Source organism: Anser anser (assembly GCF_964211835.1).
Source record: "Anser anser genome assembly, chromosome: Z".
NCBI classification, from domain to species: Eukaryota; Metazoa; Chordata; class Aves; order Anseriformes; family Anatidae; genus Anser; species Anser anser.
Window position 1 is genome coordinate 46,023,178 of NC_139723.1, and position 144,179 is coordinate 46,167,356.

Sequence of the window (144,179 nt, forward strand, 5' to 3'; positions counted from 1 at the left end):
AATATGGGATGGTCTACACAACACCTGGCCTGCTGGTGCCTGATGGAATCCACCTTGTTTAGAGGGTGAAAAGGATTTTTGCACAGGAGTTAGCAGGGCTGATTGATAGGACTTTAAACTAGATTTAACAGGGGAAAGGGATAAAATCAGGTCTACCTGTGTTAAGCTATGGAATGGCAAACAAAAACCTGAAGAACTGAGTGCTACTCAGATCCTTCAGCCTGCTCCACAAGGTGCTGGGTACAATGAAGCACATTTGAAATGTTTCTATGCCAATGCACACAGCATGAGGAACAAACAGAAGAACCTAGAAGCCTTGGCGCCATCCCAGAGCTACAACATCATTGGCATAAGCGAAACTTGTTGGGAAGAGTCCTCTGACTAGTGTGAATTGAGAGTACTACACAGCTGATACAAACAGGTCCAGGAGATTCCTAAAACACTTCGATAATAACTTCTTGGTACAGGTATTAAGGGAGACAACTAGGAAATTTGCCCTTCTAGATTTTTTTGCATGTAAACAGAGAAGGTCTCATGGGTGAAGTGGCAATTGGTGGCTGTCTTGGCCACTGTCAACATGAGCTGCTCAAGTTTAAAATCTTTGGTGACAGTAAGAAAACTTCAACACTGGATATGGGAAGAGCAGCCTTGAAGCTGCTCAGGCAACTAGTTAGTAAGATGCCCTGGGAAACTGCTTTTGAAGACGTTGGGGTCCATCGGTTCTGGTCACTTTTCAAGTAGCACCTGTTAAGAGCACAGAAACAGGCAATTCCAAAATGTCAGAAATCAAGCAGGCTGGTCAGAAGATCAGCTTGGCTGAGCAGGGATCTTCTTGTAGAGCTCAGGTGGAAAAAGAAAAGGTATGGCCACTGGAAGTGAGGTTGGGCAACAGTGGAGTACTACAGAGATGTTACATGCCTTCGTAAGGATAAAACGTGTGCCCAAAGCTCAATTAGAGTTAAAGTTGGCCAGTACTGTGGGGAACAATAAGAAAGGATATATTTTTAAATATGTTAACAAGAAAAGGAGGACCAGAGAAAACATTGGTCCATTATTTGATGAAGATGTTCACCTCACAAATAGGAATGTAAGAAAAGCAGAGATGTTTCTTTGCCTCTGTCTTCAACATCAGTGATGAGCTCTGGGACCCCACGTACCCTGAGTTGGAGGACCATGACTGTGGTGATGATAAATTCCCAGCAAACCCTGAACTTCTGTGAGACTTGTTGCTCCCACTGGATGCATATAAGTCTGTGGGACCTGGTGGGATTCATCCCAGGGTACTCAGAGACCTGGCTGATGTCACTGTAAGACCTCTCTCAATTATTTTTCAGTGGTCTTAGGAAGGCTCCATTTTCATACAAGTTCTCTTAAATGTTTTTATAAATGACTTAGATGCAGGACTTGAAAATATACTAAGTAAGTTTGTGGACCATGCTAAATTAGGAAGAGTTGTTTATTTCCTTGAGGGTGGAGAGGCCTTGCAGAGAGATCTTGACAGACCAGTGGGATGGGCAATCATCAATAATATGAAGCTTAACAAGATCAAGTGCTGGATTCTGCACCTGGGAAGGGGCAACCCTGTCTGTACGTACAGACTGGGGACAAGTGGCCTATGGAAAGGGATCTGGAGGGATCAAAGGGATTTTGGTCAATGCCAAGTTGAACATGAGACAGCAACATGCCCTGGCAACCAGAAGGGCCATCCATACTGTTGGGTAAACCAAGCACAGCACTGCTAGCTGGTTGAGAGAAGAGATTGTCCCTCTCTGCTCTGCACTGGTACAGCCCTACCTTGAGTGCTGTGCGCAGTTTTGGGCGCCACAGTATGAGAAGGACATAAAACTATTAGACAGTGCCAAAAGAAGGGCTACAAAGATGGTGAAGGGTCTAGAGGGCAAGATGTATGAGGTGTGGCTGAGGTCCCTTGGTTTGCTCAGCCCCGAGCAGAGCAGGCTGAGGGGAGGCCTCATGGCGGCCTGCAGCTCCCTCACGAGGGGAGCGGAGGGGCAGGCGCTGAGCTCTGCTCTCTGGGGACAGCGACAGGACCCGAGGGGACGGCATGGAGCTGGGACAGGGGAGGGTCAGGCTGGGTGTTAGGGAAAGGTTCTGCACCCAGAGGGGGGTTGGGCACTGGGACAGGCTCCCCAGGGCAGTGGTCACAGCACTGAGTCTGCTGGAATTCAAGAAATATTTGGACAATGCTCTCAGACATGGTCTGATTTTTGACATATAGTGGTCCTGTGTGCAGCCAGGAGCTGGACTCAATGATGCTTGTGTGGGTCCCTTCCATCTCAGGATAATCTACAATTCTATGATTCTATTCTCCACACTTTCTAGAAATATATCATTTAGTTCAATTTGCCATTTCAAAGGCTGATATTATAAAGAAGAATGAACATGGAGATTTGAATGAAGAGCCGATCCTAAATTTTTACATGTAGGGTGCAAATACAAAAGGGAGTGTTTATGGGTTCAGGTCTCCTGCATGTTGCATATGGTTTTCATTACTTTTCAGAACATAATCTTAAATATCTTCTCTGTGTGAAATTGCATTCTTAAATGGTAAAATAGAAAGCTAGTAAGACTGAAAAGGTAATATTACTGTCTTGAAAGAGGGATTGGCAGTTTCAGTCAAGAAAATAAAATTCTAGCATTTCTGACATTTATATTTTGATTGACTGACAAATAACTTCTTATAGCTTTAAAGCACAAAATTATATGTATGTTTTAGGGATATAAAATACACTGGCTAAGTGTTCAAAAATAACAAACATCCAACTCTGCCAAAATCTCGTGTCCAAGACAAAAGCATATTATAAACCAAAAACAAAAAAGTAAGAAAAAAATGAAATTTCATAAACGTTACAAGTACACATAGGAATGTTTCACTTGTCAGATGACAGACCAACCACTGGAAAAGAAAGTATAACAGACTTTTCTACAGCTGTACAGTTTGAGGATCTCTGTACAAAGAGCTGCATTGTGTTTATCATGTCTACAAGAGAGCTCTGGACCCATAAAACAGTTTTGACCGTGATTGGACCAGTAGAGAATGCAACCACTCCCTGTTTCTGACAACTACATAGTATCAAGAGATATTGCGGCTTCTACATGAGGACCTCATCTGAGCGCAAATTAGCTGTAAAAAATAGGCTCAATAGCAGGACTTTTAGTGATTTGGCTGAAGCAGGCTACAGGATGCCTACTCAAACAGCTGTGCCAAGAAATCTCAGGGAAAAGTAACCACCGCTAGGGAGCCAGTGATGACAGTTGATAATCCTGAACCAAGTTTTTGAGTAAACATGAATTGCAATAAGTTTTCTCCAGCATAAAGAAAAAAAAAAGTGGTGTTTCTCCAGCATAAAGAAAATTCATGCCTTGGAAAGCTGACAGTGCAAGTAAACAGGTAGAAAAAGAGGGACAGAAAAATGGTGGTGTTTTTCCTCATTTTCATGCAAGAAATTAAGTGGCAATGAGACAATTTCCTATGTTCCATGAAACGCATCTTGTGATCATTGGGACATAAGTATGTGTTCAAGCATTTTGCCAAAAAAAAATGTGACTTGAATAATCTGTTTGAGACCACTCATGGTACCAGTAATAGCACACACTGTGTTCTGAATCTCAGTCCAGTAGAAACACAGAAGTAGTTGAGCATGGTGCCAAATGTCTGTATTAATTTGGCTACACATACTCAACCTCATGTTAGCTACTAGCAATGGCAGTGATAGACTTTATCATTCTTTAGAAATGCTGGCCTCCTTTAGACATTCATTAGACTGATCTTCACTTGAAGAAAACACTGGAAGCTTATCTATTTTGGGAAAAGCACTGAAGCAGTTACTGCAAGACACCTTCTTCCCTCCAAAGATATTTCGTTATGGAATGGAATGTCTATTTATCATACTTTATTCTGGAAATACTACCTTTTTGACAAAGTAGGGATACAATATCTATAGGGCAAGCTATTTTCCAAACACTACTCAAGTAGTAAATCATATTTTAAGGGTATGTAAAATGAACATAGACTGAATAACAAAAAAGGAAAATAGAGTATTCAAAGAACATTTGGGGGAGTGGAGGGGCAGGCACCAGTCTATTCTCTTTAGTGACCAGTGATTGGACCTGAGGGAATGTAGTCAAGCTGTGACAGGGAGGTTCAGACTGGATATCAGGAAGAGATTCTTCATCGAGAGGGTGGTCATGCACTGGAACAGGCTCCCCAGGGATGTAGTCACGGCACCAAGCCTGTTGGAGCTGGAGTGTTTGGACTGTGCTCTTAGTCACATGGTCTGAATTTTTGGGTAGACCTGTGTGGTGCCAGGAGTTGGAATCAATGGTCCTTATGGGTCCCTTCCAACTCGGGATATTCTATGGTTCTATTCTATGATTCTATGCCCATTTCAAGCTATGCTAAGGATTAGATTATAAAGTAATTCTTAATACATAGTATATATACATATATATATTCGGTAATATATATATATAACTTTTTTTTTCCAGATCCAGTACACACCCTTTTCATTCAGTAATTTGGCAATATCTGTGAAGACTATAGAGAGATATATTCAGTGTTAGCCATCTCTTGGTCTGGCAGGCAAAGTAACATCTGTTTCATTCCCATATTTTTCTTTCTTATTTTAACAGTCATGAACAATTTCTCAAACTGAAAAAGAACAGAGCTGCAATTCAGATAAATTAAGATTTCTGAATTCTGAAAACTATGCTTGCAGTTTTTCACCAAATCAAAATAAAATTTATTTTACTCCCAGAATGTCACATTCTCTACAAGTACTAGACGAAGTTTCAACAGTTTTACTCATCCCTTTGATTTTGAGTTTTCTGATCCCAGTAACACCAGCAATGATAAACACTCAGGACCATAAAATTTAGTCACCTCTGCAACTTATGTCCACATAAGCACTCCAAAGAGCAGTTGAAAACCAAGAAGTCTTTATCCTAAGAAAGTTAGCAATAGTAGGCTGATCAACAGTGTCTTGTGAGTAGAGAACCTTCAGGAAACTAACCAAATCTTGAGTATATCCTCTCTTAATACTCACAATGAAATATTACAAACTAAGATACATAACCAAATATAAAAGAGCAAGGTAAAATCCTTTTCTATTTCAGAAGATCTGCACATCTCCTGTTCTTCCACTCTGAGAAAGGATTACATAAATATTTACATAGGGAATACAAGCATGCAATTCACTATCAAAGAACAAGTATAATAGCTGTGGAAACAGTAATAAAAGTACAGATTTGCCCTGGACAGAAAAGGATCAAAATATATGCTTAAGCAATTTCCTGAAGCTGCGCCTCATTAAGGGAAGGGAAGGGAAGGGAAGGGAAGGGAAGGGAAGGGAAGGGAAGGGAAGGGAAGGGAAGGGAAGGGAAGGGAAGGGAAGGGAAGGGAAGGGAAGGGAAGGGAAGGGAAGGGAAGGGAAGGGAAGGGAAGGGAAGGGAAGGGAAGGGAAGGGAAGGGAAGGGAAGGGAAGGGAAGGGAAGGGAAGGGAAGGGAAGGGAAGGGAAGGGAAGGGAAGGGAAGGGAAGGGAAGGGAAGGGAAGGGAAGGGAAGGGAAGGGAAGGGAAGGGAAGGGAATCTATCTTCTATTATAACTGATATACAGACTTTCAGCCAACAATACTATAATTCCATGGCCTCATACAAATTATAACGATCAAAACAAGGGTGAGTTAAAAAAAAGAAGAGTAATAGTATTTGCTGAGCAAAACTGATATTAATTGGATTGCAACCCAAGTAGAAATGTAACCTGTAAAGGACCCTCTAAGCAACTAGAGGATTCAGGTTGCAGTTAGGTTGAAAATCTGCAAACAGAAGTCCCTTCCAGCACCTTTTCTGTCTTCTAACAGCTCCATCTTAGTGTAATAAAGGCTAACCTAAGTTTCAAGCTCTAAATGCAAGTTCTAATAAGCTATTATTTATGAACTTCAACCATCATCAACATTTCTTCTTCTAATTCCTTCCTATCTAATTAATGTAAAGAGTTTCATTATCAGGTTTTCCAAAAAAATAAATAAATCAAACAAACAAACAAAAAAACATTCATTGGGAAGACAGAAGTATTCTACATTTGTCATATAACTAAAAGAGAACGTAGCCCTGGAAGCTTCCAAAGATTCAAAGGGAGAAGGAGGATGGAAAGAGTGAAAAACAGCTAGTTCCAGAAACATGATCTATGAATTTCATGGCATACTGATCTTACCAGACAACAAAACTACACTATTGTATACACAGCTGAACGAGTCAGGACTTGTTGGTAGAGATTAATCCTATCAGCAAGCTGATTCCTTAAAAAAAAAAAAAAAAAAAAAAAAAAAAAAAAAAAAAAAAAGAGAAGGGAGAGAGAGAGAGTGAAAGAGAGATTACTTTTGCCAATAGGCAAAAGGGGAAAAAACAAACAAACAAACTTTATATATATACATATAATCAGTTAAAACTTACATTTAAAACAAAAGAATCTAAATCTTTTAGACAATCAGAACAGGCCTGGAATGTGGCGGGTATGAGATACCCTCAAAGTACACTCACCTGTCTATGGTGTGAGACGTCCACACTGGATAATCTATTCCATCCCTTGAGATATAAGTCAGACTACGACTGCCATCAAGACTTGCACATGGCTGTATTTACCTACATAAAGCCTATATATGTAATACATCCTCTTTGATAGCCCTGTTAAATATTCACAGACATTTGGGGAGTTGGGGTCAGCCTCTTCTTGCAGATAACTAGTAAAAGGACTAGAAGGAATGTCCTCAAGTTGCACCAGGGGAGGTTTAGCTTGGAAATTAGGAGACATTTCTTCTCAGAAAGAGCAGTCAGGCATTGGGATGGGTTGCCCAGGGAGGTGGTGGTGTCACCATCCCTGGGGGTGTTCAAGGAAGAGTTGGACCTGGTGCTTAGGGACATGGTTTAGTGGGTGATATCGGTAGTAGGGTTGGACCAGATGATCTTGCAGGTCTTTTCCTACCCTTATGATTCTATGATTTAATAACTTTTAATAAAAATATGGTTTCAGACCACAGAACTGGCCTGGTGCAGTTCAGCTTTCCAGAGAAAGTGAACATATAAAGTCAGAGTCTGTCAACACTGGACAACTGTCTAGTAGTTCTCTTCTAAACTACAAAGAAAAGTTCAACAATGAAATATGGCATACAACTCTGAAAACATCTTAAATATATATATATATATATATATTCTGTAAAGAAATTTGTTGTCCAGAGTCAGCATGTAAGACAACTGGAAGTCTCTCCAGCCTAGGTTCTTTCAGGTCTCTAAGGTCCAAAAGGTTTGAAACTCTCAAGTGTAGCCACTCATGCTTTCACTTTTATCCTGGTGTTGGAAAAGGAGTGAGGGATAGAGTCTCAAAGCACAATTCAGTACTCTAGCTGCCAAATTTTCCGTTGTAAGCTGATGGGAATGAGATGGCTAGGTGCCTTTGAAAGTATTACTGCTAGTTGTTCTCTTATTGTGATTAATACTTAAGTCTTTTAAGTGATTAATACCTGTAATAAAACTAATAAGAATTTAAGCTCAGCTAAAGGACGTTTTTCTTTATTTTACTTCCAGAGTATAATAAGTATATATTTTTACACAATGTGAACAGCATAAAGTAGTGCATGACCTATAGTAAGTCTGAAGAATCTCATTATTTCATACTAGCAAAAATACAGTTTTTACACTTCAAAATGTTAATGTAATCCATGCGAATGAAAAAAAAAAAAAAAGAAAAAAAAAAAGCTGAAAGGATTCAGTGATTGTATTTAATTGGTTTTCCACAAACCAGGATATATTTCCAGAGGCAACTGATAGTTGTTCTTGTGTTAACAGACTTCCTTTTGTGGATCCTTTTCCTGAGCTGCCAAAAGCATTTGCCCCTTGGCAGGCAGCCAGCTCTGATTTTAGGCCCATAGCAGGATCTATTCTCTAACGTGGTTGCTTTTGCTGAGAGGAGCTTTCTCAGCATTGTACTGGTGGTTACTGCAACAGTCAGCATATTCTTGGAAACATGCTTTAGCTCTAAATTAGGGATGAGATGCTGTAACACATTGCTCTAAATTTTGCACACCTGTCAGCAGTAGCTTTTGAAGCTTTGAAAGTGCTGCAAGATGATCCTCCTTCTCCCTTGCCTTCCTGCAATTCAAGGTCTCCTTGAAAATGGCAGCAAATGGCATCAGGGCCAGGTACCCATTCACCCAGCCCATCAGTCTCATCTTTACAGGTGCAACTTCTCTTCCTGCTCTCTCATTTCATTTTGCCTAATAGTGTCTCCCGGCCAGCTATACAGGCTGAGAATCAGAATGTGGACTGGAGTTTTAGTACAAAATACAAACCCACGGTGTGTTCATAAGCAATAGACTTATATTATATATATATATATATATATATATTTAATGCAGACAAAAAGTGTGAGGTGTTAGTAGGTTGAGCTGGGGGAAAGAGATTATTGCCCTCCTAGTGGTTAAGAAAAAATTGAGATAGAAAATACCTTTTACACTTGTTTACTGCTCTGCCAATAAGCAGATTGCAGCTGCAATACATGACATCTGTCTTATCATAGAATCATAGAGTGGTTTGGATTACAAGGAGCCTCAAAGATCATCTAATTCCACTCCCCCTGCCATGGGCAGGACACCTCCCACTAGACCAGGTTGCTCAAAACCCCATCCAGCCTGGCCTTGAACACCTCCAGGGATGGGGCATCCACAGCTTCTCTGGGCAACCTGTTCCAGTGCCTTACCACCCTCTGAGTAAGGAACTTCTTCTGAATACCTAACCTAAATCTACCTTCTTTTAGTTTAAAGCCATTACTCCTTGTCCTATCACTACCCTCCCTGACAAAGTGTCCCTCTCCAGCTTTCCTATAGGCCCCCTTTAGGTACTGAAAGGCTGCTATAAGGTCTCCCCAGAGCTTTCTCTTCTCCAGGCTGAACAACTGTCTCAACTTGTCTTCATAGGAGAGATGCTCCAGTCTTTTGATCATCTTTGTGGCTGTCAACTGGACTCGCTCTAATACTTCCATGTGCTTCTTGTGCTGGGGACTCCAGAGCTGAACACAGAACTCCAGGTGGGGTCTCATGAGAGCAGAGTAGGGAGGGAGAATCATCACCCTCACCCTGCTGGGCATGCTTCTTTTGATGCAGCCCAGGATGTGGTTGGCTTTCTGGGCTGCAAGCACACATTGCTGGCTGATGTCAAGCTTCTCATTAACCAACAGCCCCAGGTCGTTCTCCTCAGGGCTGCTCACAATCCATTCCCCACCAAGCCTGTATTTGTGCTTGAGATTGCCCCAACCCAGGTGCAGGACCTTCCACTTGGCCTTGTTGAACATCATGAGGTTAGCACAGACCCATCTCTCAAGCCTGTCCAGGTCCCTCTGGATGGCATCCCTTCCCTCGAGTATGTCAACCACGCCACACAACTTGGTGTCATCGGCAAACTTGCTGAGGGTGCACTCGATCCCACTGTCCATGTCACCAACAAAGATGTTAAAAGCACTGTTCCCAATACTGACCCCTGAGGAACACCACTCATTACTGATCTCCACATGGATGTTGGCCATTGACCACAAATCTTTGAGTGCAACTATCCAGACAATTTCTTACCCACTGAGTGGTCCATCGATCAAATCCACACCTCTCCAGTTTGGAGACAAGGATATCACGGAGGACAGTGTCAAATGAAGTCCAAGTAGATAAATCAGCTGCTTTTCCCCTCTTCACCAATGCTGTAACACCATCACAGAGGGCCACCAGATTTGTCAGGTACAATCTGGCCTTAGTCAAGCCATGTCACATATCACCTCATTATATGCTCATTATATTATATCCTCCTTATTATATGCTCATGACTGTGATTTTGAGAAGTCATGTTGCTAGGACTCCAGTGTGACTTCTAAAGCATGTCTCCATATTTTGAGAAGATTGATCAGCATTTTTTCACAATCATGCAATGTTATCACATCAGGCATCACTATCACTAAGTCCCTGCCATCCCTATACAAGATAAGGACAAGAAATTTTATGAAATACCCTTTTGTTAATAAGCGTAGTTGCAGCTAAATTCCAGACTCTTGAGCTCCAGTCACTTGTACCACAAGAGTGGTTTTGGATGGCTTAGCTCTTGATCTTCTGCTGTTTCCATGAATTACTTGATTTGACCTAAAAACATTTCAGGTTAAGTTCCTTGGTGAGTGTACACACACACACACAAAAAGAAAAAAAGAAGGAAAAAAAAGAAAAGAAAAAAACACCCCTCTGTATCATAATAAGTAGATGTCTGAATGGTGAGAAAACCTCAAACCACCGTCTTTAAGACCTTTGGCAGGAATTCTCAGGGAGGAAGATCAGCTAAGTGGCATTTATCTATTCTCTTTCTGTTGAAGAAGAAATCAGGTCTGTGAAATCTGTTAGGGAAGAGCTATTAATGTTCTTTTTCTTCCTCTGTTTCCATCACCACACACACACACTAATAATTACAATGCCCTGTTAAAAAATGACTGTTTACAATACTGTGAGGGGAACTGTCTGCTGACCAAATCAGGCCTTCATCCACTTCGGGTTCTCTGCAGTATTTATATAAAGAAATTAACGTTGGAGATAGAAAGTCATGTTCGAAACCATATTCATCCAAGTTTTCTTTGGACATTAGAAAGAGAAGAGATGAAACAGAAAGAGAAACAGAAACAAACAGAAACAGAAACAGAATAATCCTATCCCAGTTTTGTTTGGCATAACCTATAAGCTCTTTCTTTAACAGTGAACATTATTTTGTATTCTGTATTTTAAATATTCAAAGAGTTATACAGATCGAACTACCTTGAAGATTTCTGCTCTCCTTACAACAGGTCTAATTATAATAACAATTATTTTTAACATCACAAATCTCTTCTTGCTGTTGATTGCAATTAGACATTCGCCTATTTTCTGTGGAGAGAAGACCTAGTTTTTTGTATACAGGTATTATCTGCATGAACAAAAATTGTCTTCACATTTATATCTTTGCATTTGCAGATACATATTTACATAAAATACATATTACATTTTTGAACACTTTTCAGCAATACATTGCTTTTGAATTATAAATATTTTTATCATCATTTTCCTGCCTGTATGTACTTCATATTTGACTTGCTTGTAATGCAAATAAACCAAGGCTCAGTGTAAAGTTTTCTTTTTTGTTTGTTTATTTTTTTTATTCTGTGAAGATGATTTTTTTTCATGGTTCTATTGCTGCTGTTTGATTATTTTTTTCTCCCTAAACAAAAATGTATGGAAGTAAAAGGCATGTTGTCTAAGCAAGACTAGGTGAAAATCACTGGGCTGGCCCTTTAAGAAAATTATATCACCCTATATCATTCAGAATGGTTGGATTACAGCTCTGCTACTTTTGTGCTTCAGTTGAGCAAGTTACAGATATTAAACAGAATGGCACATCACAATAGGACATGAAATGAATTATAGCATAATGAGTGAACACATCTACTGTATTATTATACATAGCCACCTTTTATGTATTATGTAAAAGAACCCAACTTCAGAGATCTAGCTCATTTTTCATTTCAAAAGAATTTTGTAGAGAACATTTATAGTGTCAATTACTTCACTATCAAATACTAGATTTTTTTTGAAAGCTGGAAGGTGCAGGAGGGGCAAACAGAGGTAAGTACATCACTAATCACTTGGACAGCACTGATCTTAACACACAGCTGTGAAAGTAGCAACAACAAATTTCAACCCTATTTTGCTATCCTGCAGTATAACAGCTCTGCTTCAGATAAATGACAACGCAGTGTCAGGGCTATGACAGGCTACACAGAGGTCTTACCAGTGTCTTGGGAGGAGCACCACAGCTATACCCACCATCCTATTTTACAGGTAGCTGCCTGCACTGATGAGAGAGGTTTATTCAGTAAAACTGATGTCCTGTGGAAAATAGGGCAAAGCAAAGTGGAAGAAAACATTCCTCTCCAGGTGGAAATACCAGCAGCCTGCAAAAATAAGGTTGTCTGCAGCAAGAAAGCAGGCAGATTACAGCTGATTGCATCTTTAAAAGGAGATGAAAATGTTTTCAAGACTTTTTAACTTCTGTTCAGAAAAAAATGGAACATCAGATTCTTCAGCTATCAGAAACACATTCAAGCTAATGCCTAGGCCACCCACAGACCATCCTGCACAAGGTGAAACCTATGTCCATCAAAATTTACCGATGTTTATAACAGAAAACAATGTTTTACCTTAACTTCTTGGATTATAATGGCTCATATGACATTGTGATGTTTCACTTAATAAAAACAAACAATCAAGCAAAAGTCAGCCATAAGTAAGCCATCAGGAAAACACACAATAGGAACTGTGTACTATATTGGTGCCTCCAAATGAAAATTATATCATTTCTGTTCTAAATAAAATATCTCATTGATAAATGTGATTCATTTGTAGCTTACCTGCGTGCAACTGAAAAGCATTTACCTATTGGATAGGTAAAACACTTAAATAGGCTAACACTGCCTATACTGCTGATAGTGGTTTAACAACTGCAGAAAATACAGTTTTCTTTAGAGATATAATTTCAGAGTCTTTTATCTATTGAAAACCAAATACATTTTAGGAAAATTACAAATATTCTTTTATTTTACTGTGATAAAGAGATTTACTGCAAACATTAATTTACCTACTCACCGCACATAACTTATGACAGAGGAAGAATTTGAAACACTTTTACGTAATCAATCATAGATTTTTCTGTGTTTACTAAGAGGCTGTTTAAAAGTCTTTAGTAGCAGGGGACCTTGAAAAACACTGTTTCTAGCAAACCCCAGCGTTTCCTTTAACTTTTGCAAAATATTAATTCTACTGGCACCATTTTTGTCTCAAACCCTTACATTATCAATGTTTAGGGTAACCCTATTTTTACCAGTTTCTTGTAAAGCAGACCCTGGAATAGATATGGAAACAAGGAGACCAGTGTAAATTACTGAAAGTGTCTTCTAACCCCTATTGCTCATCAAGTAACTTCAGCTGTCTCCTTTCACAGAAAATGACACTTTTACCTCAACTTGTGGAACAGAAAGTTTACAGGACTCCAAATATCATATGACAAACAGAGTTTCATAACTAACGATGCCTGTTATTATAAAGAATGAGCAAGGATGCACTTGAAAGAAAAAAGAAATATAGTTATTATACACTTGCCCCTATGCCCTCCATTCACATAACAATGACTAGAAAAAACTTTCAACTATAATGCAATCTTTTGTTGAAGTTCACCCATCTGGAACCTGGCTTCAGAAAAGGAGAAATGAGACTCCAGTTGTGATCACCTATTTATTAGAAGGCTGCTTCGAGACTCAGAGTAGGCTTAATATTTTAAGTTTCTGGTCTGTCTGGGAAACTACTACAAGCCTCCCTGTTACATTAAGTCCTCCTTAGAGAACAGTGCATCTGAGAGTAACATCATAGTGCAAGGCAAATGCCAACTGACAGACATTATGATAACCCTCAGGGAGGTACCTCATTTTATACATGATCCTGCATAATGAGACACAATGTGCAAGCATTCTGGATTCTGGAATATCTATAGACGTGTCAGGTTTTCACATTAGCCTGTCTTTTGGTCTCAAATTTCCTGAAGCTGATGTGTTAAAAATATGTTTCTGTTCTTTACGTAATCATCCACTGAAATAATGTTATAGAGTTTATAAATTAATTCCTGAGTAAAAGATAATAGTCACACTTCCCACTTCTAATACATAGTTATCAAAGTATCTCATAAAGAAAAAGCATATTTATCAACTATATTTTAATAACGGATAAGAGCTAAGTTAAAGTACCTTCACTAAAATAAATAAATAAGTAAATAAATAAATAAGTAAATAAATAAATAGATCTGTAGGTTTCACTGTAAGACATTATCAGAATGTTTAATTAGGAGTCACTGTGGAATAACTGATCCATTATGGCCATTGCAGAAAAAAAGGAACATGATTTACATCAGACTCTAGTATCAGCTAGTATGGGATCATACTAGCTGAAGTCATGTCTGTAGACACATATCATAACAGAAAGCAACATCAAACATGCCTCAGAATCCTCTAGCTTGGTCAGAGTAGGATTAGTAGGAGTTGATATTTCATTTTCTAACCCCCAACACAGAAAAAAAAAAAAAAAAAAAGGTCCTAGACCCATTATAATCAATTAGTGTGAAAGTTCATAATATCAATCAGTAGTAAAATAGATTATAAAATAATTCAGAAGGACATTCAGAATTGTGGTTCAGTCGAGACCTGTAGACACAGTTACCAGAACACGACTTTTGTTTGTGATGTGGTAAGGCACAAAGACCTCAGAAAGGCCCAGGCACTGCACACACAGAACAAGAGGCAGTCCCAAAAGCCAAAGAGGCTGCAGCCCAGGAAACGAGATAGAAAAAAAAGATGATAGACACAGGCACACAGATGTGCATCTGATGGCTGGGATCAGTAGCCTGCCACATTGGCAATGCCTCTGTTCAAGCTGTTTGGCTGAGCTCAGCAGAGCAGGTGGCTGAACATGGGGCTCCCGTCACATCCCTGGTCATACCCAGAATGCCCTCACATTGGAAGAAGAGAGGTCTTCATTTCAGCAGAAACTGAGTTCTGAGTCTTGGGAAAGCTTCCAGTTGAATTTGTCTAAATTTGCCTAAATTTGTCTAAAATAAAAATTTCAATTTAAAAAGTGAATTAGTAAAATTATTTGCGTTTCCTGTGAAGGAAAACCAGGACATTTTTCTTGAGGTGTTTTTAATTTACTTGTGTGTGTGTGTGTGTGTGTGTGTGTATTATTATTGTTATTATTATTTTAAGATTTTAACTGGCTGTAATTTGATGCATTTGATGTCCTAGCAATGCCTAAGCATAAGAATGACCAGCACCTTTATTAAGGAAATGTTTCAAAATGAAGCAAAAATATGATAATAGAAGGCAAATATTCATCAAGCTGGGCTGGCAAACACGACTATGCAGCATACATACTGTGGAAGTCATACCACTGAGTGGCTTGAACAACAACGTTTCTTTTTTGTCTTTATCCCACACTGGGCTAAGGCCATGTAGAGATGTGGAGTGGAAGGCAGATAATATTTTCCTTTACCTCTAAATGTGGAAAGACTTGGTTTTCAACCAATTCAATAATATTCTTTAAGAAATTAGCTCTTTTTTTTTATATTATTTTACTCTCTTGTTCAATTATGCCTGTTCTTTCAAAAAGAAAAAAGAAAAAAAAAAGAAAAAAAAGAGAAAAAAAAAGAAAAAGAAAGAAAAAAAAAGAAAAAAAAAGAAGAAAAGATTTGTACTTTTGCTGAGCTGCAAGTACAACAAAACCAAAGGCTGCCAAGCAGCTGAGAGGCTTTGATTGGACACAATAGGCAGCTGTCCCAAGAATCTAAAGTGTCTACATCAAACTTATTTTCTAATAGAAAAGATTATCAGAAAGCAACATAAAAGACCAAATTCCCTTCCTGAAAGACTTGTCGAGATTATATCTCAGAGGAAGGGCATATCTCAGATGAGGTCGCAATGGCTGAGAAAAAAGTCCTTATAAGAGCTCAAAATACAACCAGTCCCAGTCACAGGAGTTTCAGATGCTTTAAAGTTTTCCACGCCTCTCATACAGTTACCATGAGCATGGGAATTCCATTCGTGCTTGAAGTCAGATTTGCAGGTGAGACACGGTGGGAGGAGATCACGGATGGTGAGATGGTGAAGGCCATACAGTATTGATGTGCCTGAAGCTGGAGTCCCTCCGTTCCCAGACTTGCAATGCCAAGCTAGGACTGCCACGTAGAAAAGACTGATGCTCCTTAAATCCCAGATATTTCAGTACCTCCAGTGTGGGTCAACCTTTCAGTGAGATCAGTAAGACAAACCTCAGTGCTCCATGACCATTTCATGTGCTTCCTTCTCAAGAAATATTACTGACAGTGTGTGAACAATTGGGTTCACAAACACCATAATTGTGAAAGATTATCAGAACCTGCTCACATGAGCAAGTATATGATGGAGCACATCCCCACCAGTAGCTGTCCTATATTTTCAAAAATGCCTTACTTATTTTTTAAGTAAAGCAAATTTAAGTTTAAGGCAAAAACACTTTACTTATTTTTTAGCATACCTTTGCTCTGCTGAGTGGCTGCCTTCTGCCAATCCCGCAATGGCTGGAGCTCAGCAGTAAATAAAGCTTTCCCTGGACTGTGCCTGTGGTTTGTCAAGTACACTGGACGAAGGTGCTACATAAATGTCACTAGTTATATTAGGTGATTCCCTAAGGGAAAGCTGCTATAAAAGATGCCAGGAATAAGTGTTACCACAGTGCTAGCAGTAGACACATAATCCTTTTAGGCCTCCGGAAGAGTCTTCAGCAGTCTCCTCTCACAAGTCATGGCAAGAGAGTGATGAAAAGTTACACAGGAGCTACTGAGCACAGATGCATGTTCTCCACTGCATATTCTCAAAGTGCAGGAGAGCAGAGCAGAGCTCTTGTCTTTTATTTGTTTGTTTGCTTGAGTATGCCAGCTGTAATCACCCTTATGACTGTTTTCTGCATTAGAAAATTCAGCCATCTACTTTTTTTCTGTCTTCTGGGTGTTCTCCTACCTACCTGTTTTATTTCAGTATCAAAACAGCCAGGCACCTAACATAGCTGTATCAGACTTTTTGTTTTTGTTTTCTTTTGTTTCACACCTAAAACTGGTGTGAGGCCACACAAAACTCAGCTCAGACTCTCCTTCTGTTGGTACCTTTGCACTTTGGTACATTAAGTTCTGGAAAACTACGCAGGGTGATGGACAGTGATTTCTCAGGTGGACTGGTGTTCAGCTTCAGAAAATACGGTTTGAAATGAAAAAAAGAAAAAAAAAAAAAAAAGAAGTTAGAAGATATAAAACAACTCTCTAGGTGATCTATCAAGCCTGTACATGCATGTTCACATTTTTCTAGCTGCAGTCTTGCCCAACTAAAGTATATAAATACTTCTGGCGACATATCAGGAATTTTCCTTTTGCTAAGCATTAAGAAAAGAAATGCCCCATCTCAAAGACACAGCTGATAAAATTTAGCCTGGTGTGGTATAGCTGCCTGAGTTTCACATGGAACAATTTGGCTTTTAATACCATTTTCCCCTACTCTTCCTGACATGGTAAGTGAAGGAATTTTCAGCAATCCTTGTCCCCAGGCTACATCTCTCTCAGCAGTGCACAGTAAGCAGCCAGTACGACTGATGACCCCCAGCTGTAACCATCTTCCCTCCCTCCTGTGCAGGGGAAAAAAAAAATATATATCTTCCCTCTCTTCCCTTGCTGTTAGTCTGAGCAGTTTACAGCTACCAGTCTGCAAGCTGCAGTCTGAGTTACTCCACCGAGCCCACGTGCCCTGGACATGACCAGTGACAGACGTGGAGAAGCATCTGCTGTGTCTCCAAGCTCAAGAAAAATCCAAACATTTTGGCTTATAACAGAAACCAGATCACTTGTCTGGGCTGATAGAGTACAAACCCAGCAAGTCTAAGTAGGCTGCAACATGCTGCATTAGAGCTTGAATAATGTGCAGTTTTCTTTTTAACTATTGTTTTTAGATAAGCAGTGTCATAATAAATAGACCTAGCAAGCAGCACTCGTTTTTCAGTAGCAGTGAAGCACTCCAAATGAATGTTTTCTGTTTGACAGGCTTTCTCTCCCACTCTCTTCACCCACCTCCCTTCTCTCCCTCCCTCACACCAAACTTTTTTTTTTTTTTTCCAAAATAAACATCACTTCATTCATTCCCTTACCATTATACACCCCTTATACATACAGGTCAAACACACAGCAAGGACTGGAAGAGACATGCGGGGCTGTGGACTCACTGCCCTCCCACCTCAGGCACCCTTTTGTAAATGCATCACGCTCCAGCTAAAAGCAGTCTGTGATTTTCTCCGCTGCTTCTGGATGGGAAGCCTGCTCCAGGACCTCCCTGCTCTGACAGGAGCATCTTTAATTCCAGGCTACGTCGTTTTCCACACTTGCTTTTTGTGCTAGTTTTATCTTTCAGTTTTAATACCTTTTCACCCTCGATGAATAAACATTTGAAGCATTTTTAGATGACATTCGTATCTACTCTCAGCCTGCCACTTCACTAGATTAAAAGGACATAAACTACTTACATGACATAGCCTTCATCCCCTCAATTTTCTAGTCTGCCTGGTAGGCCCTTCTCCCTATCAGTCCCATTTTCAATTAAGTTTTTTGAACACAGATGACCAGACTTGCACTCACTATTCCAGGCAAAGTCTCGCCAGTGCCTTGTGTAATGGCAGCAATACTTCCCTCTCTCTGCTGCAAATGTCTCTCCTGACACATCCTAGATCACATTTGTCTTTTTCATGGCTGTGTCCTGCTGGCACGCTGAGCCAAGCCAGGACACTCCGCTCCTTCTCCTCCTCCATCATTTCCAGCTGATGAACACCTGTGAAACCTGGTAAAGCAGAAGGGTCAGCTAGACCGAGGGCTGCTCCTACTGCATCTCTTTATTTAAGACTGCTCAGAGGAAGTCAGAGCCATAAACGAGCCTGCAACAGCTGTCACGGCAGTTGTTACAGCCAGCCAAATCCCATAAACACTTTCCACTCCCATTCGCTGAGCAGCCCCCAAGATCCAGAAAAGCCACACGCCACAGCATCTCTTCAGCCTTGGGACGTTTCTCAGTGGGGGAGGAAGGAGTGGGAAAGCAGCAGCAAAGCCACACGCACAAACACACAAACGCAATACCACAAAAGCTATTTTGTTTGCTTCCTAAAGGTCTGAATGAAACAGGCTAATTTGTAAAGGAAATGGGATTTTTTTATATCAGGAAAAATATATGTAAGGGAATTGGGGGATAACATTAATGTTGCTTTGGAAAAAAATATTTTCACTGAAATATTAAAAACGCTGTTCACACTTAGGAGGTTATACTGTAAAGGGAGCAGAATTTTGTGTATACTATTGCTTAACGTGATCCAAGGAGACAGCCTGGTAACTACCTTCATTCTTTAAACCTCGCTATTTTTTGTAAGCTGGCTACCCATGCCATCCTTAGTATCACAAGAGCATTCATGTTTGTTTATTTTAAAACGAATGTAAATTAGACTTTATACCTAATACCTTAAAGCCATGCCGGAACACAAGGAAGTCTATTATCTTCATACCACATATTTTAGGATTTTTTTCCCCTGCCCCAATAGCAGCTTCCAGCCATTAGACAGAAGACTGACAGTCTGTAAGGCACCTGTGCGGCTGCCTTGTTTGCACACTTACCGTGATGATATGGGGTTGAAATGCTTGATTCCCCAGAGGTCTTCCTTGTTCTTTTCACAACAGAAAATATCTCCCTATATTTCAATTTGGGTGTGACGAATTCTTATAAGCAAAGGACATCTAGTATTTAGATAATACCTTTTGTGCAGAAGAATGTGAAAAACATTTTCTACAGGGCTCAGGCAAATCATCTCACTATCTGCCAGGAGGCAGAGCGCAGCCTGGGAGCAAACATGGGGCAGCACGCTCCACCTGACGCCGACTGTGGCCCTGGGACCCATCAAAAAAGCACCCATCAAAAAGCACCACTTTTTGCATCAAATACTGAATTACAGGGAAAAAAAATAAAATAAAATAAAATTGTTGAAACCCATCAAAATTTCCCTAAGCCACACTAGGTATACTTCCAAATGCACTCTAACGTATTGCAAAACATTCAGGTCCTGTTGCTCAGTAAATGAGGTAACACCATTGAACACCAGGTCATGCGGGCTTTATTTTATATCAATAGCACTGTCCAAAGTCTGATTTTTAATAGCTACTCCATCACCTATTTCCATTTATACCATTACAGTAGACTGTGCCACAGCACATTTGTTATAAATTTCTTCAAGAATAATGATAATAAAACTAAGGCAATTACTCTTCCAAGCACTAACATTAGGGTATTTTTTAAAAGAACATATTTGATTGAAACATAAAGATTAGCATTAAATTCTTCCACCCCCTCCTTTATTTGAATAAGAAAAGAAGGTGTAATACAGATGCTTGCCTTGATATGACATTAAAAGACAGTTTGGGTCAATATAATTACTGTAGAACAGCAGATTTTTTTTTAAAATCCTTAAATATTTGTACTTACTGATTTTACCCTTCAGATGCATTTTAGGGTAATTGGCTAAGTCCAAGACATGGATGCAAAAGTCCCTCACTTAATGTATATACTACACGTGCACTATCATCGGATAATTCTCCCAAAACAGGGGAAAAAAAAATATTTCTGCAACAACATTTTAGAACACATCCATGTGACTCAGAGTGACCCCCAGAAGAGCTTCTTTGCACTTGATGGCAGGTTTATGGACATGTTGTATATGTCAGACTACACCATTTTTAATAATAAAAAAAGACACTATAATACTGTTTCCTTGTAACCAGGACAGAAAATCATTTGGTAAGAGTAAGAACATTTATTGGTTTTGACATAAAAATTTCTTGCCGTGAGGTGGAAACACTGTACTCCAAATACCGGAAGAAACGTGAAATCTCAAGGGCTATGTTCAGTAACTCTTGGTTCAAAAGCAGACGCGGCAGGTGCATTATTTAAGAGCTTGTCAGAGATGATCTTCTACAGCACACTACTCCAGGATTCATCTCCTGCTATGCCTGGGAAGGGGATTCTCATGTAAATATATGGCAGAACTGGCTAGCTGCCTGGCCGCATGTGCAAGCCCACACTGCCCAACCCACTTCAACACAACTGTGGTCACTAGAAAATGTTAATACTAGAGAAGGTCTTCAATATTGAATGCAACTACTCCTCCCACATATCCCATGTAAGAGCAGCTCTTTGGCTGAGCTCTTCAGCATGCATTTGTTCTGAAAAATTCAAAGCAGCATTTCTCAGAGCAGCCATACTTGATGTTCTTAAGCATTTTTTGTATTGCGGAATTCAGTGTTAATTTGGTACCAAAAAGATATAGGAAATTGAATGCAAATGACAAACAGTTGCAGACCAAACTATTGCTTTGAATTTACTGACTCCTGTACATGCAAAAACTTGACTATATTTTATTTAACAATATTTTGCATGTCATTCCTTCAGAGCATAAATCCTTGAATAGAAGCTAGTCACTTCAGGATTTCAGTGGGGACGATCACAAATAAGCATGCTAGTAGAACAGAAAAGGCTCAAAGGTCTAAACTGTTACAAACAAAGCAAAACACCACCACCAGGAACAAAAAGTAGTTTGATTAGATCCTCTATGCCGTACAGCTAGAGTTTCATCTGCATATGTCATGGGAGCATTATTGCCTTAAGAAAAGATGCATTCACTTGTGCAAAGGATATGACCTGTGTTTCTGTAGAGGATACTCCAAATACTTGCGTATCTGCAAACCTACCTTCCTGTTCCTCTCATTCATTCACCAGCATTTTGGGAAGAAATAATTTTCTGTATGTTTTAGGTGCCAGAGTGAAAACAAACAAGGTCCTGTTTGAACTATTCTAATACAGACTTAAAAATACAGAGAAATCACATCAAGTTACATATCTGGTATATGTCTAGTATATAATGTAACAGAGTAGCTTAAAAATAACTAGGAGAGAAAGATCATGCCTAAGTACATGCAGGAGAAATAACATTTAAAGTTACATATTTTTAGAAAATACCATTTTGATGGAAAGTACTCCCACCAAACATGTCTATACTGGCCAGAGAGAAAAGACAGAAAGATTAGAAAGAAATGGCTTTCCTAATGCATCATTGCACTAAAAAGCATTTGAGAGGGGAAAGAGATTCAAGACAGAGCCATTGCTTTTTTGTACTATGGAGAATGTTAGCCACGTTTGTGGTACAAAAAAATAGCTGTAACAAAACATTTCTGCATGAAATTGTGCTCTGCAGTGGTAAGAGAAACTAAAGAATGAAAAAGGAAGGTGCACCTATGTGAGTTTAACTGAAAAACGGAATGTAGCTGTTTACCACCTCTCACTTGCACTGAACCCTGAAGGGGAGAAAAATTAGGATGATTACACATTTAACTGCGATAATCTTTGATTAAAACATTTAATTCCTAGACTGTTTACAAGCCATCAATACATATATTAACAGGCAGATATATGGCAGGTTGCTTGAAAACTGTATTACTGCACTGTCAAAACTAGCTCTGGTACAAATTCAAGATATGCAGTGTTTTATTCTTTTTAAAGGAAAGCTTTATTTTAGGGTTTTAAAGTAATCTCTTATGCCTGAACTATTACAAAAAAATACAATATCCTCTGCAAACATTAAGTAGATGGCTTCTCTTTTGTTAGTAAATGGAGTACACCCCTAGCCTTTTACATTTTTGAATGGCTTTGAAAATAAAAGGTGTCTCCAATATAATATTTATAACAGGTAAATTATATCTCTTCAGACAAGAGTAACAATTAACAGAAAGCATCTGCACAGTGTTTATCTTTACAATGCATTATTGTACTAAGTAGCACAGAATCTTTGTGTGAGTGAAAACTTATGTTATTTTGGGGGACATCTGGAAAACTCTTCAGTGTTAACTGTAAGAAATCTGACAGCTCTAAGGGAAAAATACCAGCATTTCCCTCCACACTCTTCTCCACTGGCAAGTATTACCCTGTCACTCACAATGCAGGTAAATGACCTAATCAGCTTAAGCCTTGTTTTAGTACTCAGAAAAACAGTAATTTCTCAGCCTGGGGTTCATGAAACAGAAGTTACCATAGGCTGGACCTCAAAGCACAACAGGTTTACACCTCTGATATTTGTAACATGCACATCACTTTCAGATATAGGCTACAGGAGAAAGGTTTAGTTCCAATTTCCACTTGTATTTCTTCCATTTCTCCCATTATGACTAGTACAACTTCCCTCTCCCTGCATAGTGTATAATATTTCCTCTAGCTCACTTTATTTCCCCTAATAATTTCCCATAATTCACTTTGTGTCCTAACTCAATGGAAGCTGGATTGACTTCTTAACCAAAAGCCTGCTGTAGTCAAGAGAAGCCTTTGCACTGGTATGAACAGGTTTTAGCCCTTGATGAGGAAACCCAGGTGTGACATTTCAGTGCATCATCCCTCTCCCTTATCTTGCTGAGCTCTGCATAGTTCAGCAGGCCCGGGAGCTGGAGTTGTTCCAAATTTCCCTCTCATGGACATATGGGGTAACATAAAGCTTTATATCTGATGAGAAACTACACAAACAGGAGGTGACAAACTCCTAGGTGACATACTTGAAGTCTTGTGGCCTCCAAGAGCTGATACCTCCAAAAGCTGAGAATGAATGCAGTCAAGAAACTCAAGAAATTATAAATTCATTGATTTAGCTGGCTGGGAAGAGCTTTGTGAAACCTAACACTGTCTATCAGTGACAAAATTGCATGCATCTGTACTGGCATGCTCTCTGACTGAATGCCAGTTCTCCCTACAAACAGCATTCTACACAGGTAACTGAGTCTGTCGTACGCAAAAAGAATGAGAGAGGGAAAAAAGACTTAGAAAAATACATCTTAGAAGTTACTTATGTTTAATGCTTAAAAGTCTGAATGCACAAACAATAATCTACCATTATAGAAGTACTGGTGGTCAATACAATGCATTAGAACTATGTACAATGACACAGTTTAGTATCAAAATCTTTCTACAATGTAGAGTATTACGAAACTGTTAATGACATCAAACACTAAGCACTTAAGACACCATTTTTTGCTACCACATTTGGAACTTCAATGAACAGTCCATTTTAACTTGCAGCATCAATCCATTTCTAGTATGAAATTAAGTAATTTTCTACTTATACAATAAGATTTATCTACACGGGTCTTTTGATTTTGATCCATAGCAGCAAAGGCACTGTACATCAGCAGATCCACAGACTTAAAGATTTTTTTTTAAAGCATTCAAAAAAAAAAAGGTCACAGATCATAGTTTAACAGCAACAACAACAACATAAAAAGATAACACATTGTCTCTGGCACAATGGCTCAGTCTATGTCCGTTTTAGGGACATCCAATCAAGACTTGGATTGAACTGCTGGCAAACAAAGCAAGTCCTTTTCCCAAATGAGAATCCATTCCACTTTGTATGTCGGAATGAGTGCTCTTGTAAATCCTACCTCAGAGGTCATTGCTTTTGTAGTTTGTATATTGGTAGGCATCCATTCTTATTTCAGTGCAGTTTCCAAAGAACATATCAAATATTTTTCATAATCTCTTGTAATTGAAAAATTGCCCAAAGACACATATCCCCATTTTCAAGGAAACATTGCAAAAGTTTCCAGAAGTAACAAAGGTGATTCTTTGAGGCAACTTATTGTACTCTCTACAATATAACAAAGAGAGGTGTTCATATTAAAAAACCTAGCTTGACACCAAAATGCTTTATGTTCATCAACAGAAAAGCATTGAGAACAAATCTGTACACAAGATGCTATATTAACATTGCAAATATATAAATTAGCACATTCTTACTTAAAGTGAATTTAATTTAGATGTGAACTGAATTTGCCATTCATCACAGGCATGTAGATTACTGGCTACAGTTTGCGATTTCCTAAGTTTCCAAGACTGTCTAAAATAGTTAAGTTACAGCATCTTCCCACCAAATAATTATACTGTAATAACACTTAAGAGGTCTCTTCCAAGAACAGGACTAAAAAATATAACAAAGTTTATTTTTTTTTTAAATAGAAACTACAAGTCTATTTAGTGTAACCTTCACTATCTCCTGAACATCCTTCTCCAAAATCCCCAATTTATCCACTAGCAAAAACACAAAGTATACAATGCACCTTTTAAACTAAAGCCGGGCCAGACAGCTTTATTTAGTCAGCTCATTGTTAGAAAGCCTTCTTTAAACAAAATAAATACATTACAGCTATAATACATAATTAAAGAGTCAAGTTCACTGTTAAGTACGCTTATTGAATCTTCCAAGTAGCTATCTGACAATTTGGTATCACAAGTTGTTAATGAGCATTCACAAATCAACAGCAACTTAAGAGGGTAAAAATAAATTCCACAACTGTGATGAACATTTAAATTCTCAGTTTAGAAAAGGGAAAAAAAAAAAAAAAAGAAAAAAAAAGAAAAAAAGGAAATAGAGCAAAGTGCTAGGAGAAGGAGTTCTGCCTGCATTTAGATTTGTCTCTAATAAATAACTTCATAGACTGTAGCTTTCTTGTCCCCAGAGCCAGTGACAATGTATTTGTCATCCACAGAGATATCACAGCTAAGCACAGATGAGGATTCTTTGGACTACAAGAAAAAGAGAAAAAGACAAAAAGAAAATTATGTATTTTCCATCTTTCCATCCAGAAGGGTTTGAAGATTAATCAGAAGAGCTTATTGAGAGGGAATACATAGAAAGCTCATTTAAATACCACCACTGTAGATTCAGACCTAAAGTGACAGGGTGGCAACTTCTGCTACAAGACTGTTACTCCAAACTTGTTTCACCTAAAGCTCTATGGCAACAAAAAAGGGCAGCAGAAAGTAAAGTGAATGTTTTATTCAATGCTATGGACCTAGAGATAATCTGTCAATCCATCAAAAACAAGCAGTCCCTTCTATACACTTTACAAGCAATAAGCACTTATTAATATTTTATATGTTAGCCTTTGCTTAAAAATAAGACATCTTTCTTCTTCCTTCCTTTTTTTTTTTTTTTTTTTTTTTTTTTTTTTTTTTTTTTTTTAACTTAAACCTTATGGAGAAGCACTACAGAGCCCTACTACCTACAGGTATGAAACAATTCCAAAGAAGAAACTATATCTCATCTCAGTGTTTGCTCAACACGGAAAACAAAACTCTTGTACAAATGAATTTACATTATCAGGGAGGATGTAAATATAAAAAAGATACTGTGGTGTAATAAGAAGGTGAATGGAAGACAGGATATGACAGGATGCAGTAGCTTTGTCTTTCTCAGTTATTCTTTTTTTCAGATTACGTGTATATATTGTCACATTTTACTTGCTGTTTTATTGCATGTTTCCTATATATATGTCTACATTTTCTTTTCTTCCTGTCACTGCAAGAGCTAAATACTACCCAATCATGCTAAGTTCTTGCAAAGAAACCTCTGCTATGCTGCACAAGAAGTTTCTTTCTCTACCCCTCATTAAGAAAGCTGCACTAGGAATAATAGTTTTGAGTGAGATGGGCTCCTGAAAGGACAACTCAAGCTGCCTGTGGTAGGTCATTCCATAGCTGAATACTCTCCATTAAGAAAACCCAGATTTCTCTTGCCAAGGCAGACTGCTCTAACCTGAAAGGCAGAACCACAGCACGTATCAGTACAGGTGAGACTTGACCATTTAACCCTGAACACCAGCTACCTTAATTGAAAAAAAAATCCCAGCATAGAAGTACCTGTAGGTGAAAGAAGAGAAGGACATGCCCCAAATCCTGATTTTCTGTAATGGCACTGAAGTGTTGTTAAAATTGAGCACAGAGGGACTAAAAACTGCAGATAGGTTAAGACTCCCAGTTACACTTCACAGGATCCTTCCATGAGGGCACAGTCTTCAGCTCGTGAGTCTGCCTGTCCAATCTACTGACTTTATGCATTCCATCCAGAAAAAATATGTGTTGGATACAACTTCCACTAGTTTAGTTATATTACCTTCAGTGACTGTTAACCTAACATAACTTGGGTGCTATATTACAGCAATATGGACAAGAAGGTGAGAAAGAAAGGTATTAAAAACAACTTCAAAATAAATGGTTAATTTATTGTAAGAGACAAATTACTAAAACATTAGAAAGGACAAATGCTCATGTCTATTTAATTACAGACAGTCTTAAGGAAACATAGCAATTAGCCAAGAATTTCTGTTATAAACTCCTTGAGCTAATAACAGACTGTGGGATGTGCAGCTCTACTGCACTGTAATGTGAAGTGGAAAACAGCTTTTAGGAGATTATTACCTGGAATATACTGGCTCCATAAGGTGTTCTCCAGGCATTAAGAAGATTATCTTTTCCAGTGCTTACAAACCATTTGCCTGCAACAGATTGTTTAAATGTTATTGTTGCCTTTTGTTTTCAAGGAAGGCACCCCAAGAAACGCAGTAGTCATAAAAACAATGCATTCACACATTAATGAAAAACCTATCCAAAGAACAGTCATTTTCATCTGGTTACACTAAGGTGTTTGATGACAACATAAGGAGTTCTCATAAAAAAACAGCCATACAGATTTTTTTTTTTATTTTAATACTTAAATTTAACATCTAATTTTTTAAATATCTCTACTTTCATCTAAGGGTGATCTTGAATGAATATCTCAGGAAGTAAGGAAGGAAAATACTGGCATGGAAATATTTGCTTACCACAGTGAGCAAATTTGAGTGACAGCACACAGCTCTCATGAAGATGCAGCTGATACTTGTCCGGCTTAGTAACATGCAGCACTTCAACATTACTGTTCTCCATTCCTACTGCCAACCATTCGCCGGTTGGACAATAGCCCAGTGAGAAGATCTGGAATGAGCACAGCACATGCTTCAGTTAGTAAGGAATGAGAACGAGATATTGAAAATCGACTTCTTGTGACACTGTTAACACTATGCGAAAACACACTTTGGTCTGCCACAATTTTAAAAACATGATAATCCAATTACTATAGTAATCAAGATAAATTAGTTCATGTAAACAAAGCTCAATTAAAACTGTAATAGCAAAGCACTGAATCAAGCTATAAAAGTTAATGTCCTAGCTTATCTGACAGCATTTTAAAATATTTTTGTAAAATATTTTTGAACAAGGATCTACAGAAATAGGAGCAGATTGCGTACAGGAACACTTTAATCTGGCAATTCTTTAATAAAAAGGATTCTCCACTGCTCTCATGGGAGAAGTACTAATCTGTCAAACAGTCATAATCCAGAAAGATGTTTAGCTGCCACATCAAAAAAAAAAAAAGTGTGAGACTAAGTGAAAAATTCTTTGGAGTTCTCTACGTCTTTTTTTTTTTTTTAAATAAAGGGCTTGACAGATTTTTCTTAACATGCCAAAGCTTCTAAGATTGAACCTGTGATGTGAAGTCATGTTGCTGTAGCTGTCTCCCTTCTCTGAGGTCCCAGGATCTGACTGTATTGTCCAAGCCTCCTGTCCATAGTTTGGTGCCATCATTAGAAATGTCAATACAGCTGGCTCCATCTGTGTGACCCTGAAATTGCCTGAAAACATCAGAAGAAGGTTCACACATTCTTGCATTGGAACGAGTGAGTTCTGATCATGTACTCAACATACCTCCTTTTTCTTTTAGTCTCTGACACACAGCCATTGAAGACAACAGAAAAGTATACGCTAGTGGAAATCCAGGATTAATCTAAACTCCAGGATGAACATGTGAGTTTTGTGATGAATTGATGAAGCAATCCATCAGACCAGACAGCTCAAGAAGCATGCTTTATGAGTTAGGTATTTTGGGGATCTTTGTTGCTGTGTGACACCCACCATTTGACTGGAAATACCACATACCCCTGAAAGAATGTAGCACGATTGTCAAAATCCATTTGCTTTAAGAAGAATCTGCAGGACATCAACAAAATGGTTTTTTTGTTGGTGGTGTTGGTTTTTGTTGTTGTTGTTTGTTTAAAAAGCTGCCCAATTGAGAATATTAGATGGTGAAAGTCTGCCTTTACATGCAATACTGAAAGAGTACATGTAATAGTGTGTACACAGTGCAGTGCACAGAGAAGATCTGTATGACTGGCTCTTAGCTAACTGTACATTAGTGTTGAAGAGCAACCCATATTCCTAAGAAGCTGAGGTGTGCAATGCAGTAATTTACACACATTTGTGCCTGAAACATTTGCTGAAGCACTGATGAAAGAGATGGGAGTGTGAGCACAGAGTATGACACGGGAAGAAAGAAATCCATCTGTTCAAAGAACCTACAGCAGTGTCAACACCAGCTGATCTTAGGCAATTATAGTTATGGTGCTGTTTGGTAGGCCTGAATTTATGAAACTTGCAAAACTTACAAAATACTATATAGACTTCTGTTGAAGTACTACCATAGTTATTGCCTAGCAATGAAATACCAGGAGCAGCTACTCTGATACCATGAAAAAAAGAGTGTATTTATGCAGAAGAGCATGTAAGGCTATGTCTAATTAATTCTTCACAACCCGATGATCTGGTTCTGTCGACCTACCTTACCAAAGTCTGGTTATGCAGATCCCACACTGCAATGTTCCCATCGCTACAGCAGGAGAAGCAGACCTTGGAATCAGGGCTGATCGCTAGGGCATAGCAAGCTGGAGCAGAAGATGTCAGCTCTGCTTTAATGCGTGGAGTTGGAGCTGCCAGGTCCCAAATGGATAACGTGCTGGCTTCCCCACCAACAATCAGGGTGCGGCCGTCAGGGAGCAATCTGCAGGAACGGATGTAGTTATCTCTGTTCTGTGGAGACAGAAGCCATCAAGAGATTACTCATGAGGAAAGGAAAACAGCATTAACATGAGAGCAGAAATCCATAAAAGTATTGTATTCCCTCCTGGTTTTAATGAGCCATTTATACTTATGACAATGATAAAGTATATTAATGCCAGAAAATTACATGACATTAGGGAAGTACTTAAACTTGATCTACAAAATTCAGTAGTGAGAGATATTTAATCTTAATTAGCATCAGAATGCAAAGACCTGAACCCAACCCCAAACAATTCAAGATAGCTGTATTCGACAGCTTGTGTAAAAAGTTACATTTTCATACGCTGTTTATTTCAGCACATTAACCTCTCGGCATGGGGGAGTACCAAATTCACTGCACACCCCCCCGCTCTGCTCCAGTGAGACTTGCTGCCACCATCTCGGAGTTGTCAGAGAAAAATATTTGGGCAATTTTCTTCATTTGTGTAGCAATTTGTGTAGCAATTCATTATATGTCTAGATGTGCTGCACAGTTCTCGTTTTACTGCCTCTGTAACAAGAAGCAACATCTTACCAAGAACTGGTAAATGACACGAGAAAAGCTGCTAACAATGGTTCATCTTGTTAGCACATTCAAATAATTTGTGAATAACACTCAGGGATATTTTTAATTGTCACATTAAGACAGGGCGATGCATTCACACACATACACAGACACAAAATACGTGACAATCTTCAAATATTCTCTGAGAATACAGCTGCAAGACAGCAATTTATAGCATTATAGGATATCAAGCTTTAACATTACCAACAAACGTCAAAGTTTATAAACAATATCGGGTGTGCTGTCTTTGATCTTTCCCCCTGTGAATACAATTTTAGGATATTAAAAATGTTTTGATTCACTGGGGGCGAAAAAGACACAAGTACTACAAGGAATATACTTTAAACTCCATTCTAAAAGAAACAACAAAATTACAAATGAAATACCAAGCTCTGATACCAATGACAACACCCAAATAGCCACTGTCTTTTGTACCTTACCAGTAGCATTTCAACCTTAACACAAACTGCCATTTTCTTCCACTGTCACATGCCACCGTTCACCTACCAGGCAGTCCAGCTGAGAAACAGGGCTCTTGTTCCCAGGGTGGCTGATGTCCCAGACTTTAACGCAGCCCTTGCCACCCGTGTACACGTGTCTTGTGGGGTTGCTGATGGTGACTGCACACACAACTTCCCCGTGATTCAGAGTGTTGATCTGGCGGGCATGGCGAGGGATTCCTGGACCGATGAGGGCGTCAGGAGGGAAAGGAACAGGCTGCATCTGACCATCTGCACTTACATGAAATGAGTAGGCTCTAAGGGGAAAAAAAAAAAAAAAAGATAGGGGTAAGATTGAAGAAGTTTTTCTTCAAGCCTGTTTAAGAAAACAGATTTATAGACGTGTTTCCAATGCAGGCATTCATCAGATTGTTTGCTTAGTTCCTCTTGCGATTTTTTCAGTGATGTAAAGAAGAAATCCTTTAGATATTTATTTACAGTATGGATCTCAAAACATACACTTTTAATGGGGCAAGCCAAGGACCGTCTACCAATCAAATGAGCTTTCACAACTCATGCAATGACAGTTTCTGGCAACGCGTGGGGAGGCCACTTCCTGCAGAGATGTGAAGGAAGGACAGGTCAAGGCCTACTGGCAGACAGAAATAGCTAGCCTGTTGCTGCAGAGCGCTGGGGCTAGCTGACTGCCAGCGGACATTTGGTTGTTCCCTTACTGACTCCAACATGTGGACTTCAGCTGGACTGCTGCCGAGCTGTGCCGAACACACCACGGATCTCACGCAGCTCAAGTGAAATTGCCAAGCACTATGTGTAAGGGTGCACTGAAACCACCACCACACCAAGGAGTTAAGCCCTCAGGCATGCTTGCTGACATCTGACATGACAGACCAGCAAAAATACATTGGGATGTTCTTCCTTCTTTTGAGCTTACTTTCTTTTTCCCTTTTTATTTATTTTATTTTTTTGTGGAACTGACACAACAACTACAAATCCCAATTTCTCTTGCCAGAATCAGGACTCTCACTGAGAAAGAATGTGTTGTGTGACTGCCAGCTATGCCACCTGTGAATAACCTATCAACAGCTTCATCTCAAAATATTTTCCAAGGAGAACAGTTAGGTTGTGAAACTGTCTTGTTCTTAGATGCTCCCTGACACATCACATCTATTACAAGAGCACAAACTTAAGAGGATTCACCTAAACACACCAAGTATGCTTAACAGAAAGCTTTAATTTCCTTAGACCTAAAACGTCACAGAAATACAGATGAAAAAAAAAAAATTGTCACAATGGTGAGAATGAGAAGAGCTCACAAAAAAAAAATTATGATACTACTTAGAAAGCTCATTTCCTTAACTGTTGCTTGAAAGTCGTTGAAGAAGGCAGGCTTCAGAATTCAACTACTGAATTTGTTATTTAAGATTCATAGTGCATTAACATCTGAACAATAATTTTCAGCAGGATAAATTGCAACTGCATTTTCACCTTTCTGCCCAATTCCCAGAGCTTTACATACTCTTCTCATCCTGCCCTCTGTTTCTTGTTCTGGCAGGTCTGAGTGACAGATCATATCATCATTCTCCATTTTTTGACATTAAACACATTCAGGAAAGGGTAGGACAGATTTCTGTGGTTGTCAGAAGCAGCAAACTGCCAATATAAGTAGAATCTTGGGTTCAATTATCACCACAGAAATCTGAAATATCTTCCCCATTATCTCCTTAATTCCTGTTTGCTGCAGTAAGGTACTGAAAAAAGAAGCTAAAATCTCTAACAAAACAAGTGGAACTTCATTATCATCTTTTCTGATTTCTGCCTAAAGTTTCAGTCACTCTGTAGAGTCACAATGAACACTTTGTATATTATTTTCATCAGTCAAAGAGATTTTTGCCAGGCTTATGAAGTACGTAGGGAACAAATTTGAACAACTGCAGAAATAAAGCCTAGTTCTGGAGCGATCAGTGACTACAGTATTCTCATTCTAACCATTATTCCCACCAGCATATGTGATTAAACTGTTGCTTTGTTGTGTAACACTGAAAACTCACACTGCATGTTGCTTATTTGAAGTACTCTAATAACCCACAAAATATCTGACACTACAAACACCCAGTGAGCACTTTTTTCTTCTGTCCAGATTAGCTATCTTTTCTATTTATATATTGTACTATCCTCAGTTCTCTGAGGTATGTCCAAAGTGGAAAGAGAATTATTAGTAGCCAGACCCCTGATGAGCCACACGCTACCAAGCTGCATTTCAACTAATACTCAACAGTGCAGAGTTACACAACTTTTGCGTTAAGGGCCAAGAAAGAGTAAATGAGAAAGCAACAATCCCAAATGGTAGCTTTGAAAAATAATGTACCTAACAACGAATTAAAAAGAATGCAATCATGCTAAAGGAATCACAGATTTCAAAGGTTTCAGAACCAAAGGCTGACAAATATTGAAATGCAACTGTCATTTCAAACTGTCATCAATATGCCAATGACATTCAAAATCCTTTGAGATGTAACAGAACTCGAACTGGTTTGAACAGTTTGCTACATGAGCAGGAAGGTCTGCACAGTTCACATTTCTCAGAGCACAGCAAACAAACCCTAGCAGAGCTGGTCACCTTTCTTGGATCCGGCTCCACCAAGGATGAACCTGAACAGTGCAAACATCTGAACGTTACATCAGGAAATTTCTAAGTGCCCACCGTATGTGTAGAATGAAAGTCTGCACCCTGCAGAATTTGTAATGCAAAGAGCTGAGCTGGTGGCTGCTGCACACTGCTTCCAAACCCACCTTACGCAACAGCCTATCAGAGTAGATCAACTGGCAGAAAGTCAACCGAGGCGAACAGCAGTGTGTGCAGTCTGAGAGTTGGATATAGTTTATGATTCCTGTGATATGTTTGTACAAGAGGAGTTACAGGCACTAGGACTGATCACTTCTCCCATGATAGGTTACTAATCCTGCACGTCCACAAGCTCAGTGGGAGGTAAATATGCATTCACTCACATGCAGGTGCGTGACTATCTCCCATCCACTCCCCCACAAACATGTTCATACGCGAGACAGAGAGAGGAGGAATGGCACAAACCACATCCCCTGCCCTTCCACCTCTGCAGTATTAGCCAGCCACAATTTCCCATGAGTGTCACATAGGAACTGGAGGACCGTCACATAAAATCTGAATCAATATCGTTTGCATTGCTGTTTCATTTTTTCCCCTCTCTAACTCAAGAGGGATGTGAGCACAGAGTTCTTCATATCTGTGTAATTCTTTTTCTGAGGCTCACAACAAGAGATGCCTGGTAGAGCAGGTCACCTTTTACAGTCAGTTCCATCAAGGATGAATTTGAACATTACGATACAATAATTCCTTCCAGTATTTTCAATCAAATAAAACATCTCAGTGTTCCTTTCTCTGCACACTGCTGTCTATAGCAGCTGGTAAGTTTGCAAGTAATTGCAAGGCTTTTGTGAACAAAGAAATCATTTTTTAAACTGAGAAGCAGATTACAGTGGAGAAGGAAAGCTGAGATCCCATTCCATTTTGCATTTCTATATCAGACTAACCAGTCAGACTCAGCATGTAGTACCTCGAAGCTCAGCTCCTTTTCCCATTTATTTCTGTCTCCTCTATACCACCCAATACTTGCCCGCTGCTGTTAGTTCTTGAAACAAATTTACACATGCAACTTTAAGATTAAACAGAGTTTCTCCTTCCTTTGTCAAACAGCTGTATTTATTTCTATTCACACAATAATTTTCAGTAGCTAAGGGGAATTCCAACCAGCAAGGGAACATAACTTCAGCAGATGAATAATTTGTGATGTTGAATGTCTGATACTCACGGTTTTCCTCCTGGGATGCCTGTGAGATTGGGAGGGATGCCTGGGACTCGCATGTGATGATGTGGATCAAAACCAACCTATAGGTTTCCCAAGCAAAACAAAAAGGTATATTAAAGATGGAGATAGGCAAGAGAAGACTGTTTAATTCACTTTCTCCATAGCATACTTCCCAAATTACAAAGAGACTGAACTAGATATAACCCCACAGGTCTTACTTTGATACGAAATTTGATATGAATTACTTTCAACACCAACTGCACTAGCAGCAAACACTTACCACTGGAGATCTCCCATAAGCTGCTGCCGCTGCAGCTGCTGCAGCTGCTGCACTCATCTGAGGGGAAATATTGTGCAGACCAGCGTAGGCAGCTCCAGGGCTGGTCAGCTCCCCATTCATTCCAGCATGCGGAACGATGCCAAACGGAGTTGGATAGGGACATGGCACTGCCATAGGTGTCCTTAAACCTGAAGCTATTGAAGGAAAAAAAGAGAGAAATCACACAGCCACCCCAGACCCATTAAATGAAATGTGAGTTTCCTAAACCACTAAACTGTATTTATATATATATATATACACACATATAATATTATACATATATAAAAACAAGCATATATACATATATACATATGTAAAACATATATATGTAAGTTTTAAAGTGCTGAAGAACCAGTTCAGCATCCAATTTAAGCAGTCATAACATACTGACTTTGCCACTGTACGTGGAAAGGAAATGAATGGCAGCAGTTTCACATTGCTGAGACAGACTGGCACTCACCTAGTGGGTCCACACCCGGGGGCTTGCCTGGCACAGGCCTCAGTCCGGGAGTGGAGTTGCTGCCTGGAGTTGGCGCATCAGTCCGTGGAGTTGGGGTATTTGATTTAGATACAGGAGTGGTAGATTTCTCATTCTAATTACCAAAAAAGAAAAGGAAAAACAGTTTGTTCTTTATGTTAGCTTTTTGAGTACTGGCTGAAAAAAGAGTGGAAGACAACAAGAACATGCACGATCAATGAAATCTAGCTTTTGGGTTCGGGCTTCAAAAGTCACTGGCAACGAAGAGAAGCTACAGAGACAATGAAGAAGACAGAATGGCTTTGCAAATTAACTATAGCCTTCACAGCTTTCCTTGCCTGGGGCATCCATGTGATTCAGAATGAGGTCAATGACTGAAGATCATTGCCATCTGGCAATTATATTGGCAGCACGTGATCTACGGTGGTGGTCTCAGTCTGCTTGTGGTGGACATGCTCATGTTATGAGCTTCCGTGAGGGTCCACCTCCCAGCAGACAAGAAGAGCAGAAAAAACATACAACTGACCAACAACTCACACCCAGATCTGGGGCTGGTAACATAGCATGGAGACAGTGATGAGTATTAAGTCAGGAACTGTGCAGTGCTGCTCTTGTGACAAGCTTGTTCATCAGACTCCCAAGCCTGAACATGTCATTCCATCACCTTTCCTGAGCACTACTTTCACTTTAAGCTTTTTTATTTATTTTATTTCTTTAAATAATCATGTACCCTGACCTGTGAAGAACGGAGATGGGAGTTACTGTGCAGCTCAGAAATGTGATTAAATGTGGTCACAAACAGGAAAGGAAAGAACACCCCCAACTTGCTGGCAGCTCTTTTTTTGCCTTGTGATTTGTGATGCAAGTCAAGGAAGGCTCTTGTAAATGACAGATTACTTTTTAGATAGAAAATAAAAATTATTGTTGTTGTATATGGCCTGGTAATTCAAACAAAGCTAACAACCAAATCATATCCAAGCAGGAACTGAATTTGCTATAAACCACAGTGCACGAAAACAGCTCAAGGAACCCCTGTGTACTCTTATTTATTCTTAGAATGACAGTTTTTCATATGGGGGAGGAGAAAAACATCTCTCAGCACAGCACATGTATCATCTACCCACACCACCAATGAAAATAACCTCTTCCTATACCAAAAAAAAGGCCGTGGACTTTCTGCCTACTGTTTTATAGAATTTACTTAAAAATTTTTTTTTGAAATTAATGTTTCATGATGATTTACTGATAGTTGTGGAAATCCAAACGGTTTCTAGATAGAAAGCTGGTAAGCATCTGTTTCAGCTTATTATCATAGGTTTTGGAGACTTCAGAAGCACTTACAAGGCTAAGTTCTTTGGATTTGGAGGAAGGAGTACTGCTGGAGGATGCAATTGACGCCGGACTAATTGGTGCATCTTTCTTCAGCAGTCGAGTCTTGTCCAAGCCATTCTCTCGTGGAGAGTGTGCTGGGCTCCCCCGGGGAGAGGAAGGATCCTAAACATCAGCAATGTGGATTAGCATAAAAACTTCATACTACCCACTAGTGCTTGTCTTGAGCAATTCACACTTTGGAGTGAAGTTCTGTCATAAAGTGTGACATCTTCCTTCAGTCCTTAAGCAATTTAGTTGGCAAAAATGTAAAGTCAATATCAATAATGAAATATTTTTAAAGCCTTAAAATTTGTTGCCATTAAACATGAAAAACTGTTTAAAATCTATGGATACTGAAAAATATTTCAAACCTATGGATATTGAAATAGGCAAATAAATCTATTTTGTTCAGTTGACAGACTGGAAAGGTTTAAGGCACTTGGCAGACCTGATAAAGTTTGCAAAAGAAGTCAGGGCCAGAGTGAGAGAAAACACAGATACCATTACAAGCTGCATCCTATCTGCTGGGCTGGGCTGGCTTCAAAAATCTCAAGTAGACTTTTGGTGTGAACAAGAAACAAAAAGGTCCTTTGTAGAAATAAGTATTACAGATTTGATTTGCATTCTAAAGAAAGACCTGACTGGACTTCCTTACACATTTCATGCCCTCTTATGAAGGCAAAGGCTGTAATCTTATTCATACCCAATACACCCAGAAATCGTTGAAGACATGACCAACCCCACCACTGCTAGTGTAAGGTATAAAAAACACAATTCTGCATACCTCATTGGAAACGTCAACTACCAAGTTATCATCACTCTTTTCACCATCACTGTCCTGCAATGACAGATCACAGTGTGTAAAAATATATATTCAATATCCTGAAGTTTCTTAAGTACAAAGAAAAAAATAAGCCAATGAAATGCAAAGCTGCTCACAACTATGTAATATTTCCTTTACTTTAATCAAGCTTTATGTAGTAAAAAAAATGCTGCAATATTTAGGTGCTTCTCCTTAACAGGTTCTCACAGCTACAGCATTCTTCCCAGTTTTCAGAACAGTGAATGAGGCCCGAGGATGAAAATCTTCACTCAGAGTTGCACTGTACTTTGGAGCCAAACTATATCCCAGATTTATCAAGTTCCAGCCTAACTAATGCTCCATCCTCGTCCCCTGCCTTCGAAGTGCTCTGTATCTGTATTATCAAAAATACTATTAATCATACACACCCAAACCTTCTACCTATCACAGATGCACACAGTAAGAACACAGTAAAAACCTGACCATCAATTTTAAAATTAGTTATGCAGTAGGAAATTGGTGAAATTACTGAGGAACACTTAAGTTTAACAGTGCACAACATAAATGTTTTACTCACATAACGAGCTGCTATTTCCTTCTCTTCTGTTTTCTGTTTTTTACTCTCTGAAGAGTAATCTGTCGAATTTCTGTGCTTTTCCGCTGTTCTGAAACTGGCTGAGGGAGATACAGAAGAGCTCTGCAGTTAGGAAAGAGATGGAGAAAACACATCAGATGCTCATTCCAAACAGGGGTTTATTTGTCACATTCCCTCAATACAACTTAAGCCAATGAGGTGATTTAGAGCTGCTCTTATGGACAGCACTTTGGGTTTTAATCACTGAGAGCTACCCAGCAAGTTTCTTGTGTTAAAAGTGCACTGCGTTGCAAGAGATACATATAAAGGAGAACAATTTACATCACTGAATAGTTGATATCTGTGGTGTCAACAGGATGAATGTAGAGCTACTTTGGACCATTTTAAGAATACTGTACATTGGCCTGGTCTTGCCTTGTTTCCTGTACAAATATGCAGGGTTAAATCAATACTGACCTCCAAGAAGAGGGGTGTGTATGCATGCATGCAGGAATCAAAACAAAAAGAACAAAAATCAAAACAAGAAAAAAGATGACTCAAGGTAAGTCAGACCTCAGCAAACATTTGAATGAAGATTTCTAGCAAAGAACGAAGCAATCTTCTGAATGAACAATCTTGCAACTGGAAAGAATAGGGGAAAACACCTAAACTGATTTTAATCCGTCTCCTTTTACAACTACCAGGTGTGCCTGCAGTAGACAGGAACACAACACAGTGTCTCAGGGAGTCTTGTCATTCTGCGGCCCTCACTTAGCAATGATGGTTGCAAGGCATATTTATGGGACAGGAGAGAAAGGAAGGTAATTTGTACTTTATGCACTGTCATCCAGCAATTCTGCTCTACTCCTTTAAACAGGAAAGGTGACATTTATCAAGTCCTACCATATTTCCAGAGCTTGGTAGAACCTGTATCTTGGTATACAAACAAGGAAGTAATGAAAGATGCAAAGTTCCCTCTGGGATTGATTTTAGCAGCAGCAGCAGCTTTTGGCCCTAATTCAAGAAAGCATTTAACCATGCGCTAAATTTTATCTCACACTGAAGTCAATGGTTGAACGTACATAAGTAAGGATGTGTTCAGGCACTTTGCAGAATTGGAACTGACAGGAATGAAGATGAAAGTAATCCTCAGTCGAAACCCTGCTGACTGTTTCCATCTCTCTATCCTCCTTATATAAAGGATTCAGTGGAACAACAACTAATGAAGTCCTTACTACTGGATTTTAGACACTCCTGTTCATCCAGAAACTCTCGTCTGGGGGTTCTTCTTCCACATCTATGACCAGTTGTTGTTCCTCATAAAACTGTAGGATATAGCGCTCTGGTTTTGGGGTTCTAAAGGAACAACTCCCTAGGTTTATTTTAATCACCGCCACCAGGAACACAAAAACAAGAATTAGCATTTACATTGTGCAACTTCTGTTCCATTGCTGTTACTGCATTTCTTCTTTTCCTTAACTTATTACACCACAAACTTCTGGTAAGAATGAAAAACACTTAACCATGGAAGCGGAGCTGCGATCATTGCCCAAGTCACGTAACAGAACATTTCTCCTTGCTGGGACACTCAGATCTCTACTTCTCTAAAATTTCCAGTTCTTGTCAACAGTAGCTCAGATTAATGAGTGTAGAATTTGGAAAACAAAACAAAACAATTTTTGGTTGGTGATCGCTATTTACCTTTTAAGTACACTGAGTGGAAATTAAAATTTTAAAACAAAGACGGTGCTGAGCACAGCCTGTGCCTTTCTCATTTCCCTCCCTTCTTCCTTCCTGACAGTATACAATAGGTAGACAAGGATTTCCTATCCTGAGCAAGTACATCTTAAAATGAGTTCACTGATCTAGCTTTAAAGTAGATCATTAATCAACTATTATACTGCAAATGACACAAATTCAAAATGTTATTGTTTGCTCTGAAAAGACAATGTACGTTAAGGCATTTGGAGGCAGTAGTGACAGTAGCCACAGAAACCCTTATAATAAAGGCCAAGTAGAAATACAGTATTAAATGAACTGATGGCTTGAAAGAATGTATTTGTTTACTGCAATGATATAGCATAGTCTTTTGCAAAAGATTTTAATAGCATACTCCTATTACATTTATATTCATTTACAGTTTGGGAGGCAGTAGCTTGTAATGTGAATTTAATTCATTATTTCTCAACTTCACCCTACAGAAAGCAAATTACTTTAAAACGAAGAAAAATAATCACCAGTAAACTACAAATTAGAGTGGTGTCTAAAGAATTAAAGCAAACTACTGCACTTATTTAAATAGAAATATTTATTTTCATAAATTTGAAACCATATAGTTTCATTTTTCACAATCTAGTTAGCTATGTGCTATACATACCATTTTAATCTTTGATTTCACTGCTTAATAAAGTAATAAATTAAAGCTCCCTACTAGAATGATAAAGTAGTTAATTATTACTAGCACATAAAGGATGAGCACCACATTGGGCACTGGGGCAATGGATAGTGCTTAATGGTTTTATTGCTTCAAAGATGGATCGGACTTGATACTGATATTAAAAGATGGTATCCCACCTGGCATTAGTAGAAAAAATGGAGACAACTAACTTAATGATAGCTGGTGGGAAGAGTGGGCAAATTAGTGGAGTGAAGAAAGCAGGAAGAATCTAATTTCCCAGACTGAAATTTGGCCACTGAACTTGGATTAACATTATTTTACCTAAGGAGTCAATTACTACAGAACAAATTAAACACTCTCACTTAAAACTATTTCACCCCATTTCTTGCATGGAGCCACAGTTACCCAACGAATCAATACTCCTGCAATAACAGCTTCTTTTCTGTTCAGTATTTAATGCATCTGCCACACAGAGATCTCTAACTTCATGGGATATCTAGTACCGGTACTGACAGATCTAAATTTCTCTCTGATTGATAATGATACGTCAAGTACTGCTCAGCCAAAAGGCTATGGTCTAGATCTTCACATGCACCTAACTCCCATTAACTTCAGTGTGTGAGGGACAACATTATTACCCATAACGAGTTCCTGCTAATTGTTTATCATCTTATCAACACCTGTAAGGATCTAGCTACAAATGAGAAATACCTAGACGTAACAATGTCTTCATGGTTTCCACCGATATCAAATTCCAGCATACAATCCTGTATACACACACATCCTGGTTCTCATGTGTGCAAGCCTACATATATATTCCTAGAGAGATTCTTACATATGCGAACTGTGCAATGAAACCTCCATCAAAGCGCACCACTTAGCTGTCAGACTCTGCCCTGCTTCTCAATTAAAATATTGGTGTTCTTCTAACAGCTGCCTTTAAGAAACTGGAGTAGGATAGCTACTTAGAGAAATTAAGTGATTCAGCATTATACCTTGGCAGGCTGTAACTTAATGGGCCAGAGTCCTCATTTTAGTAACTATTAAAATTTATTGAGAAATAAAGACTTTTCGCACTGCTGTTTTCTTCAATAAAATGCATTAATCTACTAGAGAGAGAAGCATTTTCCTCCTAACCAACATAGAGTTTGCTCACATATAATAATTAGATCAAACATAGGAAACAATATTCTTTGGTAAAAGTGGGTTACATTTAGTTTCCATTTTAGCAAAATGTACCAGTTATTCATTTTCTGCTTAGGTAAGACATTTTTATTGATGTTAAATACATCACAAAATGCTGACAAAAAAAAAAAAAAAACATTTGAACAGATACATTTATAGAAACGCTGAGCACATTGCCTTGTAGTTTGCTTAAGAAGTGAATCTATTTCTAGTGCTGGATCCACAGTATCTGTTGCACTAGACCATAAAGCATGACGCGTTATACTTCACTGTGTATTTTGGGCAGTGCTGAGCACAGTGCTAAACAAAAAGATCACCCATCATGAAGGCCATTTGGAGTTTCATAAAGCAGTCCATTTTCTCTCCAACGCTTGCAGGGTGCTGCTCCTGGTGGAGTATCGGTGCCACACAGGAACAAATTAAACGATCATAAAGAGGGCAATATAAGCCTCTTACAGAGCCGTAAAATTCTCACCGGTAACAAGGCAAACATCTGCGTGCTCACTGTCTCCTTGGGAAAATTAATACTTCAGACTGCTTGGAAAAAAAAAAAAATCACAGGAATCACAATCACCATTTTAACCCCAGCTTCCACTGGAAGTTCCTTGCATTAACACAGATGACTCACGCTGGAACACAGCAGAAAAAAATCAATATGGTCAGATTGTGCAGCCTTCCAACTGCTCTCAAATCCTGTAAGCCCCAACTCCCCATATGCTAGCTCCTGCAGATGAAGACCTGGCTTGAGCAGACTAAGTGATAATTAAATGGAATAAGTGTTAAAAGTAATGACTAGAGATGACAGGATGAAAAGCCCTCCCACATGATAAAGCTGGTAACTCTTTAAAGCATTCATGAATATGACCATTCCCCAGCGTACCCTTACTGCTATGCCAAAATGATGTATTTGGAGTGTAATAATTAAAACAATAATTCCCAACAAAGTGGGAATTATGAGATAATTGACCATCCTGAAGTATTAAGCAAACTGCAGTAAAAGCCAAGGATGCTCAACGCTAAGGTCAATTACAGTATAATTATCTGAATGACATTATTGCTGTTATAAAGTCTGTTGAAAGTATAAAAGAAACTATAAAAATGGATACAGCATGCATCACAGTCCAGGGATGACCAGACAGTAATGCTGCTTGGTTGGATGGTTGGCACCAACGTCGTACGTGGGCGTACAACTGCCACTGACTGCCTGCAGGCACTGCTCCAGGCCTGGGCAGGCACTGGCTGCTGCCCTGTCCCTCCAGCTTCCCCAGCACCCTGGGCTGCTGCACGGAAGCCACCTGAGACCCTCTGCCTCTTCCCTTCAGAAACCACCAGCAGACCACCTATCTGGGTTTGTCTCGCCTGCCCCTCTGAAACTGCTGGTGACCGTCCTGCCTCTGCTGCCTCTCATAGCAGCAGGCTTCAGACGATCTGTGTGAAAAGGGCTTTCTTTTTTCTGTTTCAGACTCAATCCTCCCACTCATTTTGTCATGTCCCCTAGATCTAGGGCTGCAGGAGTTGGTGAACATAGCCCGGCATTACCCACCGCCTTGCGGTTTTGCACATCATCCCTCAGCCTTCTCCTCCCCAGACTGAAGAGGTCCTACCTTCCCAGCCTCCCCTCATCAGGTGGGCTGCTCCATCCTGCTGGTTATTTCAGCTGCCTTTCCCTGTTCCTCCTCCGTTCTGTTTCCCTTGAGACATGGAACCAGGAACCACACACGGTGCCCTAGCACCAGCCACCAGACACAGAGCAGCAACACTTCTCCTTTAGGATAAGGCCTGCACCAGCCCAAGCCAAGGCAGGAATTGTCACCATGCTGCCATCCCTCAGGTCGTGGAAGAAAATCCCACCAGCTACCAGGTTTCCTACAAAGGCCTGCCCAAATCACATGCTGCCCCCCCGAGCTCAGGAGATGCATGTGTGGAAGAGGCAAACAGCTTCAAGGAGCCCTCTTGCCTCTTCCATGAAATGGTGAAGGAAGTTGCCCAGCCTTCACCTCCACTCCTCTTTTTAGAGGCAGGTGATGAAAACTGTCTGGAGCAGTCTGTCAAGGCCATGTCACACACCCATGGAGAAAAACTACAACTAAGCTCCCACGTATCAAACGTTCTTCATGGCTCCAAGTATAAGGGAACACCCATCTGTTTAAAAAAAAGCATTTATTTACATACTTCTGTACGCACATGTACATTACTTCCATTAAACTGCGGGAGGTGGTATGAAATACCGTGGGCTGCTCTGTAGGTACCGTATGGTGTTGTTTGTACAGGGGCTGTGTTCCTAAGGTCACCCACACCTCCACTGCTAATACAGCTTTTTGCTCTTATTATCACTATTACTACATCCCAGAATCCATGCCAGCCTCACTGAATTTCTGCTATTTGCATTATTTTAACAACATCCTCCCTTCGCTGTCCTTATTTAGGCAACTGGGTTTTCCTTATCCCGTTATGTATACACAATAGTTATGATCACACGGATACAGCCCAGAATAGGCTTATCAAAAGAGGAGAGACCCAAGTATTGTTCCCCACATATCACCAGTCACAGTGAACATTTTAGATATTTCCTGCTGCTCATTTCCAACTTGTTTCTCTACTTACCCAAACTAAAACCCAAAACCTAGTCTGCCACACCAAGATCAAGCTGTGGTTTTTGTCTCATTCACTGCCTTTTCCCTGTATCTGCGTTTTCAGATACCAAAGTCTCAGTAATTGTTTGTGAAAAATGCTACTAACTAGCTAAGAAAGACACAGAAAAAAGCTGTTTTTAATATCACATGACCCTGCCCGAGCTAACTGAATCGAGCTTAGTAATCAAGGGTGTGATAATTATTTTAATACAAACTATGATTAAGATGCAAACTTTGAAGTTTTATATAGCATTTTTACCCACTAATTAACTTCACTAATTGCAAAATTAATGAAGTTAATTAGTGGATAAGAGTGTCATAAAAAAACATCAAAGTCTAGATGTGCAGTGCTGCTGCAAGAGCAACAAAATGGCCGTAAAAAAAAGCCCACAGTAAAAGGAACGTGTGGGCTCAGCAGTTCATCTTCGAAAGACAAGTGTTCTCAGAAGTTTTACATGAATAAAAATATAGATATGTATATCCATTATGCATATGTGCTTGTAATTGCTTTAAACATAACCATGCAACTGTTTACACGGGTGATCTGCTTGCCCTGCTGGCACCACTGTGATTTCTAATCTAACCTAATCAAAAGCTCCGAGGTCTAGATGTTACAAAAGGGGTGATAAAACGAATAATAAACCACTACGGCATGCATGTTAATTCCAGTCGTGTATTTTAACATACACTTATCAATCTGCTATAAACTGTGCTGGCCACGCAGGAGAAATTGGAGATATCCAGCAATTTTGACATGTAATCCTGTCAGCATGTGCTGTTGTTTCTCCAGTCCCTCCTGGTGTACAGGCACACAGTGGTGGCAGGAAAAGGAGGTGTTTAAAGCAATGGCGAGGGCTGCTGGCTAGCCTTTCACAGATGGATTTTTGCAATAAATCCTTTAAAATACAGCTTCTCCAGTAATCACTGGCTGAGGGACATAACACACATAAGGCCTAATCACTGCTGACACTGTGCGGGTCAAAGGATGGAGAGAAGAACCGATGCGGCTTAAGTACAAGCAGTGAAGTAGTAGAGGAGCATAGCTGTGAGGCAAAAAGGAAAGACAGGTTTAGGTTAAAGTATATCTTAGCACAAGCACATGAAGGTAGTGAAATCAAGCAGTGTGGCAAGAATAACAAGCATCCTTTGGTAAGCAAGACGGTTTGAACAAAGGACCTGGTTTCAGCAGGGAACAAAAGAAAAAGAAACAGATGGGGCAGGAAAAGGAGTTAAACACTTCTGATAGGTTTACAGAAGCTTCAAAGTTCACGGATTACATTTACCGTCAAGTGTGCTCTTGTCCACATCTGCCAACTTGTAAATATTGAATTTAATTGATGGTAACACAACCCAGGCATTGTCAAACATCCTCCCCTTTAATCCGCAAAGCAATTCACCTGATCCATTTCCCACTCGCTGTCCCTCAGTTCAGTCTCCTCCCTTTTGAACAGACCCCAAACCAAGACCATGGGCTTCAGCACACAGAAGAGCAGGTGATTTGGACAGAATGAAAAGATTTACAAGAAGGTGTTAACACAGAAATTACAACTGGTACAGGGAATACAGAGGGTGAGAGCCCCAGGGCATATGCAAGATGCAACGGAATTCTGTCGCTAATGATGCCAGAACAGATAAACACTCCTGAAAAACCAAGGTGCACAAGTACAGAAATGCTACCTGACAGAGAAAATTCTGCTGCTGGCATATTGGAAAATAAATGCCAAAATCTGGCACAAGCCAGCATATCAGTCATCACAGCATACAGAATCCTAAACGTTATTTTAACCAAAATCAGAGACACTGAAACAGAGGGGTCAAAGGCCAGTGAGTTACAGACATTCAGAAAGACTGAGGGTAAATACAATCATCACTGGAAATCTGAGGAACAGAGCTGTGCCAAGGAAACACAGAACTACAGCTCTGCTCTTCTCAAATATTTATTTGGGGTTCCAATTACTGATCTCTCATGCTATTTCCTTCAGCAGAGACCTGAAACAGTTTGAGCAGCTCTCGCAAAATAGAGGCAGAAAGAGAGTGTTGGGAGTTAGCTAGAGAGAACAAGCGAGGGAGAGCACGCAATCACAGGATAAGAGAAAAAGCTCAACCAGCCAGAGCATTCAATGCAGCAATTTAATTGTGGGCTCACCACCATGAAAGAGAGAGAGACAGATAACCACCAGCCTGCATTACAGGCTTTGATTCAGCAGCGTGCCACAATGCGAGGAAAAGCAGCGGCGCTCTGTGAGCATTCTTCAAAAGCCAGTGACGGATGCACACAGAAAATTCCCAACATCCAACGTATCTCCAGAATATTAACACTAATTACATTTCCATAGCAGCTGAATCTAAACAGAGCACACAAGGTAATTTGGTTAGTTTTAGAACAGTAAGAAAACACTAAAGACGGAATGTTTTATGATATCCATTAAAGGCCTGTGTCAGTATGCTTTATACTTTGTTAAAAAATATCTATAAGAATCAAGAAATCCCTCTGAAGAACAGCTGGCCCTTTTCTCAGACTGAGTACCAAAGTAAAACTGTTATCCTTTCACTTTGCACGGTAATTAAAATGGACTGTACGGCACTGAGCCAAGCTGAACACGAACACTTCCCTGCAGTGGCTCAAGCCACGGGGGTTATAAAAAATATCGTCAGTACTAGCAACAGAGGTCAGGAGGTAAAAATACACACACATACACCCCCCAAATTTTCCATGTTAAAGTAATAACAATCAGGTTTTAAGGTTTACCTTCTCTGGGGATAGCTAAGTGGATTCACTTTTCATGTGACAGGTCCTAACAACTTTCTCCAGGGATTTACGTTCCCTATCTAATTCTTCACTTTGACCGGAAGGATATAACCTGGCACTAATTACCCTTTTTTGTTGCTGTAAAACCACAGAGATCATGTCTGAAGGCAATCTCATGGGACATTCCATTTAGCTGCTTTCAGCAGACATTCAGATCAGACACTTTGCCCCAGTGCCCCACATTTTTAGTTTTGGGTACATCTAACACAGGTTATATCCATTACAAAGGCATCAATTTGAGTTTTCACATTTCCGTTCCTTTCCAATGTATCTATATATATATAAATTCTTCAGAGGAAAATGTTCATTTTTTTTCTTTCTGCATGTCTCAAAAGTTGCTTTGCTGCAGAGATGACCTAGGAGATGACAAGAAAACAACGCAAATGATTGTTTTTACTGAATACTTCAAGGGTACCACTAATGATCTTTCTCCACACTTTCTAATTGTTCCATCTTTTCCCCTTATTTTTAATCTTATTTTTTCCTGACTTGATCAGTAGGAAAGTGATAGGAAAAGTTATAGAGGGTAACAAGATTATAAAAAGCACCCTAAATTTCAATAGAAACATTATGTTTACTTGCACGTTGCTTCAATCAGCAGCAAAGCACTCGTGTTTATCTCAGGTATTAAATCAGAGACTGGCAATTTGCTCACTCATCTCTTCCTGTGTCAGATCTTGTGTTGCTTTTGAAGACCAAATATACTTCAGCCTTTTCTAGTATCCTACATAACTGAGGAAACCAGAGTCACTGCTACTCCTCCATGAAAACAGAATTCATTATCCAACCAGTGCAGGTGAATAAAACATGATTGGGTGCTATTAAATATTTGCAAATTACAGCTCATGGCGATTCTGAAGAAAAACGTTTTCTCAAACATCTAAAAAAATATTTTCCAGAAAGAAATCTTTGAGCACTACCGTTCTCCTCCCTGCCCACATAACATCCAAGCCCAGTATCTTTGCCTCACTTCATTTATACTCACCTACTTGTGTTCCCAAGACCCTTGTTCAGGAAATTATCCTATTTCCTATTCAGGAAAGCGCTCGAGCAGTTGCCAGATTTGAGGCACACACTTTGATTTCAGAGAAGTTACAAGGCAGATAAAGAAATGAGAAAATGTACATATGTGCTGAACTTTGGATGCCTACTGTGTGCTACCCTGAATCAAGACCTCAGCTGGTTGCAAAAATAATTGTGCCCAAACTTATTTTTCAAATCAAGGATTGTGGTAAGTGGAATGGATAGAACAGTGGTAGGAACACAGATCCTGCAGTCAGCCTTAAAGCAGTTACATCAGTATATAATAGCGCATTATATGTACAACACCTATTTTGAAGACTGAGAAAATAAAACACACAGTCCTTCTGCCAGATTTTTAGATGCATTACAGCTCCTGAACATCCTAGAGCTTTGCCAGGAGAAGCAGCAGTAGCTTTTATTTTTCTGCTCCTTTCATTATTTATATTAGACAGGTCATGCTGTTAATTTTTTAAACGTTAAAAGCACAATCAAATACTAACTTCAGGCTAGCTGGAAATGTTTTGATGTCAGGAATGAGCAGCCAATACATTTTTAATTCAGGTTAGAGGAGAGGAAACGCAAAAATCTCCCTCTTGTACTCCCCATACACTCTGCCAAGTAGTTAAGTGTGATAACTGGCATGCACACACATGACCTTCTGTTCAATTCAAATGAGTTATCTCAGATAATTTGTGAAGACTGTTCTGTCTCATTTAAGTCCTTCATAGTATGATCCATCTTCCCCTTTGCTTTTGTTACGGGAAGGCTACAGTAATCCCCCTAAAACGGCATTCTAGCAAACACTCCTAAATTATGTAATTCACTAGGTTCAACTCTACTGTTACAATCATTTTCAAGGAAGATAAGTATAATACATTATCATTATAGCTATACAATCCTGAGTTGAATTTTCCTTGGCTGAATTCCTAACATTTTAATGCTGAAACTGATCTGTTTTAAAAACATCATGTGAAAGGTTTTTTAAATACCATACATGCTCAAGATTTTTATTTTAAATGGTTTAGAAATGAGCTGGTAGAAATAGGGGGGAAAAAAAAAAGTCTTACGTTCTTTAATCTAGCATTAAGTACATTTTAAAGAACAAGCGGCATGTTTCCAAACAAACTATTGCAGTGTACAAATTACCCAGCAGGGATGGAGACAACAATACCTATGGTGTGGGTTTAGATCTGCGAAGAAGTTGACATTTCATCAAGGTTGTCTAGGAAACCATTTTTAAAATTTATTTAGAAAACAAAATGAAAGATGTTTATTTCCGTTTGGGATGCTTATAGAAAAGCTGGCTAGTAACAAGTTTATTAAAATGACAAGTTCAAGGTACTTTCCTTGTTGACTGTAAATAACCACCCTGTGAGCCAATTAAGAACATGGAGATCAAAGGCCCAAGCAATGCTATAAAACGAGTCACAGTATTAAGAGAAATCTTCCTCAAGCTACCCACAACATGGGAAATTTCCTCTACCCACCATTCACTCTCCTAATGGACCAGCACAGATAAGCCTTTTTCAGTTTGCTGTGGAGTAGGTAAAAAACTTACACCTACATGTTACTGGACACCTAAGCAAGTGGCTTGATTTTATGCATGGTCAGGGACTGTTTTAGCTGTTAAGACTGATCCAGATGAGACTCGAAGCAGCTAGATGGCGAGGAGGCAAGAAAAAAAGAGTTGGGGAGGTGTATTAGGATTTTGCCTCTGATTTGCAAAATGGGTTTCTCAGTTGGGAAGTGTTATTAGATCCCAGATTGCAGCAGTTTGTCAGTGCATTTGTTCTCCTTAGTAGCTGCCAAGACCGTGACTTTTCGAGGCAGAAGTCAGCATTGCTAGCAACCTGTCTCCCAGTGCAAGACTTGACTATTATTATGATCTCTGCACACATCAGATTCAAATTTGACATCAATGTAGGGCACGCTTGTCCTGATGAGTGAGTGGGGTCTTTTCACCGTGTGCGCAGAGAGCTGCCAGCAAGTCTCTCACTAGAATTTAAGAGGCTGAATTGTAAGTCACACCACTGTTACTGACTGACATCTGGGCTGCCTGAGCAAGAGTGTACTCTGCTTCCTTGCAACACCACCTTGCTTATTCCTAGACACAGTTACATCCTACCCTAGGTCAGAGAAAATCTTGAATTTTCATTAGTGCTTCCTGTAATTAGGGGACAGATGCTGAAAGCACTGAGTCCATTCCCCTCAATTTCCACATTACTGGGTGGAAGCAAGGGAAGGGCTTTTAGCATTGTTGTGGCCAGTGAGATCGTCAGACTGCGCGTTGCGCGCAGACTTTAGTTCTGACAGTACATGTAAATTTCCATTTAAAGACACCTAGAGCACCAGATGGAGCCCTTACAGTGAGAAAGTGTAACAAGCTCTTTCACAGCAGGCATAATTGTATCCAGAGCTCCAGCCCGCAGATGGAAATCCTTCTTCTCTGCCTACACCATCTCCCCACAGGGCACTTTCACTACCGCCAAAAATCACATTCCCATACCCACCTGTGGGGCTGCTCCCCCTGCAACCAAGCCAGAAGACGCGGGGGAGCGCCTTGGAGCCCCTCAGCACCCCACGTTAGCTGCGGGTCTCGGTGGTGTGTTGCACAGCATGGTACACGACTGCTGAGCGGGTCGGTTAGGTGCAGGGGACGTGGCAGGCGTGTTCCCTGTGCTGTCGCTCTCCCAGCAGTGCAAGGGGGTTCCTCAGGCACTGCCACATCTACAGCCCCCAGCACTACAGACGGATCTGCTCCACATGAAAACAGCAATGTGATCAAACCCCAAGGAAGGATGAGAGTTCAGCCAAAGCTTCTCCTCTGAAAAAACATACAGAGACTAGGTACTCGGCTGAAACAGGTATTAGCCCTGAAGGACTGAGCTGGCAAACTTAACCCACAAGAGCTACCACCAGAAAGCATCACCTATACATTTGCCCTGAATGGGACTCAAATGCACTGAGAGATTGAAAAGGAGGATCAAAAATTGTGTTTATATTTGGGAAATACAGGTTCAGTAGTCTGCTCTTTTATCTGATTGCGTGAAGTTAATTAAGCCTCTTCATGTCTCAGTTCAGTATCTATAAGATAGGGATATATCTAGATAGATTATATATCTATAAGATATATAATTTCAGAAGCCTAGAGAGCCTTTCTTTTCTTTATAGGGTTGGTGAGAGGATTAATGTGTTGAAGATTTGGAGGTACTTCAGTATTATGGGGATGGATCCATTAAATACCTTAGACTGGAATGGACAAATAAGGGTGGAAAAAAAAAAAATGTTCCTTGAACCAGCAAAAACACAACAACAGCAATCCATATACTATAACAGAGTGGCTATGCTCCAGCAACTAATATGTCTACAAATAGTAATTTTAGCCTATTCTTAATTTGCATAAATCCATATCACACAGACATATGAAATGTAAAAGAGGAAACACTTCTGCATTGTTTATAAGCCTGCCATCAGCTGAACTCAGAGAGGCTAAAACCTCTACATCTGAGATGTAACTAAGTACCACCGAACAACATTTCAGAAATTGTTTTTTTATTATTACTGTTGTTGGTTTTGTTTGTTGTTGTTGTTGTAGTTTGTTTGTTTTCTGAATTACCCATGGGTAACAGAATTAACCAGGAAATCTGCTATCTGCAGGCTTGTCTTTGAAATGATTTTTCTCAAATTAAACTTATGCATTTGAAATGTGAACAAAGCCAAACCTGCAGCTGCCTAATAAACTCAGATCTGTACTTCAAAATGCATAAGGCCATCTCAAAGACAGCCAGATGTCAGATGAACCTCTCTGATTTTGCAGAGCCAGTCTTCCCATCATTACTTGTTTTACTATAGCCTACTAAGTATGCAGTCATACCCTGCTTTCTGCTACACAGTGTTTGCAATTACAGCACTCCATAAATATAAAAAACAAACAAACAAACAGGGTGTGTGCTTATCTGATTAAAATCCAATGTAAATTATATGCAAAATAGGTGCAGCCCACTGGCTCATGGCAACATGCCAATAAAGACCTTCTGTGCTGAAGGCTTGTGCATCACTGATTTAGGGCATCATCTCTCTGTTATTCTGTTTCATTATTTTACACTTTCCTATGCTCTATTTTTAATATCCTTTCCCAACTCTGCTCTTATTTCTATCTGGATGCTGGCACTCCATTTTCTTACTGTCTGATGCCAGTCTATGAAAAAAATCTTGCACCGTAACGCGTAATCACTTTGTAATTTGGGTGAGTCCAAATCCATTCTCAGCCTATGTAGTACACCACTCATCTCCCTTCTTCTTGCTCCTGTAATCATTCACAACTATTGTTACTCCAATGCAAATTCTTTCCAGAAGCACTTTCCTGCTTCCAGGTCTCAGCTTCCCAAAACTCGTGCTTTCTCCCGGTAAAGCACAGCTTGGGGCCATTCTTACAGGTCTGTGAGCAAAGCAGATTAGCCTAAAGAGCTAACTCTCTGTAACCAAGTATAGGGGAAAGTGCATTTCACATGAAATCAGAAAACTACCCAAGCTTGATTAAAAAGCACCCAGGCAATGCCGTAGAACATTCATGAGTTATTTCTTCTGAATTCTCGCATAATTTAGATGACTCAAAACTGGATTTCCCAAATGCTGTGCAGAGATGATTATGGGATATATTTGTTTTGATTGGGCTTTAAGTCTCTATTTTTCAGAGATTTCTCACTTTTCCTTCATTCAGGGTTGAAATTTGCTATGAGAATTTCTTTAGCCCCCTGCAGAATTCTTAAGGGTATTCCCTAAAGAGAGAGACAAAAAGAATTGGGGATTCATCATGCACAAGCTGATATTTACAGTAACACCACTCCCAGTACCTGCCTGCTGGAAATAGCTTGATATTTCTTCACTTTCTTTTAATATTTGTAGGATTAATAACAAATTCAGGCCCTGATCCCACAATATTTAACATCTGGGCAAAACACTCCTTGCTGACGTCCACAGGGCTCTGGTTTGGCACAACAAACACACTGCAAGTTACAAAAAAAACCCTCAGCAATGGCAGCAGTAAAAGGCAATTTCTTCCTTATCTCTTTTTGTGCTGCCCTTCTTTTGTTGCTGTGAAGAGGCTTGGAACAATATGGCAACCATAACAAAAGGGAATAAAGAAAACACTCACGGATGATTGTTCAAAGTGGGTCCATAAATGCCAAGATTACCTTGCTACTACAGCATTTGGTTTTAGGACAACTTGAAGCTGCACGAAAGCAGGCAACAAAAAATACCTGCATATGACAGCTTTGGTGCTCCAAACCCTTGGGGTGCCTCAAATACCACCAGGCGCACACACTGCAGCAGAGGCAAGAAAGACCTTTGTTTGCCTTCATACAGCTGTAGAAAACTGCATTTTCTCCTCTCATCATAGTGGCGTCTTCACCCCTGTGAACTCTATTTGCCACTTTCCAGTTGACCTGCACAATACTTGGAGGTTGATTGTTACAAGAAAAGTGTAGCTGCAATAACAAATATGAAGCATCTCTCCTGCTAAGTGGTAAGACCTTCCAGATCATACATTAACTTCCTCCATGACCAGCCACGGCAACCATATTTCACAACGCATTAAATGCATTAAGGGGCCCATGCAAACAATGCAAAGGCACAAAGCTCAGAGCCAGAGACAGCTAGAATGAACTTGCACCTCTTCCAGGGCCGAAACAGCCTTTTCAGCAAAGATATCCTAAAGTAACTCTATTCTTCTCCCTCTATTTTCTGCCATCACTCATGAAAGACTTGAAAAGAAAGGACAGCTGACAAAAAAAGAAATGGCAAAACCATGAGTCAGACAGAGGTAAAAAGGTTAGACTCTGGGAGCCAGAAACCGCAAGGATAGACCTCTTAGACACGTATTTTTAAATGCTTCCTTTCGCTCTCTTTCCTCTCTTCCAGAAAGACTAAATGCAAAATGAAATCATCTTACAGAAGGACAGCCGCTTCCCCCCTGTGCTCAATCATTCCAGTCACACTATGTTGTCCAGTAACCTGCATTGATAATTCCTCATGAATAAAATGCCAACATTATCATCCTCAGCTATGTTGTTGACATGCTTTTGCTATTTCACTAAAAATACCATTAATTTTCTGGCTTCACAACAGCTGAGCTACTCCCCATTTGAATATACAAAAGAGTATTTTGTTTAAACCAAATTAAAAGCGTTCCAGTAAATGACTTCAATTTTGCTGGCTATACTACTTCAGTGTATACTGCTCTATTTAATCCCCTCTTTTCCCAACTCTACCCCCTTCTACCTCCCCCTCCTTTTCTTTCTTTCCTTTTTTTTTTTCCCCATCCCTTTTTATACTTAATCCTTTCATGCCAGGAACTGGATTTGCCCAGCAAGACATCCACAGTCAGAAAGCGCTTGAAAAATGTGGTGCCAAAGAGTTAAGGCAATGGTGAAATTGCCTCCGCTCTGTTTTTATTCACCTGTGTTTGCCAAAACATATTTAGCAGGGAGGAAAGGAAGCAAAAGGGGAGGGGGGAGCACACAAACACTGAACACACCTTCCATTTCCCATCCTGATTAAGTGTCGACATTCCCCATTTAAGTCAGAATGAAAACAACCATTACTGCCAAGCCCTCCTGGCATCTCAACACTTTATTTGTTCCCATTTGTATCTAATGCTTTTGTCAACAGTTCAACAAAAGTCAAAGCAAACAACCCACTACAAACACTGGGGGTAACAGCAACAAGCATGAATCCTTCACAATTATCCAGCCCAGCTGCTCAGTGCCTGTCCAGGCTGCTTTCATTTACAACAGTGTCAACAAAAGGCTGAAACCCAATAACTAGGTGGGTCAATACTACCACTGTAAACCCTCCAGAGAAGGAAATGCTGTTCTCCTGCTTTACTGCTTCAGCAAACATGCAGAATAATTCAGTTAGATAGACAAGTGCTTGCCTAATCATTTGTTGTCTGAATTATTCAAGGCTTTCCCCGTAAACTACTAAATGATGGCTCTTCAAATATTTCCCAGGAACTACCAGATGTCCGAAAGGAGCAAATGAAACATTAGGCAAATTCTGACACAGCAGAGGACAATGGTAACCTATGATCCTGAAAAGCGTAGTGTTCAGAGGATTAATGACTTCCTACGCATTGTTTCTGGTGTTACTGTATAGAAAGCAAACAAGTTTTTAAAATACAAGTGCTAGGCACACATCGGTCTATTAGTTGCCTGATCTTAATCCAGCATAATCAAGGCTGCTGCCTACAATTTTTCTTCCTCTTTTCAAGTGTAAGTTGTAAAAGAGCCCTCTCCAGAGAATATCTAAGACGTGAATAAAAATAAGCACAGCAGTTAGTAAGGTGGACGCAGGCAACGTGCGTTTATTCCCACATCTCCCTCCACTGCTCATTTGATCTCTTACTAATCACCCACCTTAGTGTTTCTTTCTCCTCGGTTGTCAGGCGAATGTTCACGCGCTTTTCTCCAGAGGTTTCCTGAGGGTTCATATTTACGCTTTCAAAAAGCAGCGTAAACCAGTGCTACAAGGCAGCACGTTTAAGTGGTATTTCATTTTTTACCTCATTTGTCTCTTCAGTGCAGGCAACAGCCACCTTCAGAACATACGTTTCCTTCGTTTTGTTGGCTTTGGCCATAACCACATAACTGCATTAAAATATTGTTTTTAAACTTTAAGAAAATGTTAGTTAACAAGTATTGGTGCTTGTTTTGATTTAATCTTACGTTTGGCACCAATAAGCCTGGATAATAGCAACCGCTTCATCTAAGACCAGTTTACGTATACATCACAGAGTAGTGTTGGACGGATACATATTTTGAGCCAGAACACAGTATCAAATACATTTACAAATATTTTATTTTTGACATCCACAGTAGCAGTCGTGCATGCTGAATATCTAGTATTCCAAAGAGAATCCCTGGCAGTTTTAAGACTTAGCAAAACAGCACGAGAAATTCTGTCTGTATGTCAAATTAAAGCACATATTTTTGTTTTTATAATTAAAATCTGTAACATATTTTGTTTGTAAAACAGTTTTAGAGTGATTGCACTGTAACAATCTCTGGAGTTCTGTGTTGTCAACATAAAAACCTTCTTCAGTCAAAAAAAATTTCATCCCATTCCTGTCCAAAACAATTATGAAACGTTTGTCTACTACGTAGATGCGGCTATGTCACTTTGTGATTGCCGCAGCTGTTTGTAGGCATTCCAGCCCTACTCCACTTGGTGGGCAACTTCAGTTACATTTACTACTATAAATCAAACTAGCACTATTTGCAACACTAGGTTTGTTTATCAGTAGTCCTAACAGCAGCACCTTCATTGGTTCAGTTGATTAGCAATATTTGTAAAATGGTTTAGGGTCCACGGGGACCAAAGGCACAGTGGAGAGGTACTACAGCACAAAAAACACTTGGCATCAAACGAGTTTCAACTTGCACAGACAAACTGGAGAAAAGACTGCACCGTCTGGTGCTAGATACTCTCAAGAGAACCAGGGAGAGAGAGAGGGAGAGACAACATTACACCAAATTTCCCCCCCTTCCTATCCTACGGAGCAGGAAGAAGGGCCCAAAAATGGCACTTCCAGCCTGTGCCATGGCTGGCGGCAACGCAGCTACCAGAAAACCTTCATGAAGCACACAAGAGTCCCACAGAAGAAGGTCTGCTAAGTGCTTAATTGCTTTCAAATACCCCGCGGTGTGATATAAAGCTTTCAGGCTGCCTAGGTGGTGAGCATACAGTGCTTTTTACAAAGGCACCAAACTGACCCTGGACAGGCTGTCTTTATGCTGAAAGCAGGGTGCCTTTCCTACTCTAACACCAATTATGCATACTGACAGGGCACCTTACATCAAGGGAATAGCAGGAAAAGGGTTTCTCTCTCCCCACAAGGTTTACTGGTAATTGATTTTAAAGGGCTTATTTTTACATTATTCAGACGTTTTTCAGAATTCCTCTCACATATTATTTTTTTTTTCAGTACGGGACAGCAAAGCTCGCTACAAAATGTTTGCAGGTGAAAGAATTGAAAGGAACTCCTTCTCAAAGCAGGGGAGGAAAAACGTAACACTTGTTTCCTGCAGGGTCACAATAAATTTCGGTTTGGCATTTTTAAAAGCAGCCCCGAAACAGAGGTGCGACAGACCTGTGGCATCAACAAAAACCGAGTTCGGCAAACATCAGGGAGAACCAAGGCACTCAAAGGCACGATTATAATTACTTCAAGCCAATTACAGTGCTTTCCTCACGCCCGGCGCTGCAACACCGCAAGGGGAGGCTGCGTGTTGCTGAGGTCAGCGCTGGCTTTCTAACTCCGGCAGTGACCTCCGCATCGTCTGGCCGCTCGTTACCGAAGCAAAAGGAGCGAAGGGCCCGGCAGCCCGCCGGGCTCGGCCACAACCCGTGCCCACAACCGCTCGGACCCGCGGGGCGGCCCGGAGCACGCCGGAGGACGGGCGGAGCGCTCGCCCCGCGGATCAGGGGAGGAAGGCGGCGTGCCCAAACCCTTCCCTTCCCCGCTTCCAGGCGATGGGGAAACCTCCCCCTGCCGCCCCTCGAGAGGCTGGGGCACGGGGTGCAAACACAGCAAGCCTCGGCGCTCCCTGCGGAAAGCCCGCTCCTCGGAGAGGGGCGACCCGAGCACATCGGCCGGCTGGGGCAGCGTTGTGCTCCCAGCACTTCATTAAGTCCCTGCCGCCCCCTGCCAGCGCCGAGCTTGTTTCCAGTCCCCCCCCCCGGCTCGGGCCGGGTGTTTTCCCAGCGAAGCCGTGGGACGGCGGGGCCAGCAGCGAGCCAACAGCGCCCCGACGGCACCGCGGGGACGGAGCGGGGCGGCCCCGGGCCCCCGGCGCCGAGGGAGGAACAAGCTGGAAAAAAAAAAAAAAAAGAAAAAAAAGGAAAAAGGTTAATTCAGAGATGTGCATGCGTTTCACACACAGGGTGCCCCGCGGTCTGTTGCCAGGGCGACGGGAGACCACCGGCGGGCGCCGCATTGGCTTTATCAAGTGCGCCCCGGGACGCGGAGACGGGGAAGGGCCGGGGGAGGGAGGGCAGGGAGCGATCCCCGCTTGCAGCCTGCAAAGCCTCAGCCCCCAAAAACCCTAGGCTGCAAAGCCCCATCCCGCACGAAGCCCGTCCCCGGTGCCCCCCGCCCCCCGGCCGGGAGCCGTCCCGCGGGCCGCAGCAGCGTGCCAGCAGCCGCTTCGGCGGCGGGACCGAGGGAGGGGAAAAGAAAGAAGGGGAAAAAAAAAAAAAAAAAAAAAAAAGGGGGGGGGGGCGCACCGGCTTCCCAGGCACGGTGCGGGAAACCTCGCCGTCTCGTTTTTGGATGCCCCCCTCGCAAGGGAACTCTGCAAACCCGCCCGAAGGAGCCGCTGCCCCGCCGCGTCCCCCGCCCCTTCCCCGTCCTCCCCTCGCTCCGGTCGCGGCTGTCACGACTCTCGCGGCACCGGCAGCAGCAGCAGCAGCGCACCGGGCGTTAATCCAGCCGGAGAGCAAAGCGAGGAGGCGAGGGCGGCGGAGGGGATCCGTGGCCGAAGCGGCTTACATTCAGGTTCGCGGGAGAAAGAGCACGCAGAGACAATCATTTCCTGGGAAAAGCTAAAGCCTAATGAGAATTTACTCTGCCGCCTGTATTCAGACAACCAACCCTTTTGTGGCTAGGGCTTCCTGAGTGACAGAAACCCAGGGCCCCTTAATAGGATTTCCATATTATTTCCAACACCTGCCTAGAAGTTATTTGTTTACATTGAAGGAGGCAAGATTCTCAAATCAGACATCTGCTTCTGGTTCAGGCATATCTTAGGAAACTATCTAGAAAGAAGCTTTGTTGCTATGGAGACATTTTTATTTTCTTCCTTTAGTTGGCTGAAAAAAACATTAGCATTTCCAATTTTTTGTTCTTCAAAAGGCCAAATGTCGCTCAAGAAAACACAGAACTTTTCAAATCGTCATGCAGAATAGGCTAATCGAGCTTTAGATGTTTAATTAATTATTCGACTCAATTAGAAGTGTACCGGAGAGAGGCGGGAGGCCCGGTGTAACTTTCCTGCAAATTCTCCTCAATGGCTGATTCCCGCTGGCCAGCGTAATTGCTCAAAAACACATCTAAAACTTTGCAATTCATGATGCACTCGACAATCTTTCACAACAACTTAGGAATCAGTCAGACCACTCATTTCCTCCAGCTTCTTCTAAAATCAGCCTCAGAAACCGAAAACACTCTGACTGGGAATTTACTTCTTTCCCAGCGCGGGGGAAGAGACAGCAAGAGCCGTGTAACACCAGCATTAACCTGCTACCGGCACTCAGTGTCTTCAGGCAGGGGACGGAAAGTTGCAGTGCGTTTCGCCCATGTTGCTGACTCCACAAGGTAATCTCTTCTCCTCTTCTCCCTCTAGTAGATAATTAGAATGCCCAATGAATCCACTGATACGCATTAAAATAAGGGATGTCTCAAATACCTTGGCTGTAAAGGTCTTAATAACAACTCAAAATTAAAATAGGTGATTAGCGCTCAATGCAGAGAGAAAACCTGTCACAGTGCTGGCATAAACACATAAAGCAGCCACCTAGTTTGTGTCCCGCTTCAGTAAAAGTTGATGAATATTATCTATCTTCTCCTATCCCTTAGGCTAACACCTCTTTAACTGAACCTGCAAACACGTGCTTCATTCCAGACACGTTCACCCTGAGCAAACTGGTGTAAACATGAATGCCAGCACTCGGGGTATGATTTTAATTGCGCATTTACATTACAACGAGGACTTCAAAAAAAAGATAATAAATAAATCCATCTCCTCCCTCTGCTTCTTTCCTCCTAGCTATTACACTGTCAAAGACTTTGCGCTGGAGAAGACCTTTCCACCCACCTCCTCACCCCAGCAAACTTCCTCTTCCTACTCTACAATGTGAAGTCATAATCTTGTATTATCAACATCACAGTCTGTTGCCATGGAAATAATTAGACATGACTGCTCAGGTTAGAAATTACAGCCCATGTAAGTGTTTGCCTCCTGGGTGAAGAGAGCATCTGGAGAGAGAACATTTGAGTTACCCTAAATCACCAAGTGGCAAAATAAAGTTTGATAGTGAGAAGCGCTGTAGGAGCTCATCCAAATGTGGGCACACCACTGAGTAAGAGTCACCCTGCCGTAACAGGCACGAGCAAAGAGGCCAGCATAGTTTATACACAGAAGAAGGAAAAAAGCCATTGGGTAAAGGAAGTGAAGCCACAGACATGGCAGAATCAACTAATTCTTTGATAGCAGGGTACATGCTGTTACTTTCATATGAATGCTCTTCACTAAATTAAAATTCCCAGACGACCTCATTAAAAAGGCAAATGATGTGACACTGAATGAAAGAAATGTAAAATTCAGTTAAAAAAAAAGAGATACCTGAGGTTCAGTTTTGTGTTTTAAAATCTGTTAAAAACCACAGACTTGAATGACATGCTACAAGTCTAGCTATGAAAAGGTTATTAAGAAAAAAAAAAAAAAGGGCAATGCCAAAAAATCAGCTCCATAAGATAGACCAAGACAACAAACAGGACCCTGCTAATTAATATTTGTTCTGCTTCAGCAGACAGTTACTGGACGAGACTGCAACAAGCAAGCATGTCTCACCCAATCACATCATTAATCCATTCACGTTCACCACCTGAGGACCAGCTATGCCCTACAGATATTTATTCATCTGTTCCACATACAAACAATTACAACACATTTTCTGGAATTAGGGCACCTGTTACATTCAGCACAGCTTACATGCCCAGAGGCAGATATCAATTAATACTGAACAAATTATTGTATTGCGAGCCAACAGAAGTTACTCATTATATTTTGATAATGCTACCCTCAAAACACCCATGAAGATCAAAACACAACTCTTGTGGAGCAAAGTTTAGTTCAAACATGTTCAGCTCAAAAATTACCACTTCATCATTACAGAAAGCAAAATACACGCAACGCCTTGTTTCCGTACAGAGAAAGGCGCACGCAGAAGCCACGACACGAATGCGAAACATGTTTTGATTTTTACAAGCCTGTGAAGAGCTTTTCAGCTGAGTGGTATTGAAGTGGCAAAATGAAATGATCAGGAAATAAATTCTCTAACTTTCTTTAGGCATGTAACAGATAACTATGTTTCTTTGGCTCGTTAAATACAAACTGAATGCAATGGTGTTTGGCAGAAGACTCATATCACTGGAGGAAGTCTCACTTAAAAGAAACTTGACAATTAAGATGAAGTCTACTGCAGTGAATCACGTCAGTTTGTGGTGTTCCTCTACCAGTGGAAGAACGAAGTCCGAGCAATGCAATTACATTTGGTAATATCCAGAATTCTGATCGTATATCTTGGTCTTTTTTATTTTAAACTACCTTGTTCTTTTCAGAAGCATTACAAGTATCAAATAACAGCTGCAGGAGTAAGCAGCTTACTCTTACTTACATACTAAGTGAACAGAGGTCTAAACACTTAATAGCGGCTAACAGCTCGAGAAGCTAAATTGAGACAGGCTCAGGTTTTAGCAAGCACTGGAGCACCTGCCACCAGAAATGTAAATGGAACACGAGACTCACACCAACGAGTCCCCTTTCTCTGTATTTGCCACACGTATAATTATTAGCCTTCCCACAGATTAAGGCAAAAGTAATCTTACTGCTAAACCCACTTGAATTTGCCCTGACAGACTTCTCCTAGTTCACTAACATGTTGGACGGAAATGCATCTCCAATCTGCGTTTGATTTGTTATTTCAGAAGCTAAAATTATCCTTTCATGTAAACCCCCCCCTTTTTTTTTTTCTTTTCCAGAGGGATCTCAAATAGGCTATTTTATTCCAGCCACAAGATAGCAGCTTTTAATTATTGACTTATTGTGACTGAGATGAACTCACAGAAATGAACAGTTTCCACCATGTTGGCATATTGTACTACAGGTATGGCCTAGCCCCAAATAATTTACAATTCAAATAAAAAAAAAAAAAAGGAAAAATACACCACATGGGTATAAAGAACAGAAATGGATTAACTACAGACAGGGAAAAAAGTTGCAAGAGTTTAGTCCCATGTACAGGACAGTGATTTTGAAGACTTTGAAATTCTTGAATATGTTGGTAAGGGACATCACTGGCTGTGACAGACCCAAAGCTTGGCGAGCGGCTGGGGGCTCCTTTAGTCCAGGTGTCTCAGCCAACGCCATGGGAAGAGACTGCTACCACTTGATTACTGTCTGCCATATGACACCTTCACACACAAAATGCTTCCTAAGCTTCTTCAGAAGGTAATTTTTACAGAAGGGGCTTTGTTATGGACCAGAGAAACTTTTGTCAAATTTGTCCCAGAGACAGTGGGTGAGGAGCAGGCCAGGAAGAATGACATGCCTCCTGAATCAGCAGTCCTTACGAGAGGTGGAAAAATCCTTGCGGGGTGCAAACAGAAAGCAAGGGCACACTGCAGCACCGCAGAATCATATTTTATTTATTTACTAGTTAGCCAAAAAAAAAAAAAATTATTCTTACTGCATTGCAAAGAGAAAACATCAGACCTTCTCAGAAAAGCTATATGTTTAACTGTGCGGCTGCTTGTTTGTCTTTGAGTCTAAACACATATTATTCTGTCATATCCCTTAAGCCACCACTACACTGTCAGCACAGCCCCTTGCTGCCCTTCCCTCCCCTCTCCTCTGCCTTGAAGAGCAGACCCATGACCCAGTTTACTGCATCTCGAGCTCTTCCCCACTTCAAACTTTGCAGAGGATTCAGAGGACTGAATCTGACATGAAATCAGAGAGTTCCCAAAGCCATCCTCCTCCACCGAACTTGATGTGCAGATGGTGATCTATTATTTAGGAATAGCTCCTGGACAATCTCATGTTATCTGGAAGGTCCCTCCTCATTTTCAGCAGTGAACTGCTTGCTCCAGGGAGGTGCTGGGAAGGATGCAAGGCTGGGCTCTCTTATCAGGCAGAAAGTGTCATGTTTAGAAGAGTGATACAAACCGAAATGGGACTGTGTCTGAAAAGAAACAGCCTTTTGATGCCAGCCTGCCTTACTCCATGGCTGCAGCCTCAGATCTTGGCTTCAGTGCTCACCAGTGACATGAACAACTTGCCTGCCACAGCCTCCAAAGAACCCGTAAAATCTCACATGCCAAAGGTGTTACCAGCCCAGCCCTTCTCTTCCTCACCCACACGCTGCTCATTCCTCTCTGTGCGGAGGAACAGAGAGCAGCAGTTCCAGCTGCTCCAGCACAGCATTTTCCCTGGGCAGAACTACGGGGAGGGTCACGGTGAGCATAACTGGAAACAAGTTTCATGAACAAAACTGCCTGCCAAATCAAAGACACGGGAAGTGGTAGCATGAAATGGCGAGGGGAAATGGGACACTTCAGTCAAGCTCCTCTATACCGATGGGCAGGGTACCTTCATTATCTGAATCGTACACTAAAGCGTAAATTTACACTTTACGAGCTATTCTAAAATCTGCCCTGCTTAATAATCTGTATCAGCAAGAAAACACTTTAAAGTGTCTCTCACAATTAAACCCAGGCACAACCTTGTATAAATCAAAATTTTGCTACCATATCAAAACGTTACACTGGGGCTGTATAACGTTGCCCATATCCTCATTACATGCTACACTAATTACTACCAGCAGATTCAGAATTTTCTGCACATTAGAGGCTTTTAGAGGAGCTATAAAAAATTTCAGGCACCATTAATTTAAATTTGTATTGAAATTTCCTTTTGACAGATGGCCAAAAATTACTTATTATTTAGAGTACCAGAGCTGCCTGTTTGCACATTAGAAGAGGAAAGGGAAAAATTAAAAGCAAGAAGGAAATTTATGTCACGTTCATTACCTGTTAAATGTTAAGGAGCATTATCCTGCATGAATAAATTATTTCATACAAGCACACAGACTCCAGCTGCTGGCAACTGGCACGTTCTGGCTGACAAAAAACATCCCAAGTCACAGAGCAGACGATCATAAAAAGCCTCTCTTAACCAGGAGCCACTTAAGGGAGGACAGATCGATAGAACAAGCGACTAACTGCTACTCTGGGCATCACTGAAAACATTTAAGGAAATTAGCAAACTATTTCACCTTGCAAGGCTGGCAGCAAGCCCCATAATGCTGACACACAAGCCAACTCACAACCTGAACACTGTACAAGACAAACATCTACTTATCATTTCAAAATAAATTGCTACAAAGTAGTGACACCCTCCTCTCAGTGTCAGAAGCTGTATGAGTAACAGTGCATTTGAATCATTCTAAGTAATTTCAGATGAACTAAACAAAATCAGTCTTTTTAGTATAAACACACCCGCAATACTCGTACCAGCATAAATACCCCAACATCCCACTGACATCATGGAAAGAGGACTAATAAATCTATTTAAAACAGTAATTGGCATAACCTATATGCTAGCAGTTCTCTTTATTCACCTTCATGAGTGAAAGGCTTGTGGTCTCAACTATACAGGTATGCAAGCCTGCTAAAGAAAATGAGCATTTTTATATTCTCCGATATATACAGATATCTGCCCTACTTGCACTTGTTTGTTTGGATGTGGAGAAAAAAGAAGAACAGCTAAAACTATTTGCTCAGAGTGAACAGCGGGTGTTCTGCCGAAATCATCATTAATCTGTGCCTGGTTTCACTGCACAAAGCAATAATCCCAGTTTCTAGCCCTCGTGACAAAGAAGCTAAAGTGAAATCCAATGCGCTGTTGTCCTGTGTCGGTGGATAGACAGCTTCAGTGCCTTTGCTGCTCACAGTAAAAACTGACAGTTCCTGTCAGCTCCTGGTTGTTATGCAGAACCACGTGAGTAACAGTAAAACTGACAACAACCAGCTCAATTTCATTCTGCTGGGACAGAGCAAAGTTGCCAATGGCAGAATAGATACGTGGGGGAGGGCACGGGACATGTCCCCACTGGGAACTGCTGGAGAAGCAAAGGCATGCCCCCTCACACGGCAGCCCCTGGTGGGACAGGTCTGTGGTGGGGCAAAGCCTGTGCCTGGCACTGTGCTTCTCCTGACTCTGTCCAGGGCACATGAGCAAAACAATCGTAGCACATCCTGAGCTGAAGGGACCTTAGTTGAGTCCAACTCCTAACTCCACACAGGACCACCCAAAAACCAGACCATGTGTCTGAGAGCATTGTCCAAACGCTTCTTGAGCTCCGTCAGGCTCGGTGCGATGGCCACTGCCCTGGGGAGCCTGTCCCAGTGCCCGACCACCCTCTGGGTGCAGAACCTTTCCCTAACCCCCAGCCTGACCCTCCCCTGTCCCAGCTCCATGCCGTTCCCTCAGGTCCTGTCGCTGTCCCCAGAGAGCAGAGCTCAGCGCCTGCCCCTCCTTCTGGTCTATCAAGATCTTTCTGCAAGGCCTCTCTACTTTTAAGGGAGTCCACAGCTCCTCCTAATTTAGTATCATCTGCAAACTTGCTTAGTATGCATTTTACTTCTGCATCCAGATCATTTAAAAAACACTGAAGAGAGCTGGCTCCAAAATGCAGCCCTGAGGACACCCTACTGGCCAGTTCCTGGCAATCTCATCAAACGCTCCTAAAACTTGTGCTGTGAACACCTCTTCTGCTGTTTGGCCACCCCCAAGAATGAATCACACATTTCTTAAAAAAGCACCGCTGAAAACTTGACAAATTGTTTGCAAGTGTTCAGTAAGTCAGGTGCACACATCTTGCCCTTTGTACGACAAGCACCCTTTTCATTTCACACTCACCATCATCTAAACCCACTAAATCTTACGCTTCTGAAGATTGTGCAAGCTGTTCAAGCTCTACTCTAACTGCATCCAGCTACCCAGGGCTATGCAGGTAACTGCGCAACCAGCGACAACTGCTTCTGCCGTGAGTTGGTAAATGGCCAGTGCCAGTGAGGAGAGCAGGCTGATCCAGGAGAGGGCAGAGCCAAGATGCACCTTTCCATTTGCAGCATTAAAACTCCAGCATCCTCTGTGAGACTGTGATGGTTATCAAGTACAGATGAGCACACAGGAATATATGCTGAATTGCTGCAGTATGCATCACTGAATGCTCAAAATTACATGAGCTGCAAGATATGTATTACGGCTGTTTATAAACACTATCATTCACAGGATGGCGCACGTATGTACACCACAGAGTCATTAAGAGCGTGAAAACTGACTTCTGGGAGAGGAATATAGGATTCTTAGTGAGTGCTGCCTTCTGCAGCTCCTTTCACTACAGTTAGCCAACAGCTGCTGAAACCACAGCAGGTGGGAACCCGTTTCTTCCCTGAAAGTGACACAGCTTTCCATAACTTCAATGCAAATGGTATTATGCGGATATATCAGAATTACAGTTTTACAGCCTCCGAAGACTTAAAACCACCGGCTAATTCTTTCTATCTCCGAAGTTTACACAGAGACTCAGGACAGTCCTCTTTACCATATCCGAGAACAGTCCCAACACTGAGAGTTGGCCAAGGGGCAGAGATCTGATCACCAGCCTCGCTGGATGGTACATCACTGGCAATCCTAGCTGCACTATGACCAGCCACTCTCTTAGTGTGATACACAGCCTATTCAGGACTCTGATAATCAGCATGAAGGTCACACCCTGGTTTCAATCAGTGACTTCTTCCACCACTCCAGACCACATGTCAGAAAAATGCAGCGTGCAGCTCTTTTGAGCCTATCCTTCCACCTGCAAAATGGAGTCCTACCTTAATGGAGTCTCTGTCTGCGTGCAGAGCAGCCCCACACACATGGAGGAGAGGAGGCAGCAGCAGGGGATGAGGAGGTGGGGGGAAAGAGAGAGAAAGAGAAAAGTACTAGTTAGTTTACATAAAATTACACACTTATCATTCTCAGAAGAAAGAATCTTGATATCTGTTAAATAATAAATCGCACAGATGTTAACTTTTCTGTACAGTTAATTATTAATACCCTACAGCCAGATTTATAAAACCAGAACTCCACCTTTTGAACACACTTTCTGGCTACTACAAGGTAATAAATACTAAAGCAATTAGGTAGTGAAAATTACTTGTGAATATTGTTGTTGTTTTTGTTGTTTGTATGTTTTTCAAAACATATGGAGAGTTAAAAAATAAAAGAAGGAAGGAATAAGAAACAAATGAAGCCATGTACGCATCTGGCAGTGCCTACCTCTTTGGTGATCGTTATCATGGTGCTTCTTTTCATCTTTGATCGGGAGGTGGGACTGCCCCCCCAGTGCGCTGGACAGTGCCAGAAGGCCAGCACTGCTGCCAATGGGTGGGATGGTTGGAGGCTGCAAGCCTGAGGGGTGCGGAGTGAGCGGCACGGGCAGACCATGTCCGTGTGACAAATGCTGGGCCTGGAGTTGTTGCTGCTGTGAAAAATGAAACACAGATATTGAATGTGTTCAGGGAGAGGGGGGGTTGTCTGACTGATCCTGTACATCAAACCTAACTGATCAGATCAACCAATACATCCGATCAACCCACGTATTAACTCTCACAAACACCTTGGCATTTTAAAAATGTCTGTATGTTTGGACACAACACAATCTGTAAACTTCAGGCTGAATTAACAAAAAATAATTATAAAAAAAAAAGATTTTTTTCAGTTTTAGTGAATTTTTTATTCCTCTGACAGAGCTGCTACATTTTATTCTTGCTAGCAGAAACACACAACGTACAAGTCTAATCAAAACATATGTAACTATAAAAGCAGTTATATAATGCAAAAAAAAAAAAAAGCTGAAAATTGAGAAAATTAGTGTTAAACAGTTCTCCCAGCGCTACTGCACAGCATGCAGTGAGAGTTAATTTGAAAGAGAAAACCTGAATTAACAATCCAGAAAAGGAAACTGGTTGCAGCCACCGTTTTAAGCCCTTTAAGTGTCCTCAGCGGTACTTGAGCAAATTACTAAAGAAAATCTAATGTAGCAAGGCTTGGGTCCTCCTGTAGGCTTGCTCAATAATGCTGAAATAATTGGGCACTCTGTGCACGTTTAGTGATGCTCGAATGAAAAGCTAGAGGCCTGCCCTTGTACTCTTCTCTAGCTGCTGACTCTGTGTTGTGACAGGTTTATTTGAGTGGGACTGTGATGCATGCACCAGTAACTGCGCTGACAAGAGTTTAAAGTCATTTTTACCAGTACACTGGCAACACATAGAGAAAGCCCTTGAGAGGTTCGAATTGGAGTGCTTGACCTCAACTAGGGCTGCATCAAGCTCTGTGCTATGCTAACCATTGTGGGTAGATAGTTTGTTTGTTGCTACTGAATGGGAAGGCATGAAAAAAAAAAAGTTATGTTAAATATATCCCAAGAGAGATCTGTTTAGGTCCATGACTTGCCCACTAACTGTCCAACTAATTCCTGTTCATACAGAAACTAGATTAGCTTTGAAATTTTCTCTTAGTTTCCAAGCAGTCACTTCTCAGGACTCATGGTAAATCAAATCAGAAGTCCTCTAGGATTGCTCTCTTCCCTGCACGTCTTCATAAAGGACTTTGGAAGAGGAAGAAATAAAAACTTAACTCACTTTGCATAAAAACATTCCATTTTAAATTCCTAATTGCGGAGATTCAAGTTCTGCTTTTATTTGTTTTTCATTTGAATCTAAATTCAGTTCCCACCTCACAGCCTAGCTCTCTAATCAATCGAGAGGCAATAATGCTGTTCACTTGATTTTTCCCTCCCCTCCCTAGCATGAAATCTTTACATATGGGTGAGCAGAAAGTAAAAGAATGCAAGTCATGTATACAGCACGCCACATAACTCATGCAGCACCCTGCACGCACGCATCCCTCCACACTTTCCTGTGAAGGTAGAGATCCTTCTCCTACTTTTCAAAACACAATCCAGGCGGTGGAATCTGAGTGACAGTAGCACGTACACGGCATCTGACTCAGCCCAGTGCCAGGGACAGAAGATGAATGACCCAAAAGGAAGGGGAAAAATAACACAAATATAAAAAATAGGACAAAAAAAGACACAAAAAGAAAGAAAACCAGAAACAAGATTCTTGCAGGTGGGAAAGAAAAATCAATCCTCTCCCTACTTGCAAACCCATGTCACTCTAGTTAAGTGTCCTTTTTTGTAGAAAGTACCAAACACATTTTGTTTGTTTAGTGCTCTTATGGAAGGATGTTTCATTGCTCAGAATTGAAAATTAACTACAACAAAATGAAACGAGACAACTGTGTGTTGGTTAGCTTTAGAATTCGAATGGGGCTACCTTACAGCAAGGGAACAAGCTGGCATGCTGGGTTTGTGGAGGGAGGAGGACAGAGAGAAATGATAAACAGAGAAAGAATATGAGCTGACAAAAGATCCTGTAATCCAGAATCTTGGATTTCGTTTTAAACATGGATTACCCGTTCCTCTTTGAAAATGTGCTATAAACCAATGCAAGAAGATGTCTTCCTGAGTTTGCCAATGGCTTTGAGAAGCACCAGAGAATACCAGCAGTGACAGAGTTTTGCTCTTGTTAACTCTTTCACTGTTGATCAAAGCATACAAGTAAGGGTCACTCGCTGCACAATTCTGTACAATCCATAGACATTTGCCTACCAATCTACCCAATTTGCATTATATGACCTTCTCTGTGGATACAGGATGGTTTCCAAAGAGCTTGAAGAAAATGTCCGTACAAACTCAATGGCATTTTTACTGGACTTTGTTGGGAGTTTCTCTACATAACTCAGCCATACAGCACCACAGGCTCTGCATCTTGGCTATGCCAAACATTAACATCTCCCGGACATAACTTGGGCATTAAGATTAGTATGTGCAATGACTCCTCAGTGCAGCGGCTTGAGATCACCCAGAACTGCATGGCTGGCCCAGATTCTCTTGACCAAGAACTAAAATGTTTTCCCTTGCAAGCTGACTTGCAGACATCTCTGAAAAGAACTGAAGAGAGCAGGTGAAAAAACAAAACAAACCCACAGCCTTCCTGCCACAGAGAACCATGCACACAACTTTTCTGAAGGGACTCTGAAGATCTTTCACAGAAAGTGATGGGAACATGAAACCTGGATGGAAGATGGCCCCACAGTCACGCAGTGCCATTCACTGGTACAGCAGAAAATTGGTGTGATTTAGTCACACTGCAATGGCACAGAGAAAACACTTTGGTATGAAAAACAGACTGCTAACCTAACATCCCAAATTCCGTTACTACCTCACTTGCTCATGCCATGCAGTTGCACATAACGGTGCATATTTATAGACTAGAGTAGGACTGGAAGTTCAACAACACGTGGATTGGGAGTAGGACTGCATCGGTACAGAAAAGGACTATGAGCTCCTCCAATATGATGAGCAACGTCGTATGTCCAAAGTGAGACACCGGTCCAAAAACATAAATGAAAAAAATAGAAATGAAATACTGGGTAGACTTTTGCTCTCAGAATACAATGCCTTGTGGGGACAAAGCTGGCAGTCATCATAAAAGAAGGAAAAAAGTAAATTACAACATAATTAAGCACTGTTTTCTAACGCACATACTCAAGAAGGCAAAGCCAGAAAGTGGTAGCACCTCCCCAGCTGCCATTTCCAAACCTTTGAAATCTATTACTATGTTCAAATGCCTGCAACATTCACAGCTTGGTTTTGCTTTTTCACTACCCATCAGCATCAATAGCGAATATTATCTTCTAGACCAGCCTGTACACAGCTGCTTGGTTACAGAGAAAGTTAGAAAAACATGGGCAATTCCTTACCCGCTGGGCATCTGGTTAGTGCTACAAAGTAGTAAGAAAAAAACATGGTCTTCTCTCTAGTCCTCAAAATGCTGAAGATATGAAATAAGACAACTGACAGATATTCTCCCCACAAATAAATATGCCCCTGTGGAATGCAGGTTACATTCATTTTTGCCTATAGAATGAATTTAGATCGTGAAATCTGATACAATTTAAAAACTTGCAAGGAAAGCCTGAAAATGAACTAACTGAGCAACCACACAATTTTTTGATGTTGCTGTAATGCTTTCACTTCCCACTCCTCCATCTCCTCTTCAATTTATTATCCTCAGTCATGTCATTTGTGAACTCTTAGCATACGGTTAACTAGACAATCCTAGAACAGTTGACTACAGTATGCATAAAATCAAGCGTGCATTTTCGTAACAGGTGAAAACTTGCAAAACCAGTACACCAGGCTTTATTATGCTGTAAATTTTCCAGAACTATTTAGAAATAAAAACAGCTACAGTTACCAACCAAGAAACATACCCTATAGAATCCTACTGGATTGCAATGTTTTTAAGAAATATCCAACACACAAAAATATAGGAGCAAGGGTAAAATCAGTAGTCAGAAAGAAGCCAAAAAAGAAAACCTCGCTCTTTTGGTAATAAGTTTAGGAAGACAGTCATTTAAATAAGTTTGACATTAAAAATTGAATTAAAAATTTCAACAATTATCAACCCATATCAAATAAAGATAACATCTAATTGCTACTAATCTGGTTTGGGTTTTTAAATTTTCTGCATTTTCTTCTACTTAGTCTATAGTGACAAGGGAAAAAAAAACTCCTAAAGCCATGTCTAAACAAATGCATAAAAAGGCTTTGTAAAAGGCTCTTATCTGAGTATCACTAATTTTTACAACTGGAATTATAAATATTGATGCTTAGCTTAATTCTTTTCCCCACACAAATTTAAAACAAAATGTGATAATAAACCCACTAACAAATTAGCTTCTAATGCTCTCTTGTTATAGTCAGCACATTCAAAACCTATTTTCCTGGAAAAGGTTCAAGTTTTTACTGGATACTTTCCAAGCAGCTCTGTGTCACAGTAATCTACCACTTTTTCCTTTACAGACCCTGGAAGTGCGCGGCCATTATCCAAACAACCTGAACATACTCCTCTAACCCGAAGACATTTCTAATGTTAACAAACTAACGTCTCAAAAAGACACGTAATCACACACAAACCTGCTATACTGCTGGGGGCACACCAAAGCATCTGACTAAGACAGCTTCATGAAATTATTCAGGTGAAGTGACTGACTGTTCAGAGAGAAACATTATTGTGATAGCATACACACAAAACCCTAATCAGGATAAAAAATATAAAGAGATAAAAGCAATGGCTTGAGTACACAGTGTCAATGGTTCAAAGACCAGCAAGAAAAGGAAGTGCTCTGGCATACACAATTTTAAGCGTGTTTCAGATGATACGAATTTTTATCTGTCATGCCTGTTAGCACCCCCTGACATGATGTGCACTGTCTCCATTTCCTTCCTCTGCTGTCATAACCTCCCAAACCAGGGTTGTTTTTTTTTTGTTTGTTTGTTTGTTTTTTAATGTTAAGGTACAACATGGCAAAACAGCATAGAAGGACAGTCATGCAATAGCTCCTCCAGTGGAACAGACCTGGAGCTATATGCACATATAACATATGATAGGTTTGTCTTAAAGAGACTGTGGTGCAGATGTAGGATACAGCAACCTACTGTCCTTATGACTGGACTTGTAAGGGAGTGATCATTTTGCATGTGCCCAGTGTGAAAGGATGGCATCAGAGACTGGTGGGAACTCAGTACCCTCATACACAGCTCATCTGCAGCAAACACAGTGCTTGTTTCTGCTCACAAAGGAAAACGGATGCACAGGTTAGAAAATCCAGGACAAAGAATGAAAAAACATAAAAACAGAGAAAAATGAGATAAATGAAAAGAACAATAACAAAAATAAGTAAATAAAAAACATTAAGCAAATGCCAAAATTCTTCCTCCCTGAGAATCAGTATTTTCTGTCTTTGAGGATACTGATTCCACAGAAGGAAAGCAAGCTCCACTGAGAAAACTATGGGGGGAAGGGAAAAATCAATAGCTGTCATTAATCAGAAGGGGAGCATTTAGAACTCCTACATAAATAACAAAGAAACTATCAGAATCATATCTCTACAAATTGCCTCAAAGATCTTTAAAGTGATCTACGAATAAGAAGTCAACTCCAGAATCATATTGTGGGATGAAAGGCAATATATGCAGGGAACATTTCCGTTCTTAATCATATATACAGGAACATCTGTCAGGATACATTTCACCATTTGTCCTCCCTTCCCCCCTTATGACTATTTTTCACGCAGTGAAACAGCAAAGACAGAGGATGAAAGCAACAACAAAAAAAATATGATCCACCACCAAACCAAAGACCTGTGGTTAAAGAGGCCAGCATTTTAATAATGAAAAAAAAAAAAAAAAGCTGGTTTCCCACAAAAGGCCATGCGCATTTTTCCCCAGAATCTCAGAGTTCAGTAGTTCATTTGTCTGTTTGCAGGACTCCTCTCTCATTTTTACACTGGGAGTGGAAGGAGGAAGAATTAGGCTCTTTAAAATCACTTTCTATTATCATTTAATAAAGGGCAGAAATTCTTGCACAAATCATGCCACTTAAGCTCTCTTCTTCCTTCTTCTCCATCCCCTTGCTAGCTTAGGAAAAGAAAATTCGCATCTGCAAAAGAAGGCAGAAAGCACCAAGTGCAGCTGTGCTCAAGGTCTTACCGTAAGAAACACCAGTGGCTTCACATGTGCCTCGCATAACAAACCTCTGCTTCAAAACCGTTTACAAAGACCAGTGCAGAGAAAAGAACAGTGACAGCAGCAACGGGGTGTCTTCATTTACAGAGGGCAAAATTCAGATCTGGACAGGTGCACGCTGTCCTGATTTATCCTATTTACACACACCTGATTTATCCAGACACTCTATTCACATCCTACCCATGGACATTGGGAAGAGATTTTCTCTGCTCTGGACAGACAGTAGGAAAATGGTGTCTCCACTGTGACTTGGTGCTAAAAGAAAAAGCTAAAAGAAAAGAAATGCCACTGATCACACAGAGACCTGAGTTGCTAAATCCATAAGCAATTCTACCACCAGAGCTTTTAATGTGGCAACAGTAATTCACTTCTAAACTTCCTCACAAGGTATAGTCAAAGAGCCATGCAGTCTTAGCATAAAATGGTATCTTGCACGTGCATTTGCTTGATGCTTTTTTTTTTTTTTTTTTAAATCCACCGCTAGTAAGTCGAATTTCTGGATAGCAATCACCAAAAAGCACAGACTACATAGCTCTTTCAGTCCTACTTTCTGTTTTTTCATGGTTATAACACACAAATCCACGCTGCGTTGAATTTCAGCAAATTGTCTTTGTTTGGGATCTTCATACTGTAGAGCACAAAGAAAATTCTCCACAGAAAATTCTTCTCCTATCTGCAGTGATTAATCCTAAACCCCCCAAAAAAGATGTGGTGGTCAATTAGCTGTGGTGCCAAGGTTTGGAAAATCTTGAGAAACACGGAGGCAGAAGTCAGCTCTCCTGCCTGATCAGATACAGCATGTGAGCTGTAGCACTCGTGTCATATGCACTTACTTAAGCATAACGAGCAGGGCCTCTGGCATCAGCATATTGGCAGTGGGATGTAATAAGTGGTCTGCACTTCGCCCTGAAACATGTTACTGACTGCTCCTACAGTGATAGACCAATATAAATTCAGTAGCTACAACAGCTTGCATAAAGAGGAAAATAGTGGCAGCCCACTCCAAGTGTAGGAACAGCATTTAAAATCCACCCTTGGAGCATTTTTTCAGTAAATATGGAACCTGGAATTATTTACATTCTAATTACTTCTCTCAAAAATCCCTAAAAAGATCTTGTGTACTTCATTTTCACCTTCTTTAAATCAGGATAATGCTGCATATGGAAGAGATTTATTTAAATCAGGCCTTACCTATAAGGCTCTCTCTGAAGCTGGCACATGGGAAAAACACTACAAAAAACTCTCTTCACTTCCCCCACCCAAAAAAAAGCAGTGTCTTCAACCCAGCCATACCTCAGACAAATAATTAGAAACAAAAAGATGTTTGCTGAAATGTTTTTCCTCCTACGATTCAATTTCAGGGATTAGGTAGTGTCAAAAAATTTGCAGACCACGTCTCACACATTCTCAGTATACAAACAGCAAAGGAGCAATTAAACAGGGAGGAGTGCATTTCAGTATTTCTTTAGGTACACAAATGAACACAACCGAAAGCACGTACCCATTAAGTCAACCTCGTCTGCCACCTTCCCACTATAACAATCTGTGTACAATATACAGCAGGTGGCCACTTTGTTTTACAGCATCTAAGCTTCAACCACTGCTAAAGACCAGCACAGCCCTCGCACAAGCAATACAAAAGGGCTCGAGAGACAAGTGGCTTGTGCCAGTGCAACAACACAGTTGGGCATTTTGCTGCCCTTCCTTCCCCGTCCTCACTGAAGTTCCCATTTCTGAAGGCATGTGTTTTTTGCAGGAATGGCTTTACCACACAAACCAGAAAGCAAACGTTCACAGTTTACACAGGAAAAGCTTCTGCCACACCTCCCCACGGTCATCTCTCTGCTCGGGCACTGGGCATGGGGTGGCAAAGAGCATCCCTGCCCGGCCCCCAGTCCGAGCCTCAGCCGTCCTCTGCCCAGGTACCGCCAGCAACATCATCCCGAGTCCATCCCCACCAAGTGCTGTGGCTCACCCAGAAGCCCCTCTCCTCTCTTCTCCACTGCACAGGCACGCACGAGAGGCAGAAAAAAAAAAAAAAACACCATCCGCAGGGAGGCAGAAATGCCACTAAATTGCACACCTTCGCACCTAGCAGCAGGAGCTCTGGAGCACAGAGGCCCCGGGAGCAACAGCATGCGCTGACATTAAGTTTTTTATTATAGCCTGTGTGCACCTATCTGCATCTCAATACTCCCACAGCTTTGTGTACCTGCACACCTATAAAGTTGGTACAACAGGCGTCGTACTCCACATCTGTAAAAACGGAATACTCACTTAAAAATAACCAGAAATTACATAATTTCTGAGATGGAGCAAACAAGCACTTCTGCCCCAAACACAGGATTGAAATTTTGACAAGCAGTGTATTAAAGAAGAAACCTTATAGCTTGATGGTTATAAGTCACAATACAGAGGCATCCTTTTTTCCAACAAATGCCATTTGCTTATTTTTAAAGAAGACAATAAAAGTGACATAATAAAACAAAATGCTTAAAAATTAAACCAAAGCCTTCCTTCCTTTTTTTTTTTTTTTTTACACTTTTACCCAGATATGTATAGAATGGTAAAAGCAAAATCATTTAAATCATTTCCTTAGTAATACAAGTAATATTTAAATAGATTTAATAGTGCTGCTCCAAACCAATGAATTATGAGTTTAAAACCTATTAAAATGTAATGTTTTTTTCCTGAGCTGAGGGGAGAGAGATTTAAATCCACTGAATTTTAATATTTCAGCTTGAGCTGCAGGAGGTAGAGAAAGTCCAAATGAACTATTCCATCAGCACCATTCAAGCATGAACATTTTAATCAGTTTTACTTCCTTGGAGTTCTCTAACACAGTTTACGCTGTCATTCTGAAAGCACTTAACACAGAGAGTGTGAAAAACCACCAAGGCTTGTTATTGCCTTCACAATTGATGGCAAATAATTTTGCAGACTTCCTATCATTAAAATGTCACTGCTAAAAATTGAGGTTCAGCATTTCTTGTGCTAAACTGCATTTTCTTTGAACACCATCACATACCTGTTCTTAAGTTTTTGGAGCATTTATCTGTTTCTGTGATAAACAGGCAGTAGCCTCCATTTCTGTCTTACTATCCAAATGCAGTTGAAAACTGACTATTTTAAAACAGGGAAAAAAAACATACTCTGATAAAATTCTTATAAAGTTGCAAGTTAAATTCCCTGGCTCCCTTATTAAAACGTAACCACACTCACACAGCATGTTCCGATTATATACTACAATGGATTAAAAAAAAAAAAAAACATTTTAAGAGAGTTAGACAACTCAATTTAGTAATACAGGAAATGAAAACATCATTCCTAATTAGATCATATTACTGATTTAAGGCTACAATTTGTGTGTTGTTCCAACAGTGTGAACTTGCAGTTTCTAATTTAAAAACACGGCAGCTATGACACATGACGAGATCAACTGGATGCATTATGTTGCTCATGCCGATGCACCCAACCTGGAGAGGGACACTGAGTGTGCACTACTAAGTACCCCAAGCAAGAATCCTGCACCATACTGCCCAAAGCAAATACCACCAGATGCAGATTTACAATCCTCTTGCAGAGCATGCTTATGATACATAGTTTTGGTTTAGTTTTTCTCCCTGTATCTCTCAAGAAGAAGATGGATGATATTTAACTTGTTTCAGTCCGTCAACAGTTTTAAACTGAACATGACCTGTGAAAGAAGTCATTATAACTGTGTTTCATTCCATTAAACACAACGAGTTTGTTGTCAGGAGAACAAGCAGTCTCTCCAGGTTCCAGGCTCACTTCAGTATTTTGCATTTAAACTGCACGGATCAGTGATTTGGTTCATTTACCAATGAAGATAGAATAATATTGCAAAGTTAAAAAGGTGCTTCATCAGATTCCATTAAATCAGAGAACATTCATATAAAAATATATATGTGAAACACAAAGAGAGACATGATTTGTGCACATTCTTTTCTTGTGCCATACCCCATTCCAGTAAAATGCATTTTAAACTCTAACCGTAGTTCCTCCACTCAAACGAAAAACAGTTCAGCATCAACGAGGTGAACTGAATATGGCCCCAAAGCACTGAGAAATCTAAGCTACATTTGTATTTCGAAAACTCAGACACTGCTTCTGCCTTCTTCCAATACACAATTCAATGGGTAATTAACAGATATCTTTTGAAAAACTATCGACAGAGAACAAACACTGGAAGCTTTTTAAATATCAGTGTTAAAAGAACACAAACTTTGTCAGACTTACCAAGCAGCAAAATAATATAAAACAACATAATTAGAGATATAAAGAAGACATGATTTCTAATTATGTGTTTTGCTTTTTTTTTTATTGGTATTCACTTTACAAAGTATGACAAGCCTTTTCGAGTCCCTTGCTACATTTTCAGACTCTGAATCTCTCTAAGAGCAGGCATAAAATTATTGTAGATATTCATGCAACTAGAACTTAAGCTCTTTAGATAACTTGCTATCTTATTTATTCAATTTTCAATGAATCTCTTAAACACTGAATTAGATTACTTCCCCTTAAATCTGATGAACATGAAATTTTCAGTCCGTATTGCTCCTGTTTCTCTAAAACTATATAGAGGGCTACACAGCATTTTTTAAGTCAACATAAAACAAGAGTGAAAAAAAGGAAGGTAAAATCACTCTTCTGAGGGAGATGAGAGCTATCCCTTTTTAATCCACAGAAACAAAACTCAGATATTACAAAGATTTCAAGCAATGGAATCTCAATTGACTTGAAAAGATAAATTCAGACAGCAACAGACAAAATAGGAAATTCACTTCTGTCTGCCGGGGGCAGACCAACAGAAGTAACTGCTGGGCTCCCAGACAAGCTTCTAGACTTTATATTTATTCTGTGTAGTTTAGCGGTTCATGAAGGCAGGATAAACTTAAATAACAAGTGCAATAGGCAGTATCTACAATGCCACATGCTCTACATCAATACACTTAACATTTACTAGGAATGTAATTACTTTTCACAGTCTTCCTAATATATGCAAGGGTGAATGACAAAAACATACACAGACTGTGATATATTCATATGCATGTGTGTGCATGTACTCACGCACACACGCACAACGGTACGTGCATATACACAACAACACTACGTACACACTAGCAAAGCAGACGTAAAAACTTCTACAACAAAGAAGCCAACCTTTAGATACTTACTTTATGCAAAGAATGTTAATAGAAGGCAATATTTTTGGTTAGGTAATGAAAACTAATTGGGAAATTATTCATCTCCCACTCTCCCCACTGGAGCGTAAAAGACGTACAACAAATGTTATTCATGATTCTACACGACTCGCTCTGATTCACCCCCTTCTTTCTAACGGGTACTTCAGAGGAAATAAAGGTTACTCTTTTCCATTTATATCTTCTAATTGACTACCAGTGTTTTCTTGTGGTCAGAGGGATACAAAATAGAGTTAGAAACAGCCTATTAAAAACAAGCTACAATCAGACCACTGCTCTACACTACCGTCAGCAATGATCAGAAGAGTCCTGATTTCCTTGTTAAAAGACAGAGGCATAATTGAAGCAATATCTTCACTTCAGATTGATTATTCGGCGACCCTTATCCACATCTTCACTCAGCAATTTGAATTTTAATGAAAGTAAATGGAATAATTAGCATTTCAAAGTGTGTTTGATACACTGAATAAAAAAAAAGGAAAAGACTTTTATGTATAATCTATACACAAAAGAAAAAGCATTTGGGAGGGGGCAGAATATGGGAAGTACAGTTGTAGTGTCTTCATTAGAATAACTTAAACAACTGCTTTTACCAGCTGCATAATTATACATGTGAATAATGTGCTATTAAGCTATGACTTCTCACCTTTATTTTATGTAGTGCGAGCAACCATGGCTTTTGTTGTTATGCCTTTCCTCTCCACTCATAAAATGTAAACACTGTGGCTGCCCACACCCATAAACCTTGCAGGGCTTCTGTACTACCAGCCAATACTGCTGGTCGTAAAGCTTTTAAAAGAGGGGCTCCCCACACCTGTATTTTTAGACAACCGGGACTGGATCCTGTGAACGAACTGGGGAAGGGTTATTGTGCTTCTTTTCCTTTATTTAAGCAAAAGGTACCTGAATCATTTTTTAACGTATAGAGAGAAATGTGTGGAATATATTTATGGTCTCGGGCTACCGCACAGAAAAACACAGGGGCAGCAGCAAGGGGAATAACCAACCCCTCAGCAACGCACGGCGCATCATACAAAGGCTATCTGTTAGCATGGCTAGGGGAGCAGGCTGGCAAGCAGTATGCAAAGGAAGCAATGTGGCTTAAAAAGGACAACAGAAAACAGATACCCACTCCGCTTCAGGGAATGGATACAACAGACATTAACCCTCTTAGTCTTCTCAGCGCAGCACAAGCGGAAGTTTTCAAGCAGCAACCAGCTTTTACAAAGATCGAGCTACCCAACTCCCTTCCCCACTGCCCCCAGCTTTTGCCCACCTGATAGAAATGAGTTCAAAAAAGAAAGAGAGAAGAAGAAAGCTGTTTTCAAATACTATTGGAGCTGAAACGGAAAGACCACATACCCCAATGATTGCGTTCAGTTCTGCCATGGTCACTTGCTTGGCACGCTCCACAGCCTGCACCACTTGTTGCTGGTGCTATAAATGAAGATCAGAAACAGAATAAAATTATTTAAAAAAAATACTAAGCACAATTTTTTTTCCTTTTTTTTCTTTTAAATCACATGCAGGTCTTGAAATAATTGTTCTCTAACAGGCAGTCAAATTCTGTGTATAAGGTAAGAGGAAGATTTTATTTATGCTATTACTTGACAGGAATTACACCCTTGCCACCAAAAAGAGCTATTTTATAACCCAGCTATATGGGGGACCTGTCTTCCTTTTGTTCACAAGCACAGTGTGCTCCTGAATTTACATGCCACCTTAAAAAGCAAACCTTAAAGGCATGGAAACTTTTTCATTTAAAAAAAAAAAAAAGGCATACTGGAAAATGAAAGGTATGTATTTTCAACAACCACACAGTGCCCACATCACTGAAGGATATACAGATTCTCCTCCTTGGTACATTTCAAAGCAGCTCAACCGTAAGAAAGAAATTTAAAATGCCATTCACAATTCTGTCAAACACGTGAAAGAGAACTAATTATTTCAATCCCCAACATGTAAATTTTAATAGCTTTAAAAAGTCCATCAAAAACACATGGTCTAATTAACAACACAGTTTACAAGCTTCAGTGGTTATATTATCTCAGTTTGAGTGATACTGTATTAGTGCAGTAAATTCAAAATTGCTGTATGCTGAAAACTGATTGGTATTTATTTGAAAACATCAGCTACAAATAAAAGCAAGGTCCTAATCCTGCAACCGGACCTGTGCCAGTTTGGAGCTCCAGTGGTAGCAAATTCATCTGTACATGCAGCCTTGCAGGATCAGCATTAGAAACGACAAATTGGTGCAATGTAGGGCCAGGACGAACTGCAAGTAGGTTGTATGATCGGTACTGGGCATGAATCACCTTTGATTTAGAGCCACAAGCTGAGCATGGTAAGGCAGCCTGAGCTCGGACAGCAGCAAGGGCCCTATGGAAAGGCTCTGTTGCACCAGGGTTTGGCATTCAGGGATACGTCAGTTCTCGGTGTTCCCCCCACTACTATCTTTGTAATAAAGGGAAAAGAGAGTCTGCAACACAGAAACAAAAATCACATTGTCCTTTCCCCTAAAAGCTCTCGGGACAAGGAGAACCAAGCCTAAAAATCCACCCATAACCATGAAAAATGTTGACCCCATCTACGAAAAATGGATGCTTGCAATAATGAAAGAGGTAATCTAGAAACATTCCTGGAGGGTAGAAAATGGTTTTAAGGTTTGTTTGTTTTTAAGCAAAGAAGAATTAAATGACGGAAATGCCAGGAGAGCAAATAACATACTGCTGCAAACAGAATCACAGCAGTCCCATTTAGGGTTTTCTAAAGCTACAGTGCTAACATAAACCAAATCTGTCACTTAAGAGCAGCCAACATAAAGAACAAAAAGCAGGCCTGAACATGAGCAAATGTATTCTTGGCATTTGGGAAAAAAACCTGCAGTGACTGATGTATCACCATCACGGATAACCGCTAAAAAGGAAATTACAATTCTCAAGCCTCGGGTTCCTGATGATGTGTTATCATCTCCAGGTCATCACATGATGAGGACAGGTACAGCTTGCATAAATAATGTAGCTGAAAGCCCTGTGATACGTGGCTTTATAAGGCAAGGGGGCGACCATAAAAATTGCAACACCATTTTCTGGTGGAGGTCATTTATATCAAAAATGGATCATAGTGTTTGATCCTGTAATAATAAATAAATAAATACAAAATAATAATAATTAAAAAAAAAAACATAACTTATTTGGAAAACAAAAACAACCCACCTCATTTACTGAGAGGTTTACAGTCATCATTGCTTTCCTAACATCCCCTAGGCAATGCCATTTTACATGGAAGTAAAGACAGGAACGTAGCTCTTGATTTGTACATACGAGCACTCTTTACAATTCCAACACCCATTTAGTTAAATCCTGTTCCCAGGGCCATGGGGAGGAAAAGAAAAACTTCTGAGGAACCTGCAGAAAGCTGGCCTAAACCATCAAAGCTATTGCGGAAATGACTCCAATTTCCATCCAGGCTTTGAAAAAATAAGTCAACTCCGTAACAGTTTAAATGGTTTCTTTTCCTTTACAGCAAACGTATAAAGAATGGCTCTGAAGAATATTTGGGAAAAACATCGTTTCATTCCCAGGTGAGGAGAACAGAAGGTGGAAGGGTCGAGTACCAAAATCTCACTTTAAGATTTTTGCTGAAAAGCACTGTAAAGACAGAAATTCCCTAAGCAGTCTCACAAGGCATCTTTCATTGATTCTAATAGGTTTGGGATCAAGCCTTCATAGAGAGGAGAAAACCCATGGGCCTTATAACACTGAACCTAAATTAGGTATAGTAGAAACAATTAAAACTCTCTATTGCTAGCTGCTTTAACATTGATTTAATCTTCAGTGGCACGGTATGCACAACACCCAAAATAGATGGTCTGTAATTAGCCTCTCCATCATTTCCAACTCAGCTCAGCAACCCACTCTCATCCAGCTCCCTCCCTGCTCCTCGACACCCCACTGGGGGCCTGCCCCGAGCGACCCGTAAGTTACTTCGAGTCACAGATGCAAACAACACGCACCACAGCATCACAGGAAGCGAAAACTGAGCAGTCCCTGCACCGACTTGCACCTTTTTGGCGTGGGGACCCCAACTCATTTGCTCCAGCAGAGCAAACAAGAAGGCACAGGGCAGTGCTCCGGGGTCCCAGCACAACCCGAAGCCCACGTGAGGAGCAGGCAATGCACACAGTGAACGGGGCGGCAGCGCGGAAGGACAAACAGCCCTGCTTCCAGATGGATGCTCGGAGGCATTCTGCTGCAAGTGCTCCAGTAACCAGCAGCACCGTGTTAACACCACACGGTAGTCAGCCCCTCAAGTGGTCATGGAAAGGCTTAAAGCCAGGTAAGAAATACATAAATAAATAAAAATGTGACTTTTCTTTTTCCAGCTGAGTAAAGACAGGGGGTTGCAGCTTTCACACACACTTTAATGCTAGCCTTCCTCCCTGTACACAAACAAATAACAAACCATTTTTCTTCAGATATGAGAAAACAGTATTTTGCATCGCATTTAACAGGCCAGAGCAATGAACTCAATACCCTGCCCTGCCTGTCACCCTGACTAGTATCGTTTCTCGTTTTTAACTTCTTCCCTGTCTCTTCTCTTCATCCCCTTCCGTTTTCTGTAATGAGCAGTGTCTGCAGTTGCCTTCTGTTGGAAAATCTTCTCCTTTCAGTCTCATGGTGGGTACTGGCAGAGACCACAAGTAGGATGGAGGCATCTTCACCATCACATTGTCTTACCACACTGTCTGTCACCTAGCCCTGGCTCCTGCACATGCGTTGCAGCATGGTAGAAAATACCTGGGTTTTGTGTTTTTTTTTAAAACATGTCAGAGCTCCCTGCTGCTTCCAATGACAGGCGAGCCATGCTGATGGCAGCCAAGCAGCAGAAATTCCTCCTGACAAGCATGCACAGGAGCTGGTGTTAAAAATACCTAATTCCAGCCTTTCTCAGCACCACTAACAAAACGCGATGCAAAACTCGATGAACAATTTACTTAGCAGAAGCAAGTGGATTCTGCTATGTTTTATTCATATTATTTTGTTGTTGTATTATCTGTTTAGAGGGAGTACAGACCAGGTCTTGCTTAAGAACTGCAGCAGTGTCATTCTGAAAAGCCTGATCTAGAGACAGCATAATGAGATGAAGCAGTGCCGAAAACACTAGTGAGAACCAGAGAGAAAAAACACATTTACAGTGGAGTACAGCACTCTTAGAAAACTAAAAAGGACCAGCAGGGTTACTGTATCCACACACTGTAACTCAGACAAGAGATAACAACCACTTCATAAAATCCTAAGAAAACTACTAGTGATATATGCATAAATTGCTAATAAGATGCCTTTCTTGGTAGAAGGATTACAGATACCTGACAGCTCCCTTGTACTTGTTTCAGCTCTAGCTTGGGCAAGCCCTAGATGAAGGCAGATAGTTTTCTCAGAGTTTTCTCAGCCTTTCGTATCTCAGACCAACAATTACTTCCTTTTGAATAACATTTAAGGACTCCTGCTCTGCTTCTGTATAATGTGTGTCATGCTCTTCACCCAAATTTACTGAGCTTTAGAAGCACCTCCTGGGAATATACATACAGAGAAGATCGAGCATGTTATGGCCCATATCCATCTTGCAAAACGGAAACCATCCGCTAATATAAAGGTGTTTGAGGAGAAACAACTGGATTTGGTAACACATGCAGCATTTCATTTTTGTGTGTTTCTTTGCACATATGCATGAAATTGTTTGGCATTTGATCGTGCTTCTAAGTAGACGTGACCACCTTATTTTGCATGGGGAACTGAAGACCCCCATTAAAGAGCAAGTTGTCTGGCTTGTTGTTATCGAAGTTCAATGGTAGTTGGAAGGGATGGTGAACCTTCAGAAAATGTTTCTCATAGCTTCCTCCAGTCTACATAATGCTTGCAGTGTGGCATGGAAGTCAACAGGGGACAATCCTATGAACATTTGTTTGGCTTCTCAAGCAACATTTGTAGCTTGTGCTGAGCTCCAAACTGCCACGACTACTTTGTTAGCTGTAAATCAGTCAGCTTGTGTGTGTCTGCATGAATATAAACACAGTCAATATTTACTCAAAATCAGGTAACCATGATATAAGAGCAACTGTAGTCACACTGAGCAAACACAGCACTCCAGCACATGAGTTCATTTGCCTCTCAGGGCACACTGACAGCATTGAAAGGCAATAGCCACTGGTTGCACCCAGTCACACACACCACGTTGACCAGACAGGAACCAGACTCAACTTGAAAGCTGCAGGGTTATGCAAACGCCATGCTGTGCTGCAGCTGGTACACTCAGCTGAGAAGAAGCATAAATTAGCAGAGGCATAATTTACAGCTTTAGACCCCAAACGAATAGTGTCTAACTGGTTAGATCATCAGATGATATGAACATCAGCTACCTACACCAGCTGCAGCTGATCTACTTTAAGTTAACTGAGTGCTAACAGTTACTCCAAGTATTTACCTACAGCTTGTAGGTACCCCCCTTCCTCATATATAATAGAAAGTACTTTGAGAACACTGATATCTTACAACATCACACAGAGGTGGAAAATGACTGTTGCAACACAGGAAGTCTGCAACAGCAGCAGAAATTGAACGCTGATCACCACTGAGGTTCATCTCATGCCCCGACCACAAAGTCATTCTTTCTTATCAAAATGGGAAGCTTGTCTTTCTTGATGATATTCTTTACAGTCTTCCTAAGCTGGAGTCAACGTAAAAACAAGGTACCACTTGACTGCATATTTAGGCAGGTTAAAAAAATTTATTTTCAAGGTATACTTAGGTAATCTACAGCACTGTAAAACTGACTCAAGTCTTGTGTCTGGAGAACTTCCTGAATATTTTACTGGATTGCTCCTTGAAACAAAGGAGGCAGTAAGGCACAGTAGGGTGACGTATTGTAATTGCATCCTTTTCATGAGATCTCTAGTGATTTTGGCCACGATTTCTTACTTCTAAGTGAGTTATCGCAAGCCATTGATTCCTTACAAAGTTAACAAGCAATAAGACAAGTTAACCTGGTGCTATTATGAGGCAATAATGTTGCCATCAGTGCATGTAACCACTGTATTTTGTTCATTTTTCCCTCAGGCACAATACAAAGGAGTCTGATCACATTTTTCAGCCACTATTCCACAATTAGACTGTATGCAAACTGCATAAACAGCAAAAGCATGCTGCAATTCAATTCTCTATTAATCTAGATGATGAAATAAAGAGGCTTCCATTAAGACTCTTATTTCTTAAAGATACAAATTAGATAGAAACCAAGACTAGCAGAACGCTCAAAACTGGAGATCAGTTCTCTTTTGTCTCATCAGCATATGCTGCCGAAATAACCTGATTTTAAGAAGTGTTTGTATTTATAGAAGTCATGCAGTCACCAGTATTTTCTTAACCCCGATATGAAAACTATCACAATCGGTGGCACTGTCAAGAAATGTGAAAAGTTTTTTTGTACTTCCCCTTTCAATCTTTCTTTGCTGTCTAGCCCTGCTCCATTCTTGCTAGATGAACTAAAAAACACGTTTGCCTCCAAGCAAGACAAATGTGTACACTGGCTTTTTGGAAGTGTTCCCTTTTGTCTTTGTCAGTGCATGTAAAAATACTGAAGTTGTGAACTTTTCTTGACCTCTCCATTTCCTTTGTAGCCTGAAGAGCTTTGACATCACAGAGCATGCACAGAGAAGCAGATGTAAGACTTGGTAAACAAGACATGCAAACAGGTGAAGGAAACTTTACGGGCCATGGTTCTGAAAAGCAAAGGCTCACTAGCACAGAAACCATAAGAGATATTGTTTTCAGATCTAAAAACTTAACTCAAAGCTCTGATTTAAAGCCTAAAAAAGAAAACAGTGGTCACGAAACATACTGACAATAGTGCGCTTAAGCCCTTACTGCATGGTACAGTACCCATGACAGAAGCGGGACAACTTCATTTACTAAATTTACAATCTGGATCATCTCTGTTGTCTACCTATATAGTTCTTACAACAAGCATATTAGTGAGAAAGCCACTGAAATGGTTAAGTTCATGATTATTTTAAAATTATGTTCTCCATGCCTGGCTTGATGGCCGGGAGGTTGTCAAATAGTGATCAGAGCCCTTGGCTTATAGTTCAGAAGTTACAGCATGTGAGCATCACAAGGGAGGTTCACATTGACTGAGGGAAAGTAAGAAGCACGATGTGAAGCCATCACAATGCCTCCTCTCTCTAATACATGCACTTAAACAGTGTCAATACCAGCTTTCAGGAGAATGACTCCAGGGTGATCTAGTACCAGGGAGAGGAGAGCATGATGCAAAACAGAGCAGAGAAAAAGGAGAGAGTCTGCTCACCTATGTGGGATGCCACTAACACTAAAGCTCAAAAACTCACTGCCCTTTTTTTTTTCTAAAAAAAGAAGAAAAAAAGAAAAAAAACAAAACATTCCACATAGATGGTGTAGACACTAACACTTTCAAAATCAGAGCCAAAGGCCAAAATTTAGCAGTCACTGTAAACAAAACATATCTCATTTCAGATGTACTCCCTGGCAAGAACCAGACCTGCTCCAGGAAAAACAGGCTAGGTTCTGGAAGCAGAGCAGGCAGAGCAGTGCAACTTGCTTGTGTACCAGAGTTCTGCTTAGGATTTCATCTGAAAATAGCAGTACCAATAGTAGTATAGCAGTACAGAGTTTCTAAACACTGTATCACATACTCAGGAGAAGATGTCTCTGTCATGGAAATACTGATCGTGTGCCTTCGCCAAGATCACAGCTTTGCCTGCCAAGTACTCACCCCTGCCTTTGTTTCAAAATCGTGACATTTTCGTGCTTGCTTTAGCGTGAGTATGAATCAGCTTTACACTTCATTTTTATATGCTGTGTTATTCCTGTGCAGCAAATAAACCCCCCTAACTAGAAGTACAGCGATTCCGTAGCAGTCGAAGTACAAAATCAACAGTTACCCGTTTTAGATCCACGCAGCACTTGAATTCTGGTCCCCCAGCAATCTAACTAGATCATTACACATCATTTAGTTTCCGCAAACCCATCTTTATAAGCAAGGAGCACTGCTGCGCTCGCAAACACTGCCAGGTCCTAGTTTTGATAGCGTCATTCTCGTTTCAGACGCAGGCAGACGTGGGCGCATGTACACAGGCAGCATCAGTTGAACGCTGGCGCTGAGCACACAGCCCCTGGTACGTAGCAGGATGAGCAGCTCTCTTGAAATGCAATGGCACTTTATGGAGCAGCTGAAAAGGTGGCGGAAAGAGCCCTAGCATATTCTCAGGCACGGATATGATGTTTTACGTATGCAACACAAAGAAATACAGCTTCCAGCTTTGACTTCTCAGCTACTGAAGCGAAACCACACATTAAACAGATGCGCACCAGCGGGCACTGTCAGACCCCACCTCCCCGTCCCTCTCCCCCAGTAGGGTGGGCAGGGGAAGCCATCACGCACCCGACATCTCCTGTCATGAACCACGCTGCCATTTCACTTTGCACATGCCTGCGGCTCCAAGGCTCCCTCGTTAGCTCCAACCAACTCCCGCAAATCCCAGTGCCCCTCCAAGTATCTACTGCGCACTCGGGATAATACCGGCAAAGAGTAATTTGGAGAAAATTAGTGCTTAGAGAAATTAGCTCACAGTGAGTTTCAATCTTCTGTCTATGTTCCCCAAAAACGCAGAAAACATAAAAGGATTTATGGTAATAAGTAATCTGGGATGCGGAGAGAAAACACGCAGAAAAAAAGCTGCATTTATAGGTCTATTCTGTTGAGCACCACTACTCATTTCACCAATACATAAGTTTCTGCCAAACTTTAAAGCTTGCTGCCAGGAATGTAGCACAAATCATGCCTTTCTAGCATTTTTGCAAGCTACCCTCTGATTTCAGGTTGACAAAGTCAGAATTGTGAGCAAAACTGTGTTTGTGTGCGACAGCAAAGTATTTAAACAAGTAAAATTTTGCTTAACACATTACAACACACTCGATTTCATAAACACATTTAAATGACATTATAATAGAATTGGAGAGGATAATTAAGTTACAATGAGGACAACACAGTGGAAAGTCATCTACAAGCACTATGAGATTCATAAATGAACAGTCTCAACACAAAGTCCCATTTTTGTAACAGATATGATGAGGCAATTGTTTAGATTAGTACCAGTGCAAACTACTACCTACCTCTTGGGACAGGAAGGGAATAACTTGTGCACATATAGCGTTCAGCCTCTTGACAATTTCTGCCTGCAAATGACAAGAAGAAAGAAGTTTTAATTATATAAATTCTCAGATGCAACTGTTACCCATGAGCACAGAACATATGTTTGTTTGTTTCCATCTCTAGCCATCTTCTGGCTAGGATAGCTTAGCAGAAGCATTTGGACGCCTGTTCAATAGTACCTAGCAGACAGTCATTTCTGGCTAAAAAGTTTTACAGTTTAGAACTTCCATATAAGACAAAGAGAAGTTAATTTTCATTATATAAACAAATATATTTGTTTTTAAAGAAAGACTCTTCTGGAGATTTAACAAAAAAGAAAAACAAAATACTGTGTATTGCACTAAAATCTCTCCTAAGAGGCAAAAAGAAGTATCACTTCAAATTACAACAATGCCACTGTAAGTGAAGGGATCAAATAAACCAATTACTTCTGTATGTACACTGGGAGAACATTAGCAATACTATATATAACTTCACTGATAATAATTTTACACATATTTTATAAATTTATATTTATATATTCTTGCATAGTTGTATCATATTTTTGCCATTATCAAATCCAAGGTTAACAGTAGTTACTTTCATGATGCAGACCATAATCATGATCAGAAATGGATAATATATGATGCTTTATTTCTACACTGCAGATCAATTCTTATTCTGTGTATCTAATCTGCAAATCTCAATAGAGACAGAGGAGATTTGGAGAGATAACACAAGAATTACAGCTTTAGTGACAGAATATTTAAAGTGATGTAGACTTTCTTACAATAAATTGTAACTTTCTTATAATAAATTATAACCACGGCCAGTTCTTCATTATACAGTAGGACAGAATGCTCTTCCTCTTGCAAAATCACTAACCATATGACAAAGATGTATAAACTTGTGCAATTTGGGCTTCCTTCTTTTATCAGCAACCCCTCTGGCCTTTTTGCTATGCAGTCTCTTAAATTGCACAACCTTAGAAATGAACCGACAGAACAGAAAAGCACAGAACTAGCATTAAAAAAGACGGAACTACACAGAAAATAAACCCGTGTTCAAGGAATATTACAGTTACATAGCTACATAACCAGAAGACATGGAATGCTGGAGGTAAGGGCATGTGTGAAACTAACTCTGCCCCCTTGTGCGTACTGTGACACACTTGTGTTTACACATGCTACTTCTCAATACAATTTCTTCATTTCTCCAAAATCCATTTAAACTCCCATAGGTTATTTATGTATCAATCTCTATGTTGCACTGTCCCAGCATCTTCTCACTGATCTTCATGATTTATGCAAGTCCCCATCTCACTAAAGTTATGCATTTTAATACGTTTGACATTCATCTACTAGACGTTTTCTGTTTTACCAGCAAGCATAGACACCTTAAATGACACTTGAGAATATTTCATCACAAAGCTAAATTATCTGCTGATTTCAAAGGTCTATACATGCCTATAATATCAGATATGCTACAATGCAAAACCTAAATACTCCTTTAAATAGACAGTGTTTGCTATTTCATCCTGAGATTTATGAACTGCTTGTTACATTAAGCAATACAGGGAGCTACAAGATGTGTGTCTAAGCTTCAGCCAGAAAGGCTTCATGATCTAGTACTGCATTATTTGAGAAGCAGTATTTGATTAAGGAATTGTAGACTGTAATACAATGCACTCTTAAAAAGTACCTGTGCTGTAGTAGTTCAAGCACCATTAATTCAGCCATTTCCAAATTTTGGGTCCCAGCCACAGTGGGTTTTTTTTGTTTCCCCACCCCACCCCAAGGAATCTCCTGAGTGCCTTAAAACCAAAAAGAAAACTACATGTCCTGCTCTTGAAGGCTTTTCCACATGAAGAGAAAACACCAAAGCACTGCTGTCCATGACTCAAGGTGGAGTCCCTCTGGCCTACCCTTTAAGCAGTAATAAAACAGAAGTGATGCTTTTCTCACTATGGAACAACTCCTCCTAAACAATTCCACCCATAAAATGCCTGTCACAGCTACACGCACCTCCCACACAGCCCCAGGGGACTTTTCCCTTGGCTATGCTCAGCAGAAGACTACTCCCCACCTTAGCTGGACAACTCAAACTCAGTGATCGAATACAAGCAGTTACACAACCTTAACAGACCTCTTGGTATCAGCCGCACCAGAGTACAGAACAGTGGGGGTCCCTTCATGCAGGAAGGTGAACTGAGCGAGAAAGCACCTGGCCCAATGTACAGAGAAGAAAAAGAGCTCAGTGAGGGCTTTAGGAGATGCTAAGACATCCCTCAGCCATAGTTCTCAGCTAGCCATGGGGCCTGCTGGACCAGTCACAACAGAGCTGAGAAGCCTAGGCACAGCCTCTAAAACTAAGATGACTTCCTTGTTAAAATGGTCTTCACTTCCCATGGCAATGAGCTTTCCTTGTTGTGCGGTCCTGCATACACTTGCATTTTACCATCTGCAACACTAACGCTTAGATAAAATTCAGAGCAGTTTCCAGAAAGACAGTTGTTTTGAAGAGCAAAAATAACTATTGCAAGGTCCTGGCAAGGGAAGCAAAAGGAGGAAGTGATCAGTAAGAAGTAGTACGCACCATCTCACAGTGCTGCTATGCAAAAGGCAGTGATAGAGCCACCTGATGAAGAGGGAGTCAAAACTTCAGTTCTGGGAGTAGGCCGCTTCACATGGCACTCAGCAGACCCCTCTGCTCCTCAGCAGAGTAAGCGTGCAGCAAGGAAACACCCCAGATAAGCAGCAGGACTTGACTGAGAGTCTGCAGAGGTATAGCTGGACTGGGACATGGGCTGCCTGACCCTGGAGATCACAGATTGCAGGAAAGAAAGTGCCAGGTACGTGCACAAATGCTAGGAAGGACATGACACATTGTGCAGTCTGACAACCTCAAAAGACCTGCTCTGCTTTTGTCTGCCAGAGACAGGGAGACTTCACAAAGGGTACACAATCCACTTTATTATTCCACAATGCTTTGGGGCTTGACTCTAAAGCAACTGCTTTTCAACTTCCTCAGAAAGCTGTCTTTGGATGCCTCTTGCTATTGCCAAAACAGACACTGAGAACTGTAAAACAGACACTGAACTATTCTTGAATATTCAAGGATGAAGTCTTCAATAATTTCAAAAATATTCCAGAAAGGGTTAGCACTTCAGCATTAGCCCTCCAGTGCCTGCAGATATTGCTGGGAAGACTTTAATTACAGTTCAATTATTCCTTAAATTCAGAAAATAAAAAATCAGAAGCTCCTTTACAAACGAGCCAAGAGCATGGCCTGCAGATGAAGTTCACCTGGGTTTATGTTAGGTTCATGTTCTTATAAGTGTTGCCAAAAGCATCAGAAATGCACTACAGTCAACCCTTCTTCCAGCTACTCTGAAACCCCACAGAGGTGCTGGACTCGATGGCAGAGGGACATTCAGCGCTTGGGACTGAAACATGATGCCCAAAGCAGCATATAAAATTTTAAGGGGGTCTTGCTTCTTTCCCAAATTTTCATACAATTTCTCTAAATCGTAATTTCATACCAACAAATTTGTTTCTTTAGCCATCAGCAAGTATTTATAGCAAAAAGTATGGGCAAGCTGTATGCTCACACAGCACATTTGTCAGCTTATAGCAATGAGCAGGTTATCAGAGGCAGAAAACTATATGATTTGAGAATTCAAAGTGGATTTATACACAGCTGAGAACACATGGGTAAAAAAAGGCACAAAGCATGTTTGGTGTTTTAACTCTAAAGTCTCCTGATGCATGTTGTGTACTCAAACAGTCAAATGTGAAAGGCATTTTTAAACAAATGCTTATTATTTTAAGTGTAAAGATGGCAGGGATGCCTGAGGATACTGTTCGTTTTGCCCGAGGAATGTTGTCTGCAGTAAACATCTCCAGTGGTCCAGAATTGAATAGTTAACACAACAACACTCAGCGATGCAAGAATGTTTTCTCATCGCCTTGCTCAGTGTTAGGTATTAAACTAATGATCCCAAACCGTAACAACTCAAGAACCAAAACACACCTTTTGTGTATTTGTTTTTTGCTTAGTATGAAGAAAAAAATAAATAACAAAAGTAAGTGATGTACAAAACAAATCTTAAAGTAGACATTTTAATTTAGTAAAAGCAAAGTATCCTCTGCCATGGCACTGCAACCACTTTTGCAATTAACTGCATAGAACAATCCAACAGCAATACACTCAAGTGCTTATTACAACTGCAATTTGACAAAAAGCTAACCAACTAAAGCTAGTTAGAGTGGATTTCTCACAAGGACACCCTAAGATCTGAAGGTGTAAACACTGATAATGCTGGCTAGCGTCTTGGTAGGCCTACTACAACCATGATTAGACAAGACCTGAAAACTCCCACTGGTGTAATGTACAAAGTAAGAGACAAAACAAAAACACAAGTCTGCGTTACATTTCCATGTTGACAGAGACTTTTAGAAATATATGTTTAAATAGCAGTTTAAGACCTTCTATTTTCTCTTAGATGCCATACCAATGTTTTTTTCATGATCAGCCTAATTGGCAGGAGAAGGAAAAAGTATGATTTCATAAAATAAGGCAGTCAATTCCTCACATTGAAAGCTAAAGTTGCCTCGGAAACACTGCTGCTTCCATGGCCATCTAATTTTGCCTCCTTTGTCCCATGGGACCAAGCTTTAGAGAGGCATCATTTATTTACAGGCCTTTCCACTGGGCTTCAGTTATCGGCCAATAATGCTGTGGACACACACTTCTAATGGCCTATGTTTTGAAACCAAGTCTAATCTAATGGCGCAGCGCCCAAACTCCTTTTCCAGCATAGCCATTAAAGGATGTAGGTTATTGCTGTTGTCACCATTGATATTTGTCATTGTAATGTAATTAGGGCCCTAAAATGATGCATTACAGCCCTTGGCACAGCTTCTATTAAAATCTTTTCTTCTGCTCACTGAACTGCGACCTGCTTTCTGATGAATAACAGACAGACAGCTTTAGGGTGAGGAGCAGATTCATCAAAGAAGTATTTTTCAGCATTGGAAATAAAATAAATAAATAAATAAATAACGGAGGGCAACCTAAGGAAAAAAGCACAAGGAAAAAAAAAAAAGAAAAAGCACAGAGCGCATTTGAATTTCATCTGACCACTTGAAATTCTGATTGCATCTGATGAATCTTTCTTAGGACAATATATTCCCAGCCTGTGAATCACATGGTTAATCAGGGCTCTAATCTGCTATCCATCAGCCTATGCCAGCACTGTAACTTCCAATCAAATTTATAGGTTATGTGGGTCACGCATCCCTGAACAACTACATTCACGGATATCCCATTTAAACCGGCACAGATTCTGAAATGCTGTTGTTAGGGTTACTGAATGTTATAATACTATTCAAAGCTTTATGAAAGCTCCTGATAAACAGCTGCTAAATTATTGCCTGTGGATACAGCATGATGCTCTGAAATAGCATTAATGGCCCAATAAAAGGGCAATTGTTCATGCCAAAATATAAAAAGGATAGCTTTTGCTGCCATAGTTTGTCAAATATGTTAACAAACACCGACACTTCTATTACTCCTTTCCCTAAACACAAAAGGTGTTTGGTTTTGCATAAAAACACACCAGCATGGAACCAAAAAGGATGAGGGAGAGGCAGGCAGCGAAGGCTCGAGTTGGAATTGTCTTTTTACTTATCTAACACAAGCTTGTATTGTCTGACTCACTCTGAGAGCCACCTAAGAAAAAAACACTATTTTAACAGTTTTAAGCTCTTTTCATAACAATTTACATTGTTGCTTTTTTTCTTTAAATGAATGGTTGAACATTTACTAACTATAATGTTAATATATGTTTTCTCCTACGTTTTTGGTATGCATATAAAGAGACGATAACAAAATCATTGTGCCTGAATCTGACCCATGTAAAGGAATGAGGACCCGTATCAGTCAATAGTCCCTCAAAAGTATTGAAAGGATACAACACAAGAGCAACTGCTTAATTCAGCTCAGCCAACAACATCTTTTTGACCAAAGCAATGAGGGAGCAATATTTAAATGGTGCTTAATTGCCTAGATATGCAGACCAGTATATTTAAAAATCTGACCTTCAAATACGCAAGTGCCTCTGAAAACTTTGTAATTCTGAAAAACGTTCAGCAGATAAGCCTGTGGGCAAGGCTGTGCAGAAGAAGCCCCCATGAGGCAGCCCAGCCCAGAACAGAGCTAGTTACTGGTGTCAGAGTGCTTGTGGCACAACTGCTGCCCAGCAGCCACCAGCTGCATGCAGGAGAGAGCACACAACAGACCACTACACTCCTGAATCCCCTTGACGGTAACACCTAGGGACTTAGTTCAATTCACCTTTGCTGCACACAGCAACAGTTGGACTTAAGCACATGGTAAAATATAGGAACGTGTTTAAGTGCCTTGCTAAGTATTTTAGCATACGTCCCAATTCTTAACACAACTGGAGCCTAAGAGAGAAGCAGGAGTCATATAAACTTCAGATATTGAAATACTCAGAAATGTTCTAACACATACAGAGTTGAGAATCTATTTGTTGCTTTAAAAATCTCCATTTGCATTCCTTTTTAGCAGAGAAAAAAGCAAAATTGGGATTTTATTTATAGTATATAAACTTCAGGAAAAATATTTCCACTACATTTCATGAAGTTCCATAGTTATTACAATTATAAAAAATTGCTGGTAAAGAATTACCACTGGAGGCTGTAGGTCTGTCAGTGGAATGGAAACAAAACTACTATATATGTATTGTTGAAATAAAACAGAATAATAAAACACTATTGGGAAACCCATTTCAGCAGCCAGTAGGAAAAAGAATATATGCAATTACACTTTCAGAAAAATAATCTGAAACAACTGTTATTTCAGGTTTAATTTGTTTTACACAATGCAGCCTTTGCCAAAAAGATCAATCTAGTTTATTAAGTGCTTACCAAGAACACATGCACACACCCATAGTATCTAAACAAGCATTTCACAAATTAGTGAAGAAAAAAACATTATTATACTGTATGAGACATATCACGATCCTGAATAAAGCGAGCAAAAAAGCTAATCTTAGTATTTCACAGAAAATTAACTCTTCTTTCATAAAGAAGAATGTGTTTTGTTTTAATCACAGACTGTTGTCTGGAAGTGCTTACTCCAGTTCTACAGAACTGGAGAAAATATTGCAAGCCCTGAATATAAAATTCCTCTTCAGCCATTAAGGAATGTTGTTTGGAAACAGAGATGCAAAGAATCTAGTCCTGTACTCAGAGAGAATGGAGGACTAAGATCTCTAGTGAGAGAGACATTAAACAGAAAACTTCTTCACTAAACTTGAGCAACAGAAGATTTAATTTTTATTTGTATGAAATGCACTTATAGAGTTGAATGCAACAACAAGATCCGGCTAAATAAACACATACACCTACCCCCCCTCACTTTCCTAATCAACCTCCTTTATAAACATTGCAACTAAGCCTATGGAGTACTGTAAACTTGATAATTACCCTTTAATAAATTAATTTATGTGCTTATTTTGTACAAAATATTGAGGACAGCAATATAAGCAATAGATTGAAGTGGCACAATTTTCAAAATCAATTTACTAACATACATCCCAATCCATGGGCTGCTGAAGTGATAAGACATGGCTTTTATTTAATGTCTCAAGAACGACATGGACCTCAACTGAACAAGAAAAGATACATATTGAACTATTCATGATTAAGACAATAAAAAGAAAATCAAGTGAGCTAACAAACTTGCTTCAAGCCTGTCACTTGAGGAACTCATGTTTATTGTTAATATCAATGTCTTCCAGCAAGTAAGGACACAGAAATGCATTGCCTGGAGTGTCTCATCTTCAGTTCTTCAGGCTGCCACCAGGTAGCAAGCTGCATCCTGTCCTGCCATGCCAGAAATACTTGCACAGCATCCAGAAGAAAGGTTGCAAATGGAATTTAAAATGACAGAAACTGGCTTCAACTTCCCTTCTTCCAAGAGAGCTCAAAAAGCAGACTGAAACAAGTAAGAAGGGACCACTGTGAAGCACGGTGGTGTTTCAGGAAAGACATCAGTAGAGCACTGTAGTACCCTAAAAGGTACTATCCCACCACTTACCAGCAATCCTCACACAGGACACTTCATAGGATCACATACTTTGTAAAATATGGCCTCATCCTGTAAGAATGAGAAGATTCCAGCTTGCTCCACCATCTCAAGGAATCTGACTTCACAGTTGTTTTTTTTGTTTTTTGTTTTTTTGTTTTTTTTTTAAAGCTTATTTAAGCTTTTTTTTTTTCTTTTTAAGCTTATAAACCTGTGGCATCCCACTAAGGCAGCTTTAGCTCTGAGCTCAATCTTTTGTGTCCATCTCATAACTAATTAGGCCAGAATTTTCCATTTTAATGTTTGACCATAACAGCTGAAATGCTGGAACATGCACTGTCACTGCTCTCTTACTGCTTGACCCATCCCCTCACACATCCCTCCAAACAGTCTGAACACAGTTCTTCTGTACCTACTGGAAACGACACAAGCCAATCTCAGACTGGCCATACAACTACATACATATAGTGCTTTTAATGCACAGTTTCAATTTAACCTGGTGCAGTAAGTCCCCTATCTATTTACATCACAAATTCATACTCTGTTTATCAGGAGTTGAAGGAATTGTAATCAAAGAGAAATACTGCTGATCAGTAGTTTCAATCTGTACATCATAAAGAACCAACGAAAGGTGAGAGTCAAAACCCATTCTCAGTAGACTTATCGTTACTTTGGGATGTCCTTAGCTGCACTGGAAAAATATTAAGGAGCCAGCTTTTTAGCAAAAGGCTGAATACCAGGTTAATCCAGACAAAACCATGCTTTTAAAACTTATACAAACAGTGCTCAGGAAAGGGGACTCCGATGCTCTTTTCAAATGTTAACACAAAAGAAACACTAAAATCATTTTCCCTCCACAAAACAGTTAGAGCTGGTTCAAGTGCCCAGGTCTCACTCCTGATCCTGATCAAGTGCCCAGCTCTCATTCCTGATCCCCACCAACACTTGCCCTTCATTTGCAAGTAGACAAAAAGAAGAAAGAAAACATTCAGAAGAAGCTATAGGCCCTCATCATCCGACCTCCACTCTCCAGTTCCAGTGCTTTGGAGCAGTATGCTCCCAATGTCATCACTAAGAAGCTGATACACTATCAAGCCTTAGAGCTATGGAGATTGTGCCAGACTCCAGTTACGTGTACGAGGTTGTACTAGTCCAGTCCTGACCACCAACTCCATGCAACCACTGTCAACACATTTCTGCTTTCCTCCTGACAAAAAAAAGAAAAAAAAGAAAAAAAGAGAAAAAGTTTATCCAGCAAACATTGTGCTGCTCCAGGTTTAAATGAACTACAGAAAGTTGACCGATGAACTTACAAAAAGGGAAAAAAAAAAGGCAAGTCTCCATAAAAAAAAAAAAAAGCACCATAGCTATTGAACTTGGTTTATTCTCTTTCAAACTCATCTGGAGATCAGGAACCAGCCTTTCTGCATCAGGAATATGGTTACTACTTGTCTTCCACCTTCCACTTCTGGTTGTCTTTGCTACCTCATCCTTGCAGATCATGGATGTTGGAGCCCAAAGCCCGCTCAGTTCATTTATAATTACGTTTGTTTATGTTTGCTTCTAAAAAGATAAATACTAGGAATCAGCACACTGATCTGTGCAGTGGATTTGTTAGGTCTGGTTACAAGAATTTCAACACTGTTAGATCACTGTGTTGTTTCACCTCCAATCCTCATCTCTTCTTCCTACCCAGAGATTTCACACCATATGTTGGATAGTTATCATTTAGTTAAGAAATTCAGAAAAAAAAAAAAAAGTTTACTTAAGGAAAAGTAGTCTATGCAAAGGAAACAACAATTTAACTCATTTTCCACTGCACCTTCCTGTTGTATTATGAAAATGAGCAATACTCAGATGTAATTTCCGTACATTAAGGTAACAAACTTTGGTATTTGACATAATTTAGTAGATAAAAATCTTACCCTTCTTAAGCCAGTACACAAAACCATTTAATTTTAATTATGCCCCCCAAAGAGATGAAAGAATAGTGCAGTGGATTTTAAAGCAATGCTATAATCAAACATCCACTTTCGATCCTTTCAATGACACACATCCAAATAAAGCACATTACCATCTCCATTTTTAAACCCTGTAGAAGTATGATACCTGTTAAATCTTTCTGAAGATAAATAAATAGATGTTCCATTGTGTCCCCTGGAGGTATTTTATCAAGTTCTTTCTTCTGGAATCAAGAGATTATCTGAGAATCTGATTACATTTACGATACCTCTCTCCCTTTCCCACCTATAGAGAACTTTTTTTTAATCAACACTCAATAGACAAATTAAAGTTATATAAAATGCTAAGGGTGTGTAGTAGAGCACAAGTTTTTTTTTACTCTGAACATAATTGGAAATTTCAACTTCAGGTGCCAACTCTTGATTTCATCATGTTTTGAGATGACGAGACAATACCACATTTCTAATGAAGTTATCAGCCACGAACCTCAATGCCATGGCACCCTGGGGACAGGCAAGCTAGGATGAACTGCCACCAGCCCTGCTGCTCGGGGCTTTCACCACCCCACCCCACACACATTGGCACAGCCAGCAGAATCCCAGTTCCTCTTCTCTAGGGCAGGCTGCCCACAGTGTAGGTGGGACAGCACCGTGGAGCTGGCACACTGAGCAGATTCACACAGTAGTGAAACACTGAATGTTCCAGCAGTTCACACATCTCTGCCGCCACTCAGACAACACTGCTTTGTACCCACATTTTTATTTTTATTTTTTTTAAGTAAAACGTGGGGCCACCATTAGCCTAACGGGAAAGGATTCTTGCTGCAGCGAAATGCTGCTGTTCTGCGAGCAACAACAAAGTAACAGTCTGTAGCCCTGACTCCTATAGAGGGAAAAATATTGATACGAATTGTCATGGCTCATAATTTCAATCACTGTGGACCGTAACTACCTCTGCTGACAATAACTCTATTCGGATTTCAGCATTTCTGCAACTGGAGTTCCCTGCAGCACTCACCAGTTTTCTCTTAAGTGGAGGAGGACTAGAAAAGAACAGGTAATTTTATCCTTCAAAATGTGAATATCTAACAAGTGGTAGTTTCGCTAGTGAAGTACATCTAAAATAATCAGGCAGTTTACAATACGCCTTTTAACCTTCTAAGAGGACACATTTGCAAAGCAAATGTTAAGACACTTGTAAGACATGAATGCTTAATACATCCAGGAAATTCGCTTGTCCAAGACAGCTGGATACACTAAGTACATCTTCATATTCAATTCATTTGAATGGCATTTCCCCAGTAAAACTCCAACCAGGACAGACTCTGAGTCAAGCAACACTAAATTACATTTCTCTTGAAATTAAATCACCATTATAGAAGTTTTCAAATACCTTTTATCCATGAAGGATTTCAACTTAACATGAACTTTTTAAAGAAACACAAATTTTAAGAAAATGCTGTAAAAAGCAGAACAGGAGGTATGGAGCAAAGGAGAACTCTCTGGTGCAGAAATGTAGGTTCCATGAAACCTCTTCCAGTGCTATAACTCCCTGTGAGATCACACTTTATGTGAAGAGTTCCTACGAACTGCATTAATTTCAGATAAATACTCAAGATGTGCCATATGTTAAATGTGCTCCTCATCATTTTGCATACAGAGACTTTAATAAAAACATCTAGAACATGGGAAATAGGTCAAAAGCCAGCACATCAAAGGGGTAAATGATCAATTCTATCAACAGATTAACCATGTGATAACAACATGAACATATTTCTTCTTAAAACGTGCTCTCATCATCACTTTTGGATTCCTCCACAAAGTTAGTGCAGTTCAGCACCCATGACCCCACTGTAAAGACAGCTGGGTCAGAAACATGGGCAGTGCTCTCACCAGTTATGTTCTACCTGTTTTGGAGATAGAAGGCTTTTGCTGTGGTTTTCATGTGAACTGGTGTAAAAACGGGCACCAAAGTGTGCCACTGCTCCTGTAAAACAGCTGCTCCTGCTCAACCCACCCCTGTGCTGCTAGTCTTTTCATGGGTATGTGGTGAACCAAACCAGGAACTTATCCAAGTTAAAACTAACCCAAACTTCCTTTATTTTTTTCTTAAATACAAATCCCATTCCCAGACCCAGTTTACCCTAGGGTTAACCCAAAGAAGAAGATACAAAGACAAATGTTGGATCACCCCCTTCATTATCAATGCCATCTGTTGCCAGCTTGAAGCGCACAGAAAACTGCAGTCTCAGACACCCAAAGCCTCTATGCTGAGACTCCTTGTGAGTGCTCAACACCTTCCTCCTTCAAGTCAGAAAACAAGAACACAGTTAAAAGAGCAAACCACACCGCAGCGCTCTTGGCAAGCTGCTCTCGTCTTGTGACATATACCGATACTCCTTTCAGCATGGGAAGGCACTCTGTTTCACTTCCTCCACTATGCTGCAAACCAAGACGTGTTCCTATCAACCACACAACAACCTTTTCACCTCTTGGGTTAGCATCACGATCTGTTTCAGCTGCAAGTTTCAACTAGTCCTTGCAGCCATGTCTTATATCATCTGGTAAACCAAATCACCCAGGCACAATTGTGCAGTGAATTCAGAATAATAAATACCTACTGGTGAAAACGAGTGGTGGACTACTAGCCTGGCAGTGGTCAGATTAAGTAATTAAATGTTGTGGTCAGAACTGTGAAAGAAAACAACTCAAAACAATGTATGTTTTTCAGTTATAGCAGACAGCATGACAGACAGCAAAACCACATTTCCTTGTGTCTCTCCCCCTCTCTCTCTTTTTTTTTTTTTAATGGATATGTGGCTTTTTGCCACGGAGTAATTCTATGGTTTACCAAAATGCAGTCTCCGGGCTTGTTAATTTCATATTTAGTTAGCTAGGTCTGTAATCTCTCCACCCTTTTAATCAAAAAGGTTTCAGGCAAGTGTTTATATGAAAAGCACTTATTCAAATCCTAATATTTTTACCCACAAAAACAGACAAAGGTTGTATCTATTCTGTTTTATGAGAGTCTGTTTTGCACAAACTATTATAATTATTCCCTTTCATAACAGTAGTTTCCCATGACAATTAGAGACTTAGTTGTGTGATTCTGTTTGCATTAGAAATTTGCCAGAATACAAGGAAACCTTAAAATCACTGAACTACCTACAGTTTGTTTGCAAACCTGTTCGTGAATAATCACTGTCTGTTTTTCACAAAGACAATGGAAAAAGCCAGGGGGAGGAGGAAGGGAAATAGGTTTGATGACTAGTGGATAGCTCAGGCTGGGTTTTCTTTGTGTGAGCTTCAGTGAAGTTAAAAGAATTAAGTTGGAAAATATTAACCTTTAATATAACGGGAAGGCAGTTTAAAATGACTGATTTCCTTATCGAAAAAGTCACTTTTCATTATTATAACATATTATGTGGTGTAGGTGAAGTCAAAGGAAAGAGAAGTGAAATAGGATTGTTTTTTAAGTCATCAACATTTGTTGCATTGAGTTTGCCCACACAGGCATAACTTCAGCTCATGAACACAAAACAGAAGTTCCCTTAAGCTGCTACCTGTTGAATTGACCAAGAAATACTCAACATAATCAAATCTTGCTGACCTCTGGTCTCCCAGGCTACTCAGTTAGCATGACCTGAGAGAGTCTGTTCTAAGGTGGTCAAAGAACACCTGTGAGTACTTCAGTCACACTCCTGGAAACCATCTACATGCACCCCAAACCATACGTTATCTTAACTGAGGACATTTAAGTGAAGTTTTAAAAACAGATGTCATTTTCTGCCGGTGCCACCCATGGCTATACAACATTACTCTCAAAATCTGCTGCAAAGCCTTTGTAGAGCCCATACGATCTAGTTGTAAATTAGGTTTTCTCCACCTCTACAGACCAAAGTAGACTATGCACGAAGAGCTGTTACAGTCCTACTAACTTCACAGCTGTTCTGCATCCAAAATTAGTTACCAAGAAAGGTAGTAGCAACGTGATGCTCACATAGAGACAGTGACCTGGTTTTTCAAAGTCCCACTGCTTCAAGAAGGTGGAAAAGCACAGCAGTATTTCAGTGGAAAACATCAGATATGAAACTCTTCTTCTATTTTGTATTTAAAACAGCTTTCTGACTAGTATTTTTGTCCAATGCCCAACTTCCTTTTACCGTCAAAACTACATTTACAGGTTCTCACACACGGGGTACTGACATGCTGAGAAGACTCAAGCGAAGCTGTGATCCTCTCTATCTAATACTAAGAGGGTTTGCCTAATCTTTTGACAACTCATATTGCCATTATCTTCTTCCGACCTCTGCAACCAATTAATCAAAGCAGACCCTGCCAAAAAATGGGCAGGTAGTAATTCCAATGAAGCTGAGGAGACTGGGAATTAAGGTACCTGAGATCTACACCAGAAGCCTATCCCAGACTAATTCTGCCAGGAACCAGGAGGTATGAAAGACTTCGTCAACACCTACATTTTCTTCAACTTGACAATATAATTACTTGTACAAGAGAACCAAGATCCCACTGTGCTGCAGCCAGCGGGTGTATAGGAATAAGCCCGATCTCTGGCACTTGTTAAGGGTTGCGCAGACCCCTGGTCCCTGCCAGGGGGCATGCAGAAAGAAGTCAGGGACACTCTACACAAGGTGAGAAAGCTCTTTGTGTAGTTTCATCTTTCCTCCCAGAATCCCCCCCCCCCCCAAAAAAAAAAAAAGTAGTAGTAGTATTATCCTGTTTTCCAGATGGAGAACAGAGGCTGGGAAGACAGATTACCAAGGGACAAGCCTCCTTAATACAAATTAAAGCATTGACTGCATTACTGCCGAAAGGCACATCACTGGAGCATGCTAATTGCAGCTGGGATGGAAAAGACAGCAGAACTCACATGGGAGGCAAAATGAGGACAAAACTGTCTTGGGAAATAACACCCTGCCCCAAGCATCTTACAGTCTAGAGAGATAAACACAGCCACTTCTAAGTGACTCCCATGTAATAATATCCCACCTCTTATTACTTAACATATCGGTCTCCAAAAATTCCACTGCGGTTATGCTTCAGCAATGGTATTACTTCCACTTCCCAGGCAGAGAACTCAGGCAGCAAAGGCCACATGTGAAGTCTCAAGAAGGTATGTAATGGGATTTTTAATAACGCCTAAACCTGCTAATTTGGACAGAAAGTCAGCAGATAAGTACCCAAGATGATTTTTCAAGAATTCCTAAGCACAGGGGAGCATCTAAACACACCTACAGGGATGTGTTCTGGGAACACACAACGCTGAAGTCACCAGAAGCACGCAGGAGTGTCTGTCTCCAGCACTGAAGCTCCCCAGTAAGCACTTCTAAGTCCCTTTCCCAGACATGTTCAGAAGTGTCTTTGGCATCCAAGCCAGCTCACAACTAAGCCCTGGCAAACACCCCCCTCCAACTCAGTGCTTCTCCACCCATGTCCCCAAGGGAGCTGGGAACTCCTGCCAGAACGATTCCCACATGAAACACAGCAGCAGTCACGTTTGAAAAAAATAAAAAGGGGTGGAGAACAGAGAAACTTCTGTGTAACAGCTTAGTGGTTAAAGAATTTAATCAGAGCATTACATATATTACTTTAAATCTTTCTTTACTTCTCCTTCCCACCTCCTAGCACACCCTACCTAATAGCCTTCTGTGAACTCTGGGAAGGAAATACTCCCAGTTCTTCCACTGCAGAAGGAAAGTCCCTTTTCCAGATCCTGCTCACAATCATTGCACGTGAAAAAAACACCATGGGCCAAAACATAAAAGGGTCTGGGGCAGGAACCCAGCACAACCCCTTCCAGCTGGCCACGGTCTTTCCAGGGCAATAGCACAACATCCCTCCTCTTTCAGCTCTACTGAATCATTATCTCACGCAAACCAGCTTTCTGCTGGATAGCCCAGTCTCTACTCACTCTCCTGGGAGAGATGAAAATCGGGATCACTCTTCTAATGGTAATTCTGGTCTGAGACTACCAAGTGAAGGCAGCATGTCCTGGCAGCACCACCTCAGGTGTCTCAGCCTTCAAGCAGTGCCAGATGTAGGGCACACCCATGACCTCAACATTTCCCTGTGAGCTACCCGCTGTACGTGCTGGATTTCTTTGGCTCCACAATGAATCACTCGGCTTGCCCTGCATGCTGCAAGCTTCCCTCTGCCTTCACTCTGCTGTCCTTACATCTCACCAGTGGTGCAAGAGCATCTGCTGCAATGCCCCAGCCTCTCAGCTGGGAGTGGGCGCAGTGGATGGTCCGAGGTCTCAGGAAGCCTCTGACAGCACAGACCAGACACTTGCACCTGGTCTCCACAATCCCCAGATGCTGTATTTCATCTACCTGGGAGCTTTGTGCTTTGCTTCATATTAATACTGAGAGGTATTTCCTGCGTCTACAGATTTTCAGGCTCCCCAGGTCCTGTTGCAGGCTTAAACAGACCTCGTGACCCTTAATACAGTGCATACTTACAGCGGCATTTTTCTTTGAAAATGTGTAAACTAAGATTATCCCAGGATTCTTCTCACCCACACAAAAGACTTGGTAAAAATCAATGCTTTAAAAGAAATAACCACCTGAGTTCCAGGCAGAAAACAGAGCTAAGTAACCTGCATCTAAATAAAGGCCAAAATATTTCATACATTTGCAAAGTATATAAACCTATTTGGCCAAAGGTGTATTTGAAAAAGACATTGCATACACAAAGAAAATGGACATTTCTACATTCAAAGGAAGGCCCTACATAACAGAGATATGAGTTTGAAAGTGGGTAATAATGAGGTTGCTAAGGCTAGTCTGAAAAGTGTCTCATAAACATTTTTGAAAACTCATCTTCAGCGGAAATCCACAACCTCAGAAAAAAACCGCCCCACACGTATGCTCATGGGGACTCTAGCACAGTTCTGTGGTGCTCCTTATTTTTACATATCTATCTACATGATCAAACCTGAGAACAAGAACAATTGTCATCCCCACTTAAATGTGGTTTTAGAGAGAATGTCAGAAACAAACCATTCCCCAGAAACTTCCAGGATGCCACAGGCATAAAATTGTAAGACTTTCCTTATGCTGCCAACAACTGAAACATCATGAATATTTTGGCGTCACCAGTCTGCAGAGATAAACCACGGAGAGTGGTGAGGAGGAGAGAGCTAAATGTCTTCTAGCAGTGCATGGAAAATGCCCTTCTCCTCGTGTTATCCATGTTAAAGACACATTATTAGCCTTGTTTGATTTAACAGCCATCTCTAGAAGAACATGGAAGCACACAGCTGCAAAGGAAACAGGACATCAATATTGATCGCATTAACCAAGAACCTACATGTAACTTACTTTTAAACAGTAACACCTCCGTGTTTATTCATGGACAAATACACAGCAAATGACTGACATAAAAAAGTCCTTTGATGCTCAGAGAAATCAGTGTGTCCCCCACAGTCACTGTTTTAGAGCAACAAAGAAGAAACTCTCATCAATGGTTGCATTTTTTCTGTTTGTTTGTTTGTTTAGGAGGAGACTAAGGAAAAAATACACAGTTTCTCCCCAGAAATTAAGAAACACTGATAGGAACTGCAAATAAGCAACCTGTTCAGATGGTAACAGTTTTCTGCAGTTAGAACAGAAAGCCTACCGGTTAAACTGCATATAAGAATGTCCTATCTATTCTCTGTTGACACGCCGACGCAAACATACAGAGTGTGTTTTACGTACAAAGTCTTTCCAACCTTCTTGTGTTATTCAAACACAAGATATTTTAAGAAGAGGTATCTACATGCTTTATGTAGTCACGTGCTTTATGAAATTACAAAGGGCAGACAGTAGTGGCATTCTAGCTGACTCTCTTGCACATCACCACAGTGCCGTCTTTCCAAGGGGGCACTGTGAAGTTGGATGGCTGTCATACAGACTGAATGGTACCGCAGGGAAATACAAGATGTGAGAAGAAAACCAATTAACTAGCTTCCTCCTATCGTTCCTTGTTTTTTGGCTTCTCCCTCAAACCAAAAATCTAGCGTAAGGGTTTTGGTCAGCTTTGGCCTTACACACTTTGCTTTCCTTCTCCAAATGCTATCATAGGACCAGGCCCCCATTTACAACTTTCATCTCCAAATACAAAATTAACAGAGGAGTAAGCAGGAGGACACCTCTTGCATCTCTATTGTTATTTCCTGGGGCATAAGGATAAAGGAAAACACACAGTAGTAAAGGCATTGCCGGACCTTGTTACAAAGCTGACACAGGTTTGGAAGGAGTCCTCTTCCCTTCATAGCAAATATATATTCATTCAATATTCTGTGATTCTCTGGAGTCTCTCATCTAATAACGTAAGTTAACAAATTAAATCTTACATCACTCTTGTCATGTAAATATCATCACCATTTCAGAGACGGAGACAGAGGCACAGAAACGTTCAGAGATTTTCACAAAGGGCTACAGAGTGTGAGCCCACAGTCAGAGAAAACACAACTACCAATTTGCCACACCATTTAAATGGTCTCCTCTCCAGATCTAAGATAGCCAAGCACACATGTAAGCTTCTACAAGTACCTACAGCAGGAAACAGGACTCATATCAACAGTGGCTTTTCTCTCCAGACCCACAGTACTCCACAGAGGATGAATACTGAATTCACATCTCCTCATCCTGCAGATACCACAGAAGCCCAGCAGAGCCCCGCACCTCTCTTAATGCCAAAACCACAACACGACTTCGTTCAGCTTTGGAGTTAAATGAGAGTCCAAAATGCCACTGGCTTCTTGGCTGTCAACCAGCTGGATGAAGACCCGACCACCTCAAACCCTGAGCAAGATCTCCCAGGTGAGGAAGGAGGACAGTCAGAGACACCCAGCCCTGAACAGTCACTGGTGAAGTGGTTTTCATAAAAATGTGCGGACAAATATTGCAAAGATCGTATTTGACTCTTCCCCAAGCCTTGGCTGGGCTGCACTGCAGTTATTTTGGCTCTCTTTCCTGTATCAATAGGAAAGAGAATACCGCTGTGTTTTCAAAATTAGGTCCAGAAGTGTTTTGGCCATGAAGCACAGCTGCAGATTCCTTATTCATCCCCGGGAAAACTGAGAAATGGCAAAAAGTGGTTGCCCAAGATAAATGTTAGGATTGCTCCACTTTCTCCAGGGTTTTAGAAGCTAAAATTTGTATCAAGTTATAAAGAGGAGTAATTCATGCGTTAACTGGATATCCAAATGCATAAAACTAGAAGCCCTGTTAGCTATCTGCATTGTAAAAAACGAGCAAAATGAAGTTTCATCTCTGCTGCTGAGCAGAGGGACACAAGAAAGAAAACAAGCGACCAAAATGCCCTCTTCTCCCTCGACCCCAGGCGAAAAACTCACTATGCTTTGCGTTATGATTAATTTTAAGTAACGCTATCATGTCAACACAGCAAATGACAGCTTCAGCCATTGAACTGCTGTCGGTAAGAGCACTCTGCCAGCCAGACTTTCCAAACACTGGCCACGCAGGTAACTGAAGCCCATTGGATGGGCCAGCAGCAACCTTACCATGCTCTCTAGACAGAGGCTACCTGCTGCAAGGGGTGCCAACCCATTATTACCAGCTAGCCAGCCCCAGGGCAGCCACTGCTCCTTCTGGGCTAAGCCACGGATGCAGGCTTAAGGGTGTCTGCATTGGCATATTCCCCAAACCACCAAGACACCAAGAGTAGCCAGGCACATAAAGAGATGGGAGCAAATACATGAGAAGTTTATTGCATTTAAGATGGAGGAAAGAACAGCATTTTTAAAAATTTAAAGTGCTTTCAGTGATCATCCACAACATGCACACAGCTCTCAACACGAGCCAAACAAAATCTAGTGGCAGGACCTATTATTATGCAGACTCTTTATAGCATGAAAGGGACAGATTTTGATTTTTGCTCAACTGTGAGATGCTCTGCTGAGGTTTTTAAGCAAACACAAGAAAAAGAAAAGCACACATTCTCATTGCCAACGTTCCACATCCCAAACATAATAGCGAGAGGTTTTTTCCTCCTTTGAAGAAGTTGAATCTCATCCAGCAAATGTCAGAAACCTCTGGCAGTATAAGATCCTGTGGAGAAACCATTTAAGCAGACCAAAAGAAAGAGGCCAAGTTAGAAGACCTGCACTCAAAACCACATCCTGTGTTCCTTCTCCTCCTGATGCAGAAGGGGAAATCACCACCAGCAAGTCTGTGGCATCATGGTACATAATCCTCAAAAACTTAACAAGCTATTCTAAATTGAGTATGTACATAGTTTTAACTTGGTATTATTTTTTCTCAGTAGAGTACACCTCACGCACTTTCCAAGAACAGGAAATCACGACAAAATTTGCCAGCTGCATCACATATCCAGCTCCCTTGACTTTATTGTGAATCTTAGGATGTTTTACACTTTACTAGCAAAAAACGATTATAGAAGAATGCTGGAGAAAAACCTAAGAAGCATGAGCCAAGTGTAGTTTGGCAGCTTAAAATTAGAAGGGAAATAAAAAGAACCCCAAATATATTATTTTTATCCCGTGATTAATTTTAAGCCAATCTCATGATTTTCCGAGGACTGGCATGATTTAACATTTAGAGTTGGCAATACAGCGTACCATACAAATACATAACCATAAAGAGACCAATTCAAGTTTACTGTGGGGACTATAACTTTGACTGGCCTGACATCTGCGCATTTAAACATCTCAGCCATAACGCCACAGTGTTCAATGCCAGAACATTACATACCTGTCCTGGGCTAGTAAAGACGATTCCTTAAGTCTAAATCTTATCCATACAGGCAAGAAAATACTGTGTAGACTTCAATGTACTACTTCTGATATATTTTGATTATATTTTAAAGAAAAAGATTTAAAAAGTTAGACACCTGCTCTCGACATTGTGCCAATATGCTTCCCAGTACACTTAACTACTACAACATTTGTGTCACCGCTAAGACAAACAATATCAAGGGGAAATTTTTACATAAGAAGTACTTCAAGGTAGCAGTGGAACATAAAAATATCATCTTGAACCAAAGCCAAACTTGTAAAAACACATGGATAAACAGAGGCACAAACAGGTATTCTTAAAGACACCTCATATTTTTACATTTGAAAATAAAGATTACTTTTTCATTCAAACATTCAATTTCTTTCTTAGAATCAGATTTCTTGAGTATGGATAGGTTTAGCTTCACGTGTATTGTCATCTGTTAGTTAATGCAAGCATCATTTTATACTTCCTGTGTTTCACATTATCATCTTTGCTCTGCTCCCTCTGTGCCTTGTGGCTAAATAGGTTTTCTGAAAGTCAGTGGCAACAGATGTGCTCAATCTGCAGACAGCAGCAGAAGTGACTTCTGTAACAATTACAATCACTCTGTTCACTAGCTGGCACGCGTTTCTGAAAAACCCAGTTCTCCATCAACTCCACAAGTAATATGCTGTATTTTCTCATAAAAATAAAGTAAAATAAAAATAAAATAAAAGTAAGACCGAATTGATAGCTCTGAATTCTTAGTGTTTGCCAGCCTTGGTATTAGCGTCAAAAAAAAGAAAAAAAACTCTGTTCCCATGCTTTAGCACAACTCCTCCATGGCATACACTGTGATTGACCTGTGAGGACATCCCCTTCACTGCCACACAAACACAGAATCCCTGCCTTGAAGAGCTTCCAATCACTATTATTTCACATCCCTACATCCTTATGTTAAAAGCTATTTATTTCGGTTACAGAGTGAAGCAGTCAAACATTTTCAAGCCAGAGTTACAGTCGTCTCTGCAACCTTAATTCTACTTTCCTAATGTCTATTTTGTGCTGTGAAAGAGGTCCTCTAGGAAAACTGGCAATGAGATCGGCGAGTGTGTAACTAAAAATTGCACCACAATGCGCATACACAATAAAGCAGGACCAAACTAACACACACGCTGTAAAGCTTGGGCATCCCAGCACCCAAGTACCTCACTTTGAAACCTGTCCACTGATTTTTTATTCCTGTGTTTAACAACCTCGGTACTTCTTTTTTGCCCCCGAATGGGAAGAAATCTCATTGTAGAAAATGATGCAAATGTAATTAAATATGAAACGGTGACATGGCTTCCCTCTCCTCCTCTGTCAGATGCATCGCAGGCGGTGAGCTCCGGCGGCTCAGCACGAGCCTCACGCTGGAGCTGTACTTCCAGCCGTGCCAGCCGGCCGTGCCGGGCAGGAGCTGCAGACCACCTCCTTCTGCCTCCCGTCTTTCCTCTCCCCTGCTGCTGAAAAAGAACACGGGGCTCCTGCCACAACACGGTCCCTCACTGCAAATAGTCAAGGTGACAGAGTTTCTTGCAACAACAACAAAAAAAAAAGCACCAACCACATACGCATTTTTCCAAGAATTTTTTACACCAGAAAGCATTAGGCGACCCTAACCATAGGATCACCACTGGCCCTCTCAGTAATTACAAGCGTGCCCAAAAACTAACACAGCCGGTGAGGCAGCATCACAGCAATTAGCATCTTTCAAAGGCAGAAAAATGCTGTTATGTTTAAGCACTGTCAAGTACAGCCTTTTGCCAGTAAAAACAGAACGTATGTCTTAATTTAAAAGTTTGCTCAGCATGTTTTGTGCTACTTCCTGTGTCTAAGGCATCTGCCTGAATTGCCAAAACAAGTGGGAGAAAATGACATTTTCCTTTGCTTATGAATGGCAAAACCAGGATGAAATAGAAGCTCTTGTCCTAATACATGTTATTCTGTGGTTTGAGGGGGAAGGTTAGTTCAACAGCAACTTGCAGAGAAGCAGAAACAACAAACTTCTAAGTAATTAACAGGAAGGCTGTCTAACAACTGTATCAAGAGAAAAAAAAAAGCACAGAATCTTGTTTAAGAACTCAGCAGTTATTACAAAGTAAAAGGTTTTTGGTTTAACTGCAGAATAACATTTTTTCTAACTTTTCATAAGCTTCTAAGCTATTCTACTGGCTTCAGAGGCTAAATAACTTAAAACTGGGACAAACAAGCCTCAGTTGTCAAACTGATTTGACAACCTATTTTTTATATTTTGCGACTTTGATGGAAAAAACACTTGTTTTTCCCTTCCTCCTTAATAGTCCTGTGTGAGCCGCAGTCTTCAAGATTTCACCTCTAATCCCTCACATTTTTAAGTTTTCCAGCTCGGTTCTGACTACCCACTGCCTGTATCTCTATTAAATCTTTCCTACTGTTCATAATGGAGAACAAATTCAGCCAGTATAATTTCAGCTGGCTCTCCAGCTATTCTTCAAACGGAAGACAATGTACATTCAGCTGCAGACTGTGTTAAAAAAACAAGGTGTGTACACACATGTATGCACACACATTCATGCGAAGACTAGCCCATTGTTAATGAAACAAAAAGGAAAGTACTTTTCTGTTATGTATATGGCACACATACAAACCAATTCTCTGTGATACATGCATTTTATGGCCATGAAGATGAAAAATGGTCAAAACTCAGCCCTGTATTAAACAAATTGATTCCCATCTTTACCCTTTTACCAAAATAATTTACTAAGGCTTAAGAAGCAAGCAGGCTCAAGGCTGGGATGCCGTACAACCCATATATTAACTCAGTCGGCAATAAATCTCCCCTTACTCTCCAAGCTCCATACTACTTTCTTAAATAGCTCACTATAAAGCCCCAACCTAATTAAAAACAGCTTTCTCGGCAACAGTGGCCTTGATTTCACTTATTTACACATTAACTGCAGCCTCCGTTTGGCCAATCCAGCCTATTCCCCATACCACGCAGGGCCTTTTATCTGCCCTGGACAGCATTTTCTCCAGCAGATGAAGTAGATGCCGATTGATTTGCTGTCGAGCATGGTAAATTAATAGCAACAAATTGCTGAGGGCCCCATCTCGCTGCTCCACCATGCTTCGGCAGTTTTGCTTTATTTGCTCCATGATGGGCAGCAGTCAGGCCTCTTCAAGTCAATTTCTTCTTAACAACCTGCAATACTTTTCAATGGTGAAAATAGAGCCGTTCCTTGTAAGTCAGAAATCAATATCCTATTGCCCTTAGAAAATGCTAAACAAGCAGTATTGGCAATCCACTTGGTACTAGAGGGTATCAGATATAATGCAAATCCATACTGCTTCCCTCCTCGTAGTTATTACAGTTTGCTAAAAGGTTCCTAATGCCATTTATCATCATTTACCATCGACTACTGCAGCTATGATTATGATATCCTATCAGCTAGTAGAGCCCTTTCATTTCTATCCAATTAATATTTTAGCAGCACTCAAATGGTTGTTGCCCGAGTCTCGTAATAAAATTTACATGGATTGGACTGAAATGGTGGTGTTTTTGTTTTTATTTTTTTTTCTTTACTGTGATCTTAAGAAGTCATTTCATTTATTTTTTAACACCCGGCTTCTTAACAGATCTGAATTTTCCTTCAAAAATGCTGAAATCCAACATTTCAGCATGTGAATTAGTTCAAAGACACAAGCCTAACCAAGAAGAATCAGCATTTACGTACTGCCACCCCCAAAACCATAATTGAAATAAGAAGTGAATGCTGTATCCTATTTATGCTTTCCATTAGTCCCATTCACAAATATCTGTTGTCTGTAGCAAAATACAGACATTTTAAGTGATAATTACAATTCTCAATTAAAACCTTCAGAAAGCATGTTTGATTACAGCAATTTAAATAAACTGTTTACCATAACATTAAAACAGCCTAATTTCAGAAATTAAACCAAATGACCACCAACAAGAACTAGCAACACTGAATTAGAAACATAGATCAGCACATCAACTATTCATTCATAAACTATCCACTGAGCCTCTTAAAAAAAAAAAAAAAAAGCACAACTTGGTAAGAAATGGACATCTTCAGACCATACTTAAACATTTCCATTTGTTCTAATGCTGAAATTAAAAACCGTAGGGAAGTACCTGTTCAATCCCCAACTTGCTGGCTTTTTTCTTTTCTTTTTTTTTTTTTTTTTGGAATCTGTCTATTTTGAAGTTCTATTGATCCTAGTGGTACAGAATATCAAAAATTAGCTTACTGTTTTAGGCTATAACACCACATGTCACAACACACCCCACACTTGTCTTTAAAAAAAAAATACAAATGACTAATTCTACCAGTCTAATGCTATTTACTCAGTTACCAAAATTTAAATTAATTATGTTCTCAAACATAATTGTTAAAAATTGGCAACATTATGCAGGCTTAATTAAGATTAAATCCAATTTACTAAATGTACTTTAATTGGTACTAATTACATTAGCTTTCCTTTCAGAATGACAAATTCCCCATAGGTTTCACTTTAATAGTCTTCTATCAAAATCAACACAGGATGACTGATGATGAGCATCACATGAGGGGTGGGAAAAGCAATGCTCTCCCCCCGCTCCCCCGCCCGCCGTGCACACACACTATCGCTGCGCTCCACGTTTATCCTTTTATCAATTTGCTAAGTCACAGAGTCATGACTCCATCACAGCCATCATTTTCTGTTCCAGTGAAAAATTTCTCTAAAAATAAATACTCTGTGGCTGGGAGCAGCCAAGAAGAACAGAAGCTTTAACAGAAAAATACACAAAGGTTTCAAATATCAGGGCCACCAATTACTAGGGTACTTCCAAGGACTCCAGGGAGTCCTGCTCTTGAACCCTTTGAGACGCAAATCTAATAAGTGAATAAGCCTAACCTGATCTCGAGAACTAGGCCCAATTACGCCGAAGGGCAACTTCACTGCATTATTGCCTGCTTTCCATTACAAGGGCATCCAGCGAGTACATCTGGAAAAGAACCTAAGAGGAACCAAGGCTGTCTGCCCAGAAAAACAAATAAAGACAGATATGCCTCTGTGCTAAAGTGAAAAAAAGAAAGAAAATATAATAAGTAGGTGGTTTGCAGGGCTGTCTGTATTTCATAATGTGATAAACTGCCCTCAGGATTTTTGATATGATTGAATTTAGAAAGCTAGGGAAAAAAAAGGGGGGGAGGAGGGGAGGAGGGTGAATCGCTCAATTTCAGCCAAGTAAAATTCAAAGATCTGAGTGGAAGAAAAGGGGATTTAAGGTGGAAGACTAAAAAAGATTTGTGCGCGTCAAATGAAACAATCAGCTCCCTATATGTACAAAATTGGGCCCCCACACTGCGATCATAAAGCAAGATGCGAAATATTTTGCGGTCGCTGAAGCAAGAGGAGGAAGGATAAAAATGCTGTGGGAATAGAAGGGGAGGCATGAAAGATACAGAACTAGCGTCAGATTTAGGAATGATAGCGAACAAGTTTCTTAGCCGCAGTTGATTTGAATCAACGTCTGACAAAATATTTAAGTGTTTTGCATGAGAGCAGAATACTTAAACTACTAATTTGAACAGACTGAACAGTAATGGAAAAAGGTGTTTAATTAAAACCGTCCTTCGTAATCCCCACATTTAGTTTTAACTGGGTGTTTAATTTTTCCAGAATATCACTGACGTCTCCATTGCCATAATTGTATACAATTTCTGAAGTAAAGCATTTAGAAATTAAAAAGGTTTTGGTTTTAAGCGGGTTTCCCCTGCTTAAAACAATCTAATTACATATTTCACTTGCAAGCCAACATTGTCCCACATAATTTTGCACAGTCAGTTTAAGTCCACATACAGCTAACTGCTGTAAAAACAGAGAGCCTAGAAACATAAACAAGTTTGACTGCAATGGCTGCTTTCAAGCACATGCAAGCATTTGCTACGTAGGTGGCCTGCAAAGGAGGACTCCGGACTTGGTGGATTGCTTTCGCACTCACTACGGCGGTGCTGTTTTTTCAGAGGGAACCTGGGACAACCTGGGCGTACATTCACCAGCTCCAGCACCTCCGAGAGGCTGCCATCGGCCTGTCCAGCAGCACCCGTGACCTGCATCACCCCGCTCAGCACGAGCTGCCCCGCTGCAGGCACCGCCGCCTCCTCCCAGCGGTTCGCTCACCGCTCCCCTCGAGCCTTCGTAAGCACATTTCGCACCTACGCTTCTGCGGGTCTGGGCCTTCGGGTGCAAAACGCTGCGAGGCAGGAAAACCCGACACCTTCGTCATCGCGTGCCACCCAACGCAAACGTCCCCAGTCATTTGGGTTGGGGTGCTAATGGCATACAAAATACAATAAATAATAAACAAGAGGGAAAAACATTCGACTTCTATGTCTGCTCTCAACAAGATAAAGAAATCCTATTTCCGCAACCCGGAGAAGTTCCAAATCCCTTACTTTGAACAGGAGCGCATACAAAACAATTTTCAGATGGTCTTTCTTGTCCCATTCAACCATTTCTTTACTTCTGCAGTTTACGCTCCCCAGCAACACTGGCGAATTGCTCAACCGCTTGCTAAAATGAGTTGTCAGTATTAAATTCCACCATATTAAAAGTTCCCTCACTGGAAAAGAGGTCAGATGTTTAATTCATTCTCCTCTGGAGAAGGTTAAAAACACAGATTACTGAATGAGAAATTCTGATTTACGCTACCATGCTCCATCCGAGTAACCTCCTGCTAATCTCGGCCTAAGTGCTAGACTTCAAGGCACAAAACTGAGCAAGCCAACATCCTTGTGGAAAGCTCATTTACCCTTTCCGTGGCTGAGAAGCTGAGACTCTGCTTTTGGACAAAGGTCCAAATAAGAGACCTGAGGGAGATAGGAACATGGCAGAGCATCAATAGCTATTGCAGTTCCAGCTTAAATCCGTCCAGATTAACCAAAGGGGAGTCTGTCCCACACACAAACACATGTCCCTTCACACCCAACGCGTATTTACAACGTCACTATCACTCGAAGACGCAAACCCCAAACAGGTGTTTGAGGTCGGGCAAATCTGAAGCCACCACCCGAGACCCCGTCCGTCCCTGCTTGCCTGGGTCCTACCCGCGTGCACGGGGGTTGCACGTGGAGAAGTCAACACAGCAACACACACCTGGCGAACAACACCGCTGCCTCCGCAGAGCCACGCACCGCACGCAAGGTGCGAGTTTCAGAGCAGCGTGCAGCGCAAAAAAATTCCCATGCATTTAAGCATGCAATTAAAGCGGCTCGCACGTAATAGACATCTGTTTTAAGACTGATGGGAGAAATTACAGGGAATGCTCTTACACAAAGCAAAATATTTACCTACCTGTTTATGCATTTCTATATTCAGCCCATAGGACATCTCGTAATACTATGAGAGAAGAAAATGACTCTGTTAGACCTTGCAATTGTGAAAACCATTCCCAAATTCGCTTTGACTCTAACATCATCTGTACAAAGAAACAGAGACCTAAAAAGGTTTACTAGCTAGAAGAGCTCCTGGAATTTGAGACTGCATTTCACAGTAAACTGTTTTTTCTTTTTTTTTTTTCTTTATCTACATTGCTTCTTGACAAATCTACAAAAGATGGCCATAAACCAAGCAACAAAACCCAACCCAGACAACAACAAAAAAATTCACAAGAAGTAATCACAACCAGAGTTAAAGATTAGAAGCAGGGAAAAAAAAAAAAAAAAGAAAATGCTCAAGATTTTATTCTCTAGCACACATAAAAGATGCCAAAAAACGCTGAAGTGCTTGAAGCCAGACACACATATAAATCAGCAACAACTAACAGACCGGTTATTCAGTGTTTTAAATTAAAAACACAAAAATGCTACAATTAAATTGCAGGGATGCGAAAAATGAAGGAGCACATAAATTCAGAGCCAAAGCAGACACACCACCCTACATATCCCCTGATGTGCCTGAGCATCAGGGAACTCAGGTCAGCGTGTGATGTTGGTACCAAACAATCTCCGAGACTTAAGCAAATCAGGCATGAAAAAGACAAATGCAAGCCTTAACATGTTTGTTCTCTTGGTTAAGAATTTTTCCAGGTTATTTGCTCTATTTTTTTTTTTTGTGAATACTTGTGTGTTATTTGTCACATACAAATGGAAAACAGTTAATCCTCTGTAGATGCACAAGGGAGAGGATGGCAAGAGCTCCTCTGGAGTTATCACGATCCATCATGCAATTATGTATTTAGGGATGTCTTCCTATGCACGTTATTTAACCAGGCAGACCACAACCATCGAGGAAATCCCTTTCACAGCTCAGATCCCTGCCGTTCCGAATTCAGTAAAACAATGAACCAGCAGCCCAGAAGCAACAGTTCTTCTAAGGACAGGGGCTTCAGGTTTATAGACACACATGTGCAATTTGGGCTTACTGCCGTCACAGGAAAAAAAAAAAATGTGACCCCAAACGGCTTTACAGAGGCACGGTAGCTGGGAGAAGTCGGTGTAAGTGAAAAAAACATCGTCCCCAGGAATATTGCTGAAGTTGCACACGCCTTAAAAGGGCTGACAAGTATCCTCCTACCAGTTTGAAGAAATATCCCCAGTTGCTTAAAACATCGCAGAGCGGATTTCACGTAGAAACTAACCGCTACAAGCGAGTTACAAACCCCTGAAACCAAGGGTGGATAATGGCAGCACGGATGCAACCTCCACAGCAGCAGCACCAAGTATAATCTTTCTGTTCGCCTCCAGCAATCCGAACGTATTTCAGTCTCGGCACACCAAGCTAATAGACATTTTGAATTTGTTATGCAGCTTGCTTACCATGACATAATGTCGCTGCATCTCTGTCTTCTCACTGGCCAGTTTCTCACATTCTAGCTTTAAACTGTTCGAGACATTAAGAAAAAAAAAAAAAAAGAAAGCATGGGTACTTCGTAACGCAAAACTGACATTCTTCTGAGCACAGGGTACTCCCCTTTTTGAGCATTTCCCCAAGACACAAACAGAAACGTACGTTCCAGCACCTGCCTGGGAGTTCAGGGTGGGGTTTATACTTTTCATCTTTTGAGAGAGATTGTGCAACATCCTCACCTCCTAAGCGAACTGCATACAGTACGCAGGAGAGCATTTTTCACTGACAAAAAAAAATAAAACAACACACTGCTTCACAGAAGACAGGCACACATGTTCTCACCTATAACACTTAAGCCTGAGAAGCCACTCAGAAATCCATGCTTTGGTATTCCTAGCTTTTATTTAAACGTGCTTAGGAAACACCTCTTGCTTTCACTCAGCCCACAGAGGAATCAAATGTGTATCACTGCTTCAAGAAGCAAAAAGTTGCCGGGATTTTTTTGTTTGTTGTTTCTTTTTTTGGGGGGGAACTGTTAGCGATGACAGGAAAAATACTGCAGGTAATTTAGGGAATACTGCGGTAAACACGAACACGTCCGTCGCTTTTTTTTTTTTTTCCTTTTTTCTCTTTTTTTTTTTCGGTTTGTTTGCTTTCAGAGGCGCGCTAAGCAGTCCTGCCAGAAGTCACTTGTCACTTGGAGCACACGCCGCTCCTCCGGCTGAGGATAATGAAATAGCTCGCCGCCTCGCTCTCAGGTTATCAGCACTTGACATGTCAATGAAAGGCGCGAGGGGGCCGAGCCAAGACGAGATGCGTGTCCTGAGCGGCATTTCCAAGAAAAAGCGGGGGATGCGCCCAGCCGGACGCCCTTTCTTCCTACATCCCCCACCCCACCCCCCAAAAAAAAAAGAAAAAAAAAAGGGGGGGGGGGGGGAACAAGGGGAAAAAAATAAATTAACCCCGACAGCCCCCCGCCCGTGGGCTCGCACGGCTGAGCACCGTCCCCGCCGCCCGCCCCGCCTCCGGGTGCGGTGCCGGGGGGGCTCCGGTGCGGGGTGTCCCCGCGGGGTCCCGGTGGGTTCCGCCGGACGCCGTTACCTGTGGTACTGCGCCTGCAAAAACTGAAACTCCTCCTTGATCCGATCGCAGGACTCGGAGATGGTGAATTTAAAGGGCTGCGCTGGCTGGTGCGGAGCCTGCAAGCGGCGGGGGGGAGAGAGAGAGAGAGAGCGGGTCGTGCCGGCGCCCCGAGCCGCGGCCCCCCGCGCCCCCGCCCGCCGCCCGCGGGGGCTCCCCGCGCTCCCGCCCCGACGGGGCCGCCGCGGGGGGAGGCGGCGTCGGCAGCCGGGAGCCGCCGGGAGCCGCCGGGACCCCCCGGCACGGCGCCGGGACGCGGGGCGGGCGCCGGGGCCGCCGCGCTCCGGCCGGGGGCAACTCGGCGGCGCCATCCCGGGTCCGGGCCCGGGGCGGCGGCGGCGGCGCTGGACAACAATAAGAAAATGGCTCCAAGTCCGCGCTGCCCGCGCCGGAGCGCTGCCCGCCGCCACTCACCGGGTGCCGGGTCTGCGGGTACATCTTGCTCAGGTCGCGGATCATCCACGCCGCTTCGGGGGGCGCTGGCGGCCGGGATCAGGGCTGCGGGCGAGGCGGCGACGGCGGCGACGACGGCGGCGGCGGCGGCAGCGGAGGGCAGGGGCGCCCCGGCCCCGCCGCCCCGGTGCCGGCGGGGCACCCCCGGCGGCAGCGAGGCGCGGCGGAGGCGGCGGCGGCGGCGGCGTCCCCGGGGCGCGGGGGCCGCTGCCACATCCCCCGGGGGCCCCCGGGCGGCGCCGACCGGGTCTGCCGAGCCGAGCCGAGCGCTCCGGCGGGCGGCGAGCCCCGTGCGAGGCGGCGGCGGCGGCGGAGGAGGAGGAGAAGGAGGAGGAGGGCGGGGAGAGCCCCTCCGGCGGTGCGCGCCCCGCGGAGGTCCCCGCTCGCAGTTTCCTCCCCTCCTGCAAACTTTTGGGGGAGCGGAGCGGAGCGGAGCGGGGTGCGGGTCCTCCTGCTACCGCCCCGGCCGCATCCCCCGCTCCGGGCGCTGCTGCGTGGCCGGTGTCTGCTGTTGTTGTTGGTTGTGGTTAGAAAAAATAAAAATAAAAAAATTAAAAAATTAAAAAAAAAATTAAAAAAAAGAGTGAGAAGGACGAAGAAGAAACCACGGTCCGGGCTGCTTTATTTACGTATTTCTCTCTTTTTTGTTTGTTTTGGTTGTTTCCCCCTTCCTCGCCGGGCGGAACTCCGGGAAGTGCCGGCGGCGCCGCGCGGAGCGGAGCGGAGGGGTCGTGCCCGGCCCGGCCCGGCCCAGCCCTGCCCGGCCCAGCCCGGCCGCCACCGCCGCTCCGCGCCGCTCCCCCAGCACGCTGTGGCGAGGTGACTCCTTTGACCAAATTTAGCAGCGGCTCGTCATTAACATTCTGATACATATTCACAGCGCGCGGGAGGCCGCCGCGCGCGGGGCACCCTGGGAGATGTAGTCCTCGCGGCCAGAGGCACCGCCGACCCGCGCGGGCAGTAGAGCGCGCGGGACTTCTTCTCCCGGCGGGCACCGCGGCGTCGCCGGCCCCCCTCGCTCGCCCCCTCCTCCGCCCCGCCCACGAAGGGCGTCGCCGCCGACCAATCAGCGCCGCCCGCGCATTAATCGCCGTTCTGTATTAATGCCCATCATTTCGCCGCTGACAAATGGGCGTGCGGGACCGAGGAAGGAGGGAGGGGGGGGCGGCCCCGCGCCCGGCCCCCACGTGGGGACGTGACGCCTCGAGGTCCCGCAGCCAATCAGGCGGCCGCCCGGGCCTCTCGGCTGCTGTTTCCCCGCCGCCCGAGGCGGGGCTTTGAGATCGCCGGCGTGCCATAGCGCCGGCGTTGGAACAGGGGAAACATTTGTTCACCTGTCAATCAAAGTAACGTGGGGCGCTGCCGCCCGCCGCCGCCGCCGCCGATCCCGCCGCAGCCAGAGCGCGGGGCGGGAGCTGGGGGGGGGGGGGGACACACGGCGGCCTCCTCCTCCTCCTCCTCCTCCGGATCGCCCCCGCCGGGGGGGGGCCGCGCTAATTGGGGGCAGCGTCGCCTGAGAGAGGCCAGCGCGGCCCCGCGGCGTCGCCTCGCAACCCGCTGTTCTCCCCCCCCCATAGGATGGGGGCGTCCAACGGCCGCGCAACGGCCGGGTAACGGTCGGGTAACGGCCGCGTAACGGCCGGCGCCTGAGGGCGCGGCAGCCCCCCTGAAGGCCGCCCGCGGTCCCGCCGCGGTTAAACCTCCCCGCGCTATCCTTTTTTTTTTTTTTAATTTCTTTTCCCGGAGTCGCTGTGCCCTGCGGTACGGCTCCGGCAGCCCGGGGGTGCGCGGCGTGTGCGGTGCGAGTGTGACATAATTTAAGTTTTTGTTTCGTTTCGTTTTTTCCCCGCTGGCAGTGCTTAAGGGACGAAATCTTTCCTCTCGGAAGCGGCGCCCGTGAGAGGATGCTGTTCGCAGCTACTCGCAGGAGTAAGGCTGAAGGATTTGACGTTTGGACCTTGTATCCTAAAGACACGCTGGCGTTCCGCAGGGCGCTTTCTGCCCCTGTCAGAGGAGAGAAGGGCCGCTGGATCCCAAGGGACGGGTGTTTTTGGAGGTGCGGTGAGCCCATCTGGAAATTAACTATCAGCAGCAACAGATAGCTAACTACGCGTAGGTCTCACAAGCAGTTGGGCTGCGGCTGCGGTGGCTTCCGTGGTCTGCAGGCTGGAGGGAACACACCCGGGGAAGCGTGTCCCCGGGCTGGCCTGTCGCGTGCCTGCGCTGCCGCCTCTAGCAGCCCTAATTTCTCAGAAAGCAACCCCGCGCCGATCGGTGCTGTGTCCTAGAAAGACCCCATGGCAACTTTCCTGCCAAGCCCCATTGCAGGCAATACCATGCACCGGTGCACATGCGAGCGATAGGCTCAGGCTGCTTTTTTTTTTTTTTTGTCTGCGCCTGTCAGGCTTAGATTTGCCTCCGAGCAGTTTGTACTCCAGATGATCTGCCGTTTAAACCTGCATGCAAAACAGATGTGGTTTAGTCACGTCGTTTTGGATGCCTGTACTCAAAATCCATAGTCTCAAAACTTTCACTCGGCAATTAGTGCCCTGATAATGGTAGCTAAATTGCACATATTTAAATTTTTAGTAGTAAAATATCTTTACCACCCCCTTCTCTCTGGCTAAGGCTTGTCATTGCTGAGCGGCTTGAGGCCTTGATGGGACGTCTCACCGACGTTGTGCCTTCCTTGCCTGCCCTCCAAGGGCTGGTCCAGTGGTCAGGACCTCAGGATGCTGGTGCTGGTGGTGATGGCACCATCTGTCCACGTGAAGAAGGTGGTGATGGCATCCATCTTCCACTGCCGTCTAGAGTTTAGGAGGTGCAGGGCAGAAATTTATCACCTTTCTGTTTTGAAGGGGGTTTGTAACCAGAGTCTGCTTGCAATCTGGCATGTACTGTCACCTAGAGTGTTTTGTGGTTCTAAATCCTTCTGAAGCCATTTTTGCCTAATATAAAATCCAGGTCACTGGGAAATTAACCAAAATGTGTCTTTCTCACCTTTTGTTTTTCCATGACCAAAAATGCCTTCAGGGTTGGCTTCATTAGTCATTGTAGTACCCAGGCTTTGTCATGCTTGCAGATTTCGGTTCTGCTGGTATTTTCACATTTACAGGGTTCATAATCAGTGCTCCAGTGGAGTTTAGGCCTCTAAATACCGTTCGAAGATATGGAGACAAAGCACCTGACTAATTATGAAAAGACCACTTTGCTTGTGTCTGAACCTTCCAGCACCAAAAATGCTTTTAAAGGATTGGTCACGAGCATCCTGCACGAAGCAGTGGAGCACTTTCAGCTCCTCTGAAATGGAGGATGTTCACCACATGCCAGGATCACGTCTCGACATTCAGAGGTATGGCTGCAAAGCCTGCAAATGCCTTAGTGTAGTGCCTGTCACCCAGGTGCTTGAAAGCTTTGTGAGAACAGAACGGTTACAGGACTCTGCGGAGTTGTGAGTGTTTCTGGAAATATGATGGGCGGGTTCAGACCATAATTTTAGGATCCTCAGTGCAGAGAAGAACTAATCCAGTTATAAAATAAACACTCTGTCTGAAGATACCGAATTCTGAAATAACAGGAGGATTTTGTGTTCTCTGTAGCCCTGCCTTCGTGAGGTACAGAGTTCCGGAGGGAAAGGTCTTCAGCACACTAGCAGACAAACGTACAGAGCTCTGCCATCAAAGCCGTCCCTCTTCTTTTGGAGAGCACTTTGGCAGTGACGTTATCTATGCCTCAGCACTGCTCATTCTCTCTTGTCTTCAGTGAATTTATGCAGCTAGGGGTAGGACAGAGCTAGATTTGCTGAGCTTTACCAAAATGACTGTGTGTACGTGCTTAACTCTTTAACAAATGAATCAATGTGCACTTTTGCCCAGTTTTGCAACATTCTTGCAAGATCCATGAAACTCAGAAGTTTAAGAGAAAGTGCACTGTAACTTGCCACTTTTAAATGATGTGAATTAAGATCAGGATGTCAATGTCATTCTATTTTCCTGTCTTTTGTCACTTCTGACACAGCCTTGATGGATCTTTAAATATAGGTTGTTTTGTATTTAAAGTTCCTTGTTTTTTCCTTCTTTTATGAAAAATCTTTTATGGTAGGTTATATAACCTGTACTATTATTTAGCAAGTAGAGAAGGTAGCTTTTAAATGTTTTACACATCTTGCTAAAGATTTCTCATAACTGAATCAACTGCAAGAAATATTTAGGCAGTTTTACAGGCACAGTAAGTGTGTTGAGTTTGGGCTGGTGAAAAAAAAAAAAAAGCCTTGTGAAATATCGCAGAGAGGCTAAGGGCTGCAAAGTGTCTCATCCATTCTTTTTCTTCTATGAAGTGGTTATTTCGGTCCTATTGATTCAGAGCTAGTCTGCTTTTACTTACATTTAAAATCTTAGGTCTAAAATGAACAGAACAATGTGTGCCTATATATGTATATTAGAGGATAGGTTAAAAAAAAAAAGGAAATTTTAATTTCCAGTTAAGATTGTCTAACCCACTCGCAGACTCTGGTGATCTTTTTATAGCTGAGCCATAACCTTAATACAGAGACTTATCAGTGCCAGAGGACCTTTAATAACAGGTCCAATCCTGAGGCCATTTGGTATGTAACCCCCCAGATTTCCTGTCTGCAATGACTGTAGCTGAAGAGCAACAGGGCTGTGCCTATTGCTGCAACTTATTACACTTTAATTTGAGACCAAGCTACCAGGTCACCATACTTGGTCAGCTGTGTACTCACAAACACACATGCGCGCGCACACATGTTCGCAAAAATAAAGGTGTGAAGCTCTTTGACAAATCAATGAATTCAAAATGCCTTATACTAAGTCCTAAATTAGTAGACATATTTAAATACACCATGTAACAAGCCTTCAAAAAGATAAACTCAAGGAGGTTTTCAGTTGAATTGGCACTAAGTTCTCTATGCTTTAAACTTTTAATTAGGGTGTTAAGCCAGGTTTTACTGGTAGAAGAATGTGACAACATGACACCCATTTTGTGTACTTGTGTTTTACAAGTGCTATCAAGTGACCTTGTCTCAGTACGTCTTTAAAACAATCACAGTGTACAACTTCCTGAATTAGTTGTTAGTGACTGTAGGGGTATGTTGTTAATAAGCACTTTAGGAGAACTTATGATACTGTGTTTAATATGATGATTTATGTGTCAGTTTATATATATCCCTCTCAGAAAAACAAGAAATCTGTGCAAAGGAGTTTTTGTGTTCCAAACTGCTTCTTAATGAAGTCTGTACATTCTTCTTAAACACTGCCAAAGTCCCATTTTCTTTAATTTTTATAGGCATTGGTGTTTTGGATTCATGGTCTTGTTTTGCTTATTTCTGCAGGCCTGCCTGATTTATTTCATGCAAACTTCTTGCAACGACACAATTCTACTTACAATAAATTCACTTGGGATGTGGCAGGAAAACCTCTATTAAACTCCACAGAAGTTTTATCTGCAGGAAGGGTAGCATTTTAGGGCCTGTCATATACTAGAGGTTGGATTTGCAAACTTGGACAGTGCAGAATGGCTTAGGCAGATATTTGAAATTAAAGTAATTTTTCGTAGACAAATGCTCCCTTTCTCATTGAAATACAAGAACTAGCAGTAAGGATTTTTTATTATTTTTTTTTTCCCTGTGGCAAAACCATTGCAAATTATTTGGGAAGAAAACTCAACTTCCTCATAGAAGTCTTGCAAAATTCTGTGCATCACTAAATTGCATATGCACCTTGTTATTAGGTTCTAGATATGAGTGCTTTCTGTAAGGCAAGGAGTTAGTCTTAAGGCCTGTCTACAATATTTGTTATATGGCCTTAGCCATGAGGCTCTTTAACCCCCATTTTGTATCAACATTCATCTAGTTTATAATAAACACGGACCAATTATGATATGACATGATCTGCAAAGCTGGACCTCAGTAAAGTATTTTCACACAAGTATACTTTATAGTCACATCTTAGCTAAATGAAAATTACAACCCTGATGAGAATACAACAATATTTCTTAGTGCATTTTATTCACAGGACACACGTTAATCTCAGTAAAAGTCATCAGTTCATTTGCAGGCTTGGATCCAAATCTTTCTTAGCTTTCAAAAAATTAATTGTCTTATTTTCACAAGACAATGTGTGGGCTTGGCTAAGTGCTGAAAGGCAGAGTTAGGATGAGGAGGAAGTCACCCACTCACATGACAGACCTCACATGCAGTCACCCCCAGCACAGGAAGAATGAGGCCATCCATCCCAGAAGTCGTGACTGTCTGAAAACATGTGGCTTGCCATCTTCCCTATCCAGGTTTCAGTGCTTACTGCAATGTTAGGAGTCTGCTAACAGTGTTAGATAGGGAGAACAGATTTAGCATGCCTTCTTGCTACCCAAGATGCACTCCAGGCCCCTAAAGGTAAAGAGAGTTCCCCAAGCCTTTGCAATACCATTAATGAAAGTCACTATTTAGCCTCTGGCCCATATTAATTAATGAATAAATCTAATTCTTTGAGTTAAATCTTTGACTCAAGGCTTCTTAGGTTCAATGAATACTATTCCACATTTTTCGAAACTTTAGCTTTTTAAAAGTACATACTAAGTTGAAAGGGGATGTTTTTCACATTAAATTGTTAAAAAGTAAAACATTGCTGTCTGGAAATTAACATTGTGGAATGATATGTATTAGAACCACATATCTTGTCGTGCAAGGAAGCTATGTAAACCAATTGAATTTTACAAGTTCAAGTCACATTAAATAGCATAAGGAAAGCTGTACTAAAAGGCAAGAGGTCAAAATAAAGAAAAAAATAGTTTAATGTAATATTCCTTTAGAGTATTGTATGGAATATAAGAATATTTAATATTCTTTATAGTGACTATATTAACGTTACTTTGGCAAAAGTGAGTAAACTAAGCAGCTCAAAAATATATGAGACAATAAAAATAAAATAAATATTTTCAGAATGCAAGTAAGATTTTGAAGATCTCTTTTTCCACATCATATACTGCAAATTTCCCGGTTGCTCTGAAAGGGAGAAGACACCATTGCTCTTTTAATTTGCAGTCATACATTGCTGTTGACTTGCATGCTGTTATTGTCCTGCAGACTCAGCAAGCACTGGGAATCAGAAATTTAGATACTGTGTATTGTGAAACAGTTTTATTGTCTTTGCACCTTCCTCAGGAGAAACATTCATGACTAAGACATACGCACCTCTTTTAGTAGCTAGATTTACTAGTAGATTAATGCGTTTAGCAGAGACTGATTCAAAAAAATAGCTTCTGTATATGTGTTTATTCTTCCAAAACAACAGAAAACTCTATTCGATGGCAGTGTATTTTCATCCAATGAAGAACCAGGGTTGTACTCTAAATACACCTTTAATTCCTGCGGAATAAGAAGAATAATTCCTCTCCAGTTAAGTCTCTCCTTGAGAACTGAGTGTAAACAATGCAATTCTCTTCACTGGGTGCTGTGGGTGGACCTTTACAATCCACAGTTAAAGAAAGTAAATGGGAAATGATTGTTATTTGAAGGACTGTTCTTATCTCTGTAACTGGGTATAATGTAGTCATCCTCACTCCAGGTACTCCAGGTATCAGCAGTTCTTTAACCTACACCTGTTTGAAAGGTAAACAGTGAAGTTTTCCTCCTGATAACTAATCCTTTTTGATGAGGCAATCTCACGAAGGCTCTGAAAAGTTTACTTAAGTAAACAATGAATGGGGATTTGCTCCCTGATTGCTCATAGCTCAAGTGAAGTGACTCCATCGGGTTTAATGACACTGCTTTGGATGAATATTGGTGAAAAAGAGAGAAGGAACAAAACCAAGAGGGTCAAACTATTTGGGAAATAAACTTGAGAAACAGTGAAATTGCTTTTTTCCTAAATGACCTCCAAGATACACTGGGTTGAACTGGATGGGAGGTGGCTGAAAACAAAACAAAGAGTAATCTACTAAACAAACTTTTTTTTTTTTTTTTTCCCTTAACAATTGAAACAGTGCCTGCCATAGCAGAGTCCCTATCAGAAAAAGAAAAAGGAGGGGTAGAGTAAACCTGAATACAGTCAATGAAACTGTACCTCCTTTAACAACAGTCTTCCTGCAATCAAAACCATGCTAGCATGTGGCCTGTTCAAATAAAAATTACTGGACCAGAACCAAACAAGAAATAGTAACTGATAATATGTTTTTTTCGGAACCTACCCATCCATCAAATGTGTCACTCCTCCATAATACTTTATTGCCCCTTCTGAAGAAAGACCTTTAAAATTCATTGTATGCACTTAAAAACAAAGTGTCGTTGTCCTGGTTTATAATGATTCTCTTTTAGTTTGGGTTTGTTTTGTTATTTAATTACATTCTCTTCTATCTTGCATTTTTGTACAGACAGTTGCTGGAAATTTCTGCTGCTCTTAAACAAAGAATCTTTTGTGCTGTATCAGCTTGCATTTTCCCTGGATTGTGTTGTGCGGGTGTCTTTTCACTGACTTCAGCATTGGAGTATTGTAGTCATAGCTTCACTAAGTAGACTGTAACAAACAGATTCATTGGTCCTTTCTCTGTGCTGCATCTTATTAACTGATCTGTGGGAAATGCTCTTTACATTGTTAAGGTATATGCACTATTACAAACAATAAATTAACCTTAACTGGAGGAAGCTTTGAGACTCCGAAGACAGTAACCCAGCAGAAAACAGTTTATAAAAGCTTTCTACCTACCAAATATCAGAGATATTTTTGTTAAAAGACACTGTACCTATTTTCTACACCAACCTATTACTACTACGTTTACCAAACATATTATGAATAAAGCTGTATATTTTTTAATACAAGAACGCAAGATAAATACTAGATTCGTTCAACTGAATTCAAACATTTCTCCCTTCCCCTCCTCACCCCCACCCCCACCCCCCTCCCCCCCGAATTAAAGAACACCAATGAGCCCAGTTTTAAGAATAATATTATTCTGAATTAGAGGTCAGTGTTCACACATCCATTGTACCAGTTTTATAGGGGCTGCTAATGATAACCCTCAAATTACAGACCACAGTGGTAAGAGGTCAAATGCCATGTTACTAATTAATTCATAAAGGAGTGCTTTGGATTCTAATGTTTAGACTGCTTTTTTAATATTATAAAAATGTTAGAGCTTGCAACATGTGTACTGAGAAAAATGTCAGTACTCATGATAACATAGGACTAGCAGCGCCTTGAGCAGGCAGAGATCAGGAAGGACATGCAGTTCTGGTAATGGAGAAAAAATAGGGGCATACTTGAAACAAGAGATATCCTCCCCACCCTCCTCAAACAAGATGTCCTTGTTCTCTGGATCCGGGAGGGAGGAGTTTGTGCTCACACACTGTCTCTAACCCGTTCTCTAACCTTTATGGAATTCCCTAGCTGTAAATTTGCACTAAGTATGTTTTTAAATGAATCAGAAGTACACCACCTACTTCTCTCCCTTGAAAGTAAAGACCCAGAAATAATAGAAATGAATTTTACATCTGTTCTACCTAGAACTGATTAGCTAAAATGCAATAACATCAGCCCAAAGTCTGATTTGTCGAACAGAGTGTCTAGATCTTTGAGTCAGATATCACATCAAAGTAGGGAGCAAATAAATGCATGCTAGAAGTGTGTTATCCACTCCACCACTCACTGCTTGGCTTTAGACAATTTAGTTTCAGTTTTGCTATAAGGAAGAGTGATAAGACTTGCTGTAATTAATATTTGTACAGGGCTGTGGAATCTGTAAATTATTTATTATATTTCAGTAAGAAGCTCCAAGGTTATACATGTAAATCCAGGAACTCCTGCAAAGACATATAATTCATGTGCCCCTTGGCTTTTACAGAATTGCTGAGGTTTTCTCAACATCATCACCAGTTCTAGTTTCAAACTAACTACAGATTTGGCAGTATCTGAGAAGCAGGCCCACAAAGCCCTGGTCTAATAGTTGTAACTGAGTCAGTAAAATACTTTAAGCATTTGCTTAACTTCAAGCTCATGAGTTGTGCTATCTACTCAGTGGAGCTAGTCACTAGGTTAAAATTAAGCTTATACCTAAACGACTTGCTGGACTTGTACAAGACTTTTAGGCTTATGATTTAGTTATCTTTCTTAAACTTGCTGGATCTTCTCCTGATCTAAGAATTTATGGAGAAGCTGAAAGTGGTGGTAGACTTAGATTTCAATTTGGGGCAAAAGATCTCACAACATTCACATGTACTTTACTTATCTAAACACTGACTAATTTTTGTTTAGTTATCTAAGCATTCCAAATGCTCGCATGTGTGACTCATACTCTTGTGTTTCATATTCAGTCATTTTATATCTCCCAGTAATGCCAGGCTAAATCCTATAGTGCTATAAACCATTGTGCCTCAGTCAACTGCAATAAGGCTGCTGTGATTTACGTGTCTGAAGATCTGGCTCCTGCTCTACACTACTTTGTAATGCCAATGTTAGCATTTGTAGTCCAGTACATAAGTAGCGGTTGTAGAAATATACATCGCATCTTCCTCTTAGAGAGTTGTCTTGACTAATTTTAAAGAGCTTATTGCAGACAGTAGTCACTACTGAACAGTGCACATTGCCTTGCAATGTCATTCTTGTAATCCGTATTTTAAAGCTGAAAAATAAGGCTTTTAGTTTAAAGTAGGTGTTTGGGGCCTTACCTTCATAAAAACAAATCTCTGAACAGCTGTAAGATTCAAAGGTATAATTTAAAACGATATAAAGTAATATGTAGCAAGAAGTGTTGTTTGTTTGTTTGTTTGTTTGTTTAAACATAAAAACAATCCTCTGGTGTTTTACCCAGCCACCATTCTAAGTAGTGCTCTGAAATTTATTGTCTCAGGTCAGTATTCTAAAGATGTGTGATTCATTTGCGCTGTGGGTTGCTTTGTCTTCTATTTAGTAGGTAAAGGTGTAGAACAGTGAACATCCATGACATAGAAATATTTGTACTTAAAAGATGCCGTTCCTTTTAATTACCACATTAAAATATCTATTACTCAGTATGCTGTAGGCAATTTCTACTTCTTTCTGATTAGCTTATGGGAATACATTATTTACATTTCATATGACAATTTTGTTTTTAAGAAATGTGCAATATTGCAACAATGAATAAAAATTTGTTTCAGTCTTCTGGGATGACAGGTTTTATTATTATCCTAAACATAGAACTTCAGTTAAAAACAGAATAGATTTTTTTTTCCAATAGTAATCTCATTTGAATGTTTTGATTTATCAAGGCATTCCATGTTTACTTAAAAAACACATTTTCTGCTCCCTAGAGAAGTCCATAATGCACTCAGTAAAAACTAAGCATCAGGAAAAATATACTCAAATGACAGAGTAAAATTCAGGGAAAACTGTTCAGATTTGCTTTGGTACATATGCTTGTTGTTGAACATTGATGATATATATTTTATGTGTATGTTGCATAAACATGTATGTGTTATCCTTCTGTGGGGATCAGAATAATGTAAATTATTTTATTCAAAATACAGCATGTGTATTCTTTCATTCAGTTAAAATACTGCTGTGTATTAAAATATTAATACCTTACAGGTTTCAGTTGAAGAGTAGAAGTTGAGCTTTGGAGAACCACAATTCCTTTTACTAATGAAACTACCTGACAAGTTACAGGGGACTAAATTGAAATTAGGGTATTTTCTTAGTAGTTAATTTGGTAAAATCCAGATAGTTCATGTATGACTTAAGTTTCACCTGACTGGAATGGCATTGTTCCTTAATGAATAGCAAGCTACACAACAGCTTAGGACAGGAAGTTAAGAAATCTCTACCTATATGAAATTAGAGAGGGAATTTAGAGAGCAAAAATGCAATTATTAGTACTGGAACATGTCCAAGATCCTTAGGTTAACTTCTGTGTTCTTATTGGAAGCTATATATTAGACCGCATTTCTTGTCCCTCTCTGCTGTTGTTTTTTTTTTTTTATTAGAAAATTCTGAAGCAGTTTATTTCTGTTTTAGTTTAAACAAGGCTGGTCTCAGTGATCAGACATAAATGTTTTAAAATACTTAAGTATCCTTACTCTTAACAGATAAGCAACCTTAGCTTAACTGCTTAACTGTTAACAATTTAAAAAGTGGTGCCAGGTTGATAAAAGTAATGCTGAGAAATTTCCAGGCCTCAGGTAGACAGACTGAAATGAATAGATGTGGTCAAGCCTTAGGTAGTTCTATATTCGCTCTAAAAAGAAAGTGTGAAGTCATAGAATCATAGAATGATTTAGGTTGGAAGGGACCTTAAAGATCACCCAGTTCCAACTGGGCAGGTTCCATGGGCAGGTACATCTCCCACTAGATGAGGTTGCTCAAAGCCCCATCCAGCCTGGCACTTCCAGGGATGGGGCATCCACGGCTTCTCCAGGCAACCTGTTCCAGTGCCTTACCACCCTCTGAGTGAAGAACTTCTTCTTTACATCTAATCTAAATATCCCCTCTTTTAGTTTAAAATTGTTTCCCCTTGTCCTATCTGTATCTGCCTATGTAAAAAGTCGCTCTCCTCTCCTTAGCCTGTCTGGGTCTCATTGACCATACTAGCTATCGTGAACATCATCATGGCCGAAACAAATCTGTATTGTAGGGATAGAAACAGTCACCTTGCTAAGCAAGAACTCGAAATATAAGGAAACATTATGCAAATATATCTCTGGGAGTACTTTTCAAAAGTGATGAACTGTGCTGAAAATACTTAAAAGTGGGGGTTGATAGGAAGTCAGGATCTGGGTCTCATGCTCCATTCCTGTAAGGCTCTCCACATCCTGTAGAGTAAGGAATGGATCCCAGAGCTGTGATCTGTTAATGTGCCTCCGTGTTTTTAATGGAGTAACCCTTGATTCTCTATCTGAGGGGAAAAACTTAACAATTTGCATGTAATCTCTTAAGGAAGAAACTCAGTGGACACATGAAAAGGACCTAAATTTTACATTTAAGAAAAGATTTAAAAAAAAAAAAAAAAAGAAAGATACTCATTATTTTAAACACAATTAGATATTTTTTTTTGGCCCAGGTCACAATTTTTCACTGCTTAGCACTCAAAATATGTAAGATAGATGGTCAGCTCTATGATGTTATTCCTTTCCCCTAAGTAGAAGGCAGATGTGTTTTTGTGCTCACTGGCTATAATGAGTATCACTGGCATTAAGAATCCCTAAAACATTTTCTTTGTTAGTACAAACTGTTTTACGATATTTAACAGGATCAGGAAATGTTTGTACAATGTAACTGGTTGCTCTATGTTACTAGTTCAAACTCTACTTTTAGCACTTGTAGACGCTAGGAGATTTTACATCATTACAATAAATGGAAGTTCCTTTCATCTTGATGCACTATCATGTAGCCCAGCCATACAGCAAGAGCCCAAGCCTATCTATGTATCTAACCACTAATGAAATCTCAGAATACGTGTATGAATTATATTGCAGGCATTGTTCACTTGGCCAGAATAAGTTCCTTCCATTTAATCCAGTGTTCTGTATATGTATTTTTCCTGCACTTGTCACTAGAGTGCTGAGCACTTCTGTGATAACTGAGAGTATTTCCCCTGAGTGCAATCAGGTTCCTACCATTGATATGCATATCCAAAAGGTCCTAAAGTTTTTAGCTTTTCTGTAGTTCACTTTTAATTGATACACATCCTTGCCATGAGAACACTCAAGATTTCTTATTTAGAGAACAGACAAAAATGAAGGACTGAAAACTAAAGAAAAACAGAAGCACAGATTTCTTTATACCTTATTTGAGTGAATGTGTGTGGTTCTTTGATCATATCAAAAGAAAACTGTTGATGACATGCTGAAAAAATAAAACAACATAACATATGGCAGAAAGCATATCAGCATAGTACTTCTGTTTTTACACCACTTTCTACTGAATTTTCCTGAACTACATTTGCTAATATTTTACAAAATGTATTGAACTGTTCTGATTTTTACTATTTGCCATTATGACAGCTTTGGAAAGAACTAATTCATTAAAGTAGTCCACTGTTGTCATATAATTTTTTTAACTTCTTTAACACTGAACTGCTTGCTCGGGTAACTGTGAAAAGTAATAATTACAAGCCAACATTTGTAAAATACAGCATATGAGTTTTTAATGAGGTATGTGTCCTATACCATATTTCTGCAAGTGTCTGACTACAAAAGCACAAGATAAATGCAGACACAGTGATATTCCTTTTTGTGCAATCTTTAGAAAACATTGTGTGAAAAACCTCATATGAGTTTATGAGTGCTTTACTCTCTGACTCTGGAGGTACTAATTCCTATGGAAGCGAGTAAAAGTTGACTGCGCTCAGTCGCTATGATTAAGCACATCTTTACCTGTTCCAGTTGAAAGTCATAGCAGGAACCTCTAAACTGCGTGTATAGAAGTCTGATCTGTGACTCTTTTCAAGGCTATAATTTTTTTCATTTTCAGATTGTTTTCCCTAATCCAGAGGCTTTATTAAATAATCATGTGCAAGGTGAAGATCACAAATGTATTCTATTAAAAGGTACTTTTTAACATTTGTCATCACACTAGCGGAATTTCAAAGATGTAGCTTTCAGTAACAGGAATAAGTTGATTTGATCAGTTCATTTGGGTTTACTGTTATCTTTAAATAAATTTTTATAGTATAAGGTTTTTATATACTTAAGATGAAGAGGTGGTCTGAATAACTTGATTATCTGTACTTAAATTATTGCTAGCAGTAATATTAATTGTCATGAATTAACTTCCAGCAAAAGTAGTCTTACGGATTTCAGTCTTGAACTTCAGAATCAGTTTGTTTATAACAAGTAAATCTGAGTTTATTTCCTCAGAAGATTTTATGACATGGACAAGTGGTGTTGTTACTATTTGCATAGCAGGGAACTAGCAGTAGCCAAATGGAATGACCTGCTTGTGGCAACACAGGGAGCTAATGGCATAGCCTGGAAAAGAAATAGAGCATCCCAAAGATCCATATCCTGCCTTGTGGACTCTGCTGCCTTTCATTGTTATAGTTTCTGTCTTTTTTTTTTTTTTTTTTCCTTGGGTTAAGTAGGAGTTGGGAGTTCTTGAAGAAACTGAGAGATTAAAAAAAAAAAAAAAGAGAGAGAGAGTTTAAAATTTTGCAATGCTTATGTTTAAGGCTGTATGTGGAAGAAACACATCTATTTCTCTGCATTTTAAAAAGCCACTGTACAATGACAGCTTGTACCTTTGTGCAATGCAAGAAAACTAATAATTGAAAACCTCTGAAGGGCTCATGTCATGTTTTTAATGTATTCCTGTTCAGTGTTCTGAGTAGAAGTTTTGTTGTTGCTATGGGTAGGGGATAGATTGAACTGATTACATACTGTGTTATAAATAAGTGTATTTTGTTCCCTGAGAAATGATTCTTCCTTCAGTAATAGGAAAAATAAACAAGGGAAAAAAGGTACATTTAAGGTTGCTGTCAAGTCTTAGCTATGCCTAGACTTTCAGATTTCTGTTCTCAGCTACAATGTTCTAACTAAAATATATTTTCCTCTTAGATTAAATTCCAATTTCTGCATGGTTTAAGAAGTGACTTCTCCTAGTTAACAGTTACCTGCAGCTATAAAATTACTGCATAAGCCCTTTGTCTGCTTGAATTGCAATGGAGGGTGAAAAAAATGTGTCTTTAATCTGTGTTTGCACTCCTGTGATTTTGGGACTGGCAGAAGCCAGATTGGTTTGGGCATAAATTAGAGCCATCTAAAACTGCTCTGTCATTGCTGACTACCTGGGATCACTCATGACTGAAGACCAGTTATAGTGGGCCATGCTCTGTATAGATGCTCTAACAAATGGAGAATTCTCTACAAACCAGCTAGGTTAGTTTTCCAGATGCTTTGTACTGCTTGGAGAGACAAAAACTGTCACTCTCCAGGTGTGACAACAGCTTTTGCAGCAATGCATGGTTCTGCTTTGAATGAGCTTGCTTGGGCACAAATAGTATTGCAGTGGCCTTCTGCATTTCAAAGTAAGGTGCAAACCATAGGCAAATGGGTCTGGTTAATGGCTTTAACTTGTTGAAATTCACATTGCTGCAGCTACACTGATGTCAAGATCAAGAGTTAATTTAAATCTATCTTAACCACATTGACACAAATTGCAGTGGCATCTTGTACTGTGATGCAGGGTCAGCACTAATCATGCAATATCCACTGTCCCTTCCTTCCTTTCTTTCTTGCTTGCTTTCTTGCTTTCTCTCTCTCTTTCTCTCTCCTTCCTTCCTTCCTTCCTTCCTTCCTTCCTTCCTTCCTTCCTTCCTTCCTTCCTTCCTTCCTTCCTTCCTTCCTTCCTTCCTTCCTTCCTTCCTTCCTTCCTTCCCCTCATTCTTTCTCCTTCTCCTTCTCCTTCTCCTTCTCCTTCTCCTTCTCCTTCTCCTTCTCCTTCTCCTTCTCCTTCTCCTTCTCCTTCTCCTTCTCCTTCTCCTTCTCCTTCTCCTTCTCCTTCTCCTTCTCCTTCTCCTTCTCCTTCTCCTTCTCCTTCTCCTTCGCCTTCGCCTTCGCCTTCGCCTTCGCCTTCGCCTTTCTCCTTTCTCTCTTCCTTCCTTCCTTAGTTCTTTCTTTTCACTAGACCACTCCTGTCACTTGAGTTGAAATGAGCAACTGATCTTGTCTATTATGCCAGTAAGAGATGCATCACTACTTGCATAGTAGCTGATAATGCCCATATCGATTCATGTGTCAAACTTACAGTTCAAATCTTAGCTATAGTCATCACTGATTAGCTGGGGATTTTCTTGGTTTCTTTTATCTTATTCAGAGTTTTTAGCCTTGCTTTCTGTGTAAACAGCATCTTCATGTTACCAGATAATGAGTAAGAGAAACTTGAATTTTTACAGCCCCATTCATTCAGAAATCTCAATGGACATTTAAAAGTGCACAGTGCTACAGGAAAAAAAATGGAGGGATATTATTCATCTTTAATTTCTCCACTGAAAAGTCACAATATAATAATTATTAGGCTACACAGAGCTGCACTAGACAGCTGTCCAGGAGAGAAAAGGAAGCAGAGAACAGCATCAGGCAAACCACATGAGGAAGTTTAGGTAGACCTCAATACCCAAACTGCAATTTAGCTGTAATGCTGACTTTCACAAACATCTCCTTGGAAAGTACAGTATTGTCATTGATGACCACAAATATATACACAAATACATTTTCTCTCAACTAAAAGGCAGTGCACTGAAAACAACTGTAAGAAGTTGAACAAAAGAACTGTTTACGTGACCAGTGGTAGCATTTCCTGCAGCATTTCCATTTCTAGTGATATCTCCTTAAAGGATTAAACTTAAAAAGATGGAAAAAGTAATTACATTATTTCATTATAATGAGGTAAGCCTCTGTATCTGAGCTCATATGAACCTGTTACTGAAAGAAGAGGAAGACATACCATTTATTCTCCAGTGTGTGTTTGTTACATATGCTATCAAATATACAATGGAGATGCACAACACATCCAGTTTGGGCATAAAGAAAGATTGTTCAATATTCATGGACACCTTGAAGCTAAATGCCATTTTTCAGTCAATTAGGTATTTCCTTCACAGTATTTTCCTCAGTGAATCTTATGTGGCATTAACACAGTGTGTTCTCTGCCCATGTCTTTGTCCCTCTTTTGAATGCTTTGATTTTCTTATGTGCACTGCCAAAATTGCCTAGTTCTAATGCAGAATCATACTTTGCTTCCTCACTTGCCCATTTGCCCACTTTGGGCTAATGTTAGCAAACATCCCTTAAAGACAATTGCTTTTAATCTTGTCAGAGATGCCTGTGTTGTGAGGGTGGAAATTAGTTATTAGTTTAGCTTTTCATCCATGCATAATAGGATGTTAAAATCAGAGATGTTTGCTTGGGGCCATGAGAAGCATCCCACTCTGAGCTTACAAGTTCTGAATTTATAAAATGCAACATATTTAAAATAAACAAGCAGAAGGCAAATGAGAGTTTAAAATGACAAAAAGTCTGTTTTGTATATATTAGTCTTTGTGTAAGGAGTATAAGGCATCTTCTTGACTGCAGTAAAAAAAGAAAAATATGCTGAATTTTTGCTGATTCTCCCACACCCTTCTCACCCCCTTTTTATAACAGCTGATGAAAAAAAAAAAGAAAAAAAAAAAACTATGCCGCGTTCTTCTTACAGTGGTGACTTTTTCCTGATTGAGGTTGCTATAAGCTTGGTCCCTGCAGCATCAAACATCAGGCTCCATGCTGTACCTAAAGTTCCAGAAGCAAACAAAACCAAGACAATGTCAGCATGGAATAAAATTAACAGAATCTCTTTCTTACAAAATAGTGGGAAATCCTCTCTTCACACCTGTATTACAAAGTAAAGTTGATGTCATTTAGAGAGCTTATAATGCAAAAGGTCCTCCCTTCTTTCTGCTCTGGCACATCTGTGGTAGGATGCCAGGATCTCTGTCTACAAAGCAGTGACAACTTTCAATTTTCCTCCACTCATTTTCCACTTTAGTTAAATCAGCCACAGCAAAGAATACACAGTAGGTTATAATTCCTTTGGAATTATCTATTTTAGAATAGTGGTAATTGGCAATGAAAGCAATCAGAGAGTTCAGACACACTTTCAGAGAGACCTCTGAATGTTTCAGTGCTCTCCTTTGTCCTCCCCAGTACACGCATGCTTAAAATGGCTCCCGAAGAAACACAGGTAGGCATCCTGGCTTTAAATGTGTATGTAATATAAAATGCAGAGTTGTACACCAGTCTGCTGGATGACAGCCTTGAGTATTTGGATTGCCTACCAAGTGTTGATGAAAAGCCACACAGATTCTTAATTCAGAAACTCCAATTTTTCCTCTGTTCCTGTGTTCATTTTCTTTATCAGCAGGGGATGACTTACACTTTCAAAACTGATTAACATTTTAAAACTGTGGGAGCACTTTGTGTGGCATTTCAAATGATTTTAACCCTTTAGCTCTTTGCTAGAGCTCCTTTCTCCCCCACACCTTTTTTCCTGTCTTTGGAATACAGGTTCTAGCATGTCAGCACTTCCAGATAGTAAGCATTTTGCACTACACAAAAGACACTGGAGACATCAAATATGTTAACTAAATTTTGGCAGTAGAAACAAGTGAGGATTTACCAGCTCTCACCTTGTTTTTTTACCTACGTACATCGATGAAGGAGACAGCCTTTCCTCACAACTGTGAGAAACCCAACAGATTTCTTAATCCTTTCTCGTGTCTTATTTGTCCTCAGAATTATATCTTTGATATGTCTCTGTTTAAAGTCAGCAGGACTTATCCTTCTCTGTACATTCTCTGCTCAATCTCTTTTTTTTTTTTTTTCTGTTAGGCCCTCTCAATGCATGAGCACACTGATGTATGGTCAGAGCAGTGACTCTCCAGTTCCCCAAATCCATTTTCTAACTGTGCTCAGTTTTGCTCTCAGACAGTCAAAGCTTACTCTAAAGAACAGCTAAGGAATACTATTCATTTAAAAATAAATACAGTAACTGAAGACATTTTTCCATATCCATAGTCAAGCATGCAGCTGCAGTGCATATACGATCATTTCCAGCAGAGGAAAACTATTAAGCACTGTCTGCAGACAAGTCTTCAGTCCACTTAGAAGTGCTGCGACCTGTGAATTAAAAGGATCAGCATTTGTGGAAGTCCACTAATGGGACTGATAACACAGCTAAAGTTACATAGAAAGGATCCAGTTACAACAAGGTGTCAGTGAGGACAATCCCCACTGACCTTTCTGGGACTCACATTTGAGGACCCACTTTGTCCCATGCTACCAAACATGAATAAGGATCCTACTCACTGGCTACTGTTCTGCAGTTCTTGGCATTAACACTTAATATTCTTAATATTAGTTTCTTTTGGTTCTTACTGTTTTTCAGCAAGGTGAAGTCCAGCAACAGGAGAGTTTTTCTGCTATCTTATAGCTAAGAACACGTGCATGAAACTACATTTCTGCTTTTCTACAAAATATTGTGATAAGATTCTGAAAACAGGGCATTGGTCACCTCTCTTCTAGCTTATCAGTTTCAGAAAGTCAGAAAAGTTGTGCATGGTCCAGTAGTCAAGGACAGGGAAGGAGAAAAGACTAAGGCACATTTTGCCTGCATCTGAAGGCAAAATGTCCATTTCTCTACTTAAATATCTTTCAACCGGTGTCTAAATATTTTTCCCTCTTTCACTTTCAACACTGCTTTAGCTGAACTTCACTTTCCAGTGCTACGATTCTCCCTCAGGATTTCTTCCTCTGCAGATCACTTTTAGTCCCTGCATTCTCTGATGGGGATGTTGGTTTTCATATGCATTTTAGTAACTCATTTTGTAATGAGCTGCTACCATTCTACTGTGCTACTACTGTGCTACTACTGTGCTACATGTGCTACTGCACATGTTAATTCCTAGATACGGTAAAACCGAAATTCTTTGCAATCATAGTATCTGAACTAAGAAAAGTAGAAAACGCAAAACACTGAACAGAACCAAACAAAAATGTGCTTAGTATTCTCAAAATTTACATTTAATTTCTGAAAACATAATTTTTTAACTATTAATTTAATGAACTTCTTTGTCTTTACTTTTTTTTTTTTTTTTTTACTTGGAAGAATATACAGCATGTGATATTTCAATCAGTTTATTTTTGTTTCATTAACTTGGGTTAGGTAGGAATGAGAGGAAGTCAAAAATCTTGCTTGTAAGATTGTAAGAATAACCCAGGGCCTTAAAAATATTCCAAAATATGAAATATCAAAAGGCTTTTTATTATTTTATCACATTACTAGCTTTCTGAAATATTAGTAGCTTTGCATAAGTTAACTGTTTGTTTGTTTGTTGACATTTGATTAACTGTTGCTAGCAGCATTTTTTTCAGGTTTGGAGGTAGGCAATTTGCAACTTACTGTATGGGAACAAGAGGCAAGAAAAAGAGGAATGTTTCATCTACATTTCTTCCCCCCTTCTTCAAAAAGTTTCATGTTAATATTCAGGAACAATTTCCCTTTTCTAATGTTCTTTCACTAGTTGTGTTTTAGTTAATTATGTTGGTTATCCATTGTAAATAAAAAGTAGGAAATCTGCCAGTTCTATTAGAACATGGTTCTGTGCTTTCCCCCAGTGAAATTCTTACACAGAATTTTCTCTTTTCCTTTCCTTTAAAGGAGAAAAAACATTCCTCATTAGGAAGAGCAGATGCATCCCAGCTAAGAGGTTTGAGGATTATAGATTCATTCAAGAATTTTCCTTTTTTTCCAGGTATGAATCAATAATTCCCAAGTATTATTGGTATTGTACATATTAATATATACAGAATACAGTGTCCTTGGAAGCTCAAGGAAAGTCATGTGTAAGAATAAAAAAGGTATTAAAGCATAAATGTTAATGAGGGCATAGTGCAAAGACTCCTTGTAACCTTTGCCCAGCCTGACTTAGAGGAGTTAGGCTAAAGTAGTCACATCAGAAAAACAGGCACACTGCAGGTGCTAGTATCCTCCTCCCATCACCTCTGCTTAAATAGCAGAGACAAAGAATATGAAAGCCAACAAAAAATTCTTCCTGTGCCTTTTGTATAATTTAAATCTATTTGAAGGATGATATAAACCTGTATTCCTTTTCACACTCACTCTATTTTAAAAGTTTGTTCTAAAGTGCTTTTTCTCTTAAAATTAAAAACATTTCCTGGGGACACACATATCAGTTATTTTGTAATGCTTAAAAGTCAACAGTACAAATATTGCAGGCATTTAATAAACACAGGGCTGAAACAATATAGTGAAATTATTCATCACTGGCACAACTTGTCATATAAGAACGTGAAACACAGGAAAAGTTATGTTCAATTCAGAAAATATTCTCTTCGAGTTTGCATATATCCCCTTTTATTTCCTTGTGAAGTTTTTAAAGTTCCCCCCACACATACGCTTGCTTGGAGCCTTATGAAACTGAAATGTCAAGTGAGAGTTGCTTTATATCATGTTCTGTCAATCAAAGTAAGCGAGGCTTTATGCATCTGTTGCTAGTATATTGGCACTTTTTGAAGAGTGTTTCGGAGGGAGCAAGAATAAATAAAGATCCTTCAGGCACTTTCTCATTTATGGATGAGGAATCAAAGCAGTCTGAAACTTCATTTTCAGCCTGATACCCTGAAGATTGTTGGCTGATAATTCTGGATGGAACAGCTTATCTGAGAGGATTAGGGAGAACATGGGCTTCCTATTACTGCTGGCTTCAGCCTATTCAGCTGGGCAGACTCTGTCACACATTATCTGTGCCTTTACATATGTCACTAATCTTATCTATATCTTTTCAGCTCCTTCTGTTGGAGCTGTGGTTTTCTGTACCTAAACCTCCCATTTCTTCATTACACCAGCTGTATAGGCATTAGCCTTCCCTAACAGCCTTCCTGCACTGTGTCATTCAGTAATGGCTAGTAATGCAAAGGTATGAGAAGGTAATGGTAGTGCTTTATCTCAGATCTTACAGGCCTCACATCAGTATATTAAATGCATACCTCCCTTCCCAACAGCCACCTCACTCCTCCCCCCACCATTTTTGACCAAATCCGCTTAACAAAATAAAATCGCCTCAGCAATACAGGATCTCTACAATCATTAAAAATAATGGAAGCAGATGATTTGAGAGCAGGTATATACTCTGAAAGGGTCAAAGTAGTTTGTAGCCAGCAGAACAAAAACATCAGCACCAGAACTAATACAGAGTGTCTACCATTCTCTCTTAGATGGCTAATCGGTGTTACGAATTTAGTGTTGTTGGTCACTGGGATGAAGTAGCTCTGAAGAAAGAGAGATTAAACCGCCTGAGTCCCTACTCATTTTAAATTTCAGAGGGAAGCCCCTTTTCCACACCTGCTCTCAAATACTTTCTTCCCTAGCTCCAGCTGGCTTTCTGCCTGCCAAGCTCTGCTCCATCCTTCTCTTCTATTCTGTCTTTGCCTTTCAGGTTTCCTGCCACACAAAACCACTTGCACAACTTCTTTCCTTCCATATTCATTTGTGCTTCTTCATTTACTTCTGCCATTTTCAACTTCCCTCATTCCCTGTTACTGCAATAAAAATGACAATAAATGAATTTTTAAAAGTAAAGGAAATGGAAATAATGAGATATCACTTTACCATTTATTTTCTCTCTTTTTTTAACAGTGTTTTTGACTGTAAGTGATTTTGAGCAGTGGCTTCACTTCTTGTGTGTTTTCCTTGTGCCGAGTACAATATTCATGAGAGAAAGAAATAAAAAATAAAAAATAAAAAATCACTTGGTCTTTGTCTTCATGACTCTTTTGGGTACAAATGGAGTACAAACTAGAAAAATATGTATCACTGATTTCTGACTAATAACTCAATAAACAGCACTATCTGGCACTTTATTGGAAATTGGTAATTCAGCCAGTTCTATGTATGATTAATTTAAAATATATAATGGGAATATTCCTTAATATTTTTACTGCTTTTGTGTTTTGTTTTACTTTAAGTTGCCAAGTTATTAGGAATCTGTATCATGTCTGTTCTCTCAAGGCTGAAACAATAAGCTTTTTCTGAACCTGACAGACATAATTCCTCTTCTTCATAAATGAATGCCTTGAATGTCATGGTTTTCCCACTCTGCAACCACATGCCCAGTCAGGGCCATGTCATTTAACACAAGCCCATTTTTTATTCTGTGACAAGCAGGAGCAACAAGGAGTGTAACCTATACCCCAAAGCTATACAAATGTTGCTGAATTATATAGTAGAGACAGCCACAGAGTGTTGTGTCTGCCCCAGCAGTGCTGGCAAATGCAGGAAATAATGTGCTGCAGCAATGGAAGATTTTCTTGACCACATGCAGTCTTTCAGAGGCTTTGAAAACTTCATGCTGCAGACCCTGCAAGACCTGTTCTTTTTTCAGCATACATAGTACAT

The 144,179-nt window shown here is 40.7% G+C and overlaps 1 protein-coding gene and 1 long non-coding RNA gene across 3 annotated transcripts; one reads left to right on the forward strand and one right to left on the reverse strand.

The window, feature by feature from the left end:
* Nucleotides 1-23,581: 23,581 nt before the first annotated feature.
* Nucleotides 23,582-121,080, reverse strand: LOC310889724 (transducin-like enhancer protein 4). 2 transcript variants are annotated; one of them, XM_083817641.1, is made up of 20 exons: nt 120,211-121,080; nt 119,758-119,855; nt 118,626-118,689; nt 117,163-117,207; nt 88,940-89,002; nt 80,094-80,168; nt 67,128-67,329; nt 66,683-66,699; nt 37,911-38,030; nt 37,316-37,369; nt 36,502-36,654; nt 35,143-35,275; nt 34,644-34,837; nt 34,367-34,443; nt 30,568-30,817; nt 29,239-29,486; nt 28,108-28,255; nt 27,407-27,557; nt 27,003-27,079; nt 23,582-25,328 (listed from the first exon to the last, which is right to left on the reverse strand). In XM_083817641.1, exons 1-20 carry the CDS (start codon nt 120,253-120,255, stop codon nt 25,221-25,223), a joined length of 2,322 nt encoding a protein of 773 aa, XP_083673767.1. In that variant the 5' UTR covers nt 120,256-121,080; the 3' UTR covers nt 23,582-25,220. The 2 variants fall into 2 exon arrangements, with proteins under 2 accessions (XP_083673767.1, XP_083673766.1); XM_083817640.1 differs by having other exon boundaries at nt 67,128-67,332.
* Nucleotides 58,248-62,365, forward strand: LOC310889725. Its single transcript, XR_014576744.1, has 2 exons — nt 58,248-59,332; nt 59,784-62,365. It is a non-coding gene; the product is annotated as an uncharacterized lncRNA (long non-coding RNA).
* Nucleotides 121,081-144,179: the final 23,099 nt, after the last annotated feature.

Bases quoted from the DNA above. Each gene is read 5' to 3' on its own strand.
- LOC310889724 (XM_083817640.1), bottom strand. From the start codon at position 120,255: ATGATCCGCGACCTGAGCAAGATGTACCCGCAGACCCGGCACCCG. The intron at 67,333-80,093 runs GTATGTGGTCTT...CATTTTTCACAG, and splicing joins AACTGAACGCAATCATTGGG to CAGCAACAACTCCAGGCCCA. The intron at 30,818-34,366 runs GTGAGTATCAGA...TTTTCCCCTTAG, and splicing joins GGCATCCCAGGAGGAAAACC to AGCCTACTCATTTCATGTAA.